Here is a 144,179-nt window from a genome sequence, read left to right as displayed (position 1 = left end):
GTGGGCTTCTATGTAACAAGAATTCCACCCTAGGTCTTAGCCACAGCACTATCATCCGGGCCGCGTACCATGGGAAGTAATCGGATGCCTTTGATCAGCGGGCCTCGTGGTGGTCTGCCTCACGGACAGACCTGCAGCCGCTCTTCCCTTGTTGCGGCGTCCGCTGTCCTCTTCACTGTCTTGTGGGCAGATTCCATTGCTGCTGGCCTCTCTCTTGTCCGGGTGCCGCTGAGAGATTCAGCACTACTACACAAACTTCATTCAGAGCTGTCGGCTGCCGCTGCCAGCATAACTGACGTCCGGAGTCATCTCGCCGTCTCAGCGGCCTTCTGCCACCACTGTTGTCACTGCGCATCCTGCGCGGACCCCGCGCTGGAATCGGTGCATTCCTATGGGGCGAACGCTGCTTCTGCTTTGCTGCCACGGAGAGCTTGGTTCGTCGTCGCATCCTTTGTGTATTATTGAACTATAACTGTTTGGCTCTCCATCGCTGTTTTACTAACAACCATCAGGCCTTAGACAGGCATCCCCTTACCAAGCCACTATTCACCCATTTCCTAGGGTGGTGGTCCAATCGTGTCCTGACCTCGTTGGGTGGAACAGGAAAGGAAATCACTATTACTGGTACAAGATACTTTCCACCATGCATCGTACGGTGACTTCCGGAGTATATATGCCTAGATGCAGATGTAGATATAGCTCAGAAAAACGACGGGTACTTGAACGTTTCGTCTTTGGTAGCCTTCGAATGCAGACTTTTTTTTTAATTTCCTTTCCGGCCAAATAAAGACCACGTTAGGATAACTATTTAGTTCTCTTCTCCTTCTTTCTTCTCTTAAACTCTTCCATTTACTCAAGAAGAGCTTTCTTTCTCCCATTTGACCACTGTACTACAGTTGTTTTTCTTTTTGTTTCTACCTTCCTGGACACCTTTGAATTTCTTGACTTCCAGTCTGAATTAGTGTCTCCTGTACAATTTGCAGTTTTCTAAGTCCTTTTTTGTTTTGCCTCTCCGTTTATTTTCTTTGTCTCTTTTCCTGTTTTGAAAGAATGTGCGGACCCACTTTGTTAATATGTCTTCCTTCATTCTCTTTAGATACCCATTCAGTGTAGCTCGCTTTTCCCGGGCTCATCTATTAACTTATGGCAGAATGAGTATTTTCTCTGGGTCTCAGAACCAAACTGCCGTCTTTGTTCTTCATTGCACCTAATAATTTTCGCAACATTCTTTTTTCTGTTCGAAGTTTTGCATCCAGATAATAGTACCTTCTCCGACCCATACAAGACTTTTGGTTTTACATGCGTATAATAATGTCTCGATTTAACATCTTTGGAAAAACTTTTTTACTGCACCTACCGTACAGGTTTCTCACTATATGATATGCTTCTGTCGTTTTTTCAGGTCTGATTTATATTTTCCTTCTTTTTGCTTTTCATGCTTGTATATTCAATTAGATATGTAAAGTAGTCCGATTCCTTGATGTTGCCATACCTTGTTTTTAAAACTCTTGGTAATAACCTTCATTGGATATGTACTCTGTCTCTTCAGAAGATAAATCTAAGACAAAAAAGACAAAAATAAGAAGAAAAATACTCATCACGAAGGCTATCCGACGAGACGGAAATCGGCAAATGTAATGTACATGTACAGACAAGCAAAAAATGACTACAGTTTCAGAAAATTGGATAATTTATTAAAACTAAAGGTCACAAATTGATCAAGTCAGTAATACGTTGATTCACCTCTGGCCTTTATGCAAGCTGTTATTCGGCTTGGCATTGATTGACAGAGTTGTGGGATGTCGTCCTGAGAAACGTCGTGCCAAATTCTGTCCAATTGGGGTGTTAGATCCTGAAAATACCGAGCTGGTTGTAGGGCCCTGCCCATAATGCAACACAGCTTCTCAGCTGGGGAGAGATTTCGCGACCTTGATTGGCAAGGTAGAGTTTGGGAAACCATCTTGGGCTTGCATTTCAGCAAGATAATGCCCGTCCGCACACCGTGAGAGTTTCTATTGTCTACGTTCGTGCTTGCCAAACCATACCTCGAGTGGCAAGGTCACCGGATCTCTTCCCAGTTAAGAACGTTGGGAGCATTAGGGCAGGGCCTTCCAACCAGCTCGGGTTTTTGACGATCTAACGCGTCATTTGGGCATAATTTTGCGCACTATCGCGTTATTGACTTACTTAATTCATGAAGCTCTTTTTTAATAATTCAAGGTGTTCCTCTTTTTTCCAGACCTATCTTTCCTAGCTGTTTCTTTCGGCATTTCTATTATTTATTTGCATTCTATGAGGTTCCGTTTATTATTACGAAACCGTCTGCATAGGAAAAACAGTTTATTGTTTATTTCAATTTACCCAGGAGTTGTCAACGTTTTGTTTTTCTTCCTCTATTTGCCATTCTCTTAAAACTTTTTCTAGCTCAGAGCTGAATAATAGTGGTGACAAATCGTCTTCTTGTCTCACTATTGACAAGATTTGGAAGGGGATAGAAACTGTCCCAAGATATTTAACATTAGATGCTTTCTTTGTAACAGTTTGTTTCGTTATTGCCAGAGTTTTTCTATCTACTATAACCCCATTCAAGGTTTTGAGGAGGCAGTCTGTATCAAATAATACGCCTTTTTAAAATCAACATATATTAGGACAATCCTGTCTGGTATTTTGTTATTTATTCATATTTGTTTACGATTTACAATTAGCTCTTGACAGTATCTGCAAATACTAAATCCAGCTTGATACTACCCAGTTTTTTTATTTACTAGATGATTTAGTGTGTCGAGACTAACTTTCGGTAAGAGTTTGTATTGTAAGGGTAGTAATGAAATTCCTCTGTAATTTTTTGTATCTGTTTTGTCCCTTCAACGCTGTGTTTCCATTTTCTGGAACTGTTTCCGTGTTCCTCGCCTTATCTACTTATTCTTCCGTAACCATAACACACACAGCTCCACCAGTTTTTAGAATATCTGCTGTGAGACCATCTTCTCTTGAAGCTTTGTTGTGTTTTGTTTGCTGTAATTTTTAATGACATCGATGCTTGGAGGATTTGTTTTCATTTGGAATATTACCTTGGAATTGAAGTTGTTTGGTCGGTTTTTTGCAGATGAGTAGCTTTTCATAATATGCTGCTAGTATCTTACATTTTTCTTCATTGATAAGTGCCAGATTACCAATTTCTTTCTTGAAGCATTGTGACTGCGGAATGTACCCTAACATGTATTTCTTGGATGTTTTGTAATAGGCCCTTGTATTATATTTCGTCTATAGTTTCAAGCTCTTTCTTTTCAAAGCATCTCTTTTGTTCCCTAATAATTTTATTTGCTTATTTCTTATCAAACTCATGCATCTCTCACTTACAGCTTGTTTCCCTTCTATACTAGTTGTTCCATTATTTCGTTTTTTCGACAAAGACGTTTCTCGCATTTGTTATTCTGCTTTTTATTTGATTGTTCTCTGGTGGTACTTCAAACACAATACGTTTAACCCTTCTGTAGGGTTGTTGTCAACGTGCACCTTTTCTTCAGTGTGTTTTGGAAGTCACATTCCGTTTCCTTCAAAGTTTCGTTATTACTTCTCTTAATCGGACTGTTTGTTTCATGATTTCATGTTTTTGAATAAATCGCATATAGATCTCAGTTGGGTAGATATCTCACTCAACTTCCGTTTCCCTCTTAACTCTAATGTTCTTTACGTATTGATAATTATATCCGGAGATGGCAACATGATCAATCGGAAATCTCTCAAGCTGGTGTTCGGAGATATCCAAGGTTTTTACTTTATACACAGTTTTTTAAATGTGCTATGATTTGAAGATCGAATAACTTGTACATATCTAATCACCTTGAGACATTTGTTTTAGTTTTCATTTTGCTGGGTAGTTTCCAATAACTTTTCGCAATGATTTCTTCTTACCTTGTCGGGCACTGAAGTCCCCATTGTGATTATTATGTTGACTTGTGAACTTCCGTCAGCTTGTTTTCCAGCTTCTTCCTTTTTTTGTCTCGGATATTCTTGTTGTCTTCACTTGTTGGTGTGCGTCATTTGAATATCGAATAATACTTATTCTTGCATTTAATTGTGAAAACAGAGAGTCTTTCAGTGAACGATTCAAAATCAACAGTATTTCGGATTATACTTTGAGAACTGCGAAAGATGTTCCAGACATTCTGAGAGTTGAATGGAAAGTCTAACAGCCGGCTTACCTTTAAAATGTTAGTTCTCATTATCTATAGATAGGCCATCAGCATGTCTTGTTTCTTGGGTGGCTAGTAGCTACACCGAGAATATAAGATTTGCTTGGGTTTCCGAGCTTTGCAGTGGGGGCTGATATTTATGGCTGCACATTTATATTTCCTGTTACATTTAAGCTTCCGATTACAACGATTTTCGGGATCCCCAAACTGTTCCTTGCGTAATGGTGCAGACGCTCCAGAATCTGCTCACAGTCCTTTCAGGAGTGGTGATTCGCAACGTAGATAGACATTCATCTACCAGAATTAAAACAAAAACTGGTAGTTTTAATGTGTACTTTTGCAGCGACATGTAACATTGGGTACAGATGCTGATCAGACAACGCCCAGTTCGGGAACTGATATGACTGGATTTTAATTTCTAACTTTTATATTAACCCTAGGAACAGGGCATGTAACATTCCGCCAGTTCAGCCGTACCAGTGAACCTCATTTCCGCCTTCCCACCCATTGAGGTCTTCATCGTTCCCCTCAGGTACTATCACCTTGGCCAGGTGAACCAAGGTTTTTTTTTTTTTTCCTCCTTTCTGGACCGAGCTTGGGACCGACTATTGCGAAGCTACAGATTATTATTATTAGTATTTGATGATTGATTAAGTCGGAACCGTTGGACTATATCATTGTGGTATGCTCTGTTTCAAAAACAAATATTCTCATAGTGATAATCTTTGAACGTTCCGCAGAGCGAAGGGTTGCAATGGGTAACACACTGGATCAGTCTTGTCATTCAAATATAGGTTTCCCTACTCCGCAAATGCCGGGATGGCTCTTCTGAAAAGAACACGGTCGATTTGCTTCCCTATCCATCCCCTATGCGAGCTTCTAATCTGACTTCAATAATGACCCTGTCGTCGAGGATACAGTAAATCCAATCATTCTTCCTGCCTTGCGTTCTTCACCCTCGTGCATTTGTACTGGGCGATAACGTACTAATGCACATCCTTCTGCCTGAAACGAGAGTAATCTGGCAATCAAACTAAATTACAGATAATGCCCTTCTGTCTAAATCTGGCATTATCAGGCAATTAAACTAAACCGCGTGTACTTAATATTTCACACAGCTAATTTAATTTTAATGAAAATCGATGTGGTTGCGTCATAATATGCCTTGTCGCATTGTTATTATGACAAACAGATGCGGAGGAGTCAATTATGATTGATAGTGCCAAATTAAATTACGCTGCAGGCAGAAATCCGTTCAAAATATCGCGTGCTGTCAGCGTCGTTTCTGTCCGAGTTCACATCTCGCCTCCCTGTTTTACTAGTACAATGAAAGTGGCGGTCCATGAACATCTTGATACAAAAGATATTTCCAGACCTATGTAATACGTTGATTAAAATTTCATTCTTACCTGAGCTTACCTGCAGTATTATGAGTACAAAACTAATCCTACAGGTAAAGACTGGTGTGAGTAAATGATGTCCATTGAGTGTGTCTAATGCTACCATGAAAGCGGTCCATTATTTCACATCCCATTTCATAAGTTCGTCTTTCCTTGAATTAGCACTGCTAGACAACATTTTCTGTCACGTCCATCACATGCCGATGTTTGGAGGAGGATTTTCTGCTGGAAAGTTTTTTTTCTATTCTGTTGTGAGAATCAGCAGCCCCAGTCCATTTCATGTATCAAGCCTACTGATCATATTTTTGAGTTATGACAGAGATTAACGAAATGACTGCTACTAAATGAAATAGAACAATTCCTACAGTTTGTGACGTATACTTCTGTCATTTCATGCTACAGATGAGTGTTGAAAATTAAGCGGACTGATAAGATAAGGAATGAGGAGGTTCTGTGCAGAAACGGAGAGGAAAGGAATATCTGGAAAACACTGACAAGGAGAAGTGATAGGATGATAAGACAGTTCTCTTTGTGAGACAAAAGGGCTGTCAAGCAGCGAGTGGTGCAATGCCCACGTACTGTATTGTGTGGTGATTACAATGAGCACATTGTCAAACGGCCTCGGATGGACGGGAAATTAGTGCTATACGTAATTCTACAGTATTAAGCAGCTATTTATCAACCAAACAAAAGTGATAATATTATTATGAGGACCAGTGGGGAGTCGTTGCTTGCTGTGAAGGAGACAGACATTACGTTGCAGCATTACCCACTGTACTGGCCAAATATTAAGATGGACATTACGACTTGGAAGCCACTGTGCACCAGCTGCTAAACCATCCATCGATAGCCAAATCTCGGCAGAGGCTGGAATACGTTGCTAAACACCACAAAAGTACTGAATTATTTATCTCTGTCCTGAAGTTCCGTATATTCTATTTTTCATAGTGATATACATATTGTAAAATTCATGATTCGTCGTACTCTTGTATACGACAAGTGTTTCAAAGCAACAAGCTTTATCACAATGTTGTTATTTCAGTAGATATTTAGTGTGTACTTTTCATATACTGTGATATTTAATCATGAATATTTTCAGGCCATAAGTTGGTTATATTTGCCTATATAAAGTGCTTAAAATTATTATTGCCTTATTAAGCAAAGCATCAGATTGTGTAGGAAGTGCCAGCCACTTTATTACATTGACAATCATAACAAAAACAGTTGCAGAAGAAGACAACAAAAAGATATTGTGCACATTTCGATTACTACAAAAAAGATTATTACTGGGGTTTTCAGAACATATGATTTTACTAATACATGGAGTGTGACAAACTAAATTTATGTTTCAAAAAAGTGCAGGAAAGTGTTCTTGTTACATTCCATTAAAGAACTATCAGTTAAAAAATTCTTCACGTTGATAATTATCAGGAAACATCAGTGTAAAAACTAACTTTCAGACAGTGGTCAATTTTGTGTAAAGATAGTGCTAAAGAAATATGTTTATTAGTTACAAAAATGACAAATAACACGACCACAGTAGCTATGCATCTTCAATGCTTAGCAGGTTCTTTTCACTCAACATTTTAATATTATTTTACATAAAATTGCCTCAGGTTTAAAGTAGATTTATTCTATACAGATGAAAGTGTCTTTTGCTACGGTAACTAACATGCAGCGTATGTCGCTATTTCAAAGTGGTTAAAACTTATAATGTGTGCTCTCCGCCACCTTGTTTGCTTCTCAAGTTATTATACCGGTTCCAGTGATTCAAAATTGAAGATTGTGTGGTAAGAGCTTAGCTCTGATGTGCTTAGAGCGTTTAGCGAAATCAACACTGAGGTCTTACTGCATGCGAGTGTCCGCCCATTATAATTACGAGTCATTTACAGGCGAAAATTGATCCATATTAGAACTGTGTAGGGTATCGCAAGCACTTCATCTCAAATGCTTCGATTCACTTGTGTTCCGGTTTTCCGTCAGTCCATGTTTCACTACCATACAATGCTGCGCTCCAAATGTAAGTTCTCAGAAATTTCTTCCTCAGATAAGTCTTATGTTTGATACCAGAAGACTTATTTTGGCCCTTTTTACCAGTGCTAGTCTACTTTTGATGTTCTCCTTGCTCAGTCCGTCATTGGTTATTTTGCTGCCTAGGCTGTAGAATTCCTTAACTTCATCCAATTGGTGACCATCGATCCTGATGTTAAGTTTCTCGCTGTTCTCATTTCTGCTACTTCTCATTAGTTTCGTCTTTCTTCGATTTACTCTCAGTCCATATTCTGTACTTATTAGATTGTTCATTCCATTCAGCACATCATGTAATTCTTCTTCACTTTCACTCAAGGTAACAATGTCATCAGCAAATAATTTTACGGATAACCTTTCCCCTTGAATTTTAATCCCACTCCTGAACCTTTCTTTTGTTTCTATCATTGTCTTCGATGTACAGATTGAACAGTAGGGGCAATAGACTACAACCCTGTCTTACACCCTTTTTAATCCAAGCACTTCGTTCTTGGTTGTCCACTCTTATTATTCCCTCTTGGTTCTTCTACATATTGTATATTACCTACCTCTCCCTATAGCTTACCACCATTTTTCTCTGAATTTCGAACATCTTGCACCGTTTTACATTGTCGAAGGCTATTTTCCTGGTCTAAATATCCTGTGAAAGTGTCTTGATTTTTCTTTAGTCTTGCCTCCATTATGAACCACAATGTCACAGTTGCCTCTCTGTTGCCTGTACCTTTCCTAATGCCAAACTGATCGTCATCTAACACAGCATCAATTTTCTTTTCCATTCTTCTGTATGTTATTCTTGTTAGCAACATGGATGCATGAGCTGTTAAGCTGACTGTGCGGTAATTCCCTCACTTGTCAGCTCTTGAAGTCTTCGGAATTGTGTGGATGATATTGTTTTGGAAGTCAAATGGTATGTCGCCAGACTCATACATTCTATACACCAACGTGAATAGTCGTATTGCTGCTACATTCCCCAATGATTTTCGAAATTCTGATGGAATGTAATTCATCCCTTCACCTCTATCTGATCATAAGCCCTCCAAAGATCTATTAAATTTTGATTCTAATACTGTAGCCGCTATCTCTTCTAAATCCACTCCTGTTTCTTCTCCTGTCTTCCCCGTCATAGGGCCTTCAGTGTACTCTTTCCACCTATCCATTCTGTCCTCTGCATTTAACTATGGAATTCCCCTTGCACTTTTAATGTTAACACCTTTGCTTTTAATTTCATCGAATGTTGTTTTGACTGCCGTGTATCCTGAGTCAGTCCTTCCGACAAGCGTTAGTTTTTGATTTCTTCACATTTCTCCTGCAGCCATTTCGTCTTAACTTCCCTGCACTTCCTATTTATTTCATTCATTTTTGTGCTTTCTTCATTCATCGACCAGCTGGAGTGTTTCCTCTCGTATCCATGGTTTCTTCGCTGTTACCTTCTTTGCACCTGCAATTTTGAGGTTGCCCTTTCTAGAGATGACCATTCCTCTCCAACTGTGCTATCTACTTAGCTATTCCTTATTGCTGTATATATAACCTCAGAGAACTTCAAGCTTATCCCATCATTCCTTAGTACTTCCGTATTCCACTTCTTTGCTTATTGATTCTTCCTGACTAATCTCTTAAACTTCAGCCTACTCTTCATCGCTACTAGATTGTGATCTGAGTCTATATCTGCTCCTGGGTATGCCTTCAACCTTGTACCTCATTTCACAATCTTTGTCTGACCATAAAGTAATATAACTGAAATTTTCCTGTATCGCCCGGCCTTTCGCAAATATATCTCCTTCTCTTGTGATTCTTGAGCAGAGTATTCGCTATTACTATCTGACACTTATTACAGAACTGAATTAGGCTTTCTCCTCCCCCATTCCTCGCCCCAAGCTCATGTTCTCCTGTAACCGTGTCTTCTACTCTTTCCCGTGCAACTGTATTCCAGTCCCCAATGAATATTAGATTTTCATCTCCCTTTACATACTGTGTTACACTTTCAATATCCTCAGATACTTTCTCTATGTCATTATCTTCAGCTCGCGACGTCGGCATGTATACCTGAACTACTTGTTGTCGGTGTTGGTAAGCTTTCCACTCTAATACGAACAATCCTATCACTGACCTGTTCACAGTAACACTCTCTCTGCCCTACCTTCCTATTCATAACGAATGCTACTCCAGTTGTAGCATTTTCTGCTGCTGTTGATATTATCCTATACTCATCTGACCGGAAATCCCTGTCTTCCATTTCACTTCACTGACCCATACTACATCTAGATTGATCCTTTGCATTACCCTTTTCAGATTTTTCTTGCTTCCCTGGCACATTGAAGCTTCTGGTATTCCACAATCCGATCTGTAGAACGTTATTCTTTCGTTGGTCGTTCAACCTTTTTCTCAAGGTGACCTCCCTATTGGCCGTCCCCTCTCGGGTATCCGAATGAGGGACTATTCCGAAATCTTTTGCCAACGGAGAGATCATCATGACGCTTTTCAATTACAGGCCACATGTCCTGTGGATATCCGTTATGTGTTTTAATGCAGAAGTTTCCATTGCCTTCTGCAGCCTAATACCGTTGATCATTGCTGTTTCTTCCGCCTTTAGGGGCAGTTTCCCACCCAAAGGACTTATGTCTGTTCCTCCGCCCTCTTTGAAAAGGCCTGTTGGCAAAGTGAAGGTGACTTCTTATGCCGGAAATCTTCGACCGCCAATGCTGATTATTAACCAAAATTTCAGCATTGGGGGACTTCGAAACAGGGATCGAGACGTTTTGGTTAGTAATCTAAGACACTACCCCTAGCCTCTGTATGATCCCTAATTTCTCGTATCTTATCTTCGTGGTCCCTAGGCGAAATGTATGTTGGCGGCAGTAGAATCGTTCTGCAGTCAGCTTCAAATGCCGGTTCTCTAAACTTTCTCAGTAGTGTTTTTCGAAACGAATATCTTCTTCCCACCAGGGATTCCCACATGAGTTCCGGTAGCTTATCGTAACACTTTCATGCTGATCGAACCTAGTAGTAACAAATCTAGCAGCTCGCCTTTGAACTGCTTCGATGCCTTCTTTCAATCCTACCTGGTGCGAGTCCCCTACACAAAATGCACGCAAGGCGATGCAAGATAATGAAGTCCCTCTAGTTTTTAAGTCAGCAAGGAATAGCAATTCGTGGTCACACCAATGAAGTGTCAAATATTTATCAGTAGCTGCCACAGAGCATAAGATACTCCTGCCTGACTGAAATTGTTATTATGCAACGATGTACAGCCAAACATTGCGAAATCTATTAAGGAGGCACTATGTTTTCCTCTTATTGTAGATGAGACTTTCGACATCAGTGAAGGAACTACTATCCATACGTTTCGGATATGAAAATAAAAATCTTCAAGTTGAAGAGGTTTTCATGGGCTTCTATGAAGTAGCTTCAACAAGGTCAAGGACATTGTTTTAAGTCGTTCAGGATGCAATAAGGCGTTTACCCGTCGACGTAAAATACTCTTTTGGTCCATGTTAAAATGGCGCGAGCAAGGTCAGTGAACATTTAACAGGCTTACAGAGTGGGATTACTCACTCGGAGCCGAGAACTATATTTGTTCAAAGTTCCGTGCTTAATCTGAATTATAAGATGCTAGACAGTACTTATGTGCGAGACTTTCAGGTGACTGTTAGTGTTCAAAAATGTTCAAATGTGTGTGGAATCTTATGGGACTTAACAGCTAAGGTCATCAGTCCCTAAGCTTACTCACTGCTTAACCTAAATTATCCTAAGGACAAACACACACACCGATGCCCGAGGGACGACTCGAACCTCCCCCGGGACCAGCCGCACAGTCGATGACTGCAGCGCCTTAGACCGCTCGGATAATCCAGTTCGGCGAGTGTTAGCGACTTAATATCAATTGTAAGACATTTGCCATAGAGGCTTGCGGTGTTCCACTCGTGCAAAGTCACGACTTTGGGGCCAGCTTTCCCTGCGACGTGATGTGTCAGGGACAGTCACTAAAACCGTTGGAAGGTAATTATGAAGTTCTCTTGAAATTGTTGTAAGATCTGTCAGAAGAATAAAGCGAAGTCGGTGGTGGGAAGCCTAGTGGTTATTTTTCAAACCTGCGTGAATTCAGATTTCTTATTACATTGAAAATGTTACTTCCAGTTTTCAGAAGAAATCGTAGTCACACCGACAAATAAAAACATTGATTGAAACTTAGACTGCTGGCTTGTCTACACCAAGGGGTATATATTTTGAACTGTGAAATGAAACCATTAGGAAAGCGGAGGAAGTTAACGTCGACGAACCAGTTTTGTCTAGAAAAAGAAATGTGCAAAAACGCTACGTCGAAGGTGGTGACCCTCATACGTATCAAATGCCGGAGGAAATGCACAGACAAACATTTTTTGGACGTAATTGATGTGGCTGTGCGTTCGCTAAATCATAGATTTGACTCGAAGGTTTTGGAACTTATTTTACAACTTGAATATTTTGCTATAGATCGAATTGGTGCTGATCGAATCCTGCAGTTCTATGGGCCAGATTTGTTACAGATAAGCTAAAATTGCATAGGGACATGTTTCTAGACGTTTTCAGAACGAAGAAACAGGAAGTGGCCAAGTTGTCAGATATTACAAATATTTTAAGCAGAGAAAACAGTGGTCTCATGCTCACAGAATTTGTGAAGCTTGTTCGAATGATTTTAACTATATCTTTTACTTCTTGTGTCTTTGAGCGGTGGTTCTCAGCATTTAGACGATTGAAAACGCTTTTGCTGTCAACAATGACACAAAAAGGTTGAACGACTAGGCAATTTGGCACGTTCCTAAAGAAACGACTAAAATAATTATATTACCAAAATTGTAAACGAATTCATATGTGCGAATGACCTAAGAAGAAAAGTGTTTTATACTGAAAGTTGATATGTCATGATTATTATTTGGTACGTAAAATGAGTTACTTTGTAGTTCTGTTCACAAATAAATCTTTGGTTAGTTCTTTCTTCAATACTATCTGATTTGTGAAGATTTTTTAGTTTTAATTTGTGTGAATGTGTTATTTTCTTTCAGTAACGTGTTGATAACATCGTTGCCTCTTGCAGTCACTGTGCATTCGACTTGTTCTACATATACAATACCTGATCAGATTTAACTGGCATTTTGTTAGTGAATAAATGTTGAAAACAGACAAATAATTTAATACAGATAGAACCGATTAATGGTGCGATTACATATTTTAAGAATGATCGTTACACTAACTTATCCTTATAATTCAAACCCACTAGTGCGACAGCCCTTGCAGGCCAGGGCTTGTCACAGAGGACTTGTTGTGGGCGGACACGTGGTCCGTGAGTCGCTTTCGTCCCTGGGCTGCCCCCGGTACTCACTTCAGACTGAGTAGACCTCGGAAACGTACAGCCTGTGCAGGGCTGTAACGTTAGGACCTGGAATGCGGGCCGACCTGGTGCCTTAGCGGCCCGCAGAAGGTAAGAGATTGTTGTTATTTTATTAAGAATTAAAATTAAAATAAGAAAACTAAAATATATACAAATATAAAGACAGAAATATATATATACGATTAACAGTACAGTCAAACGTATAGAAATGATCAGATAAACAGGGTTTCGTAGAATCAGTCAACGCTAAATATTGTTTAGCACAGAGTACGCAAACAATGCTTATCCTTGCCATCTCTCGTACCACTTTCATTGCAGCCCATGTTCCCCCGACCTCATAAAGTGCGGCACAGATTAGTTTTTACAAAACAATGACAAAATGAAAATGTATACCCAAGTATCACATTTAGGTGGAAAACTATCCATTGTTGATATTTAGTGTACCCATTCTGAGCACTTAACTTTCGTCATATCTTTGTTCGGCAACAATGTCAATTATCCAATAAGAACCAATGGTATAATAACGGACAAAATCGTCATAAACATAATTAGACCTGTTAATATCGCAGACTATTGAAATGATCACGCAGATTATCAGTTGGATGTAAATGATGAAACTAAAAAGTTCTTTGTTTGACGTAATCCTTCAGTTTGAAGGGAAGTGTAAGCGTAGGCTTCCGCGGCCGTTGTCTTCTTCAATAAAATTCTTCAGGGTATCAGACCGCATCGTCATAATTTAAAATGCGCCAACGTTTCGGCCAGCGTTGCAGCTAGCCTTCATCAGCGCCTTACGTTAACTGATAAATGAACACACTTGGTTCCTTAAATAGCTGCACGAGAAAACCGTGTCGTTACTTGATTGGCTGTAAAAGGAGGAGGAGGAGGGGTGAAAGGTATGCTTTATTGGTGTTTCCTTTATTATCTGTCATTGGCTGAAATAGCTGTTTTCTATTGGTCTTTATATTAATCCACCCCATTGGAGGAGACGGACGAATAGCAAACAGGTGATGGCTGTGACGTCACACTGTTTCCATGCTGTCCAGAAGCCGGCTGCGGCGTGCCATTGCTTTGTGTACTCGCGACCACTACTGCGGCTCTCCGCGTGTCTGCATGGGCCGCCACGGCTCTGCCGCCGCTCCGTATCCCTGCTATTGCAGGCAGCCAAGACCTCGGAAGCTTGTACCCGTCCTCTCTATTCATGTTGGCGGGTCTTTTGGCTATTTCTATCGCCTCTCTAATCTTTCTTTTGAAAGTGAGAGGCTGTTTCGCCAGGACGCGGGCTTCTTGAAAAAATATTGGTTTCCCGCTCTCGTCTCGGTGTTCCGCCACTGCTGACTTAGTGTGTTGTTTCAGGCGGATATATCTTTCATGTTCCGAGAGCCTTGTGCTAATCGGACGTCCCGTCTCACCTATGTAGACTAATCCACACGCACAACCAATTTCATACACGCCAGCTGTGTGTAGTTTGTCAACTGCATCCTTGGTAGAACCGAGCATGTCTGATATTTTGTTTCTGCTTCGGAAAATTGGTTTGATGTCGGCTTTTCGTAGAATTTTGCCAATACGTTCGGTGACCCCTTGTACATATGATAACACAGCAATGCTCTGTGCCTCCTTCTCCTCTTCCCTATTAGTCTTCTCCCTTGTCGACATGGTGCTGTCTATCATCTGCTTCCCATAGCCATTAGTTCCGAAGATGGACCTGAGGCGTTCAAGTTCTGTCTTCAGATGTTCTTCGTCGCTTATCCTGTACGCTCTCTTCGTTAGCGTGTGCAAGGCGGACTTCTTCTGCGTGGGGTGATGGTGGGAGGAGGCGTGAAGGTACCTGTCCGTATTGGTTGGTTTCCTGTACACTTTGTGGCCAAGTTTACCATCAGGTTTTCGATAAACTTCCACGTCGAGAAAAGGCAGCACCCCATTCTTCTCTGTTTCCATTGTAAACTGAATTTTCCTATGCTGTTGGTTAAGGTGCTTGTGGAAGTTCTGTAACTCCTCTTCTCCGTGGGGCCAGATGACGAAAGTATCATCGACATAGCGGAGCCAACAATTTGGACGTAATGGTGCGGACTGGAGGGCTGTTTCCTCAAATGCCTCCATGAAAATTTCTGCTGCGATAGGCGATAGGGGTGAGCCCATAGCTACACCATCAGTTTGTTCATAAAATTGACCTCTCCACTTGAAATAGGTGGTCGTCAGACAGTGGCGCACAAGCTCACATATATCAGGTGCCACGCGTTCTTCTAGGATGTTCACAGTATCTGACACTGGGACATTCGTGAATAGGGATTTGACGTCGAAACTAACCATCAGATCTTGGTCCGTAACACGCATTTCCTTTAGGAGAGACACGAAGTGAGTGGAATCCTTAACGTAGGACTCGGTTTGATGCACTAGGTGTCGGAGCCTAGGTGCCAGTTCTTTCGCTAGTTAGTAGGTCGGCGAATTTATACTGTTTACTATGGGCCTTAAGGGGAAGTCGGTTTTGTGTACCTTCGGTACACCATATATCCTTGGTGCCTGTGTCACTTGCGGGATGAATCTTCTGGCCTTGTCGAAGTTGATTCTAGAGTGCTTGAGCAATGCCTGCGTCGTTTTGATTACCTTGGCCGTCGGATCTCCCTGAAGTTTCTTGTAGATAGGTTCTGCGAGAATATCTTCCATTCGTTTGTTGTAATCAGTTGTGTCCAAGACTACAGTGGCGTTGCCCTTATCTGCCTGTACCACTACTAAGTGGGGGTTGTCCCTGAGTTCCTTGATGGCATGGTATTCCTCAGCGTTGATGTTTTGCTTCGGTGGCTTTGCTTTATTCAGAACTCTGACCGTTTCCTGCCGGATCTTCACCGCCTCTGCCTGTGGCAGATGACGTACCGAAGCCTCTACGGATTCTATGATATCTTCTTTTGGAACTCGCTTAGGTGCGACTGCGAAATTCATCCCCTTGGCCAGAATTGCTGTGGTTGCTTCGCTCAAGGTGCGGCTGGAGAGGTTGACCACTGGCCGTCGCCTGTCCAGCGTCAATGTTTCGTCCGTGGCTTTCTGTTGTAGTTTGTCGTACTTTCTCATCTGGCGGTTAGTAATATTATTGCTCGTCCTTGATGCTTGCTGAAAGGTTAACCTGTCGACTTTATCCCAGTCTTCCATCTGAAGTTTTCCGGCCAGAAATAGGTGCAGATCACACAAATTCCTGTTGTGAGCATCGAGACTTATGCGGATGTGGCGGATCCTTTCCCGTAGCAATGCTTTACTGGCTTTAACACAGATATTCCTCGCCTTGTTCGTTTTTATATGAGACGTCAACCGCAAAGAATACGGCACAACACTCGTGTCTCTGCATCTGTTCAAAAACGCAAGGTCATTCAGCAGTTTACATCTTTTTAAACGCAGTGCTTCTAACTTCTTGATGTTTCCGTGGATTTCCTGCCCATACAGGTTGGTTAAATGTAAGCGTAGGCTTCCGCGGCCGTTGTCTTCTTCACCGCATCGTCATAATTTAAAATGCGCCAACGTTTCGGCCAGCGTTGCAGCTAGCCTTCATCAGGGCCTTACGTTAACTGATAAATGAACACACTTGGTTCCTTAAATAGCTGCACGAGAAAACCGTGTCGTTACTTGATTGGCTGTAAAAGGAGGAGGAGGAGGGGTGAAAGGTATGCTTTATTGGTGTTTCCTTTATTATCTGTCATTGGCTGAAATAGCTGTTTTCTATTGGTCTTTATATTAATCCACCCCATTGGAGGAGACGGACGAATAGCAAACAGGTGATGGCTGTGACGTCACACTGTTTCCATGCTGTCCAGAAGCCGGCTGCGGCGTGCCATTGCTTTGTGTACTCGCGACCACTACTGCGGCTCTCCGCGTGTCTGCATGGGCCGCCACGGCTCTGCCGCCGCTCCGTAGCCCTGCTATTGCAGGCAGCCAAGACCTCGGAAGCTTGTACCCGTCCTCTCTATTCATGTTGGCGGGTCTTTTGGCTATTTCTATCGCCTCTCTAATCTTTCTTTTGAAAGTGAGAGGCTGTTTCGCCAGGACGCGGGCTTCTTGAAAAAATATTGGTTTCCCGCACTCGTCTCGGTGTTCCGCCACTGCTGACTTAGTGTGTTGTTTCAGGCGGATATATCTTTCATGTTCCGAGAGCCTTGTGCTAATCGGACGTCCCGTCTCACCTATGTAGACTAATCCACACGCACATCCAATTTCATACACGCCAGCTGTGTGTAGTTTGTCAACTGCATCCTTGGTAGAACCGAGCATGTCTGATATTTTGTTTCTGCTTCGGAAAATTGGTTTGATGTCGGCTTTTCGTAGAATTTTGCCAATACGTTCGGTGACCCCTTGTACATATGGTAACACAGCAATGCTCTGTGCCTCCTTCTCCTCTTCCCTATTAGTCTTCTCCCTTGTCGACATGGTGCTGTCTATCATCTGCTTCCCATAGCCATTAGTTCCGGAGATGGACCTGAGGCGTTCAAGTTCTGTCTTCAGATGTTCTTCGTCGCTTATCCTGTACGCTCTCTTCGTTAGCGTGTGCAGGGCGGACTTCTTCTGCGTGGGGTGATGGTGGGAGGAGGCGTGAAGGTACCTGTCCGTATTGGTTGGTTTCCTGTACACTTTGTGGCCAAGTTTACCATCAGGTTTTCGATAAACTTCCACGTCGAGAAAAGGCAGCACCCCATTCTTCTCTGTTTCCATTGTAAACTGAATTTTCCTATGCTGTTGGTTAAGGTGCTTGTGGAAGTTCTGTAACTCCTCTTCTCCGTGGGGCCAGATGACGAAAGTATCATCGACATAGCGGAGCCAACAATTTGGACGTAATGGTGCGGACTGGAGGGCTGTTTCCTCAAATGCCTCCATGAAAATTTCTGCTGCGATAGGCGATAGGGGTGAGCCCATAGCTACACCATCAGTTTGTTCATAAAATTGACCTCTCCACTTGAAATAGGTGGTCGTCAGACAGTGGCGCACAAGCTCACATATATCAGGTGCCACGCGTTCTTCTAGGATGTTCACAGTATCTGACACTGGGACATTCGTGAATAGAAAACAGCTATTTGAGCCAATGACAGATAATAAAGGAAACACCAATAAAGCATACCTTTCACCCCTCCTCCTCCTCCTTTTACAGCCAATCAAGTAACGACACGGTTTTCTCGTGCAGCTATTTAAGGAACCAAGTGTGTTCATTTAGCAGTTAACGTAAGGCCCTGACGAAGGCTAGCTGCAACGCTGGCCGAAACGTTGGCGCATTTTAAATTATGACGATGCGGTCTGATACCCTGAAGAATTTTATTGATGAAGGGAAGTGGTTTCAGACTGGAGGTAGCTAACCAAAATTATACTGTGACATGGCTATATGCACGTCTAAAGGCATACGTTGTATTCAGTTCGTGATGCGAGAAAAGCACGCTTGACGACGGTATGTATTCATAAGTAAGGAAGACTGAGAAGTGTGAAAGTTGTGAATATGACGATAAAAGTGGAATCCAATAATATAGATTTTCGGGGACATAGAGAGAAAATAGGAAAGTCAAACAGTAAAAACTTTTTAGTAACCATCAAACTTCTCGCGAAGTACAATCCCGTATTACGCGATCTAATTAATAAAGCAAACTAGACCTATAAGTAAAAATACCTTAGTCCTTCAATTCAAAAGTCCTATCCTGAGCAGTTGAAAAAGAAATTAACGCTGCCTCATTATTTTCTGTTATTACACATGCAAAATAGGACCTTACAACAAAAGGTCTGTTAACTCAGATATTTAGATATGTTACAGTACAAAGCTTTGTGACATGAAGGTAAATGGACCTTTTTAAGTTTTCATTAAATAAAACATCAAAGTGCATTGGCCACAGAAAAGGAAACACTATATGCAGTAGATGAAAAGGGGCCTTTCAACTAAATGATTAGGTCAGAGATACGACGGTTGTGCCAGCATGTCAGGCATACACAAAGCAACCAGAACGAGAATTCAACAGAGGCAAAAGGCAGCAAAATATGTGCATTGTGTAGTGCACACTTTAAGTTTAGCACTTACCGACGCTACATATGGAATTCAAGGAGTCAGGTCATTTTACAACGCAGTAGAAACGTTGTATCATAGAATTAAAAGATGGGAAGTTTTCCTATCTTCTTGTACCTCAATAAAGCTTGACTCAACACATTCGTTTTCGAGATATCAGTCCGTAAACGCCCTTCGTTATGCTTATGTCTATGAAGCTACTTAAGGCTCCGTACAAAATAATATTGACATCCAAGTAAAGGGAAGAAAGAGAACAAGGCGTCGTTTTGAAAAACCAGTTAGAGAAATTTGAATTCATAATTATAATAATAAAGGTGGAAGGAGTATATGGAAGGTTTATACAAGGGCGATGTACTTGAGGACAATATTATGGAACTGGAAGAGGATGTAGACGAAGACGAAATGGGAGATACGATACTGCGTGAAGAGTTTGACAGAGCACTGAAAGACCTGAGTCGAAACAAGGCCCCGGGAGTAGACAACATTCCATTAGAACTACTAATGGCCTTGGGAGAGCCAGTCATGACAAAACTCTACTATCTGGTGAGCAAGATGTATGAGACAGGCGAAATACCCTCAGACTTCAAGAAGAATATAATAATTCCAATCCCAAAGAAAGCAGGTGTTGACAGATGTGAAAATTACCGAACTATCAGTTTAATAAGTCACAGCTGCAAAATACTAACGCGAATTCTTTATAGACGAATGGAAAAACTGGCAGAAGCGGACCTCGGGGAAGATCAGTTTGGATTCCGTAGAAATGTTGGAACACGTGAGGCAATACTAACCTTGCGACTTATCTTAGAAGAAAGATTAAGAAAAGGCAAACCTACGTTTCTAGCATTTGTAGACTTAGAGAAAGCTTTTGACAATGTTAACTGGAATACTCTCTTTCAAATTCTGAAGGTGGCAGGGGTAAAATACAGGGAGCGAAAGGCTATTTACAATTTGTACAGAAAGCAGATGGCAGTTATAAGAGTCGAGGGGCATGAAAGGGAAGCAGTGGTTGGGAAAGGAGTGAGACAGGGTTGTAGCCTCTCCCCGATGTTATTCAATCTGTTTATTGAGCAAGCAGTAAAGGAAACAAAAGAAAAATTCGGAGTAGGTATTAAAATTCATGGAGAAGAAGTAAAAACTTTGAGGTTCGCCGATGACATTTTAATTCTGTCAGAGACAGCAAAGGACTTGGAAGAGCAGTTGAACGGAATGGACAGTGTCTTGAAAGGAGGATATAAGATGAACATCAACAAAAGCAAAACGAGGATAATGGAATGTAGTTGAATTAAATCGGGTGATGCTGAGGGAATTAGATTAGGAAATGACACTCAAAGTAGTAAAGGAGTTTTGCTATTTAGGGAGTAAAATAACTGATGATGGTCGAAGTAGAGAGGATATAAAATGTAGACTGGCAATGGCAAGGAAATCGTTTCTGAAGAAGAGAAATTTGTTAACATCGGGTATAGATTTAAGTGTCAGGAAGTCGTTTCTGAAAGTATTTGTATGGAGTGTAGCCATGTATGGAAGTGAAACATGGACGATAACTAGTTTGGACAAGAAGAGAATAGAAGCTTTCGAAATGTGGTGCTACAGAAGAATGCTGAAGATAAGGTGGGTAGATCACGTAACTAATGAGGAGGTATTGAATAGGATTGGGGAGAAGAGAAGTTTGTGGCACAACTTGACTAGAAGAAGGGATCGGTTGGTAGGACATGTTTTGAGGCATCAAGGGATCACAAATTTAGCATTGGAGGGCAGTGTGGAGGGTAAAAATCGTAGAGGGAGACCAAGAGATGAATACACTAAGCAGATTCAGAAGGATGTAGGTTGCAGTAGGTACTGGTAGATGAAGAAGATTGCACAGGATAGAGTAGCATGGAGAGCTGCATCAAACCAGTCTCAGGACTGAAGACCACAACAACAATTATTTCAGATAGCGCTGCAGTCTAAGCTTTGCAATTTAGCATCTCAAATTATGCAGTCTTAGAATGTAGTGTGTTGATAAAGTGTATTCCTTTGTACAGATGCAGCTGATAATTTATCCAGCTATTGACACAGGTTTTAAGAAGCAATGTCATCGGCTACATCATTGGAAAGAAACGGGACATTTTAATGGCTATCTGGAGATCATTGTAGTCAATTAAAAGAGAAAATTTGAGGGTATGCATAATCTTAACCATTTCTTCAAAGTAATTTTCCCAAAATTTGTAAACTCTGCTTCCGACGAAGAGATTCACAATGCAGTGGCAGTTCTTCAAAATGAAAGGAGGACTCATCCAATAAATTCTCAGACCGAAAAAGCTCAGAAAAAAAGAAATAGCCTCATTAACTTCGGTAGTTGATTAACAAAACTGTTAGTAACAGAGAATTCTATCGTGCTGTAGCGTTCCAAATTAATGCACAAAATTTTACCTGTTTTAACTGTTCCTGTTGCTGTTTCTTCGGCTGCACACTTATTTTTGAAGCTCATATTTGTAAGACCTATCTGTGAAGTTCTATGACTCAATAAAGAGTTAGTGAACTCAGCCTCCACAGTATCCACAGTAGTCTACTGATTCCAGTGAAATAATCAATACCTTCCATCATAGAAAGTATGCCGCATGGTCTACTTTCAGCAGAGGTCAAGGTGAGTACAGTGAGGTTTTATATGTACAAATCAATCAAACAACAGATAGCACTATAGACCTATGCTTATTGATAATGAATGTCAATCACTATAATGTGTTTAATTCTTAATAACATTATCGGTATTAATATTTTTTGTTTAATGCTTTGAATATAGTAAACGAATAATCTCTCTGTTACATGGCTTTTTACAACATATTCCATTAAATTTCTATTTATACCTGCTGTAATGAAAGTTACGTTAGTTAATAATAGGATATACATTTTTGACGACTGTTGTGTAGAGCCGACTGCTGTGAAGAGCAGTCTCAAGGCATATGCTTCTATTACCAGTATAATTTACTTAACTACAGCACAGATCTTTGAGACACAGATTATAAATGAAACGTAATCATTTTAAAAAAATATCGAGACTCCCCAGGAAACATGTACTACATTCTGCCATTGAGATTCACCCACAGAAATTTTGGAAAGTCGGCGCCCTCGTCGTGGAGTAATATCACTTCACACAGTCTTCCTGGTCATTGTTCTTGGTCTGTGTCTGCAAGACGTCTCGGGTGTGACAATAAATGTAGACAATGATGATTACACCTTGGGGAAGCAATTCGTAGTACACCACACGGCTGCTGTTCCACAGATGCATGTGCATAACGTTATCTTTTGTGGATGCGCGCAAGTCTCTGTACGGGAAGTTGTTGCTTTGTTTGGACTCAACAGTTCCTTATTTTCCTTATGTTAGCACCATTTCTCCTCACCATATATGATGTTAAAGAGAGACACACCTTCTGGTCAGCTAGATGGCAACGCGGTTTCAACCCAGATTCGTGCTTTGTTAGTAGAGACCACAAGGGTAAAGGTTACCCATCAAGCAGGAATACAGCTCCCTCTTATAAAATCAGCTCCAAAACCAAGACGGAATTTTGAAAAGGCTGAGTGGGAGTCATACGCAAAACGTGCCGATGCCACTGTACGGTGGATAAAGACAATCATTAACAACTATGAACGATTTAGTAAAGCTCTTATTGCATCAGCTAAGAAAACTATACCACGCGGTTTCAGGAAAGAATATACACTTGCCTGGAATTAAACAACTGAACGCCTCTATAACGAGTTCAAATAATCGGGAGACAGGGAAGTGGCAGAGGAACTTATCGAGTCACTTGACAGCGCCCGAAGAGAAAAGTGGAAAAAAAAACGTGGAAGGTACAGACTTTAGAAAGTCCAGTCGAAAAGCGTGGGCCCTACTCAGGAAACTAGGATCTGGTGCATACAATCCCTGTGAAAGAGCAAAAACCACTCCCAATGCAGTTGCAGGCCGTATAGCCAATATGTCCAGGGCACCTCTTGACAAATAAACCGCCAGAAACATTAAGAAACTAATTAAAACACGGTGGAGACAAGCTACTGAAAGATCACATCATGCAGCACCTTTCACAGTGGAAGAACTGAAAACGGCTATCTCGAACATCAAAACTAGGAAGGCAGCTGGGCCAAATGAATTATAACCAGAATTTATTAAGTATAGTGGGAAAAAGTTATCAACTGGCTCGTGAACTTCTATAACAACATCCTTGAAGAAGGCCGAGTGCCTAAGACATTCAAAAGATCTAAAGCATAGCCAATATTAAAACCTGGGAAAACACCAGACAAGCCTGAACATTTTAGACCAATCTCTCTCCTGAGCACCTGCTTCAAAATCTTGGAGAGACTCTTGTATAATCGTATTGGGACGACTTTGAATGAAAGAATCCCCATCGACCAGGCTGGTTTTCGACCACAACGTAATTGTTGCGACCAAGTACTGGCTTTAACAACACATATCGAGAACGGTTATGAACGGAAACTTAAAACAGCTGTTACATTTGTAGATTTAACCACTGCATACGATACTGTGTGGAGGCATGGTCTTCTTAGCAAGATACTTGAGATTATCCCCTGCCATACCTTGTACAAATTACTAAGTGATATGCTCAGCAATAGAACCCTTGAAGTTCATCTAGAAGGAAAGAAGAGTCGAACCATTGTTTCAGACAACGGCTTACCACAAGGTTCTGTATTGGCACCATTACTTTTCAATGTGTACATAAGCGACATACCAACAACAAATGCGCGGAGGTTCTGTTACGCAGATGACATGGCCCTGGCTGTGCAATATGAAAGTTTTGAACAGTGTGAAAACTCCCTTAACCAAGACCTCGGAGTAATGGGTAAATATTTCAGATCTTGGAGATTAATTCCTAACCCAATAAAGTCAGAAGCTACAGTGTTTCATTTAAACAACCAACAGGCAACCCGATCCCTTGACGTTACCTTTGCTGTTAGAAAGTTAAAGCATAACCTAAACCCAAAATATCTTGGTATTAAATTGGATAGATCGCTTACATTCAAACCACACCTAATAGATACTGCTGCTAAGATACGTACAAGAAATAATATTATTCAAAAGCTCGCCAATACTAGCTGGGGAGCTGATGTACATACTCTGAAGATTTCTTCTGTAGCGCTGGTATACTCTGTTGCGGAATATTGCAGCCCTGTTTGGCTTAACAGCAAAAAATGGTTCTAATGGCTCTGAGCACTATGGGACTTAACTTCTGAGGTCATCAGTCCCCTAGAACTTAGAACTACTTAAACCTAACCAACCTAAGGACATCACACACATCCATGCCCGAGGCAGGATTCGAACCTGCGACCGTAGCGGTCCAGACTGTAGCGCCTAGAACCGCTCGGCCACCCCGGCAGGCGCTTAACAGCAGCCACACGTCTAAAGTGGATACTCAGCTAAACAATACCACGAGAACCATAACTGGGACCATTAAATCCACCCCACTACCTTGGCTTCCTGTTCTCTGCAGTATAGCTCCACCACATCTTAGGCGGCAAACCGCCTTAGTTAATGAATGGCGTAAAATCTCCTCCAATACCAACCTTCCAATCCATCAGGACATTGCCCCAAATCTTTCCCGACTAAGATCTAGAAAACTACCATGGAGAACAGCTGAAAACCTTATGGCTACGTCTTACGATGCTATGGATTCATGGAAAAATGAATGGTCTCAGACTGAACTAACCAAGAACTGCAATGAAATATCACCTCGTGGAAACCTACCTGGTACAGACCTGCCAAGAAGAACTTGGGTCACACTCAATAGACTCAGAACTGGTCATGGCGAAAGTGGCGAGATGCTCTGTAGATGGGGCATACGAGATTCACCACAGTGCGATTGTGGACATCCAGAGCAAACGGTCCAGCACATCATTCAAGAATGCCCTAAACGTGCGTTTAAAGGATCCATTCGAGAACTTTATGCAGCCTCCCCTGCAGCCGTCGAGTGGATGGAAAACCTAGACATATAACTTTAAAGAGACTCTATAGATTCCATATATGTGACTGCTGAATGACCTTATAGCAACAATTTCTATATGATAATTTCATCTATGACAAGATACCTTATTGTAACAACCTGTGTATGCCTACTTTATCCTTAATTGAATATCCATAAGACGAGACATTATTTATGTGTTATAATGTATGTTGATATTATCTTTATCTGTCTGTATGTATTTAAACATGAAACCATTCGTACTCGAAAACCACATACGCTAAATAAATAAGCACCGTTTCTCCTCACCAGTAACGATAGAAGGCAAGAGTGGTCGGTGCTGTTGACGAGCCATTTGATGACGAGCGAGTAGAACTGCACATGGCCTCCCGCAGATTTCTGTGAATTTCGCTCAGAGAAATCGGTACCCACACATCCGATTTTTGAACCTTCCCCATTGCATGCAAATGCGCACTATGGTGAAATGATGACAGTCCATCACATTTGCCTGTTCTCGACTACTCTGACGTGGGTCGTGGTGGATTTCACTGGTGTCCAAAATTAAAGTAACAAACCGCAATTTCCTCGTCCTGCGTCCGAGTCATGATATAATCACATAGACTGTCAACAGACATCTATACGATCGTGTTCTGCACGAAAGATGGCATTCCCGTCAAACCAGGCCAGCGATGACATCAGGGCACCTATCAAACGGGGCAGTGTTTACAAGCTAGTCCCACACCCACAATCGCTGTGTACATAGCCACAGACAGTATAGCAGAGAGAAGACGCCTACTACATTGCCTGTGTTGGAGGGCCGTAGGAAGAACAGAAGCAGGACAGTCGAAAAACTAATGTGGCCCAATAGCTTAATGCAAGTCGTCCTATTGTTTCTCGGATGTGGCGACAGTTTATAGGCACCGTAACTGTATCCCGGAGACCAGGAAAGGTCCGACCCAGTGTGACATTTGAAAAGAGAGGAGTGCTATTTGGCTGCAAGGGCATCACTAGTCGGCAACTGGCATCTGACCTCGCAGCATCAGCTGGACGTATTATGCCGTAGTAAACGGTGTACAGAAGGTTTCGGCAGAGTGACCTTTACTGTCGGAGACCTGCTGTATGTCTACCTCTGAAGCGTCTTCACAGAAGGGAACGTCTAGAGTGGAATCGTCAACATGGCACCTGGACGGACGAACAGTGGGCCAATGCCCTTTTCACAAATGAGTTCCGATTTGGTCGGGAGAGTGGTTCTCGATGGATTCGCGTCTGGATGGAACGTGGAACATCATTTCGGGGCCCAAACATGGTGGAAAGAGACCGGTATCGAGGAGGATCCCCAATGTTGTGGACAGTGATTTTCTTGACCACTCAAGTACCGCTGCATGAAATTGTGTGGGTGAATCGGCAAGGTTTAACTAGTGTCAGGTGCCGTGGCGAGGTCTTGGGACCTCATGTGCGGTTACAGCTGTGGGCCCACTTCGTACTGATGAACGATAATGCTCGACCTCATGTAGCACGGGTGGTTGATGCTTTCTTGGAAACAGAAGATGTTGCACGCATGGCGTGGCCTGGTCCCATAGACCATGTCTGTGATGCACTAGGGAGAGGGGGTTGCATCACTTCAGCATCTACCAACGGCTCAGAATTGCGCGCAGCTTTGTAGGAAGAATGGGCGTTATTGCCGCAACATGAGATTTATGGAATCATTGACAGTATGCCCCATCGTTATCAGGCCTGTATTGCTGCCAGAAGTGGTTACATGCCATACTGAGCACATTAACCAGTTGGAATGTGTGCACAAATCTTTTTAAGTTGCAAAAAACGAAGAACATTTTGTCTGCCGTTATGCATGTTGCCGTTGCTTACAGTCATCATTTTTTACATAGTTTCTAGTTTATTATCATCTGTTTATACTGTTTTGTGGCATAATAAACGCAACCTTATACAAAGTCCGCTTGTTGCTTCAATTTTGGACACCCGTGTAGTTAATGCGTTTAAGCGATCATCATTAAAGATCAAAGGTTTTCCTGAACCTCGAGAGTAACTAATGTCAAAATCAGCCTCCTTATAACGAAAAACCCATTTCCTCGCCGTACTCTGTCCAGTGGCCATATTCCCGTCTACGGCGCAAACGGTTCTGGCTGCCTTCGCTGCTGTCACCCACCTACTGAACTTAGAATATGTCGCAAATGTTCTGATTTCTCCACATACCACTCCATTTTCTAACGTCCCTGGTTCCACTTACTAGCACCAAATACAAAATGTCAGTTCAAATAGCAACAGTGAACTACAATTAAAAAATGACAATCGATAAATAAACTAATAGTAGCCAGAATACCAACATTCAGAACAAAAACGTTACGGATTCATGCACCAACCTAATATTTGACATGACAACGGAAAATTTGGTAATTTTGGCTCCAGCGTGTCCCACCTTCCTTGACTAGAGTTCTTGTGGCATATTCGGGAATGATAATGTAAGACCCCATGATTGGCCTACCAGCTCCCCTGATTTGTCACTCATAGTGCATGTCTGGGATGCGATGGTAAGACGATCTTTCATATGAGTCCCCAACCAGCAACATTCATGCAACTGACTCAGCATATTGTTTCAGGTACGGCAAGAAATTCTTCAAGATGGTATTCAGATGACGTCACACCCTACACTGTTGTTAATCATGGTCTCCAGTTCTGAATCGAATGATACTTTCATCATTTAACAGTCCTTATGTATCTAACATCTCCAAAACGTTTGATAAATATCGGGCTTGTGCGCTTTATATTTCCTTCAGTGTGCTTTCTGAACTACACGGCCACCAGATCCATCTGAAGCATTGGCGATAAATCGGCATCATTTACTGACGACAATCAGGCGATAAAATGTTGGAAATTATTTTCCAGCATAATTCTTTTCGTCCTGTTTCATTCCGTTTCTTTGGATTCCCATCGCCTTTCACCAAGACGAATGTCAACACGTGGATTGCTTGCGACACCCACACCGTTTTCCGTAAGGTTCGCAGTATCTTCGAATCTTGTAGCAAACGCTATGAGTATGCGGTTGTCAGCTGGCCATTGGTCACTGCTGACAAGGGAACTTCCAAATCCTACAGGCCGAAACCTGCCCTGAAATTTTCTATACAGGATGAGTACACTGAAAGAAACACTGTCAAAATTTTAGCTGCAAAACACACTGCGAGTATTTTTCAAAATAACGTTGAAATTTGCTGAATTCATAGCTCGCCAGGCGGCTAGAGAAATGTATACACTTGCTGTAAATGTAGCAGGGGGCCCAACATAATTCTTCGTTGAGGGCACGTCGGTAAACAGATAACACTGCACAATCCGATCGTAATTTTTGAAGCGAATTTCAGTTTCTGCTGATAGTTTCTCTGCCAGACTTGTTCACAGTTACTATTCTCTCGAATCTGCAACTCATTTAGCATCCATAGTGTAGTAGTTGCCTTTGCAGTATCGCTGTTAACAATGGAGATAAAGCTGGATTAATTTTCTTTGCGATTTTTTCGTATGTGCTTGCTAATAGCATCTGTCTTTGTGCAGGTTCCAGAGTTTTGCAGTAGTGTGGAATTCAGTTTTCAACCTTGCAAAGATGAAAAATGAAGAACTTGGCATGCAATCGAAATCATCTACTTCTCTTAAGACCTACTTATGTGTTATTTATTAGTTAATGTTTTGGACATTCATTCGAATGATGTCGATATTTTGTTAGAAATTGTGAAAACTTCAGTAGAAACAAGAAATACTCGATCTATTACATTGTTACTTGTTAGACGTGCTGTAAACTGTTCGGTTTGAAATAAAAACCGCCGTCGCAAGACCTCCCACATGGTTTGCTTCGGTATTCCAACTGCGTGACTTGCACGGAAAGTTGCATTTTTGAACTGCATATGAAACGTTTCCTCACCCTCTCCACGATTGCATTTGGCTTTCTTAGTCAAGCTGTACTTTTCTGTTTACAGAGACAAATAGTCGCCATAAATTGTTGATATCAACGCACAGTGCCGTGCCTATACGGCGGTCTTTTTCGTAATTCCTTATGAATGCACGCTGTATTGTTGTAGCAAATAAATATTTCGCATATTCCAACACCTAAAAACCCTTTTCTTGCTTGGTCGCCAGTGTTCCCAACTCTCCAAAACGAAATAAACTAAATGAGTGTACAAAAGGCATAAAAACCTGAAATAAAACAAAGTGTGTTATTGGGCAAGTTTGCTTTGCATTAGTCATGCTGTACAACAGACAGCATTAGTTTATTTTCTTAATTTGTGATCTGCTTGGTATTATATTAATATAAACAATTAACTGTGAAACTATAATGCTATCTGAACTACACAAGCTTGATAATATACACTGAAAAGCCAAAGAAACCGGTACACCTGTCTAATATCGTCTAGGGCCACCGCGAGCACGCGAAAGGACTCGAATAATTTCTAAAGTAGTGCTGGAGGGAATTGACACCATGAATCCTTCATGTCTGTCCATAAATAAGTAAGAGTACGAGGCTAAATGCCATAATAAGAGCCATAGTTCCCGACCTCATCTAAGTCACTCATTCCCCACATAAATGACAATAAAAGGAAGCCAGAGGTAGCTCTAAAATGTTGATTTGGAAAATATAGAAATTTGAAAACGAACGTGTCATTTACAGTATCCCTGTGCTGTTGACAACAGAAACGAACTGTTTCATGATTGGTTACCCCCAGTGAGCTTTACGGAGGTGATAAACTGTTTTATTCCCCCCAAAACAACAAAATTTTAATTATTATGGATTTTCGGATCTTTAAGTTACTGAACAAAGATTTTAAATTTGTACCTGGCACTATTAACATAAAACCGAAAATTATATTATCATATTTTTTGGCACATACTAGACAAGTGCCACCCTTACTCTAGCTCATTACACAAATGTTACCAATATGACATGAGCAGCTAACACGTGTATAGCTATTGCATTTCAGGGACAGTTACCAAGACTAGTGTAAGTGAAATGTAAGAATGCAGAGTCTCGCAGCAGTAAAACTGAATAAAAACTTCTCAAGTTTCCAACTATGTCAAGCGATTAAAATTGCACGAGCTTAAAAAAATGTGAAATATTTTTGTTTCAGTTCCTTCCGTCCTGTTCTTACAGGGGCCAGAATTACCTTTTGTTCAATGGATTCGTCTTTTTTGCTACACTGTGCATCGTCTGGCTCACTGTTCATGCAAGTCTGGAAAGCAGAGCATCAGTTTGGTACGAAGCATTTCGTTTCCAGACAATTCCTCAAAAACACGTGTAAAATGTTTCCTATACTGTTATCAGAACGACTAACACTTTTATCCAGAAGGTACTAGTTTGCACAAGATTAGCAGATTACGTTTTATGACTGTTGCTCAATCCAGTACAAACACAAAAAACTGTTAATACCGGAAACATAATATATCGGTAAACGTTGATTATTAAGTAAACTGTAGTAGTGAATCAGAAAACTTGACATTTGGTTACCTCAAAATTATCTTCATTCATCAAATGTTGAATATGCAGGTCAAAAAATACAGATATCTGCACTGGTTCTCAGCATAAAGTAATCAAATATTGCTATTAAGATCTAAAAGTGCATACACCCCATTCTGCAACTGTTTTTTTCCTCTCCATTTAGTGAGTTAATATTCTAGTTGTGAAGGCTGTTATTCAATAACACTAAAGGAATCAGTTTGTAGGAACTAAAACCAACTTTAGTTATATTTAGTTTCAGATTTCGGCAGCGCGATTTTGTTCTGCCTCCTTGCTAACATAGAAAGTACAGGAACTCATCTTAGTGGGTTCTTCAGAAGTGCGGCCTGTCATGAAACGACGTACAATGTTCCTCACCTGAGACAAAGTATAAAAAAATAAGGTGCACCACGCTTGTCAACAGGGTCCGAGAGCTATTAAACTGTAGAATACTGTAAAATTCAGTCAATTTTGTAGGTCTGATTGTAACTATTAAGTGAAGTTAAGCCCTTGCTTAAAATACCTGTTCTGCGTTGTGACTTTGAATACACACATTTGACAATGACACTGACAATATGAAGATAACATTTTACACGGTAAAAAGTTTTAGTATCCTGACGGGTTATTCATAAAGTGATTTACTCATGAAAGTCATCATGTTTACGCCAGTGACTGTTCTTTTTATTTCCACTGTCGAAATTTCGGCCTTAGGCCATTATCAAGTGCAGATGTTTTGGCTTTAAGCCATGTCTACTTTATACAAGCTGACTCATTTATATGTCGTTGTCATTTGCTGTTACATACATTCGTAACAGAAAATGACAACGACATATAAATGTGTCAGCGGGTATAAAGGAGACATGGCTTAAAGCCAAAACATCTGCACTTGATAATGGCCCAAGGCCGAAATTGCAGTACTGGAAATAAAAAGTTTAACAGTCACTGGCGTAAACATGATGTCTTTCAAGAAATTTCACATGACTGTGAATCCAAGATATGAAAAGTTAATTGATTTACTCATGTGTAAGATTAGTTAGCTGCAAAGAGAAGAGGAAGTTTTATCTCATAGATTCCACCGATATTCTTAGACTCACTGAAGCCGGCCGAAGTGGCCGTGCGGTTAAAGGCGCTGCAGTCTGGAACCGCAAGACCGCTACGGTCGCAGGTTCGAATCCTGCCTCGGGCATGGATGTTTGTGATGTCCTTAGGTTAGTTAGGTTTAACTAGTTCTAAGTTCTAGGGGACTAATGACCTCAGCAGTTGAGTCCCATAGTGCTCAGAGCCATTTGAGCCAACTCACTGAACCTGAAAGACCAGCTTCAAGAGCTTTTCAGTAAACGCTAATTTAACATCCTTCAAATCATCAGCAGAGAAGATAAAAGACATTAAAATAGCAATGTAGACCTATTGTTACTTTTAGAGGAGGACGAAGTTTAGTCTTAAGAAATAAACAATTTTATGCTCAGAGAAGGAAGAATTTGAGGCTTTAAAGACGAATTTTTTTGGGCCTTATAGTGGATGAAATTTATTTTTCACTAGGATAAAATATAATTTTACGGAGAAGGGAAATAGTTTGTTTGGTTTCAGTTTTGTTTCCAAGAGTAAATAACTTTCGTTTGGAAGACAATTTTTTTTTATCTCCAGAGCAAATATTCGAAAGCCACAGATAGTAGGAGACAGCAACGTTGGAGGCTAATTTGGCGTCGTCTCAAAGATGACAGTTAAAAGGCTAGCGCAACCAGTGAGAGGACTGTGGGGCAAAGATGACGTTTTGTTCTCTGGAATATAGTTCAGAGGTTTGCCACGTAATATAAAAATCCCCGACAACGATTTTTATGTTTATTGTGTTAAGTTGTTGGGCATTTGCGTAAGAACCTTGTAGATTGGTATCCAAAACAGTAAACCCATTTGACGGTTTAACGCTGTAGTGAAGTTCTTTGTTGTGAAGTACATTGGCGAATGATAATAGCCATACAGAATTACTGATGTAGCAAGGAAAACATCGTACACTGTCCTATGCCTTCGTCTTTCATATTAAGAGCACTAGTTCAAATGTTGCAATTGTAATACTTATCCAGGTCAAGTGGCGGCTCTTGAGTATACATTCTGTGTGTTCCCAAATTTTTAGATTCAGATAAATTGGAGAATGAGAAATTAATAGCATCTGCTGTATAACAGCTATGCTTATCAACAAGTTTATAAACTACAGCCACTGCCACTAATAATAACAATAGTAATAATAGTAATAATAATAATAATAATAATAACAGAACCATTATAACAGATAAAACAACGCCACATAACAAACCTGACATCATACTCACCAATAAAAAGAAGAAATTGACACAACTAATCGAAATATCCATACCCAATACAACAAATATACAAAAGAAAACAGGAGAAAAAATTGAAAAATACATCCAACTGGCTGAGGAAGTCAAAGACATGTGGCATCAGGATAAAGTTGACATCATACCAATTATAGTATCAACTACAGGAGTCATACCACACAATATCCACCAGTACATCAATGCAATACAGCTACATCCAAACACATATATACAACTACAGAAATCAGTAATTATTGATACATGTTCAATTACCCGAAAGTTCCTAAATGCAATATAACACATACCATACAGTTAAAAGGAAGTGACGCCTGATCAAGGTCCGCGTCACTTTTCATTTTTAACCAGACTTAACGTCTGAGAAAGTAAAGAAAAAATAATAATAATAATAAGATGGGTAACTTACCTGACAAAATAAAGAATTTTTGTGCAATTTTGTTGTTTTTTACATAATTAAGTACGAAGTAATGTGTAAGCTTCCGCAACTCTCCATTTCGTATTTTTGTGTAAGTGTGAGTTTTCGTGCTTTTCCATTTTTTCGAACAAATGTACAAGATCCCTAACAGATGTATCACTTCAAAATGTTTCTTTCGGGCTGAAAATCAGATATTCTTACGCTGCACCTGCACAACGATTTTTGCTAACTGTACACTTCCTTTCTAAATGTTCGCTTGTAGTCACACTTACTTAATTTCGTCACCTTCTCAATCAAATGACCTGTTCTCGGAGACCCTAGTTCCTTTGGGAATAACATTTCTTGGTAACTTACTTTTCTGTTCCAAGAATGAGATTTTCAGTCAGTAGCGGAGTGTGAGCTGATATGAAACTTCCAGCCAGATTAAAGCTGTGTGCCGGACAGACTCGAACTCGGGACCTTTGCCTTTCGCAGGCAAGTGCTCTACCGATTGAGCTACCCAAGCACAACACATGTCGCCAACATGAAACCGAAACTCCGACTAACTTACGTACAACTTTCTTTGGCTACATTTAGAGGTAAGACTGAAACTTCAACACAACACTTTCTTGTCGTGTTTTTATATGGTCAATTATTATTAAGGGAAATGATTAATAATTGCTGCTGGTATCGATTCATAGACAAGTACCACAAAGCTGTGAGTGTGTGGTCATACGCTTGGAGAAAATTGCCAGGTAAATCCAATAGTACGCTGCCACACAGTCAGTTGAACGTACATACATTTCGAGCATTTTCCACCTTCAGCTAAAATTTAAATATGACACGCTTAATATTTTATCCAGAAATACAGATCTCCAAGCGAATGTCATTATTTTAGTGTCATATTGAACGAGTATTTACGATTAATAATTTAGGTGCAAAAAAGGAACGAAGATTAAACACATGGTACTAGAAAGGTGAAACGGACTACTTTGTCCCTAAAATTATTTCAAAGTGTCATAAATCGCTAATTTGCTGCTTGCCGTAACTCCAGATCCGGTGTTTTTTTTCCGGGACATTTTGACCTTGGCGCCGCAACACAATTTCTTACACAGAGAATGGACAATCCGATGAAGTGCAATAAAACAACTGAAGATAACGATGACTATCCCTATAACGAAAAATAGTGCAATCTGACTTACGACACTTGTCGTCAAAACTTTAAGCCAGTTTCATTCCTGATATTGAATAGAAATTTTTAAGATGCCTATGAAATTGTTGTTAAAAACCCACCATAATTTTCAAAGATACCTGTTTGTACTAATAATGTAATGACATTCAAAATCTGTCTTATGGGTGTAACTTGTCAGGCACCGAAGTCACGTCACTATTGGAATAAATAAAAGTCGGCTACAAAATTTTATTTCCACTCATAAAAATGCTCCTTCCATTGATATTGCTACTCTATTCTGGTAACGATGGAACAACGTTAAACCAGTCTCCACACAGAAATTGACGCTGAGAGTTGTGAGAACACTTTTAGACTTTCGCCTCTATAATGGAAGTTTAATTTATTTTGTTACTAACTGACAAACGCGGCATTGCCATAGTATTCGTTTTTACAGTTTCCTATTACAAAGGAAAACAAAAAATATCTGCGTTTGTAGTGAGGGATCGAAAAAATTCATTTCCATGTATTCGTGAAAACATCTTTAAAATTATGAAGCAGTCGTACAGAAAACCATGTACGAGGCGTGTTTTTTAAGTCAATACCGTTTTGAAATTTAAAAAAAGACGTGCTAAGATATCTCAATAATTTCATTTTTACATGGAAGCCTGTACCTTAATCTACTTTTCTACATAATTTCCGTCAATATTGAGGAACTTGTCATAATGTTGTACCAATTTTTGAATACCCTCCTCATAGAAGTCTGACGCCTGACTTGTTAACCACTGCCGGTCGCCGTGGCCGATCGGTTCTAGGCGCCCAGTCCGGAACCGCGCGACTGCTACGGTCGCAGGTTCGAATCCCGCCTCGGGCATGGATGTGTGTGATGTCCTTAGGTTAGTTAGGTTTAAGTAGTTCTAAGTTCTAGGGGACTGATGACCACAGATGTTTAGTCCCATAGTGGTCATAGCCATTTGAACCATTTTTGTTAACCATTGCATCACCACTGTTTTGACTTCGTCACCGTCTTGAAAACGCTGACCGCCCAGGTGTTTCTTCAAGTGCAGGAACAGATAGTAGTCACTAGGCGCAAGATCGGGGCTGTACGGAGAATGATCTATAGTTTCCCTTCGAAAAGATGTGATGAGATCTTTGGTCTGATTCGCCACGTGCGGACGGGCATTGTATTGCAGCAAAACGATGCTCTTGCTCAACTTCCATGGACTGTTGCTTTGATTCTGGTGTGACGTAGGCCACCCATGTTTCATCGCCCGTAAAAATTTGGCTTAAGAAATCATCACTGTTGTTGTGGTACCGCTCAAGGAAAGTCAATGCACTGTCTAAACATTTGGTTTTGTGCACATCCGTCAACATTTTCGGTACCCAACGTGCGCACAATTTTCAATAATTCAAGTGCTCGGTCAAAATGCCATACAAAACACTACGAGAAACATTAGGAAAGTCATTCCGCAAGGGGGAAATCGTAAAGCGTCTGTTTTCTCTCACCTTATTGTCCACTTTCTGCACCAAACTTTCATTAACGACCGAAGGACGCCCACTGCGTTGTTCATCATGCATATTTATGCGGCCATCTTTAAATGCTCTCAGCTACTTTCTTACCATTCCGTCACTCATTAATGTTTTCTCTGTAAACTGCACACATCTCACGATGAATATCGATCGCTTTTAGACCTTTAGCACTAAGGAATCTTATAACAGCCCGTACTTCACAATCGGCGGGACTCACGACTATCGGAGGCATCTTAAACACTCAGTACATAACGTATCAGAGTTTGGCACTCTTCTTCTGAATTACAGAAAATGCTCCAGAAAAATGTTAATAAACATTCAAAAGTATTACATTGTCGTGTACCTAGGAAGAATCAGGCTGTAATGGCGTCAGTGCATAGATTAAGGTACAGGCTTTCATGTAAAAACAAAATTATTGAGATTCTTAGCACGTCTTTTTTTTTAAATTTCAAAACACGCCTCGTATAATGTATAAGCATAGTATCAAAATGAAGAAACATGATCCCGGACAGTTTACGTATGCTGGGAGCACATGATTGGCATGTCTCAACGTGATTTTGTGAACGTCTTTATTGCAACGCTTCTTCGTAGCTTTATAGACGGCTGTCGTTTTCGTCTACAGTCGTTTGCGCTTCACATTTGAAAGCTGCCAAAAGCGGTGCCAGATGTCAGGAATTTCCTTGACTCTACTGTACGAGTGTCTTAAACGTATTAAAACTTCATGCACGACGCGGCATTTTTTCACTATCTCAGTGCTTATGATGTCATATCTCTTGAACTATGTGTTGTACAATCATATATTTGTGTAGGTACATTCTGCTGCATATGTGGATACTGGCTGCAATATGTGTTACGAATAGATTTAGCAGAAAAGAAATAATAAATTTAAATGTCATGTACAGTGCGGTGGTTTTTAATACACTTCAGTGTTTATAACGTCATATCTCCTGATCTATGTGTGTTACAATAGTATACTTTTGCAGCCGGCCGAAGTGGCCGTGCGGTTAAAGGCGCTGCAGCCTGGAACCGCGAGACCGCTACGGTCGCAGGTTCGAATCCTGCCTCGGGCATGGATGTTTGTGATGTCATTAGGTTAGTTAGGTTTAACTAGTTCTAAGTTCTAGGGGACTAATGACCTCAGCAGTTGAGTCCCATAGTGCTCAGAACCATTTGAACCATTTTATACTTTTGCAGGTGCATTTAAGGCGCATTTAGTGGCATATGCGGATAGTGCCTGCGAAATTTATTGCGAAAATAGTCGGAAGCACAAAAGTAACATATTTAAACTTCATGTATGATAAGGAAGTTTCTCTCGCATCAAAATGTTTAGAACATCATATCTCCTGATCTATTCTAGGTAGGTGGTTCTTATTCCACAGCTATTGGTGCCTGACAGTAAGGACACGTGTACTAATTTTGGGTGAAATCGGTCCAGTGGTTTAAGAGGAGATGTGGAACATACATGCACTTTTATAGTATTTCTGGATTTCATTTTAAACTGACAGCGTCCACTTATGAGTTTTGCACTCTTCTTCTGAATTACATAAAATGCTCCAGAAAAATGTTAATAAATATTCAAAGGTATTACATGGTCGTGTTCCTAGGAACAAGTATTCAGTTCAAATTTAAAAGTATTGCTGAAGCGCTAGGGAGCTGGCTGGGTGTGGTAAGGAACTGGCATTATAAAATTATGTTCACTTGAAGAGCAGTTTATTATGAACACTATTACATTCCTTGTACTTAGAAAATAAGTTTAATAGTGGGACTACTGTTAATTAGTTAATAACCCAGTTAAAGTCAAGGCTCGCCACATCAGTAACTATAATTCTTGGTTACGAGTTGTTTATTCTTGTTAGTTTTTGATCTGTGCTTGGAAAATAAAATGTTTTCTCATCTCATGAAAAAGCTGTTATTTCATAAAATATAAAGGCCACCTGGTAAAACGATCAATGATTGTGAGCAAATAGCGTTGTTCTGAAGAGCATGATAACGGGCCCACAATTTCCACATGTATATGTGAAAATCTTGCATGATACCACTACACCAGCAGTGTAGTAACGCTACATCCCTACCACGGCGAAGCTATTTCAAGTAATATAATTTCACGTACAGATTTCATTACGGAGCACGATAATTCTTGAATGCATGGTAACAAGACGATGATTGAAAAAGCAGCCAAGAAAGGGCACATGGTGCTCCCAAATAAAATTGTCGGAATAATTTAAGTACTAAGCAGTTCCAGTAAGACTTACTAATTGCCGTGAGGCACTGCTCATTAATAGATAATTAGAGATCAACTTTGTCAACAGATCCAGCCAACAAGTGCACTTAGATACTACACAGAAGGCCTAAGGCCCAATGATAAATGCCAAAATAATTTAAAGTAATAAGCAGTTGCAGAAAGAGTTATTAACAGACAACACAGGTCTAGAACATCAACTAATCAAATAAGCAACTACACTTAGCAACTGCACTAACGGCGTAAGGCCCAACGCTAAATCCCTACCACGGCGAAGTTATTTAATTACGGAGCACGATGCCTCGCCCATTAAGACCATCTTGGACCAACACTGATAAATTTTTTGAAAAAATTTCTACCGAGTAAAACTGTGTTAACATTTAAAATCGATAAAGGATAACTAAACCAACGTGCGGTGGCCATGCAAACAAATTTTACGATTGACAAAACAGCTTTTGTAGACTTACAAACAGGTGAGCTTCACGGCATTATTACCGATCAAACAGCAGGCAATATGGTGAGAGCTCCATGAAAAATCGCCTAGAACATACTGAGTGCTACAAACGGCCGAACTAGGTTTACAGAAACAGCAGCCTCTAGACGGTGTTGCTTAGACTTATTTAAGAGGGATTTAGAAGGAATGAGCAGCAGTAACTCATAGGGAATATATAAATATAGAGACCAGCTCATCGGTACCATATTGAAATATACAGTAGAACGCCAAAGTAAGGGAAACAATCTCAGGCGTTACAAGTAAGCAAACACCGGCAGCAGTCGATCAAATGCACGGTAGGAATCAACTAAGCCTGAAGCGAAGAATCAGAAAACAAATCACAAAGAGCTAATAACAAGTAATGCGGATTTACTGGATTCTTACCACAATAGTATTTATAGAGGAAGAAGGCAGAACAAACTTCGAGGTCCTGTATACTGGTCTGTTTTACATATTCGTGGTTGGAAAAAGAAGTGACAAAAAAGAAAATGGAAATCAAATCGGACTTGAAGTGACAGAAAAGAACAGATTACAACTCAGTTACAACAGCTATCACAAAATGTTCGAGCTTAGTAAGAGTTCTGTAATCAAATTTTATTTTGTGCAGAATTTGCTGAATTCTGATCAGCTATAAACTGTCGGAAAAGAAATACATTTTTACATGGTTAAATTCAAAAATTTTGTACTTACTTCCATACACCTGAGAATATTTTTAACTGCATATGTAAATTAATCTTTTTTCAATTACCTTTCAATGCATGCATCCGATATATACTGGTATAAGCATGCATGGAAACTTAGGCTCGTGGTATTTTTACGTCTTTATGATTTTATGTAGCACAGCAGAATGAGAATATGATGTTATAATTTCTGTTTTGTTTCTTAACTTCTTAATATGGTAAACAGTAATGCTATTGCATAACAGAAACCAGTAATCTTGCTCAAAAAACTTTGGGATCAAGATAGTTAAATAAAAAATTATATAAATCATATGGTCGCTCTCCAGAGTTGGTTATTTCGCGTCATATTTTACTTAAAGCACTAAATAGATGATACGTCAGACAATTAGTTAAATTAGCCTTAACAGTTAGTGCGTCCTTGTGTACAAAAAAAACCATGCTACCCATTATGTTGGTGAGAAGACAACAAAAATGAAGTTATAGTTCACGTGCGCCAGAAACGGAGAATAAGAGTCCAGAAGATATATTAAATACAACCTGTTAGCAAAATGCAACCGAGTGCGTTCGCTCGCAACAGAAAATAGGAGGAACGACCACAAATACCAACTCGAGCCAAAAGGAACTGCTGTGCACTGGGTCACACATCAGTTAAGAAAAATATTGCTGCCTATCATAAAAGGCCTAACAATACAGTCCATAACATAGGCACACAACAGATCCCCGAGCAGGTTCGCCTCCAACAACGGTAAACTCGAACCAGCGTGTTGGCGTCAGTAACACTTCACAGACCACGCCGCCGCCTTCCAGTTATGTTTGGCCCAACAGAGCGCACAAATGATACATGACCTAGGCAAAACTGAACCTCCAACTTTTCACACAGTTGCCAACAGCCACTTCCTTCCCTCTAGCTGAACGCGTCTCTACAACCCCGTCTGCTGCTGCTCAGACGCCCTCTGCAGGCCGGCATCCTTCGGTATCCCCCAACGGGGCAGAGACGTACAGAGGGCAAATATACTCTACACTGCAGGAAACAAAAATTAATACATCCCTATAGAGGTTTCCAATTCATTCAAGATTTTTTGTTGAAAGCGTGCATGTGGGGTACATGAAATGATTACATTTACAGATCAATAGCACAGGCGATTCTGAGGTGCCAAGTATCGACCTATGCTGAAAAACTCATAGTAGTACGTGATGTAGCCTCCACGAGCGGCAATTCAGGAGCGGACTCTGGCATGCGGTCGATGGTACAGATGCCGAATACTGCTCTGGAATATGTTACGCTACGCCTGCTCGACCTGTTCATGTAGTTCTGTAAGAGTTGTAGGTTGACGAGTCACAAGAGTCACTTCTAGTCCCATCGTATCCCACACGTACTCTATTGGAGACAAGTCCAGAGATCGTGCTAGTCGAGAAGTTACTGCACGTCTTGCAGACCAAGTTGAGTTTCATGGGTAGTGTGTGAGCGAGCGTTATCCTGTTCGAACAACACAGCACCTTCCTGTTGCAATAACGGCAGAAGAACGGGTCTAACAACATTCTGTACATAACTGGCGCTAGTTAGTGTCCTGCTGAAAAAAAAAAGAAAAAAGAAAAAAAGGTGAACGAGAGTTGCATCTTATCACGACTCAGAGCATGAGGGCTCGGGTGGGGCCAGTGAGTCGAGAATGAATGCACTCTACGAGACAGCGCTCATCAGGTCTTTGTCGTACGTGCAAACGACCACCATTTGCTTGGGGACACAATCTGCTTTCATCGCTGAAGACCACAGCGAACCATTCCAAGTGATCCTCTGACGACACAAGTCGAGCCGTGCACCTCGATGCTGTGGTGAGAGTGAAAGACGGGCTAGAGATTAACGTGACCCTAGTCCCACTGCTGATAACCGGTTCGCAACAGTTCGTGTTGACACGACTGTGCTGTGGTAGCTGATTGACCCGCCACTGCTTCCGTTACAATACGACGATCCTGTGGCGTCTGTGTTGCGTGGACGTCCAGAACCTCATCTACTGGTGTGAGAATGTTCACGTGGCCACTGATACCAGCATCGTTGCACAACTGACTCAGCACGTCCAACTTCTGTGACAATTCTCCGAAAGGACCATCCCGCCGCTCCTAAGATCACAATTTGACTACTCTCAAATTCACTCACTTGGCTGTAAGAAGTACGATTGCGTCCCCGTGGCATGTTTGCCTGTTTGCATCACACGTTTGCACCACACTGAGTCATCTGACTGTGTGCATTACCTGTTTGAGGGTATCTTCTAAGTGGTATATGTCGTCATCAGATCAAAATCGACTTCCGGGTATACTAACTTTTTTTCCAGTTGCGTGGAGCAGCCGAGTGGTTAGAAGCGCCAGGTCATGAATTACGCCGTCCCTCCCGCCGGAGGTTCGAGTCCTCCCTCGGACATGGGTGTGTGCGTTGTCCATAGCATTAGTTAGTTTAAGTAGAGGGTAAGTCTAGTTACCAATGACCTCAGCAATTTGGTCCCTTAGGAATTCAGACACATCTGAACATTTTTTCGAGTAATGTAGATTACTGAGGGCCAAGGGTGTTCACGTGCATGGCACAGTTGCAATCAATACAATATTGCCAATGCTGTATTTAATAGTCTGTCTATCAATTACTCTACTGAACACCAAGAATCAGTAAGTGGAATCGAATTAAAAAGAAGAACTATCAAAAACCATTTAAAGTTAACAACATTTTGCTATAGAAGCTGCTGGCAACTAAAACAGATGTTCATCTTAGATACAGGGAAAGTTGTTAGCAATCAAAGAATTCGTTTGCAAATAAGTGTTCATCACAAAAAGACCTGTTTCGAGCTACAAGGCGATGAAAAACTCACCAAGTAAGGCTTAAACGTCCACACGTTATGTAACTAGTTTTAGAAATGTTTTCATCAGCTGAATTAAACTTACTTCATAAAGGACTAAAATACAACATCCCCCTATAAACAATAATAATAAACTAATTATCGCCAAAGTGAAAATGGCAAGTAAAAAAGCCAAATTAGACAACCGCAATAGTTATAGAATAGAATTGGAAACTGAAAGATTACTTCAAAAAGAGAAAGATAAAAGTTGTAGTGGTAATAAATAGGAAATTAGAATCCTTAAGATCATAAAAAAACTAACTACTAATAAATCAATCATTATGAAAGCAGATAAGTCAACACCCTTGTAGTCATAACCGAAAGTGACTATATTTCCAAAATTAAAGAATTTTGTCAAGGGAATGACATTAACGTAATTACAAAGGACCCACTACCCAATTTTCAAGCAAAAAATTCGGAGAATGATAGACGAAAATGAAAATCTATTTCCTCCTACAGAAAAATTCCTTCTCAAAATAATGAACCCGCAAATGTTAAGTCTTAGGGCCCAAATAAATCTACACAAACAAGGCTGGCCTATACGACCAATTGTTAATAACATAGTGTGTTCTTCGTATAACCTCAACAAAAAACTCAATATGTTACTAAAACAATTTTATGTGTATGACGAGAACTATACAGTGAACAATTCCTATGAACTAGTGACAAACACATAACATTGGTATACCGGTCACTGCTAAATTCGCCACATTAGATATTAAAAAAAACTGTATACTAATATACCAGTAACAGAAACTATCACAATCATTAGAGAGAATTTTATAGGTCACAACACTCTCAGCCACGAAGAGATAACTGAGATAATTAATTTACTCGAGGTAACCTTACGTTTCAACTACTTTACCTTTGATGATCAAATTTATAAACAGAAAGAGGGTCTAGCCATGAGGATTTCACTAGCGGGAACTATGGCAGACATCTTTGTTAACAACAAAGAAACACATTTTCTAAAAAAATCATCCACATATACGTCAAAAAACAATATATTACAAACGATACGTTGACGATATTTTAATATTATTTGACGACACAACAGAAGAAGTAAATAACTTGAAAGAAATAATGAATAGTATACATCCAAAACTTATGTTTACAGTGGAACACGAACAATATAAAAGTATTAATTATCTGGATCTAACCATTTATAACGAAAATGGACAGTATACGTTTAGCACATACGGTAAACCGAACACTACTGATACAATAATCCATGCCAAATCATGCCACCCAATGAGATATAAAAAAGCTTTTTTCGTTACGATGATAAATCGGTTGAATAAGATACCATTAATGCCAGAGAAGAGACAAAAAGAAATCAACATGTTAAAACAAATAGCTATATCCAATGAATACGATGCCAATATAGTAGAGACAATACAAAAGAAAATACAGGCAAACAGACCAAAATACCCAAAAAAGAATTTTCTCGAAAATGCAATATATGGGGACGATTTCGGATAAAATAAATAGACTATTTAAGGAATCAGACATTACGATAGCCTTTTCTTCGAACACCCTAGCAAATAACCTTAGACATATCATAGGAGATTTTAAAAATAAAATCTTCTCTACATCGGGCGTCTACAAACTAACTTGCAAAGACTGTAAAAAAATCTATATTGGACAGACAGGAAGAAATTTTAAAACTAGGTTCAAAGAACATATCACGGGAACAGCACGCAATAAATTGCTCTTTAGACAACACCTTGATGCCGAGAAACACACAGAAATTAATATAGAAGAAATTCTAAGGGTATTGCATGTAGCCCAGAAGGGACCCATGATGGACATCTTGGAAAATTTAGAGATCTTCCTGCACAATAAACAGGATCCAACGGCAATTCTTGATGAGCAAATAGTAAACTGTGATAATAATTATTTTGAAATATTCGCAAATAGCATTAGTTCATGACGATACTGCTTCTCATTCTCAGCTATATTAATATTGGATGACGATGTATATTGATACTAATTTTATTATAGTGTTTTAATTTTATAATGAAGACCTACAAAGTTTAAAGATTACATTATATAAGTCCTAAAATATTAATATATAATTCAGAAACAACTTTGTGGAAGAGTATCCATAATATAACGACTTATGTGAATCGACGGCAGCATGATGAAGGGCGGATTGTGGTACACCGATGCTACGATATCGAATGTCGTGCTACAGCAGACGACACGTACGAGGAGGCTACTATGACGATGGAATCCTAGCCAAATAGGCTAAGTGGCACTTGATATACTTCGTTTTCTTAATATGTTAATTTTATAACGGATAATACACTGATTATAGAGTTTTTTACTAATTAGGAACAACTTTTATGGATAGCACCCAGAACACACTACGACAACGCATGCTGTGCAGAGATAACGCCACAGCGGAAGACCATATGGATTGACAACAACATGACGGAAGAATCGTTACGGTACGCCGTTACCATAACAACGAACGCCGCGCAAAGATTGTATTACAGCAGACGACTTATACAAAGCGACTACCATGACGACAGCGTCCCAACCACACAGGCTAGGGGGCGCTTGATATATACTACCATGGCAACAGCGTCCCTACCACAAAAGATAGAAGGCTCTACTCTATCCACAAATGATGTGAAAAATGAATGGGACAACAGTTATCTGAATTTTAAATAATTTTAAATTTCTCGAGATTTAATTAGTTATAATTATTATTTATTTATTATGTTTTATATTACAACTGAAACAAACTTTAAAAATTTACGATTTCTTGCTTAAGGATGTAGCTACCGTTCGTCACCGTGGAGGGCGTTACCGTGTGCCCATGTGTTGTTGGCCGTTATTTAAGCCCATGCAGAGAACCAACCATGCATCTCCGGCGGTACTCCGTAACATTACCGCCCTTCGATTGTGCCATTCCAGCACTAGTCGAAGTGCTAGGTTTTTCAGGTGCCAGCCAGCCAGCCCAGCAGCAGCAGCAGCAGCAGCAGCAGCAGTAGCAGTAGCAGTAGCAGTCTCGGTATCGGCCAGCAGCAGTGGTCCCGGCCAGCAGCAGCGGTCCAGCCGGCAGCAGCCAGCCAGTCCTCCTGCAGCAGCAGCAGCAGCAGCAGCAGCAACGTTCCAGCCAGCCCAGCAGCAGCAGCGGCAGCAGCAGCAGCCGTCCCGGCCCCGTCCGCGGCACCACCAGCAGCAGCAGCAGCAGCAGCTGCAGCGTTCCTGCCACCCGCCGTCGTCGTCGCCAGCAGCGTGGGACTCTGGTCTCCGTCTCCGTCCTCGTCTGCCGCAGTTTTTGTCCTTTCTTTTTCGTCCTGTGCGTTTTTGTCTCTCCCTGTCGTCATCTCAGCCCCCACCACCACTACCACCACAGCCATCGTTTATACTTCCCCCTCCGCCGCCACCACCACCATAACATGGTGTGCCCAGTCACACCCCCCTCTTTCCATCCCACCTCTTCTCACTCTCCCTTCGCCCTCACTCTTTGTCGCCCCCCCTCTCCAGCTTCTTCCTCCCTCTCCTCTCTCTCTGATCCTTTCCCCCCACTCCCCCGGCCTGTCACTGCCGCTCCAGCTAGGGTGGTGGCCCATCGGGCCACTGTCCATGCCCAACTCTCCCCATCGCCTTCACCGTTGCCGTCACCGCCGTCGCCGTCGCCGTCGCCATCGCCTTCACCATCACCATCTCCGGCGCCGACTGCTGCGTCCACGCCGGGACCTGCCCCTTCCCATCACCTCCCTATAGCTCCCGTCCCTCATATCACCACCCACCCTTCTGCCGCCGTTAAATGCCCTAGTGGCACCACCACCTCCTCCGCTCCCAAAAAGGCCCCACCCCGTCCTCCCTCCCCCCCCCAGAATGCCATGGATGTCTCCCCGCCTGGCCCTGCTCCCTCCGCCTCCTCCTCTTCCTCCTCCTCCCCCCCCTCTTTATACAAATACCTCCTCTCCCGTCCCGATCCTTCGCTTCTCGAGGCCCGGAATCTCTCCCACCTCCTCCGCCAACACTTCCCTGGTGCCCCCATCTCTCTCCTCACTCCCAGACGGGATTCCATTCTCATCTCCTCCCCCAGCCCAACCCTCCATACTGACATCCTCTCCCGCCTCCCCATCACCCGTTTTGGCCCCAACCCCTCCCTCACCCCTGCTCCTTCTCCGTCCCCTACCCGCCAACCCCAACCCCCGCGTCGCCCGCCGACCCTCACCGCCGTGATCACTCAGCTTAGTCCGACGATCACGGAGGAGGAGGTGATGGCGGAGCTCAAGACGCATCCCATGCTGGAGGTGCGGGCGGTCCGCCGCATTTTCAACTCAGCCGGCCGCACCCGCCTTATGCGGGTTTTCTTCGAGGACGCCCCTCCATTGACCGTCTCCTGAAGGAGGGTGCCCTCCTCTTCAACCAGCGCTACAACGTCGACCCCTCCCGTTCCCCTCCTCAATCCCTGCGCTGCCAGAGGTGTCTGCGCTATAACGCACACCCAACAGCCAAGTGCCACGAGGCCCCCACCTGCCCGCATTGTAGGCAAGTGCACTTCCTCCGGCTGTGCCCTAACCTTCAATCCTGTCCCTCCTGCAATACCTGCAATCTCCCCCATCCCACCTACTCCCAAAAGTGTAAAGCCCGACCCCCTCCGACCACTCCTGAACTCACCGTCCCTGTCCGTCCTCTGGACACCCCCACCTCTCCCGGCAATTCCCTTCACCCACCCCCTACCGCTGAGGACATCATCAGATTCCTCACCATCGTCCTTCAGAATGTTCATCCTTTTCAGCGCCCCCACACTCTCCAACAGATATCCCTCGCCGCCCGTTCCATTTTCCAACTCAAAATGTACGCTACCTACTCCAACAACCACGCCCATTTCACCTTCTCCCGTCTTGACACCCTTGTCTAAATCCCTGACATGGCATGACAGCACCGTATCCTTTTCAACAACATCCGCTCCCTTCCCGCCAACAAGAACCTCTTCCTGCACACCCTTACCACCTACCGCATGGATACCTTCCTCCTCAATGAAACCTCCAACCCCACCACACCATCCACACTTCGCCCTATCTGCTCCACCGCTCCGATAATCCCCTCCCGATTGCGCGTGGCGGAGTTGCCATTGGTCACCACCGCCAGATCCCCGTTCGGCTCCAACCTCTCCTTCCTGACCCCACCGAACACCTGATCCTTAGTCTCTTCTTCCCCGGCCTTACCGTTACCTGCGCCACCATCTATGTCCGCCCTAACACTCCTATTCCCTTCGACTTCCTCTCCCACATTGACCGTACCTTCTCCTCCTACGTGATCGCCGCCGACCTCAACATCCGTAGTCGTTCCACCGCCCAGTTACGGTGGTGGCATCAGTTCCTCTCCTCCCTTCAAGGCGACCTCATCCCCATCCCCCAGCACACCCATCCCGAATCCAACTCCACTCCCGATGTTATCCTTTCCTCCCTCAACCTCCTTGGCCGCATAACGGTGGATGTCCTGGAGCCTATTGGTAGCGACCATCTCCCTGTCCTTCTCACCATTTCAGACGGTCGTCGCCCCTGCCCCGACCCTCGTAATGACCCTCCCCCAAAGTACATCCACGACTGTTCCCATGCCAACTGGAATGCCTACTGGGATACCCTCTCCACCCAGGTCGATAGCCACCCCTTCACCTACCACCACCCTGACGATGTAACCCATGCCGCCTCCTTTCTCCAGCAGACCTTGTCTGAGGCCGTGGAGGCCCATGTCCCTACTGTCACCATCCACTCCCACTGTCCTACCTTACCCCCACAGGCCGTCCTCCTCCTCCGTGAATCCCACCGTCTCTACCGTGCCTTCCTCCACACGCGTGACCCAGACATACTACAACGCCACCGGCAACTCCAGCGACACATTCGTAATTTGCTCATGGCTAAGAAACGCTGGGACTGACGACAGACATGCACCCATTTAAATGCTACCCTACCTATCAACTCGTCCAAGTTCTGGTCAGCCTTCCATCGCCTTACCGGAACTAAACCCTCCCCCTACTATCCTCTTCTCCATGACGATCACCCCTTCCCTGACACCCTTAGTAAGGCTAATCACTTTGCCTCTTACCTCTCCGATGTGTTTTCCATCCCCGATGATCCCCAGTTCGATTACTCCCTCTTCCCGGATGTCCGCAATCGAACTGACACCTCTATCCATCCCCTCGCACCTGGTTTCCAGTACTTGGACAACTTTGCACACACAGAACTCAATGCCCCTATCACTACACAGGATCTCATTGCTACACTCCGCACAAAACGCAACACCGCTCCTGGTCACGATCGTGTCACCTACCGTCACCTTCGTGAAGCTCTTGTCTCTTTCCTCTCCACTCAGGCCAGGCTCTACAATGTAGTCCTGTCCACAGGTTACTACCCCAACCTGTGGAAAACCTCCCGTATCCTGATGTTCCTTAAACCTGGCAAACCGCCGTCCGCTGTCTCCTCCTACCGTCCCATCAGCCTTACCTCGGTCTTTAGCAAGGTTCTGGACGCATCCACCAGCATCTCCGCCAGCACCGCCTCCTTCCCAGTACCCAGTGTGGCTTTCGACTGTCCTTCTCTTCCGACGACCTTCTCCTTCACCTCACTCATCTCCTTTCCGAACAGCTTAATTCCCGTTGCTCCACAATCTTCCTCTCCCTGGACCTCGAACGTGCTTATGACCGCGTATGGCATTCCGGTCTCCTCTTCAAGCTCCAAACCTTCGCCCTTCCCATTAACTACGTCCGTCTGATCGGTTCCGTTCTCTCCCACCGTCCTTCCTATGTCACCATCCATAACACGGATTCCTACACCTTTTTCCACTCCGCCGGTGTGCCCCAAGGCTCCATCCTCTCCCCCCTTCTGTACCTTTTGTACAAGGCGGACATGCCGCCGCCGTCATCCCCTGTCCACCTCCTCCAGTTTGCCAATGACACCCCCTTCCTTGCCCTTGCCCCCACCCTGCAGCGCTCCGAACACCTTCTCCAATCCCATCTTGACCGGTTCACCGCTTGGTGCAACCAGTGGTTGCCCAAGGTCGATCCCTCCAAAACCCAGGCGATCATTGTAGGCAAAACCAACCCCTTCCTTCCGCCTCCTTGATTTCTATCTCACCATCTATGGCCGTCCTATCGCCCTCACTCCCACCCTTAAGTACTTTGGCGTCACCCTCGACCGTCGCCTCTCCTGGACTCCCCATCTCCGGACAATCCAAGCCAAGGCAGGCTCCCGACTCTGTCTCCTCAAGCTCCTTTCTGGCCGTACGTGGGGTCTGGACCCCTCCACCATCCTCCACACCTATAAATCCCTCATCCGCCCTATCCTTTGTTACGCCCATCTGGCCTGGATCTCCGCCCCCCCCCCTGCCTTTTATAAATCCCTACAAATCCTTGAACGCCATGCTCTCCGCCTCGCCTATTGCATCCGTCTCCCCTCCCCACATGCGGATCCTGTATGTTCTCATCCCATTCCCCCACCTCCTCCTTTTCCTTGAAAGGATACGGATCCTGTATACCTCCCACAAACTCGATCCTCCTCATCCGCTTGTCTCACCCGTCCTCTCCCACCCCCGCCCACTGTCGCGCCTGTATTCCCACATCCCACCCGGTCTCCATCTCTCCACCCTCCTTACCCTCTCCCAAGGTGGCTTCCGCCAGCTCCCCCTCTCTGATGATGTCCTCCTCCCCTCCATCTACCCCTCCCCCCAACTTAGATCCTCCCTCCCTCTTCCTGTGTCTGTTCCTTTGGGCACTCTCTGTCCCTCCTCCCCTTCTCCCCACTCCTCCCCCAGGCCTCCCCTCCCCTGTCCCTCTACTCCTCCTCCCATCTCCTCAGCCATTGGCATCTTTGTTCTCCCCTCTCCACCCTCTCCCCCCCCTCACTCTTATTCCCCTCTTGGCAGGTCCCCGGACTCGCACACGCTACGTGGACTTTCGCGCGCCGGAGATCATCGCGATCAGTGTCTCGTGTGTATGACGTCGTTTTGTGCTTTTAGTGTCCGCCGTCACGCTTCTACGTTCACTTGTGCCGTCGGATTCATCAGTATTATGTGCGCCGTGTCAACGTGTTTTCAGTGTCGTTATCGTCGAGTGTGAACGGCTCCGTTTTTTTTTTTTTGTGTATCTGTGACCACTACTTTTTTTGCCCGTCACTATGTTCATTTTAATTCTCCATTATTGTACTGTTATTGTCAACACTATGGCTGAAGAGCGGCGTAGCATGCCGCTGCCAGCCTACCTGATTGTTCAGGTGTTAAAATAACAATAAAGAAAAAAAAAAACAACCATGCATAGTTACCAACCGTGCACAAGCGGGGTGACGACTCCAGCGAGTGACAAATGGGTATAAAAATCTGTCTATATATGTAACTTTGACTAACTGCTTGTAGATTACGTACCTGATTACTTACTAACATTATAACTTCGCAGTGTAAATTGCCATGAAGATGACCCCATCGCGGGTTGAAACCTATTGGCGGCAAAATAAATAATGCGATTGTGACTGTCATTTTGAATAATTGATTATAAGTAAACCAATCGCTGTTATCTCCACACAACTATGTTGTCTAAAAATTTAGTCTTTTCATATTTTTTATCTCCTGAATTTCTGTAAAACTGTGTTCAGCAGTTTCCAGTGTTCCACTTTTTTACTAGAGGCTTATCTTCGTATCTTAGCTATTAGTCATTTTGAATAATTGATTGTGAAAAGACTGTTAAGGTGTGTGTGAATTTCTAAGGGACCAAACTCCTTAGGTCATCAGTCCCTAGATTACACACTACTTAAACTAACTTATGTTAAGAACAACACACACATCTATGCCCGAGGAAGGACTCGAACCCCCGGCGGGAGAGGCGGCGCAGTCCGTGACATGACGCCTTAAACCGCACGGCCACTACCCGCGGCGAAGAGACTGTTAAGACTGTTTCGTTGAAGTACGGTGATACAAATAATATGAAGTTTCCACGTCATATATTTAACATTGTGGAAGATACAGTTTATAAAAGTATGCGTTAATTAATTGAAACTAAGATTTAAAGACGTCGTGCCGTCAATCTATATATATATTAAAAAAAAAGACATAAAATACGCCAATGCATACCATGAACCTGAGAGAGCTTCAGATGCGATCATCTCACTCACTTCGATTCAGTCACTGGTACACGAACACTGTCCGCCATATAAAACTCATTACTGAAAGTTTGGAATGTATATGGAGACGTGTTCATCGTATTAGATCAGTGGAGTATATGGAACTGTTGTTTTGACCAGGAAGTCAACAAACGTTATGTTGTCTTTCAAGTCCCGTGCTCACGCTTGTATTTACATGAGACGGAATTACTGCGAAAAACGAAAGGATTATCCGCAAATTGCCACCGACTTGCACGAAGAAGTAAAATCGTCATTTTTGTCGTTTTGTCACTACAGTAGCAATGTTTTGATGTATGGCCAAGTCTAAAAACACGGTAACTTGACGGGATAACACACTACAACTGCTTCTGTTAGCTGAACTGGAACTGATTATTTCAACTCCGCTGAGGACAGAAGAGGCTATAAAGGTACTGTCGGTTCACTTCAAGCCAGACTCCAGCGAGCTACAAGTAAGGTAAAGCAAGTCGCGATTGGAAAAGTGCGGACGTACAAAAGTAATTGGATCCACCGCAGCATGGCTGGATTGCGAGAGGGGGACGGGAGAAAGGACCGCGACTAGCGGCCAGTGGCAAGCCACCGGGTTTTCTGCTCGCCTGCCCGCTTAAACGATCGACATCGGATCGAGCGCGCTGCCTACAGCGAGGGTTAACTGATTGGAAAACCGGCTGATCGTTTAGGGCGCCGTGGACTCTGACGGCAGTGAAACACAACCATTTTATGCAACAGCTGCATACCTTGTTGCAAAATCAGATTATTCTCGTAACAGTTATTATTTGGTCAAATGTTTGAGCGGAGAAATGGATTTTTGTCCAAATTTTCATAGTGAAACAAAGAGTCAGTAATGGACAAATGGCCTATCGTACTTTCCAGTGAGGCGTCTAGCATTGCAAAAAAAAAGAAAAACAGTAATTTTCGCCGTACTTACATTTCAGCAGTGTCATCAGGTTGTAAAACTTATATATAACTGATTGACCAATTCGTACAGTATGACAGATGTTTACAAACAGGCTATAAAACTATTAAAATATAAACTCAATGATAAGTCTAATAGTCCACTGTACCTGTATTTAAGGTTAAAACTATTAAAATATAAGCTCAATGACAAGTCCAATAGTTCACTGTACCTATATTTATTTAAGTCGATTTGAGACTCATGCAACTTTTAAGTTGCATCTTCTGTTGCATATAGAGGAATTCCCGCTAAAATTACATACCAATTTGGATCTTCCTGGCAGATTAAAACTGTGTGCGGGACCGAGACTCGAACTCGGGACCTTTGCCATTCGCGGGCAAGTGCTCTACCAGCTTTTTTTTCCCGTTATGGTTCGTTGTATTTCATCGTAGCGGACGTCACATGACAACCGTTGAAGTTCGTTGTTGATCTTTTCACTCAGTTTTTTTTTTTAATAATTACAGAGGCCAGCCAGCTCTCTGACCGAAAACGCTTTTCTTTATTCTTCTTTTGTTCGTTGCATCTGCTCGTGGCGGACGTCGTAAGACACCCGTTTCAGTTCCTTGTTGATCCATTAACTCAGTTTTTTTTTCTTATTACAGAGGGCAGCTAACCCTCTGACCGAACACGCTGAGCTACCGTGCCGGCTGATAGTTGGGCTACCCGAGCACGCCTCATGCCCCGTCCTCACAGCTTTACTCCTGCCAGTACCTCGTTTCATTCTGTATACATACCATCTTGTTTTTAGGTCATTATTGCTTCACAAACCATGATGTTAAATAAAATTTGTATCACGACTGTGTCTCATTAACTTGTGGCTTTCACTGCCTTGGTGCCATGATTTTAAACTAGTATAAACTTTGACATTCTTGTAAAAAGTGTATAATATGCCATTTTAGACCGATGTCAGGATAAAATGACATAGTAGTAAGGAAAAGTAAGAAATTCAGATAAACATTAGGTATCTGATAAATTTAATAGAATTGTACTTACGAACAAATAAAAGACTATTGCTGAATCAATTCTTCAACAGTACCAATTAAGGTTTCCCAGTTCAGTTATACAAAAAGTGAGGACTGAAAGTAGAATTGCATATGTTAATTCATGAAACAACAAAATTGGTTCGGTTTTTGAAAAATTAATTCTCAAAAATCCCAGCTGTTTGCAGACATCACAACGTTTTCCTGTTTGTGGCTTACTCCAGCACATTCAGTATGTGCCCACAAATTACACTGCTGACACCTTAACGGCTTAACCTGTGTTCTCCACGTTTTGAATACGAGTATAGTTCCAAGCAACACCAACAGTCACAATCACTGTTGTCACCAAAAACGTCTTTTCCATACAGTATTTCTTTCCCAAACCTACGTTTCCTCTTTGCTTTTACCTTTGCAGCGCGTTCTTCTTCCTCGCGTTTGCCTTCAAGTCTCTGTTGAAGTTGTTTTACGTAGGGTATGTTGCTGAGCACAGCAGCTGTCATGTTTTTTGTTGTTTTCTTTGCAATACATCTCCAAATGATCTGGAGGGAACGGGGCTGATGTATGCCACTGCCACTTGAGTTGCAATCACATTCACATCCACGGAATCAACATCCTTATTTGGTTCTTTGTCTTTAGTTTCACTAACAGGACTGGTCGACTCAGCAGACACTCCATATGCCCTTGGAGGATAAAAATCTGGAATATCTATAGTTGCTGCTGGGACAAAGAGGTGTTCTGGGATTATGTCTCAGTTACGAGACCAGAGTCTAGTGTGTTGAAGGCATTAAGAGCATTAGCAAGGGTTGCTGGTTTCCCGTGGGCTTTAGTAAATAGAGGACTCATTTGATACTTGGAAACTGTTCTTGCTGGATTACACTTAACCATTTTGTTACCTCTTGATCAAAGTAAGTTTTTAGCTGGCCAAAAGATGAGACAGCTAGTGGCTATAGCCTATGGGTGTAGTGTACAGGCAGCCTCTCTGACCGAGCGGTTCTAGGCGCTTCAGTCCGAAACAGCACTGCTGCTACGGTCTGAGGTTCGAATCCTGCCTCGGGCATGGATGTGTTTGATGTCCTTAGGTTAGTTAGGTTTAAGTAGTCCTAAGTCTACGGGACTGATGACCTCAGATGTTAAGTCCGATAGTGCTTAGAGCCATTTGAGCCATTTTTGTAGTGTGCAGGAAAACAGAGCGTAATGATACCGTTCTCCTCATCAAAACAGACAGCTTCGTCATTCTTATGACGTGTATCCATCTAGCAGGAGGATTACTAAAGCGCTTCACAAAAAAAATGCTTGAGCCACTGGAAAAAAGTCACATGTCATGCGACCCTTTTCGGAGGCAGCTCCAGTATTTCCTAGCGGAGCCCTGTCGTTAACACTTTTTCCAATTTTTTTCTTGGATAAATCAACATTTTTGAAACACCCTGTATATATATATATATATATATATATATATATATATATATATATATATATACAGGGTGTTTCAAAAATGACCGGTATATTTGAAACGGCAATAAAAACAAAACGAGCAGCGATAGAAATACACCGTTTGTTGCAATATGCTTGGGACAACAGTACATTTTCAGGCAGACAAACTTTCGAAATTACAGTAGTTACAATTTTCAACAACAGATGGCGCTGCGGTCTGGGAAACTCTATAGTACGATATTTTCCACATATCCACCATGCGTAGCAATAATATGGCGTAGTCTCTGAATGAAATTACCCGAAACCTTTGACAACGTGTCTGGTGGAATGGCTTCACATGCAGATGAGATGTACTGCTTCAGCTGTTCCATTGTTTCTGGATTCTGGCAGTACACCTGGTCTTTCAAGTGTCCCCACAGAAAGAAGTCACAGGGGTTCATGTCTGGCGAATAGGGAGGCCAATCCACGCCGCCTCCTGTATGTTTCGGATAGCCCAAAGCAATCACACGATCATCGAAATATTCATTCAGGAAATTAAAGACGTCGGCCGTGCGATGTGGCCGGGCACCATCTTGCATAAACCACGAGGTGTTCGCAGTGTCGTCTAAGGCAGTTTGTACCGCCACAAATTCACGAAGAATGTCCAGATAGCATGATGCAGTAATCGTTTCGGATCTGAAAAATGGGCCAATGATTCCTTTGGAAGACATGGCGGCCCAGACCAGTACTTGTTGAGGATGCAAGGACGATGGGACTGCAACATGGGGCTTTTCAGTTCCCCATATGCGCCAGTTCTGTTTATTGACGAAGCCGTCCAGGTGAAAATAAGCTTCGTCAGTAAACCAAATGCTGCCCACATGCATATCGCCGTCATCACTCCTGTGCAATATATCGTTAGCGACTGTCTCTCGTGCAGCAATGGTAGCGGCGCTGAGGGGTTGCCGCATTTGAATTTTGTATGGATAGAGGTGTAAACTCTGGCGCATGAGACGATACGTGGACGTTGGCGTCATTTGGACCGAAGCTGCAACACGGCGAACGGAAACCGGAGGCCGCTGTTGGATCACCTGCTGCACTATCTGCGCGTTGCCCTCTGTGGTTGCCGTACGCGGTCGCCCTACCTTTCCAGCATGTTCATCCGTCACGTTCCAGTCCGTTGAAATTTTTCAAACAGATCCTTTATTGTATCGCTTTTCGGTCCTTTGGTTACATTAAACCTCCGTTGAAAACTTCGTCTTGTTGCAACAACACTGTGTTCTAGGCGGTGGAATTCCAACACCGGAAAAATCCTCTGTTCTAAGGAATAAACCATGTTGTCTACAGCACACTTGCACGTTGTGAACAGCACACGCTTACAGCAGAAAGACGACGTACAGAATGGCGCACCCACAGACTGCGTTGTCTTCTATATCTTTCACATCACTTGCAGCGCCATCTGTTGTTGAAAATTGTAACTACTGTAATTTCGAAAGTTTGTCCGCCTGAAAATGTACTGTTGTCCCAAGCATATTGCAACAAACGGTGTATTTCTATCGCTGCTCGTTTAGTTTTCATTGCCGTTTCAAATATACCGGTCATTTTTGAAACACCCTGTATATATATACTCCTGGAAATGGAAAAAAGAACACATTGACACCGGTGTGTCAGACCCACCATACTTGCTCCGGACACTGCGAGAGGGCTGTACAAGCAATGATCACACGCACGGCACAGCGGACACACCAGGAACCGCGGTGTTGGCCGTCGAATGGCGCTAGCTGCGCAGCATTTGTGCACCGCCGCCGTCAGTGTCAGCCAGTTATCCGTGGCATACGGAGCTCCATCGCAGTCTTTAACACTGGTTGCATGCCGCGACAGCGTGGACGTGAACCGTATGTGCAGTTGACGGACTTTGAGCGAGGGCGTATAGTGGGCATGCGGGAGGCCGGGTGGACGTACCGCCGAATTGCTCAACACGTGGGGCGTGAGGTCTCCACAGTACATCGATGTTGTCGCCAGTGGTCGACGGAAGGTGCACGTGCCCGTCGACCTGGGACCGGACCGCAGCGACGCACGGATGCACGCCAAGACCGTAGGATCCTACGCAGTGCCGTAGGGGACCGCACCGCCACTTCCCAGCAAATTAGGGACACTGTTGCTCCTGGGGTATCGGCGAGGACCATTCGCAACCGTCTCCATGAAGCTGGGCTACGGTCCCGCACACCGTTAGGCCGTCTTCCGCTCACGCCCCAACATCGTGCAGCCCGCCTCCAGTGGTGTCGCGACAGGCGTGAATGGAGGGACGAATGGAGACGTGTCGTCTTCAGCGATGAGAGTCGCTTCTGCCTTGGTGCCAATGATGGTCGTATGCGTGTTTAGCGCCGTGCAGGTGAGCGCCACAATCAGGACTGCATACGACCGAGGCACACAGGGCCAACACCCGGCATCATGGTGTGGGGAGCGATCTCCTACACTGGCCGTACACCACTGGTGATCGTCGAGGGGACACTGAATAGTGCACGGTACATCCAAACCGTCATCGAACCCATCGTTCTACCATTCCTAGACCGGCAAGGGAACTTGCTGTTCCAACAGGACAATGCACGTCCGCATGTATCCCGTGCCACCCAACGTGCTCTAGAAGGTGTAAGTCAACTACCCTGGCCAGCAAGATCTCCGGATCTGTCCCCCATTGAGCATGTTTGGGACTGGATGAAGCGTCGTCTCACGCGGTCTGCACGTCCAGCACGAACGCTGGTCCAACTGAGGCGCCAGGTGGAAATGGCATGGCAAGCCGTTCCACAGGACTACATCCAGCATCTCTACGATCGTCTCCAAGGGAGAATAGCAGCCTGCATTGCTGCGAAAGGTGGATATACACTGTACTAGTGCCGACATTGTGCATGCTCTGTTGCCTGTGTCTATGTGCCTGTGGTTCTGTCAGTGTGATCATGTGATATATCTGACCCCAGGAATGTGTCAATAAAGTTTCCCCTTCCTGGGACAATGAATTCACGGTGTTCTTATTTCAATTTCCAGGAGTGTATATATATATATATATATATATATATATATATATATATATATATATATATATATATATATATATATATATACTATTAATGAATTGCTTATGCATGTTGGTGAAGGCGGATCGCTCTCCAATTGTACCGCCTCCATTTTTCCGTTTCTTTAACAGGGTGTACCAAAGCTCTCCCGTCCGCACTGATTTTCGACGATGTTATAAGTTGCGCTAGGGACCGCATCTACCTTCTTTCGAAGTTAGCAGGTAACTACGCTGTTATGCAGCGGCTCGTTTCGGCCCATTCAACTGTCCTTCAAGAGTAATGAGCGAGTAACGGAGTTTGTATTTCATACCCGCCACAGCAAATTTGTGTTCGTGGGGTCGCTATTCTAATTCGAACGTTTGACTTACGCTATACGTATTCGTTTCGGAATATCGTCTCTACGTCTTCCGTTAACTATACGTGGTTAACATTATGAAGACAATTAATAACATTTGTGAAATACAACTTTGTTTGCGGAAAACATAATGATGTTCGAAGTCGCCAGTTTTTCCACGACAAACGACTTTCAACAACTTATTATATGCATTATTATATGCATAATTGTTGCAACTGATTGCCAAATACTAATATATATATATATATATATATATATATATATATATATATATATATATATATACATTTGAATTACAAAAAATAAATACTAAAAAAAACAATTGCATGGCGCGAGATTCGATCCGGCGACCTTCGGATTACAAACCCGAGCACTTACCGCTGCGCCACGACGCTCCAGAATGTTATTAATCGTGGAGAGTATTTCACCGCAACGGTTTCTTTTAACTGTCGGTTTTCTCGACAACGGCTGAGAAGTGCATCTTGGTGCTTTGCCACATTACACCTCTGGCCATGAGCTTTTATTATGCGCAGTATCAATCGAATCTGAATTTCACAATTGGCGGCCTCCCCTTGTCATATGGATAGAGCGTCTGCCATGTAAACCGAAGATCTCGGGTTCGAGTCCCGGCCAGGGCACACATTTTCAACTGCCCCCGTTGACGTATATCAACGCCTGACGACGGCTTAAGGTATCTTTGTATCTGGCTGGACGCTTGAATTTGCACGCACAACGGCCTGATTGACTAATTTGAATGCTAGTTAACGCGGAAACGGCGCAACGTATCGGATATTTTTTCTTGCCTACTATTTCTCAGCAAAACCTACCCTGCAATACCCTTACGACCTTTTAAAACTGTTTCTTGCAACCGTGTATATTACACTTCAGCAGAATTAGTACCCACAGATAAACCGAAATATCTCTTATCACTGTCATCTGACGTGATATCCAGGTTTCCTTGGGTTCATGCGAGATCCTCAGCGCGGCAGAGAAAGGTAGGAGTTATTAACAGAAAATTCGGACTGCGCCCCGTAGTACGACCTGCTGCGTTACAGGCGAACGTCTTCAGACGGATCAGCACGCATGCAGAATGCGTTCTGCACACCCTGCCCCTCCGGTATTCCCAGCACGACTGCAGCATACCCCAGCTGACAACACATTACAGCGGGACTGTACTCTCACTGAATATCTTCTCGCTGCCTTACTCTCAGTACGTTCGCTAGCACACTCACAGCTGAACTCATTCGACGGATGAGAGGTAACTGCTTTGGTGATCTATTTCACAACTACGGTTCACGATACTATATCGTATTCTTGCTCGATCCGTACATAGGTACCTTTATTATATTTCCCTACATTTGGTATTTCGCTTATAGATACGCCTGCCTTAGTGTCACGAAACTCCTGAGTGGAGAAAGAAAAAAATGTTTATCATTCTACATAAAACTTGTGTAAATGTTTTCTGTTTGTCTTTGTATACGAACTAATTGCTTGTGACTATCTCACGAACCATCCAGATAGTGAAATAAATCGCTGCAGGAATTCACTTAAGTGTCACGAGATCGCCGACCCGCTGTCAGTGTGTCAAAAAAAAAAAAAAAAAAGTTCAAATGTGTGCGAAATCTTATGGAACTCAACTGCTAAGGCCATCAGTCCCTAATCTTACATTCTACTTTACCTAAATTATCCTAAGGACAAACACACACACCCATGCCCGAGGGAGGACTCGAACCTCCGCGGGGACCAGTCGCACAGTCCGTGACTGCGGCGCCCTAGACCGCTTGGCTAATCCCTCGCGGCTGTCAGTGTGTCAATCGCTTTGGTGTTCCCTTCCATGTTTTCGTGTCTAGCGCCAGTTTCTTCGTGACTACATAGCTACTGCACCGAACATGTGGTGTAATCATTTCTTTTGTCAGATTCTACATTTACATATACACTCTCCACATCAACATACGGAACATGGCAGATGTTACATTGTACCACTACTAGTCATTCCCTTTCCCATTCTACTTGCAAATGGAGCGAGGAAAGGAAGATTGTCGATAGGCTTTCGTGCGAGCCCTAACATCTCTTGCCTTGTTTCGGATCCTAACGCGAGATGTATGTTGGTGGCAGCAGAATCATTCTGCAGTCTGTCGCGAGTGCTGGTTCTCTAAACTTTTCAAAAGTCGAATGAACCTATATATATATATATATATATATATATATATATATATATATATATAATCATAGGTGTTTGAGACTAGAAGAGCTCTCTGGAGCCATATAGTTTCATTTGACTATAGCATCTATGCCTGGGTTTCAGGCAGGATCCCCCGTTCCATTCGACCATTCGATGCTGAGGTGCTATTGCAATACAGTTGGCCATCCTCTGTAGTGCCGTTTCAGTTAAAGAGTGAGCTATGGATGGCTCATGTTATGCGTTGGATTAAACCTTGATTGCTATTCTGTGTATAGTCACCCGCGGTTATCGCGATTATGCTGTTATACTCTCTCTCCGTGAGTGGCAGCAGCGGTGTGTATCGGTATTCGTGCCTTGTACTATCTTTGGCCTGGCGCTTATAGTTTCCGGCTGTGCTGTGTGCGAGCAGTTGGTTGGTTGGCGTGGAGCAGCGAAGAAGTCTCCGCGGCGCGTTGCGCTGGGGCCGCTGGCGGCGTCCATGGGCGGTCAGTGTGTGTGTGTGTGTGTGTGTGTGTGTGTGTGTGTGTGTGTGGTGTTCTCATTGCTACGAGCTCAATGGCTCACCGATCCTGGACAGGAAAGTTGAGTCTTGACTTAATCTACCAGAAAGTCACGGCAGTTGACATTGTGTCGTTTGGATTTCGTTGTCGGCTGTTGGGACATTCCCACTGTGAAGGCATTGCTAATTACGCACATAAATTTTTTTTCGTGATTTTCTTTGGATTTCTATTCTTTTTCTTTTGTTCATATTGGCATTTCTAATTGTGATTATATAACATTCTACTGTGGTTTTTAAATGTAAAGATGTAATTGTGATTATTTCGTTTGCCAATGGATAAATATGTTTCTTGCTTTGTACCTGTGGTAAAGTTTCTAAAGTTCTCTTTTGGATTATTATTAATTGTGAAAAATGCAGTCAATAACATTTATAAACGTTTATGTAATTTAACGATATAACATCTATAGACAGGGTACGACGATAGTGATATCGAGAGTTGAAAGGTTGTTGCGTAGTAGAGGGGATGGTGGATGGCGTGTCTGTGAAGCGTGTGCGGGAAAAATAGTACTGTGTTCCATGAAAAGCATACGTAATTGTATGTACAGTGATACCGAACTATCAGATTGTTAATTCTCTTTACCACTGCGGTGTGTAATGCCATCGCCAGCGAACTTTAAGAGCAAATAAACCGGACTGTGGAAGTGCCGCTAACATTACTTTGTGGCCGACACGAACTGTGCCTTTATTTGAATGAACTTTGCTGGTATTGGTTTGGGTGGTGGAACTGTTGTATATCACATTCCATCAAGCCATGAAAGTGAAGACTGATTAACTGTGCAGTGTAAATGGCTTTCAGTGACGTTGTCGAAGTTTGAAATGCGAGAACAGAGTGGACATTGTTTATGGTGTGCTTCACATACATGAACAATTCTATGAACTGTGTATTTGTGGCTAAGACTGTGTGAATGTTACGAACCGTGTAATTATGGACGATAGCGTCACGGACAGTGCATAAAGTGTAAAAATGAGCGATGTCTACGTCATGTACTTTGAAAGAGAGGACATGTCAACAACGTTCGTATACTGGCGTCTTGTGGTTTGTTAATCACCACGGAGTTAATGATACAGCTGTGCCAGAACTTTATTTGCGTTTCGCCGGAGAAGATTAACCAGCGGAACTGTCTGTATCCTGCTCTCATCATCGTAACCCGCCGACATCGTGCTGCCTAACGCAACGCTTCGTATGCAACAAAAAGTTAAGGGATTTCGCTAAACGCTATCCCCTGACCTAAAACTTTCTTTCTCTATTAAAAGTATAAGAATTACAGACTCTGTTTAATTAAATTCTTTGTTTAGTTTGTTTGCTTTCTGCTAACGAAAATAAAATTACAATCAGTGAATTAAAAGTTGCCTGGTAGTCATTGTTGAAACACCAGTAAATATAAACTTCTTCCTCTCATTAGGACTAATTCTCCTTGCATGTCAAAATTATTGTAGTTATTTTATGTAGTTTTATGTATTGTTATGAGACTAGATATATGACAGTAACTAATAAGAGTATTTTGTCGCGAAATATGGCTTCGCGCGAGAATTACGGCGACTGCCATAATTGCTTGCGTTCTGACCAATAATGTAAAAGCTGCTATTCCCGTATTGGTGCTTTTCCTGACGTAAGCGGGAATTAGAAATGTCAGCTGTCAAATCACGTAGTGACTCTTTACCCAGTAATAAAAGTGTTTTGATATTGTATTGTTACGAGTCGTATTATTAAGAGACACTGATTATACTCAAAAGTGGGTAGATGTATGGTGAAACCCCCCAGTGTTCATGCAATTGTTAACAGTATTGTGTGTGATTCACGAAATTTTGTCACTTTTTCTAATTCCTTTGAAGTTTCAGAGAATATATACACAATTTTGTCGGTTCAGGTTAATTTCAGAGCAGTTTCTCGTGAATATTAGAGTTTTCAGTTCATAAACAAAGTGGGATCGTGACCAATTGAGAAGTATAACAAAGAGAGTGGTTTTCCAACTAGAATTTTGGATGACTTCACAGTTTAGATTTTGATAATTATTTTTCCTGTGGGTTGAGGTCATCACACTACGAGCAATGTGTGTTTTCAAGTTGGCAAAATTTAGCCACCCTCCAGTGGAGTTTAACTGTGCTTGGTTAATTTGAATTGAAGTGCACCAGCGGAATCTTCTGTCTTGTGGCCGTTAACGGCCCGGTTACCTGCCCTTGTCGTCGACGTAAATTCAGGCAGTGTATTTTCCTCATCGTGTTGTCACTGTCCAGCATGGTGTGTAGTTTGACAGCTCAATGTATAATTGGTTGTGGGGGCCAATACCATCTACGTTGTTCCATTGAACTGCCTGTTGTGTGCTGATCGGGTGGAGCGGAAGTTATCTTGTCGGTGGATCCGTTGACTGTCTGTCAGTTGGGTTGCCGTTGGATCGAGAATGGTTGAGCTGACTGCCTGTCTCACCTAAGCGAGCGTTCTTGTTTGAAATCCAGACCGAGCCTCGGCAATGTCTGAGCGCCATTGGGTGTACTGCCTTTTCTTATTTGTTCTGGTTGTTTGTAATTAGCCGGCCGAAGTGGCCGTGCGGTTAAAGGCGCTGCAGTCTGGAACCGCAAGACCGCTACGGTCGCAGGTTCGAATCCTGCCTCGGGCATGGATGTTTGTGATGTCCGTAGGTTAGGTTTAACTAGTTGTAAGTTCTAGGGGACTAATGACCTCAGAAGTTGAGTCCCATAGTGCTCAGAGCCATTTGAACCATTTTTTTGTTTGTAATTGTATGGCTCCTAGCCGATTTTTAAATTAAAGTTGTTTGGCACTTAAGGCGTAAGACTGTTCGGGCCTTCAGCCTAATTTAAAGAGCTGTTTTAAGGTAAGGCCTCTGACCTTTTAAAAATTTATTTTGGTTTGAGTCTTACGTGAAGGGCCTTCAGCCGATTGTTTAGTTAAAGTTGTTTTGCTCTTAAGGTGTCAGATTGTTTGGGTCTTCAGCCTAATTGAAAGAACTGATTTAAGATAAGGCCTTCTGGCTTTAAAATTCCTGATTTTGTTTTGAGTCTTATTGGCTTTCAGGCGATTTTAAATTAAAGTGGTCTAGCACTTAAGGCATGAGATTCAGCCGGTAAATTAATTCTGTGTTTTTTTTGTCTTTTTTTTTAATTTTCTTGGCTCTTGTAATGTTTGGTCAAATAAATAAAGCTGTATGCTCGAGTGTAACTCACAGCCGCTTATTTTGGCCCCTTTCCACAATTTAAACTACCTCTCCTGTCCTGCGGGTTTAGTAGGGCGTCTCAAAGGGGTATACCACGCGGTCTGAGATGTGAATGGGAATTTGGATTGGATAGGGAGGCGTGCTAGGGTAGTCTGCGCAGTTGTGCAAGGATACTGAGCCAGGGTGGCGTAGTTGCCAGCGAATGTGCCTAGTGAGCAGGAGACCCAGTTTCGAATCCCGGCATTGGTACAAATTTTCATTTGTCGTTTCACTCTGCATATATACATCATTTCTTCTATGTCTTCCCTTAATCCGATGCTGTAGGGATCCCAAACATTCGAGCAGCAGTCAAGAATGTGTCGCACAAGTGTTTTCTACGCTGTGTCCTTTATAGCTCTACCTTACTTTCCTGGAATTACCCAATAAACCAAAGTGGACTATTCTTCTTCCCTACAACTAACCTTACCTGATCGTTCCGTTCTATGTCACTCTGCGTTACGTCTAGATATTTGACAGACTTGACTGTTTCAAGTAGCTCACCAGTAACACTGCATACGAACATTACGGGATTGTTTTTCCTATGTATCTACATTAACTTACACTTTCCCCCTTTAAAGCAAACTACTACTGATCAAATGAAATCCTGTCGCAGTCAACCTGTACCCTCCAACAGTCCCTCAACGACATCATTATCCCCCTTACACAACAGCGTCATCAGCAAACAGTCGCAGATTACGGCTCACGCTATCCGTCACATCTATATGTATGTAGAGAACAAAGTCGATCCCATAACACCCCTGAGACACTACCGACGATACCTTTATCTCCGATCGACACTCAACCTCTGGGAGAAAATTCTGGGTTCTATTAAATAAATAGTCTTCCGAAAATATCGCATATCTGGGAACCTTTTCTGTATGCTCGGAGATTCGTTAACTGTCTGTGTTGCTGCACTGTGTCACACTTTTCGGACATCTAGGGATATGATGACCGTTGCCATGGTTCGCAGTATATCGTGCGAGAAAGAGGTAATTTGAGACGCGCACCAGCACAAGAATGCATGCCTTTCTTTATACACACTGAAGAGCCAAAGAAACTGGTAAACCTGCCTAATATCGTGTAGGTCCCCCGCGAGCATGCAGGAGTGGCACAACACGACGTGGCATGGACTCGACATGTCTGAAGTAGAGCTGGAGTGAAATGACACCATGAATCCTGCAGGGCTGTCCATAAATCCGTAAGAGTACGAAGGGGTGGAGATCTCTTCTGAATAGCACGCTTGCATGGCATCCCAGATATGCTCAATAATGTTCGTGTCTGGGGAGTTTGATGGCCAGCGGAAGTGTCTAAACTCAGAAAAGTGTTCCTGGAGCCGCTTTTCAGCAATTCTTGATGTGTGGGGTGTCGCATGATCCTGCTGGAATTGCCCAAGTGCTTCGGAATGCACAATGGACATGAATGGATGCAGGTGAGCAGACAGAATGTGTCACCTGTCCGAGTCGTATCTAGACATGTCAGGGGTCCCATATCGCTTCAACTGCACACGCCCCACAACATTATAAGACCTCTACCAGCTTGAACAGTCTCCTGCTGAAATGGAGGGTGCATGGATTCATGAGGTTGTCTCCATACACGTCCATACGTTCTATACAATTTCAAACGAGACTCGTCCGACCAGGCAACATGTTTCCAGTCATAATCAGTCCAATGTAGGTGTTGACGGCCCAGGCGAGGGGTAAAGTTTTGTGTCGTGTAGTCGACTCCGGAAGCCCAAATCGGTGATTTTTCGTTGAACGGTTCGCATGCTGGCACTTGCTGATGGCCCAGCACTGAAATCTGCAGCAATTTGAGGAAGGGTTGCACTTCTGTCACGTTGACCGATTCTCTTCAGTTGTCGTTGGTCCCGTTCTTGCGGGATCTTTTTCCGGCCGCAACAATGACCGAGATTTGATGTTTTACTGGAGTCCTGATATCCACGGTACACTCATGAAATGGTCGTACGGGAAAAATCCCACTTCATCGCTACCTCGGATATCCTGTGTCCCATCGCTCGTGCGCCGACTATAACACCACGTTCAAACTCACTTGAATCTCGATAAGCTGCCATTCTAGCAGCAGTAACTGTATTTTCCTAAGTATTGTACGTACAAGTGTGATCTATAGAAATATAAAATCAGCAAATTTGCTTTTTGGACTCTACTAATGTTATATGAGTGCAGCTCTAGTCACATGACATAGGGCCAAGTGGCAGTCAAGTTTGTTCCATAGCTTAAGAAGGAACATCATGTCAATGATCTTTGCAGCAGCATTGATACTTTCTCTGTTTTGTTCCAGCGTTTTTGGCGGTTCTTAATGTCCCCCTCAAAGGAAATGCTGACAAGACGTTAGGTCATGCGACCTGGGGCTTGGCTGTGGGAGGGGGAGGGGGTGGCGGTGAAAAGGGCCATATCATCTACATGACTACGCCCAATCCAGCGAAGCGGAAGTTCGTCGTTTAGGTGGCGACGAACATTGATCCTCCAATAAGGGATTATCCCGTCTTTTTGTAAGATAAAATTCTTGGAATTAGGATTCAGTTGTAGAAACAGTACCCGTCACAGTCTTCACAGCCCACACACCTTCGTCTCTGATATTGAACAGAAAACATGAGGCTTCGGCGAATCTCGTTCATGTGCCTTAATTCCATGGGGATATTCAGTGCCCTACACTCTTATGTTATGGCTATTAACCTCTCCAGATTAATGAAAGGTTGCTTCGTTGCTGAATATCATCATGCAAAATGATCATCCGAAAGTGCTTCTTACGTTGTGATGACGTAACCTTCCCTTGTTACTTGTTAGAAGTGCTGTAAAATGCTCGGTTTGAAATAAAAACCGGCGTCACAAGTCCTCCCACTCAGATTGCTTCGGTATTCCAGCTCTGTGGCTTGCACGGTAAGTTCATCTTTTTGAACTGCATATGAAACGTTTCCTCGCCCTCTCCACGATTACATTGCCATTCTTAGTCAAGCTGTACTTTTCTGTTTACAGAGACAAATAGAGGCCATAAATTGTTGACATCAATTCACAGTGCCGTGCCTACACGGCGGTCTTTTTCGTAATTCCTTACGAATGCACGCTGTATTGTTGTAGCAAATAAACATTTCACATATTCCAACACCTAAAAACTCTTTTCTTGCTTGGACGCCATTTTATCAGAGCAGTACACTCATAACCAGTGTTTCCATCCCTCCAGACCGAGTGTACAAAAAAGCCATAAAAAGCTGAAATAAAGCATTATTGTGCAAGTTTTTTATGCAGTAATCATGCTGTAAAACGCACAGCATAAGTTTATATTTATTTTCTTAATTTGTGATGTGCTTGATATTATTTTAATACAAACAAAAATGGCTCTGAGCACTATGGGACTTAACATCTGAGGTCATCAGTCCCCTAGAACTTAGAACTACTTAAACCTAACTAACCTAAGGACATCACACACATCCATGCCCGAGGCAGGATTCGAGCGTGGGACCGTAGCGGTCTCTCGGTTCCAGACTGAAGCGCCTAGAACCACTCGGCCACATTGGCCGGCTTGATACAAACAATCAACTGCGAAGCTATAATACTATTTGAACTACATATGCTTGATAATATACACTGAAAAGCCAAACAATCCGGTACACCTGCCTAAAATCGTGTAGGGCCCTCGCGAGGACGCGGAAGGATTCGAATAATTTCTAAAGTAGTGAATTGACACCATGAATCCTTCATGTCTGTCCATAAATCCGTAAGAATATGATGGGGTGGAGATCTCTTCTGAACAGCATGTTGCAAGGCTTCCCAAATATGCTCAATAATGTTCATGTCTAGGAATTTTGGTGGGAAGCGGAAGTGTTTAAACTCAGAAGAGTGTTCCCGGAGCCACTCTGTAGCATTTCCGGACGTGTAGGGTGTTCCATTGTCCTGCTGTAATTGCCCAGGTCCGTCGGAATGCAAGATGGACATGAATGGATGCAGGTGATCAGACAGGATACTTACGTACGTGTCACCTGTCAGAGTCGTATCTACACGTATCAGGGGTCCCATATCACTCCAACTGCACATGCCCCGCATCCATTACAGAGCCTCCACCAGCCTGAACAGTCCCCTGCTGACATCCAGGGTCCACGGATTTAATAGTTTGTCTGCATACCCGTACACATTCATCTGCTCGGTAGAATTTGGAACGAGACTCGTCGCCCAGACAACATGGTTCCGGTCATCAACAGTCTAACGTCGGTGTTGACGGGCCCAGGCGAGGTGTTAAGCTTTGTGTCGTGCAGTCTGGACCTTCGGCTCCGAAAGCCCATATCGATGATGTCTCGTTGAATGGTTCGCACGCTGACAATTATTGATGGCCCAGCATTAAAATCTGCAGCAATTTTCGGAAGGATTGCGCTTCCGTCTCACTGAACAATTCTCTTCAGTCGTCGTTGGTCCGCTTCTTGCAGGATCCTCTTCCGGCCGCAGCGATGTCAGAGATTTGATGTTTTACTAGATACCTTATAGTCACGGTACACTCGTGAAATGGTCGTACGGGGAAATCTTCACTTCATCACTACCTCGCAGATGCTCTGTCCCGTCGCTAGTGCGCTGACCATAACACCGTGTTCAAACTCACTTGAATCTTGACAACGTGCCATTGTAGCAGCAGTAACCGATCTAACAACTGCTCTAGACGCTTGTTTTATGTAGGCGTTGCCGACCACAGCGCCGTATTCCGACTGCTAACATATATCTGTATTTAAATACGCATGCCTATACCAGCTTCTTTGGGGCATCAGTGTAGAAAGGCATTTGATAGCGTCTGTAGACGAAAGATCTGAGAAGGACTTGGAAAGAAGGGAGTGGAAAAAGAGATAACAAGTAAAGTGTAGTAAATGCACTGTGGAAGTCTGAGTCTGTGTGAAAATGAAAAAAGAAAGGACGGATTGATTCTAGAAAATAAGTGGTGAGAAACAGGGCAGTGCATTGTCACCTCTCCTCTTCATTGTGGTTTTGGAATAGATAATGACTAAGGTAGCAGCAAAAACTGGAGAACACAAGATGAAAGCAGTGGTGGTCACGGATGACCTGATGATGTGAGGAAACAGGGAGGAGGAGATACAGTAACAGCTGGATACCTGGGAAGAAACTGTGAGACTGTATGGAATGAAATTTAATGTACACAAATGTGAGATCCTGGTTACAGCTAGAAACTAAGGTAGACAAACTAGCCGAATAAGGACTGGAAGTGAAGACCTGAAGAAGGTGGAAAGTGTCAAAAACTTGGAAAGTGTGACAGATGAAAATGGAAGAAATGAGAAAGAGATAAATGAACGTGGCAGAGAAGCAGTAGCAATTCTGCGAAGTGTTAGTAGTTTGGAACAAAGACCTCCCGCAAAAAAGAACTAATATATAGAAGTTATTACATCCCAATACTGACATATGCTTCGGAAACATGGGTAACAAAGAAAAGAGATGCAAGCAGTTTACGGACATGTGAAATGTAACTCAGAAGTTGGATAGGAGTAACAAGGGGAGACAGGATGAGGAATGAAAGAGTAAGGCAAATGGCGAAACAGGAACCCTTGCAGAGCAGGATAGATATATTAGGGCTAAGATGGTATGGGCACTTAAAGAGAAGATACATGAAATGGAGATGTGAAGGAAACGACCAAGAGGAAGACCAGCTGATAGATGTCTGAGTGATATGGAGAACCGAGTTGAAAAATGGACGAGGACTGGACCAGAGTGAACACAGAAAGATGGTCGGAAATTAGGATTAGATAACGAGGCTTATATTCTAAACAGACCCTGCGTGGGGCTGGAAAATGTTCAAGATAATGGTGATGATGAACGACATTTTTTAAATCCATGTTGATTTTTTTATAGCATCTTTTCTGTCTCAAGAAAATATATTATAATCGAAATCTGCAGCATACCGACGTATGGTCTGTAACTTTGTGAGCCTATTCTTTTGCCCTTTCTTATTTAGGGGTGTCACATCCACTTTTTTCTAGTTTCATAGGACTTTCCGTCGGGCGAGACATTAGCTATAAATGCAAGCTAAGTTATGCGATACTGCCAAAGAGTATCCTCTTTAAAACCGGACTGAGGTTCCATTCGGTTGTGGCGACTCATTTGTTTTTACCTCTATCAGCTGCATTACAATGCCATCGATGCCTTCTCCTATACCCTCCGCACGGGCATGTGTGCGGCGGTCGAGCGAATATATGACTGTCCGATTCTTTTTCCTAAAAGATTTTCTGAATGCGGAATTTAAAAGTTCACCTTTCCTTCTGCTGTCTTCTATTGCCACACCTGACTGGTCTACGAGTGACAGAATAAAATACTTCGAGCCGGCCGAAGTGGCCGTGCGGTTAAAGGCGCTGCAGTCTGGAACCGCAAGACCGCTACGGTCGCAGGTTCGAATCCTGCCTCGGGCATGGTTGTTTGTGATGTCCTTAGGTTAGTTAGGTTTAACTAGTTCTAAGTTCTAGGGGACTAATGACCTCAGCAGTTGAGTCCCATAGTGCTCAGAGCCATTTGAACCATTTGAACCAAAATACTTCGAGCTACTTAGCGATTTTACATATGACGAGAACTTTCTATGATTTTGGTAAATCTTTCGCTGACAGATGACGGTGGAAGTTCTTGCATGCATCGAGCGTCGATCTTTTTGTGGACTCCCGAATCTCTACTAATAATTTTGCTTTACGAGGTGCCTCAGCCTCTAAAAATTTTATGAATTGAAGCATGGTCCGTATTAGGCTGGCTGTATTGTTTTTAATTTTTTGTTAGCCGTGCTATCGGCCGATTTTGGCAATCACGTCAAGCACACGTGGATGAGCATCGCTTGATGCGCATCATGAACGTGCCACATCTTTTGTGATGCGTGCTGTAATGCTCATTCGCGTGTGTTTCAGAATGACGTAATAGTCGAAATCTGCCAATAACACAGCTAGTAAAAAAAATAAAAACAATACAGTCTAATACAGCGCGCCGGCCGAGGTGGCCGAGCGGTTCTAGGCGCTACAGTCTGGAACCGCGCGACCTCCACGGTCGCAGGTTCGAATCCTGCCTCTGGCATGGATGTTTGCGATGTCCTTAGGTTAGTTAGGTTTAAGTAGTTCTAAGTTCTAGGGGACTGATAACCTCAGAAGTTAAGTCCCATAGTGCTCAGAGCCATTTGAACCATAATACAGCGCATGCTTTCATTCATTAAATTTCTGTAACTTTTGACTGTCGAGAATATAACAGTTTCTGTTTTATCAGCTTTTTTCGAATTTTGTTGTTGAATCGTAGCAGGGCTTTTCCGTCCTTTTTCCACTCACATGGCCCTGCCGATGTTCCCCTCTACTGCTCGCTCAAGTATCAAGTTAAGCTGCTTTTAATTGCGTTGCAAGTATTTCACAAACCTGTCGTTTCATCTGCGTGGTCTCTAGGCATCTTCCAACACAAATTCCCCTTACGGCTTCTTCATCACATACCTGTTCTTTTTATTACTTCTTCGTTTCATATCTTACCTGCCTCTTTAATTTTTTAAATTTTGACTCCAATATTACATCTAAAGTGCTTATTACGTCCTCCTTTGTGTATTTCCAACAGTCGGCCATTCAAACATCCATACACTGCTGTGTTCCAACCGTTTACTTCCACTTCTCTTCCATAGTTCTTATTTCAGTGTCCGATACCAGTATAGCTCTTTTACTGTAGTACGCTTTCTTCAACTGTGACAAACTACTCCAGACGTCTCCTTCGTTCAGCCCTCCTGCTCAACCGTGCATCCTGTGTAGGAGGAATATTTGTCTTGTTCTATGCCAAGCTTTGATGTTAAACGAATCGTTGTTCTCCTTTGTACTACTTTCTTTGTTAATCTTTAAGCCACATTCAGTGTTAAAAATGACATCTGTATTAGTGACAGAAGACTGATTGTGCATCACACCGACAAGGACAAACAAAATGAAAAGTGGGAAGAAAAACACAATAAAATGCTTCTGTTTCCTAAATACAGCGGTAGTGCGGTCTCCATGTGACTAGATGAGAGGAAACGCCAATGCCAATTAAAAACACGAAGAACTATAAGTAATCATTTATTTACACAAAAAGCGAGAAGTAAGTTGTTTTATAATCTACGAATAATACACATAGAAACAAAGGCTTATCACAGCTCTATCATTATAAATTCCATTTATGATGTCTTAAAGAGAAAAAAGGAAAAACCTGTCTGGGAGAATAAAATATAGTGCGGCAAGAGAAGGCGTTTTCTACTTACAAAACAAATAAAATGGCAGTATCTTTGAAAGTAATTTGTCGTTGGATATTCTTAACTGATTGCAAGACTCTTTTCCAAAATATATGAAACGGACCTAAATACTTGTTGCTAATTGGTTGAATGCATGAAATGTGTTCTGTTCCACTATACCTTCATGCATTCATGGGGGCTATATAACGTATTAAACCGGGAACCTAGAAACGAGGCTTCGTCCCGCCGTAGCCCTCACAAGGAGAGGGCGCCTACTCGTCATCACCGAATTTGTCCAAATTCTTGGTACATCTGGCTTGATACGTGAAAGTGAGAACATCAGATGGTCAAATGTGTAGGACATAAAAGGAATTTAGATACGGATCTATTATCATGTGCATGTTATGAATTGTCCCTGTGAAAATTAGTTCAGCAAGCTGTGTTTGGCTCATCGGTAAGAGAACGGATTTGTGCTGAAAGGGCCCCGGGTTCTCCACGGCCAAAAAATATCTAACTGATGTGATGAAGTCCTAAGTGCAAGAGAATAAATCTCTTCTGTTGATTGACTCGTGGAGAGGACAAACAAACCCACAAATTTAGGACGAACTGTTCCAAGATGAAGACGGACTGCCAACGTTCAGTATAAAAGTAATTCCTCCGTAACGTACGCAACTAGTATAACCCTGCGATGTATGTTTTTACCGTCAGGTAAAAAATCTAATAAAAAATATCAAAACTGCACTTACCTCATCGAGAAAGAAGAAGAAACCACTTCCCGAGAAGCTTGCATCAAATTACATTCCATTACACATCACCAACTATCGTCGCACGCATTCAGCGAAATTCTGCGTTACGCGTGGTTCGCTGCTGGACTGTGAGATGAAAGAAGCTGTTTTTAAAAGGTCAATCAAGGTTTGTTTTTCTATGCAGACATTAAAAAAACCATGTCACTGCAAAAAGGTGGCGTTTATAGTGTGCGCCAAATTGGGTCAAAATAATTGCTTCCCCTGTTTCTCTGATGAGTATCACCCAGGTAAATGTAATTGATCAATTGCAAAAGAATGGATGTATCGATTTAATATACGACGTTCCCGAGTACGCGTTAACTGCAATCCCTTTTCAAATGTTTGCAGTCCCGCATTTCATCCTATGCCTATACTTTTTGTGCTTATATAAATTAATAAAATAACGTATATGCTGTTGCGGTTAATTGTGATGTCAGTAGTGTACGCATTGCCAAGGAGCACAAAAATTTTTGCCACCGGGTGGAGTCGAACCTGTCTCTCTTTCCTCGCCAATCCGATGTCTTACCGCCTTTTTTTCATTTTTTATTCAGAAATAGATACAACAACAGTACCAAATTGCTTATTATAGTGACGTAGGCATAAAGATAATCTTCTACATTACTGGAAGCCTTTGCGAAAGAAAAAAAAATTGAAAGTGATGTTCGTTGTTTGATCGTACGCGTTTTTCATAGATCAAATTTTCTCTCGTTTTTCCATGTTCTGAATCGCATCCTCGAAAATCGGAGTTCACATGACGGTTCTTCTGAGAAAAGTGGCGTATGTATCATAGTAAGTCGGCCGAGGTGGCCATGCGGTTCTAGGCGCTTCAGTCCGGAACCGCGCGACTGCTACGGTCGCAGGTTCTAATCCTGCCTCGGGCATGGATGTGTGTGATGTCCTTAGAACGTACTCGGGAACGTCGTATATTAACCTAAGTTCTAGGGGACTGATGACCTCAGATGTTAAGGCCCATATTGCTAAGAGCCATTTGAACCATTTATCATAGTAATTGTTGATGCGTAGTAGCTTGTGATGCTGGTCGGAGATGTACGTCCAAAAATCTCCTTCGCTCCTTTCTTTACTGGACAATAGGTAAAATACCGTGCGTCCCTTCAACCAGGGTTGCATTGTTCTACGAAGCGGGGTATAGTTCTCCCGGGTATAAAAGGCACGTTGGCGTTACCAAATACGGCGGTTTTCTCCGCATAGTTGCTAATTTTTTTCTGATTGACAACCATATGTTGTTTCAATTTCCACAGACAAATTGATGTTCATCTGTGTCAATCAGGTTACAAGTGGTACACAAAGGGGAATCCGCCAGATGAATAGAATGTAGTCTGGCGTTCATTTGAAATTTCCTATTCACAAAATAATACCACAATGACCGCACTTCTGTTGCTAAATGCGGGTGGTGTATGTTCCTCCACATATCATGCCAAGAGTGAAAGACTTTTTTTTTATACATATATGGTGTTCTTGGTGTGAAAGTTTATTAAGTTTCGGTAGGTTTTCTTGACTTTGATGACATCTTCCTCGGATGTTCCCAGTCTAATGTAGCTATATTCTGCGAAGAAGTGTTTTAGGTGGTAAAGTTCATTTGGGATGTGGTGAACGTCAATTGGGGCGTCCTGGCTGGCCGGCGCTATTTCATTTAACAAGAATGCGGCAACACTATTGACTGAACGCTTCCACAGTTTATAAGTTTTACAGACATACACTTATTGTGATTTATTGTACACGTCTGTAAGATTCAATTCACCGTTGTCAGTCGGTAGAGACTACGTTTGGTATTCGACTTTGAAGATGTGGTCGCGGCTGAGGAAGTGGCCAAAAGCAGCCAAAATCCAGTTCGCCACTTCCCTCGGCATTGGCAGGGCTTGCGCCACGCAATTTATTTTAGAGGATAAATAGATGTTCACGAGAGCCATTCTTTCTGACTCACCGCTGAGCCAAACACCGCTTGCTAAACACATTGTCACAGGGACAATTGATAAGGTGTACTTGCTGATAGATCCGTATCAAAATTCTTTTTATTTCCTAAACGCTTGGCGATCTGGAGTTTCCACTTGGGGCACTTTCTTGTCTCACCACGTTCTACATGTACCATAAATTCGGACGAATTCGACGGTGAAGAGTAGGCGTCGTCTCCTTGTCAGTGGTTCACAACCCCACAACAGGCCACTGCAGTCCACACACCCCACCGTCGCCCCACATCGAACCACGGGTTTTTGCGCAGTTCGGCCCCCAGTGGACCTCCCCTGGAACGCCTCATACCAGACGAGTGAAACCCGAAATGTTGGCGTGGTAGAATAATTATGGTGTACACTATGTGGGAATGGCGTTTGCACAGCAATCGCCGACACAATGTAACTGAGGCGGAATAAGGGGAACCAGCCCGCATTCACCGAGGTAGATGGGAAACCGCCTTAAAAACCATCTACAGGCTGGCCGGCACACCGGACCTCGACATTAATCCGGCGGGAAGATTCGTGCCGGGGACCGACACGTCTTCCCGCTCGGGAAGCAGCGCGTTAGGCGGCGCGGCTAGCTGGGTGGGCACAACGCTATGCAGGGTGAGTCACTAACTATTGCCACCTAGAATAACTCCGAAAGTATGATAGGAGCCGAAAAGTTAGTAGGACAAAAGTTGCATGAGACAACAGTGGCCATAATATGACGTTGGTTTTTTGTTGCTGGGTGCGGTCGCTTCAGAGATATGAAGGTCAACATTTTTTTTAATGGGATGCTATAGATTGGTACTCATTTTCTGATAGCGATTATCGAGACGAATCCAATTATGTGTAACAATAAGGTCTTTGAAGGTCAACGAAGGTCACAAATGTGGCATGAATGTCCATTTACAGAAGATGTTCGAAGTGATGACCATTGGTATCAATGCAGTGCTGCAATCTTCTTATCATGGATTGAGTGGTATTCCTTATCACTTCGGCACTTATCGAAGCACATGATCTGACAATTCTCTCTCGTATTTCGTGCAAACAGTAAATATTTGCCGAATACGGCGTATCCATCTAACGTGCGATTGGCATGTAAACGCCATTCGCAATACAACACTAATAGGAACGGTAAGACTAGTATCGTCGAATCAAGTGAATGTGAATGATGTATTCCTTCGAAGAATGAGTCGATATGCTTCTCATTTACGGAGAATGCCAAAGAAATTCAGTGCGAGCTAGAGACTTATACGCTGAAAGATATCCTCAACGTACTCGCCCTACAAGCCGTACATTTAAATACGTGTATAATAAATTGAGAACAACTGGACCTTTAACACATTGGAAACATATCCAGCAAAGGAAAGTGCTAGCGAGGAAACAGAAAATGGTACTCCTGTCCAGGGGCGCCGTCTTATTGCGGAGGGGGGGTGGGGGGTCTCGCCCCGGGAAATTTTCTAAATTTTAGATGAAAAATAGTGAGTTTTAAAGTTTTTTTAAGCATTTTAGAGTCATATGATCAACATTAGAAACTAGAATACCGGACTCTCGATAACTCGACACTCCGGGAAACTCGGCAAGCCTGACGCGTTTTTTGGCTATGAAAAAAGAAACAAAACGTGAACTGGCACGGTATTTTCGTAAAAAGCTAATTTAATTTACAGTAATAATCATGCTTACAGACTTTTACAGAGCGGTGAATATATAGCTCTGAAAAGACTGAAATTATATTTAAATAAATTCTAAACTATCATTAAAAGAATAAAACATCAAATATTACTGTCGCACAGTAATAGCACTTTGATTAATAAGTGAAACAGATAATTTAAGCTTACTTTGAATAAGGGTCAGGGTTCATTAACTAAATAAAATACCTCAAAGTTAATGCTTTAATACAGTTAATAAAGTTAATACAGTATACCTGATACTTTTAGTAAAAAAAAAAGTAAATAGCGGTTTTTAATTGGGTCTTACACCCTAAAAATATTTAAGTATTTGAAAATAACTAATACAGTACTATAATAATGTAGTAATACAGTACTAAACTAGTACTAATATTTCGAAACTGAAAATTTAACATTATATATGTATTTAATTCTTTATTTTATAAAGATTTTTAATAATGCTCTAAATGCATTTATTAAGGCTACTATGTCGACCGTCTGACTGGTTTACTGAAATATGAAGTCGTTGATGACTGATCGGATATCCAGTTCATCCGAAACATCTCGGTGGGCATGAAGAACAGCTAAGTTGTTCAATCGCTTCTATCCCATTGCTGATTCGAGATATGACTTCAGACGTCTAAGTGCGCTAAATGACCGTTCTGCTGTTGCTGTCGTGACTGGAACTCCTTGGAGAAGCTTAATGCACTTCACTACTTCACATAACATTTCTCCAACTGCAGGCTCTTGTGTAATGTACTTTCTTACATCACGCATGTTTTTCAAGGCCAGTTGTCTTTTACTAGCGATATCGGCTAACATATTCAAGTGTAAGCGCAGTCACTCAATGTCTAGGTCATTTTTAAAAACTCAGTTGATTTTTCCAAATTTGTTTCACCTCTGTTTACAAAAAGCAAGCACTCTTGTTCAACTGCAATGATCTGTGTGAGTCCAGTTGAAGCAAACCGCTCAGTAATGCAAGATTGCACCATTTCACAAACTTCAATGTAAATAGTTCTGTAGTATTCCTTTGGGGTTTTGAAAGTGTGCCGTGAGTTGGCTTCGTTGTTTTCATACTTCTTTGGTATACTTCGATTACCAGGAAGCGAAGGATCATCAACTTGTGAAGGTTTTTCTCTTAAACACAATTCCCAAAAGTATTCAAAACTATCACGTCTTCCATTTAATATACAAATCAAGCCCTCATATATATATATATATATATATATATATATATATATATATATATATATATATATATATATTCAGATCAGCAACACATAGATGAGGGCATTGTAGTTTTTCATTGGCATCCTCTATTGGGTTCTTTGCATGGAAATATCGACGTAAAAAGAATTAATTTTGAATTGTAACATTGACTCAAAGTAGCCTGCACATTTGTAACCCGCCTCTGTTTTGTCCTCTGCAGAAAATGTTTCAAAAAAACTTTAGAAGTTCTTCAAAGTTTTTCAAAATTCTCAAGATACTAGAAGCTCGCATAGTCCATCGAGTCTGGCAAAGGGATCGTAGACGAGATTGGTCGTTGGCGCTCTCACAGCGTATGCTTCTGGAAAGTTACATCCTTTTGTTGGAGCCGGCCGCGGTGGCTGAGCGATTCTAGGCGCTTCAGTCTGGGACCACGCGACTACTATGGTCGCAGTTTCGAATCCTGCCTCGGGCGTGGATGTATGTGATGTCCTTAGGTTGGTTAGGTTTAAGCAGTTCTAAGTTTAGGGGACTGATGACCTCAGATCTTAAGTCTCATAGTGCTTAGTCGTTTTTGAACCTTTTGTTGGATTCCTTTACAGTGTATAATAAGTCCTTGGCTAGAGCAGTAATATCCCTAATAGATGTAGGATGGCGGGGACTGTCTACAACTGACAAGTCTAAACTGTGAGCAGAGCAGTGCACATAACGTGCTTTTGGTTTTATACCCCAAAACTATAGTCTTTTGAACTTACCTCTCATATTCGAGGCACCATCATAGCACTGTCCTCCTAAGTTATCCACTGACAAATCAAGACGAGCAAAAACGTCTTTTAAAATTGTTGTGTCTAGACTAGACAGCCTAGACACAATGAGAGGAAGCCGAAAGGCACGCGCTTAAACTCACGCAGGCTGGTTCAAAATGGTTCAAATGGTTCTGAGCACTATGGGACTTAACATCTGTGGTCATCAGTCCCCTAGAACTTAGAACTACTTAAACCTAACTAACCTAAGGACATCACTCACATCCATGCCCGAGGCAGGATTCGAACCTGCGACCGTAGCACGCAGGCTGGCGTGAGGTCTGAAACAGGATACGTAATGAATGCTGTAAAGAAAAGTACGTAGCTTCTGGAATACTTAACTTTAATCCACATTTGTAGAACATCGCTCATGATGATACATTAATAGAATCTCAATATCAATTGAATACGGCGCCTTGCTAGGTCGTAGCAAATGTAGCGAAGGCTATGCTAACTATCGTCTCGGCAAATGAGAGCGTATTTGTCAGTAATCCATCTCAGGCAAAGTCGGCTGTACAACTGGGGCGAGTGCCAGGACGTCTCTCTAGACCTGCCGTGTGGTGGCGCTCGGTCTGCTATCACTGACAGTGGCGACACGCGGGTCCGACGTATACTAATGGACCGCGGCCGAATTAAAAGGCTACCACCTAGCAAGTGTGGTGTCTGGCGGTGACACCACAAAAATACTAAACAGAGTTTGTGATTCAGTGTTCGGTGTCTCGTATAAGCCAATGAAGTCTTCGTTTATGATTAAAGAATCATCGACAGTACGAATACAAAATGACACTTGTTCGTGAATCTAGAAATCACTTGTTTCGTCAGCCATAATAGAAAAATGTTCAGTCTTCTTGATTGAAGCCAATACTTTTCCCAACACAGACTTTCCTAGTAAATCAATGATCTCGTTTTGAATATCGGGGGACATCCACTTATAACCCGAAGGCCCTAACCAATCTTTAAACTCAGGTATGTCATTCCTTCGGAGTTACAACAATTGAAAAAAATTTGGGTTTACATCTTCGAGCCCTCTAATTGCTGGCCTTTGTCGGCTTGGAAATTGCACGGCAGTAAAAATTGTCTCAAGTGCTAAACGGCCTTTCTTCATATCACTATCTAACTGTCTATTCAATTGGGAGGCCACACTTCAGTTAGTGATAGAATTTAGTTTCACAACACCTTCTTTATGCGTAAATGTATTTTCATGAAGACGGAATTTTTCCAAAGCCTTTTTCCAGTTAGAAAACCCAACGGAAGTAAACGCATCTTCTTTTTTTGAAGAAAATTGTAATAGATTTTTAGCATCTGTCTCGTTGCAAGTTTCGCAAAAAAAATTTTCAGTAGATGCTTCATATTCTAGCCAGGTATATTTGATCAACCAAGACTTCTGAAATGAACTTCCCTTACCGGATCGCCCAGGTTTCGGCTGTGAACGGTTCTCGCCTGAAGACGACGAAGCAATTGACGACACGATAATTGTTGGAGGATGACTTGCAGTATCATCAACTTCCAAGCGTGCCTTTTTGGTAACAAACTTAATTCACAATACACTAAGAGACTGAAGTAAATGAATAAAATATAGTCGCATAAAATAGTCCACTAGACACTAAAGTCGGAACACTAAACACGTCTGCAGCATGCACTGAACGGAACAACAATATCGTCAAACAAGGAAAATAAAAAATTCCAATATAGTTTTGTGATTTTACGAAGCATAATATAACTAATAAATTTCTTAAACTATTGGGGGGGCTCCGCCTCCCCCCCCCCCAAACGAATTTTTGAGGGAGCTCGGGCCCCCTCAGGCCCCATTGATTTGGCGCCTGTGCTCTTGCCACTGTGGTTCGCGATCCTTGTGTTAGTTCACGTCAGATCGGAAGGGAATCTGGCATGAGCCAGAGTAGTGTTGTTCGTGTTCTGCATCGCCGTAAATATCATCCTTACCATATCAGTCTCCATCAAGAACTAACTGGTATTGGATGTGTGCGTCGCATTCAATTCTGCCGATGGGTTCAACTTCAGATTTAGAGGGATGACACATTTACTAATTTGATTTTATTTACTGATGAGGCTACATTCACGAACCATGGAAGTGTTAATTTGCATAACATGCAATATTGGGCAACTGATAATCCATGTTGGCTGCAGCTAGTTGCTCACTAAAAACCGTGGTCAGCGAATGTATGGTGTGGGATTCTGGAGGACAGAATTATATACCCCTATTTCATCGAAGGAAATCGTAATGGTAAGAAGTACACAACATTCCTGCAAGAAACATCAGGTCTGTTTTGGAAGAAATACCTTTAGGAACAGGGAACAGAATGTGGTATCAACACGATGGGTGTCCGACACGTTATTCGCTGATGGCTAAAAATGAGTTGCAGACACAATTTCCACATCGTTGGATTGGATGCGGAGGAGATGTGTCGTGGCCGGCTCGTTCGCCAGACTTCAGGCCTGTGGATTTTTTCTTGGGGGGATTTGTAAAAGACATTGTTTATAAGGAGGTTCCAAATACACTTGAAGGTATGCGAGAGAGAATTGTCAGAGCACGTGCTTTGATAAGTGCCGATGTTCTATCAGGTGGTCTGCAAATGTTCAGCGTCAGCTATAGCTTTTCAGTGCTCTGAGGTGTTCTGTATACCTGGTTCTGAAATTCCTACGTGTTTCAATCACATATACAGATTGACAGCAGTTGTAAGTAAGTTGGTAAGTACCGGACTGGCTGTATTTGTTGGTGTTGGTGGTATTTCTTCCAAGTGTGCTTTGTATTGTGTTGTTGGTTCTGTATGCGATTATGAAACACACCCACAACAAACATACAAGAAATATTGGCCATACTCAGGCTCATCACAGAGCACAATTACTTCACATTAAACAACAGATTTTACTCTCAACAAGATGGACTACCCACGGGATCCCCAATCAGTGGCCTCCTAGCTGACATTTTCCTCAATCTGATAGAAAAACAAATCTTTGACAAAATAGTAATACCAAAACAGTACAAAATAATATATTGGTACAGATATGTCGATGACAATTTGCTTAATATATGAACCACAGTCTCGCATAAAAGAACTTCATGACAACATAAAACTCCATCCACCCACAAATATAATTCACCATTGAAACACAGACGAAAAACTTAATTTCTTAGATCTCCCCCTACACAAGAGAAACAAAATCAAAATGGTTAAAACGGCTCTGAGCACTATGCGACTGAACTTCTGAGGTCATCAGTCGCCTATAACTTAGCACTAATTAAACCTAACTAACCTAAGGACATCACCCACATCCATGCCCGAGGCAGGATTCGAACCTGCGACCGTAGCGGTCGCTCGGTTCCAGACTGTAGCGCCTAGAATTGCACAGCCACTCCGGCCGGCGAGAAACAAAAAGCACGAATTCAGAATCTACAGATAACCCACAATCACCAGCACCATTATTCATAACCAATCCAATCACCCCATAACTCGCAAAGAAGCCAGCTTCAGATATTTACTTCACAGGCTGAACAAAATACCCATGAACAAACATGATTACACACAAGAACTGAATACAATTAAACAAACTGCACAGGAGAATGGATATGATGTAAAGAGAGTAGACACAATAAACCACAAAATACAAAAACAAACAACACATAATCTGAGGTGTGTGGGGTTGATCTGTTATTCTGTTATTCTGCACAACGGATTAATCTGAGATGTACCCTTTACCCTGTGGCTATTGCAAGATGCAATTTCCACCCCCACACTACTACAGAAGTCAGACAGACGCTCCTAACGTTCTAAAGAGAAATGCCTCAAAAACGTTCAGCAATAAATATCTTCTGGAGTCGTCCGCTGTAAGGAAATGACACAAAAATTCATAAATTTTCTTACGTATAGTCGAATACTTCGGTACTGGAGCAGTGCTAGTTAGTGTAAGAAAAACATGAAACTAACGAAAATTATTATTTATTTTGCACAAATTCAGAGAAATCACAATGGCACTTTTAGTTATGAATTGGTTCAAATGGCTCTGAGCACTATGGGACTTAACATCTACGGTCATCAGTCCCCGAGAACTTAGAACTACTTAAACCTAACTAACCTAAGGACAGCACACAACACCCAGCCATCATGAGGCAGAGAAAATCCCTGACCCCGCCGGGAATCTAACCCGGGAACCCGGGCGTGGGAAGCGAGAACGCTACCGCACGACCACGAGATGCGGGCAGTTATGAATTGAACAAGTTATATCCTGGTTCTTTTCGGAATGTGAAGTTACCTCTCAAGGATGGGGTTCGCTAATGAAATTTCTATACAAAGTTCAAGACGGTTGTTGACTTGGCAGAATGGTTGAGAGGCGCACCTACTCAACTTGAATAATTATCCTTTAGAATATTGCTAGGTATGGTCGAGGCTGTCGCGTGTGAAATGCAGTGAAGTGTACTGTTGTGGAGGAAATATGGGGCTCGCAATAGCTGTAGCACACAATACCGTAAGCTGCGATGACTGCTGTCTGCGCTGCTCGCTGCTGACAAATAAGATAACTCTCGTTCTATCTGGATAGACCTACGCCAATCAAACTCTCCCTATGCCTTGATGAAGACAAGGATTCCTATTCGCCCCTAGTCTAACTATTGGTGTGGTACACTGGTCAGATAACCAGTTCATCGTGATGCCACTCAAAATTCGCTCGCAGGCGTTTAACTATAACTCTGTCCGTTCACACTGCACAATAAGTGCGTCGGCCAACTTAGTGAACAACCCTTAATCGCAAAGACTCAGTATATAGTAGCACTTCGATTTGCTCTCGACAGAGGTGCTCTCCCAGTGAAGTACTGAGGAGATACTTGTTCCTCGCTCCAACAGTGACAAAGGAGCATTTTTTGTTCCAAATTTATGAAACATACATAACCCACTTTCTAACACTTTTGAGTGGGTGTATTAAGACTAACTATCTCTGCTATTAGTACTACAGAAGTGGTTTATTAATGCATGCACACTATCTACGTATTTATTGCGCAACATTGTGCTCTATATGAATGATCGGCCTGTTAGCCGCTCTGGAATCTTGCCAGAGAGATGCCCGTCCCTAGCCACGTGGAGGCGGGCCGCTACTACTAGAAGAAATCACTCCATTTATACTACTCTTTTATTCCCCCCACCACCATACTGATCTAACTACAACTACTAGCTACTACAATTCAAAGACTTAAACAAACGTAGTATTTACATATTTACAATTGCGCATTAGATCTGAAGCGCATTTACCCTCTCCCAAGGTAGGCTCGCTGGACCTTCCTTGAGATTTTATTCACAAATTTTGCGAAATTGCTAAACAATTCGCCATTTGTTAGTATATCATTTATATCCCTTGTCTGCAGAAGTTGTCTCTCAACTGAGACAGCCTGTTCGTATATTGGACACTCAAACACTGTGTGTTCTGGCGATCCTGCGTGGGCACCACAGTCACACTCCGGTGTTGGCCTTTTACCTATTTTATGCAGGTACGTGGGGTAGGGACCGTGGCCTGTAAGGAAGTGGACTAGGCCCTGTGAGGGCTTCATTATCTTGTTCTTTAGTCTTTCCCTTACTGTGGGTAGAAACCCATGGACTCTACGGCCTGTACTGGACCCATCCCATTCGTCCTGCCAAATGTCAAGCATTTTTTCTCGGATGGATTTGACGCTTACCAGAGGGGTGCACGTTATATTTTGCATCCTGTCGATGTTCTGTTTGCGCAGCCAGTAGGAGGCTGTGTGCTGCCTTATTATCAGGTCTAGTGGACATAGACCCATAATTACCAACAGTGCATCTGTTGGACTTGTGTTGAATGCTCCAATACATCTCAACAGAACGTTCCTCTGTATTCACCTGACAGCAGCGGCAGGCCGCACCAGAGCTAACCTGTTGGCCCACACACTGCATGCGTGCCCTACTATTGGTGCCAATATACTGTTGTGATAGATATTTATTGCCTTTGACGGCAGATGAAACCTTCTTTGTCCGATTGATATTATCTTATTGAACAGAGCTAAGGACTTTGTCGTTATTTGCTCAATATGCGGAATGAAACTCCAATTCTCATCTAGATATACCCCTAGGTAACGGGCGTATCTCTGTCGCGACACTGCCTGGCCATTAATTCTGACTGTTGGGTCCCTATTTCACTTGCCTTTTAAGAGCATATATAAGGATTTTTGTGGTGCAATAGACATTTTAGTCTTCTCACACCAGTTGGTTAACAGTCCAATAGCCAGTCGTGATCGGTCTTCGATCACATTGCGAGTGTCACCTTCCACTAGAATTGCGAGATCATCCGCATAAGCAACGACACCCAGAACTGCAGTCTCTCTCTGCAGGACATTCAACAATGGTTCCATGTTGATATCCTAGAAAATGGGACCACACACCGATCCCTGGGTACAACAACGGGATACTCTTTTAGATACTACGGCTCCAGGAGCCGTTATTTTAGCAGTTCTTCTATCACAGTAGGCCTCCAGACAGCCATACAGCAGCTCCGGGCACCCAATCTCTCTTAGGCGAGAGAAGAGTGCCGGCCACAACAGGTTGTCGAAGACCCCTGAGATGTCTATCATTATGCCAAGAACATATTTCGATGTCGCAGAGTGAACAATCAGGCAAACCTCATTGATCGCATCCTGAGTGGAGCGACCCTTTCGGAATCCGAACTGCCTATCACTCATACCGTACAGAGTTCGGTGACTCAAGAGTCGGTCAGCCAGCAACTTCTCAAATGCCTTGCCCATTACATCCAGCAGACAGATAGGCCGATAGGATTTCGGCATCGTTGGATCCTTATCAGGGCCTTTCCTGATAATTACAACTTCTGCAGTTTTCCACTTTAGTGGATAATAGCCCTTTTGTAAATAGGTGTTGTAAATACGACTTAGTGCTGGGGCGACCAAGTGTGCGAGTCCCTGTAAAATCTCCACAGGGATCCCATCAGGACCAGGTGCCTTCTTCCTCGCAAAAGTGTAGATGGCTGCTTCTACCTCTTCTGCAGAGAAGTGGTTAACGTTTGTACCGTTAACGTACGGATTCGAGAGCGTCTGACGTATTTCCCCCTGCTCCTGCGAATCCTGGTCCTCGATGTCATCTGGTAGTAGTGTGTTCAACAGCAGTCTTGCTGTTTCTTCCCAATTCTTGGTCGTGCCACCATCCCCAACACGTAGTGTAGACAGCATCATGGGCGATCTAATTTTTTTCTCGAACGATTTTGTAAGGAACCCCACAAGGGTCTGTTCCCAACTGATCGTTCACAAATCTTTCCCAGGACAGGCGCCTTACACCGTCCAACTGATCCTTATATCTCTGCTTCAGACGACGATAAATACGCATGTGGTATTGCTGTTCGTCATGGGCAAAGCTCCTTTGGTAGTTGCTTCGCGCCCTTCTGACCGACCGTTTAAGCACAGTCAATTCAGGGGTCCACGGGGTGGACTCTCTGCAGATATATCTCGCTATTCGAGGTACAGCCAGTGTGATAGCTGTTTGGACGGAGCTCACAAGCTCCTCCACAGCTTCATCAATGTTTCCTATGTCCTCTCCAAACTCTGGAGGACTGAACACCTTCACGAGTCGGTCCCAGTCTGTCCGAACATAATTAAACCGTTCCACCCACTCGCCTGGCACATCCGCGATGGTTGTCGCTATTTCAAATGTTGTGCAGTTATGATCACTGACAGTCAAGTGTTCTCTTACTTGCCAGTTATGGACGTGGGGTGCTGCCCTCTCGCTTGCAAGTGTGACATCAGTATTTGACGTTGCTCCCGCCCTCCCTGAGTAGGTTGGGGGGTACCCAGGCAAGTTTAGCACATGCATGTGCATTTACATTATCAAATCAACAAGCTCCGCACCCCTACCGTCCTGCACATCACTGTGCCAGAGTGGGGACTTTGCATTGGAATCTAGAGCTACAAGTATAGCCTGCCCAGCTAAAACTCTTAGTATCCAATGCAACTGATCAAGATAAATCTTGATGTCATGTCTGAATTGGCAGTACACGTTAACAACGTACATACTGTAAGACAACAAATTGAGTTGTACAACCGTAATATGCTCGGTACAGAATTGACTTAATATCGTAGTTTTTATAGTTTTGTTCAATATTATAATTGCACTCATGGGGTTCCCACCCGAGGAAACCACTTGTGCTGTTGCAGGAAAGCCAGGGACTCGACCCGCACAGGAGTTCGGTTCTTGTATCAGAAGAACATCTATTTGTTCATGTTCTGCTAGTTTCCTTAACTCATGCGCAACCATCTGGCTGCGCATTGCGTTTACTTGTACCATTTTAAACATCTCCGTAATCTGTTCTTTGTATAAGTCTATCTAAGAACATCTTGTGGGTTGGACAATCTTTGGTCCACCACATTTACGGCCTCGTCTTCTGCATGGTACACATACTGCTGCTTTGTCCTTATTAGGACAGCCTTTCTTAATATGTCCAGACAGGCCACAATGGCCGCATATGACATCGGGTTGCGTACAATACTTATTAGTATGATTTATGTCCAGGCACTTGGTGCATCGTGGCGCCGCCAGGTAATCTTTTATGTTCAACGCAGAGTAGCCAACATACAACCGATCCACTCTCGTTAGTAATTTCCATAAACTTGGCGAGACTTCTACCACGTGGTGTACTGTTAACTCCTCACGTGGACCTACTTTGAAGCGTAATTTGAACTGTTTGTCAAATTCTCCTCTAGACATGTTTACATCAAAATTTTGTGTATATATTGCGTCAACCAGATTGTCTGTTGTCATGAATGTCGGTACATCATACAGACACATCAAAGGTCGACGCTTGCAAGGAGGTTCACACTTCACTTTGTTACTTAATTGTTCATTGTTTAATATCTTTTGACAGTCCTCTTTTGAGGCCGCTTCTACTATCAGCACGTTCTTTGCTGTACGTACATTGTTTATCTTTATCTTATCCTTCTTAGGATCAATGCATTTCTCAAATGTTGACTTAACAGCCTTAATGTCATCGCCAGGTTTAGGTTTTATGGACACTGTAGGCCAGACAAACATGTGGTTCCTGAAGAGGGGCAGCAGCCTTTTCAGTAGTTGCAGGGGCAACAGTCTGGATGATTGACTGATCTGGCCTTGTAACATTAACCAAAACGGCCTTGCTGTGCTGGTACTGCGAACGGCTGAAAGCAAGGGGAAACTACAGCCGTAATTTTTCCCGAAGACATGCAGCTTTACTGTATGATTAAATGATGATGGCGTCCTCTTGGGTAAAATATTCCGGAGGTAAAATAGTCCCCCATTCGGATCTCCGGGAGGGGACTACTCAGGAGGACGTCGTTATCAGGAGAAAGAAAACTGGCGTTTACGGAGCGGAGCACATTCAGAAGGATGTAGGTTGCAGTAGGTACTGGGAGATGAAGAAGCTTGCACAGGATAGAGTAGCATGGAGAGCTGCATCAAACCAGTCTCAGGACTGAAGACCACAGCAGCAGCAGGAGTAACTTTTTTGATGTTCTCCTGTATAGTTTCTTTCGCTGTCGGTGCCTTGGCAACTGGGGCTCTAGCAACCACAGCATAAGTCCGGGCCAGTTGATCTCTGAGTCTTTCATTTTCCTTTTCTAACTCAGTTACCCTGCCCTCCAACTGAGAGTGGGCGATTGCCCAGTTGGCTACGAAGTCCGTAATATGATTGGTAGCGTAATTGCTTATCTTACCGTTTTTTATGCTCGTATCCAGTAGTCTTAGGAATTTAGCGTGACGCTCAGCGACAGATATATTCTCGAGGCTCGATACTTCACCAGTATCTAACGCATTAACACTCTCTTGATTCTCAGCCATTTTAGAATAATTAGAGAGTGAAAAATGAAATATGGAGGCCCGTCTCTTGCCCCGGACCGGCCTCTCTGGCATGGGGGGAGGCTATATGCAGCTCGCTCACCGGTCCCGCCCCTTGACCAAGAGCTATCAATAACTGAGCTGCCAGGTTTAGCACGCCGTGGGTACAGCGCACTAGTCCTCTTCAACAGCCACACCACCACAGTTTTCACCCGCTCGCTTATCGGCGAATGCCACCCGCATTCCGGGAGAGCGGATTCACTCTCCGTCCTTCGCCCCCTACTAGGCCAGGTTCCCACCAAAGGCCAAGGACCCGGTCCTACTCAGGTGCCGGGCCAGTCGCCCAGACGTTCGGAGGTCTGGACCCATCTAAACTGACCGGGGACATGTCACCACGCCCCGGATTGTCAGAGCATGCCTTGGAGTCCAAGACAAGGCGAGTGGCCTTCGCCGACTTGGGGCAGGATCCCACCACAGCAAATGCAGCCATCAGAACCAGTGTACAAGTTGTTCATCACACCGTCGCGCCCCTACCCTTCAGTTGCCCGAAGGCTTAACAGCTCCACCTCAAGAAGGCAGGTAAGAGCACTTGAGAAGGAGAGGCTGTTTGAGACGCATCCTTCCCCACACTGCCTTTTACCAACCGAGAGCCCGCACAGCTTGGGGCCCACAGTTTGAGACAGCCGGAGCTAGTGACAACGGAACAGAACAGCGCCTCTCCACGCCAGACGTGAAAGGGAATATCTTTCGGTCTCTTCCATTATTCCTTCAGCTCAAGGCGTCAGAAATATCGTCTGCCAAACAGCATTGCTCTTCTAAAACGGGAGAATGACGTTTCGTTTAAGGCGACCCTTCCGCAAACCTGTAGCATCGGCGTTCGGCGTTTGCTGTCTCCCTGTGAAAATCTCTGAAATTGCATGCTATGTGTAAAGAATGTGTAGGCTGGCCGCTCCCACACAATGTAGCGGAATTTGCTTTTAAGCTGAACAAGGGGTTGTTCCCCCTTTTCACTAGGGCCCACGCTGTCTGCTACACGGGCGGTCACCGGCCGACATAGGCTGGGTCGTCGTCTGAAGGGACCAGTGTCCCGTTGTGCAGTTTCTCTCCCAAACTAAAGGCTTCTGTGACAGTCGTGTCTGGAATGTATATGTGTACGCCAGCCTCGAGTATTTCAACCACAGTGCGCTTACTTGTTAATTGCATATCGTTTACATGAATTCGTACAACATTGACTTTATCTTATCGGGTTTGGGTTCGAATGAAGCGTCTTGATGTGCGGAATATGATTGTGAGGGCGGAATATGTAAGCAATGAAGGTCAGGAGACCACGACGTCTTACAATAACGATGAAAAACACTCAAAAACAAACACAACACACTACAAATCAGCAAGCAGTAGTAACAAATCGCACATAATGACTTACAACAACAAAGTCACACGCAGGGTGGGTAATATACTATAGAAACAAAGATTCAACATCGCATACAGAACCAATAACACAATACAAAGCAGACTTGGAAGAAATATCACCAACACCGACAAATACAGCCAGTCCAGTATATACCAGCTTACTTGTCACTACTGTCAATCTGTATATGTGGCCCAAACATGCGGGAATTTCAGAACCAGGTGTACAGAACACCTCAGAGCACTGAAAAGCAATAGCTCACACTCAACATTTGCAGACCACCTGATAGCACACAACCACCACACAACAAACATTGAAACTGACTTACACATCCTAAAAATTAGTTATTTTGCTCCCCATATAGCAGAACTGCTGTACTACTTTAAGTGTCTCATTTCCTAATCTAATTCCCTCAGCATCACCCGACTTACGTCGACTACATTCCATTATCCTCCTTTTGCTTTTGTTGATGTTCATCTTATACCCTCCTTTCAAGACACTGTCCATTCCGTTCAACTGCTCTTCCAAATCCTTTGCTGTCTCTGACAGAATTACAATGTCAACATTTTTATTTCTTCTCCATGGATTTTAATACCTACTCCGAATTTTTCTTTTGTTTCCTTTACTGCTTGCTCAATATACAGATTGAATAACATCGGGGACAGACTACGACCCTGTCTCAGTCCCTTCCCAACCGCTGCTTCCCTTTCACGCCCCTCAACTCTTATAACTGCCATCTGCTTTCTGTACAAATTGTAAATAGCCTTTCACTCCCTGTATTTTACCCATGCCATCTTTAGAATTTGAAAGAGAGTATTCCAGTCAACGTTGTCAAAAGCTTTCTCTAAGTCTACAAATGCTAGAAACGTAGGTTTGCCTTTCCTTAATCTATTTTATAAGTCGTAGGGTCAGTATTGCCTCACGTGTTCCAACATTTCTGCGGAATCCAAACTAATCTTCCCCGAGGTCGGCTTCTACCAGTTTTTCCATTCGTCTGTAAAGAATTCGCGTTAGTATTTTGCAGCAGTGACTTATTAAACTGATAGTTCGGTAATGGAATGTTGTCTACTCCCAGGGCCTTGTTTCGACTCAGGTCTTTCAGTGCTCTGTCAAACTCTTCACGCAGTATCGTGTCTCCCATTTCATCTTCGTCTACATCCTCTTCCATTTCCAAAATATTGTCCTCAAGTACATCGCTCTTGTATAGACCCTCTATATACTCCTTCCACCTTTCTGCTTTCCCTTCTTTGCGTAGAACTGGGTTTCCATCAAAGCTCTTGATATTCATACAAGTGGCTCTCTTTTCTCCAAAGGTCTCTTTAATAGGCAGTATCTATCTTACCCCTAGTGAGATAAGCCTCTACATCCTTACTTTTGTCCTCTAGCCACCCCTGCTTAGCCATTTTGCACTTCCTGTCAATCTCATTTTTTAGACGTTTGTATTCCTTTTTTTGCCTGCTTCATTTACTGCGTTTTTATATTTTCTCCTTTCATCAATTAAATTCAATATTTCTTCTGTTACCCAAGGATTTCTACTAGCCCTTGTCTTTTTACCTACTTGATCCTCCGCCACCTTCACTACTTCATCCCTCAGAGCTACCCATTCTTCTTCTACTGTATTTATTTCCCCCATTCCTGTTAACTGTTCCCTTATGCTCTCCCTGAAACTCTGTACAACCTCTGGTTCTTTCAGTTTATCCAGGTCCCATCTCCTTAAATTCCCACCTTTTTTGCAGTTTCTTCAGTTTTAATCTACAGTTCATAACCAATAGAGTGTGGTCAGAGTCCACATCTGCCCCTGTAAATGTCTTACAATTTAAAACCTGGTTCCTAAATCTCTGTCTTACCATTACATAATCTATCTGATACTTTCTAGTTTCTCCAGGTTTCTTCCATGTATACAACCTTCTTTTATGATTCTTGAACCAAGTGTTAGCTATGATTAAGTTATGCTCTGTGCAAAATTCTACCAGGCGGTTTCCTCTTTCATTTCTTCCCCCCAATCCATATTCACCCACTATGTTTCCTTCTCTCCCTTTTCCTACTCTCGAATTCCAGTCACCCATGACTATTAAATTTTCGTCTCCCTTCACTACCTGAATAATTTCTTTTATCTTACCATACATTTCATTAATTTCTTCATCATCTGCAGAGCCAGTTGGCATATAAACTTGTACTACTGTAGTAGGCATGGGCTTCGTGTCTATCTTGGCCACAATAATGCGTTCGCTATGCTGTTTGTAGTAGCTTACCCACCCTCCTATTTTTTTTATTCATTATTAAACTTACTCTTGCATTACCCCTATTTGATTTTGTATTTATAACCCTGTATTCACCTGACCAAAAGTCTTGTTCCTCCTGCCACCGAACTTCACTAATTCCCACTATATCTAACTTTAACCTATCCATTTCCCTTTTCAAATTTTCTAACCTGCCTGCCCGATTAAGGGATCTGACATTCCACGCTCCGATCCGTGGAATGCCAGTTTTCTTTCTCCTGATAACGACGTCCTCTTGAGTAGTCCCCGCCCGGAGATCCAAATGCGGGACTATTTTACCTCCGGAATATTTTACCCAAGAGGACACCATCATCGTTTAACCATACAGTAAAGCTGCATGCCCTCGGGAAAAATTACGGCTGTAGTTTCCCCTTGCTTTCAGCCATTCGCAGTACCAGCACAGCAAGGCTGTTTTGGTTAGTGTTACAAGACCAGATCAGTCAATGATCCGGACTGCTGTCCCTGCAACTACTGAAAAGGCTGCTGCCCCTCTTCAGGAACCACACGTTTGTCTGGCCTCTCAACAGATAACCCTCCGTTGTGGTTGCACCTACGGTACGGCCATCTGTATCGCTGAGACACGCAAGCCTCCCCACCAACGGCAAGGTCCATGGTTCATGGGGGTAAGTGAGTAAGTGGTTACCAATTGAATAACGCATTGAATCCCGTCATCTCCGAAATTTGCTCGTGACGAAGACGCCAGAAGACTTTGATAGCTGCGGCCAGCGACAATACCGACGGCAGCTGACAAGGGAACCTCCCCGTCGCACCCCCCTCAGATTTAGTTATAATTTGGCACAGTGGATAGGCCTTGAAAAACTGAACACAGATCAATCGAGAAAACAGGAAGAAGTTGTGTGGAACTATGAAAAAATAAGCAAAATATACAAACTGAGTAGTCCATGGGGAACATAAGCAACATTAAGCGTGGTTTGAGCAGAGGAACGCCGTGGTCCCGTGGTTAACGTGAGCAGCTGCGGAGCGAGAGGTTCTTGGTTCAAGTCTTCCCTCGAGCGGAAATTTTACTTACTTTATTTTTGCAAAGTTATGATATGTCCTTTCGTTCATTGATGTCTCTGTTCACTGTAATAAGTTTAGCGTCTGTGTGTTGCGACCGCACCGCAAAACCGTGCGATTAGTAGACAAAAGGACGTGCCTCTCCAATGGGAACCGAAAATATTCGATCGCAAGGTCATAGGTCAACCGATTCCTCCACAGGCAAATACGTCTGATATATTCTATACGACACTGGTGACGGCATGTGCGTCACATGACAGGAATATGTTGTCGACCCACCTAACTCGCACACTTGGCGAATGGGCAAAAAGATTCTTCTACCTTGCCCGATTTAGGTTTTCTTGTGGATGTGATAATCATTTTCAAAAAAGTGATGAAAACATAAGTGTGTGTCACATAAACTGCAACAAATGAATGCAACAGTTTCACAGTCGCACAGTTTTCTCTGTGCTCTGTCAAAACATATGTTTTTAACGTTTTCAAATTTTTGCGTGTGTAGACCGTCAAATCCTGCATATGTCCAAGCAAATCTGAACATGTCCTAGAATTTCGGAGAGCGAAGTTGATTATGTGTGAGTGCCTGAACTTTGATAATTGTCTGAAAATAAAAAATTAAAATATTCACTCGAAGGAAGACTTGAATAAAGGACCTCTCGTTCCGCCGCTGCTCACGCTAACCACGGGACCACGACGCTCCTGTGCTCACGTCACTCTTAATGTTGCCTATGTTACCCATGGACTACTCAGTTTGTATATTTTGCTTATTTTTTCATAGTTCCACACAACTTCTTCCTGTTTTCTCGATTGATCTGTGTTCCGTTTTTCAAGGCCTATCCACTGTGCCAACTTATAACTAAATCTGAGGGGAGGTTCCCTTGTGAGTATCGCAGTTCCACTAGCGAGGGCACTGTCGCTGGGCGGTGTGGCCCTTCTGTCTACGCGACTGCAACGCATGCGCGGCAGTACTATCAGCGCACTATATGAGTTAGAGCGGTGGACGTCTTCGTCAGTCCTCGTTCGGCTCACCTGAAGATGGCTGGCAGTTTCCAGCCGAAATATCGTGCAATGAAATTCATGACGACCGGCTGCAAGCCTGAAATCTTTTTGAACAATTAATGAGAGTGGTCAAAGCTGAGGGAGGGTCCTTGAGGCAACTAAAGAGGTTGGAATAACAAGGAGAAACAAGGGAAGAAAGAGAGGTGAGGAACATTTAAGTCAACACGATTATGCAGCTGGAATGTATAAAGAACAACAAAGGTGTTCTATTGATTCCAGGTATTCCTTAGATTCCAAGTACTGATTGACAAATAGAACATGTAATTTACTGATATTCACAAAATACGGTAATTAAGTCAATAAGAGATCTAATGTGATTAACTTTATATTAAAATGTTCAACGTGAAGCGCTCCTATCGTCCTACAATTTTCGTACAACTAAAAATTCCCGTTTCTTATTAGAGCCAAATACACTTTATGAAATTTGTCGGTAGTTTTTCAGGCGTTCATAGGCAAGTTACCTTACAGCAGATACTTTCTGGTGAATCTGTACAGCCGTCCAACTCTTCTGGAAACTGGAGACTTACCAAAGCACTCGAGTTCCTGTGCCAGGGTAACGTGCAACGAGGTGCCCCGCTTACTTTGTTATTGACGAGCGTAACACAATTAAGCCGCTAACTCCATGCTCAGACCTGTGTCTTGATGCAGGAAGACAAATTAATATTCAGCGACTGACGCGTCCTCAGCGTGGCTTGGATGTAACGTTATGATGAACAGGGGCGTACAAGTTATCCCAAGTTAACGGCACAGCAGGCGCAAAACAAAACCGAACAAGCCTCTTTCACTGCTAGCAAATGGTAGTGCTGCAGACTCTCTCGGAAACAGATTACAACACCTCCCTGAAACTACGGAGGTTCGATTTATGTGCGGCTTTACATAAAAATAACAAACTATGAATGCCTAGGAATTGTTCCGTCTATCTCTCGGAAATTGTTAACAGTTTAGAAAATAAGTAAATTTGCCATAATACTTTTAGGCAGTAAATTTGGATAATCATATGCTGTCGGAAGGTGCGGATTAGCTGTTTTGTTTCAATGACAAATTTATTTTAAACCCTTGTTATTTGAACTAATGAGATCCATTGATTACTTGGTCGCCGGTATCGTGCCATTTACGTTACAGTGGAACATTTCCTCCGTCTTATTTGACCTTGTCCTCTCAGTGTCTTGGCACATGCTCTAGTGTGTGTGTGTGTGTGTGTGTGTGTGTGTGTGTGTGTGTGCTGGGTGATCGCCTAAATGTAGAGTGGCCTCCAGTTAAAAGTGGCGTTAACTTCTCCAGATATCCTATTACCTACTCTATTTGTCATGTACTCTGGTGAGGCAAGGCACTTACGCCATCCTCAAGTAATTCTCGTCCTGATCTGACTGTCAGTTAAATTTTTAAATTGTCTGAGATCATGACAAAATAATTGCCTTCCTCAAATATTTGGAAATGTTGCGCGGTGTCCTATAAACAAATATAATGAAATGTAACCGAAAAATGGTCAAACTGCTGACCGACTTTCTCATAAAAATATGTATTACACAACACGAAGAAATAAAAGAGAAAAGAAAAACCGACAGATACCTTGCTGAGGCATGCCGTGTAGTCCAGGGAACATAAAAGATTCTAATTTATAAATTATAATTGAATATGATTGCGTTGTTAAAATGTCTGTGCTTATCTTAATTTTTCTTGGCAATCGGACTTCGCTGACCTTCTAGTTGAAGTTGCAGGCGTCGGACTGCGGGAACACCGGCACTTGTCGTAATCACGAAAATCCTCTTCCTGTAATTTTCCTCTTCCCTTACTTCAATAAATAAAAAATACTTGATACTGTTTTTCCATATAATATTATTCACGCACACATGTGATACATGGAGCTCGCAATACTTCATATCTAAAATCGCACATCTTCATCGTCTTTCTACATACGAGAGAATCTGACTGTGTCTGTCTAAAACAAAAAACTGTACAAAGAAATGTCTTTTCATTTGTCTGCACCTTACGGCGTATTCGTAATTAACAACTTTGCTAATGCTTCTGTTCGATCAGTGTTTCATTTTTGTTTCGTTCTTAAATAAACATTAACTTTGCAGCATCCTGGGGTTCTTTCATCATGCACTTATACAGTGGCAAGTAAACATGCTGGTGGTTTATATTCTCATTTTTGGGCTACGCACATTATATGGGTACGGGAACACACAGAAGCGTGCGCGAAGTGTCCGTAGCTCTCAGCAGATGGCGTCAGCTAGCTATGAAGTACTGTTTAGTCGCCAAATAAAAGCAAGGGTTCAATAGCAAAAGATGAGAATTATTCAAGTCATGTACGAAACTGATATAAAACTAATCATATAAAAAATTTGGGTAATCTTTTTATCATGCTATTTTGGTTCACAACTATAAATACGTAGATTACCCACAATTTTTAATAACATTAGTTTCATATTAGTTTTCTATAGATCAGCACTTTTATTGAAGGAAGTTTTCTATCCATTGACAATCCACTTCTTACTCACACTGATGAACCTCTACCGAACTCAGGATTGAATACCACCTGGTGGCGTTGTGGGAAGCTGAGGCTGCGAGGGAAGGATACAAGCAGGCCGGGTTTGGCCGTGCGGTTTAAGGCGCTGCATTCGTGGACTGTGCGGCTGGTCCCGGCGGAGGTTCGAGTCCTCCCTCGGGCATGAGTGTGTGTGTTTGTTCTTAGGATAATTTAGATTAAGTAGTGCGTCGGCTTAGGGATTGATGACCTTAGCAGTTAAGTCCCATAAGGTTTCACACACATTTGAACATTTTTTTGAAGAATACAAACGGAGCGCAGACAAATGGGCAACCATTCTAGCGACGATTAGGGCCAGGCATTGGGAAATCCATCGACATAAATGACTTAGACAAAGGACGGGTTGTTATACCCCAGAGCATGGACGGAGCATGTGACGACGACGTTGGTTGGTTGTCCGCGTGCCACTGTCATGAACATCGATGGAAAGTGATTCAAAGATGGTGAAATCAAGAGTAGACATCATAGAACGTGGAGGTCGGAGGCCTTCCCTTTCTGTAAACCAGATCTGATGGCGATCTGCGGCAGATCTGACGACACAGTACAGTATTAATGCAGTAACAAATGTTTCAGACCACACCGATCAGGGCTTATAGTTTGATACAGGACATCACAGCAGACTTCCCCTACGTGTTCCCATGTTGGCCTAGTGACATCGCCAGTTACGACTGCAGTGGGTACGAGGTCATCGAGATTGTATCGTGGATCAAGGGAAACTTGTCGCCTAATCTGCTGAATCACGTTTCCTGTTACAGCAGGTCAATTTTTCGGTGTCACCCAGGTGAATGGTTGCTCGAGGCATGAATGCGCCGAAGAAGTAGGCCGATGGGGGCAGAATTATGCTATGGAGGACATTCACTTACACTTACATGTTAATCGAAGGCATCATGACAGACTTGGACCGCGTAGGAGAACTCCCTGCCGCAAGGTCAGAATCGTGACACAGAAGTTTGAGAAGAATTGCACTGAAGTCACAATTCACCTGATCTGGACCCGAAGGAACGTCTCTGGGACACTAACGCGCTCCCTCTACACGCTCACAGATCACCAGTCCAGTATTTACATTAATTGTGTAAGCTGTGCGTAGACCTCTGATGCCACATACCTCCAGAAACCTACCAAAAATTTGTCTAATTCATCCTGCGCAGAATCGCTGCTGTATTACGTCGTGAAAGTGTACGGACACACAATTAAGTAGCTGGTCATAATGTTTTGGTTCACTTCCCTGATTCAGCCATCCTGAATAATGTTGCTTCCTATACTAGAAAATTCTTTCATTTCTTGTACTACTGTGTCGCTCCCAATTTAGATGTTAAACAAGTTATTATTCTCCTTTATACTAATCTTCATTATCTTCAACTTAGTTTTCGTTATCCTTAAACTATATTCGGCGAATTCCTTTCAATAAGTTCTCTAACAAGGGAACCTCCCCATCGCACCCCCCTCAGATTTAGTTATCAGTTGGCACAGTGGATAGATCTTGAAAAACTGAACACAGATCAATCGAGAAAACCGGAAGAAGTTGTGTGGAACTATGAAAAAAATAAGCAAAATATACAAACTGAGTTGTCCATGTGCAAGATAGGCAACATCAAGGCTAATGTGAGCTCAGGGGCGCCGTGGTCCCGTGGTTAGCGTGAGCAGCTGCGGAATGAGAGGTCCTTGGTTCAAGTCTTCCCTCGAGTGAAAATTTTACTTTTTTATTTTCGCAAAGTTATGATCTGTCCGTTCGTTCATTGACGTCTCTGTTCACTGTAATAAGTTTAGTGTCTGTGTTTTGCGACCGCACCGCAAAACCGTGCGATTAGTAGACGAAAGGACGTGCCTCTCCAATGGTAACCGAATACATTTGATCGCAGGGTCATAGGTCAACCGATTCCTCCACAGGAAAACACGTCTGATGTATTCTATTCGACACTGGTGACGGCATGTGCGTCACATGACATGAATATGTTGTCGCCCCACCTAACTTGTACACTTGGCGAATGGGTAAAAAGATTCTTCTACCTTGCCCGATTTAGGTTTTCTTGTGGATGTGATAACCACTCCCAAAAAAGTGATCGCATCGGACGGAGAGATAATAATTGTCTGAAAATAAAAAATTAAACTTTTCACTTGAGGGAAGACTTGAACCAAGGAGCTCTCATTCCGCAGCTGCTTATGCTAACCACGGGACCACGGCGCTCCTGAGTTCACATAAGCCTTGATGTTGCCTGTCCTGTGCATGGACTACTCAGTTTGTATATTTTGCTTTTTTTTCATAGTTCCACACAACTTCTTCCTGTTTTCTCTATTGATCTGTGTATAGTTTTTCAAGGCCTGTCCACTGTGCCAACTTATAACTAAATCTGAGGGGGGTGCGATGGGGATGTTCCCTTGTAAGTCTGCCTTACTGCTGGCCAGACGACTCTGCCGTCTGGAAACGTTAGCATTCTAGTCCGCTTCCCTTGGACTTTCATTCCCCTTATAAATAAACTTCGTAGATCGCTTCTTCGTCACATAAGTTAAATAACATTGGTAATACGTTGCAAACCCACCTGACATCCTTTTTAACCAGAAATCGTCTTTTTGACCTTGAACATTCATCGCCCCCATTTGAATTTTTTAGATGATGTACTTTATTCGTCTGCAGTCTGTGCACCCATAGTCTAGGGCTCATATTCCCACTTCACGCATCGGGCAAGTAGTTGTCCTACTTCCGTCTTCTGCAGTAGCGCCGTGTGTCTTCCTTGTTCTCAGTTGAGTCTCACGTGATTACTTGCGCGCATCACGCTGCCGTTTCTAGTCTAGCGTCTGTTGTTCCTGCAGCCCTGCCTAACGTGGCGTTGTCTTGAGCCATGATGTTCGACATGGTTCCTATACCCATTTCACGTACAAGCATTCTCAGCTTCAGTTTTGAGAAATCCAAGCGGCATATGCGGCCTGGCTGTGTAAAGATACATGGCTGGTCGGCGGACAGTATTAAAGTTACTAGAGATCAGGTGCACACCGCGTACTTTGTTTCGGAATTACACGTTTTTGTTACATTTCTTGACCCGATGCAGGTTGACAGGATACCATTATGTCGCGGTTCTCGGGTGCCCTTTACTTATTGTGATGGTTCCACTAGCATAGTTCTATAAGTTCGCAGTTTTAATTTCCACCTGAGGTAGATGACAGTTTAATGAGGTCCTTATCGGGATATATTACATATTCCGAAAGAACGCTAGTCTGGTCAGCACCGCTTACAAGTCTGTAGTGGTGTTCGGTTCGTAGAAATGGTGATTAAAAAAATATTCCCTCTCACTTGCAGGAACTGGATTCACATTACTTAATCCTGCTATGAAGGAAACTGCTTTATTTGTAATTGGAGGGGCCACCTCCGTACCAATTGTTTGTTTCGTGTGATGATATTGAAACATCTGGTGGCATTGAAACAGGCTTACGAACAGCGGAAAAAATTGAATTAAGCGGGTCTTCTCCCACAGGATTCTGCAGCTGAGCCAACCACGGTTATCGAGGGGCAAAGTGGACGTTCGAGGGAATAAAGCTCGTGATCGTCCCCCGTTACACTATGCCAGCCCCTTCATTGAAAACACGCGTCGCAGTACGTAGGACAACAATACAGTTGATAAGCCTTTTGCCTTGGCTCGCCCTTCGGATAGCCCTCCATTGACGGCTTCCCTTCTCTGGCGTGAATTTGTGGTTGACAACGCCATGGGGCCTTCCGCACTAGTGGTTGCTGATAAGTCACCTGGCGATTCTTCCGTCATCGGCGGAGACCCCACTTGTCTCCTCCGGCTCTATCGGAAACCTCTCCTATTGTCTCTGCTTCTCAAACTACGTCTGCGCTTTCTATCGTGGACTCCGTGTCACAACTTCTTGACCGTAACCTGATTGACTCCGAAGAGCAGTGAGACCCACAAGTTACTCAACAAATCTCCTTACACGAATCCTAGTTCGTCCACGAGTGGGGTACGGAAGTCTCTCCCTCTATCTTAAATGGAATTTTTGTATGAGCCACCCACGCAACAGTAGAAACAAAGTATCCAGCCTGAGGAAGTCACGTCACGGAAGAAGAAAAAAACAGTTGGAAGTTAGTCCGTTGAGTCTACCATAGATACTGGTACACAGCTCCCTCACATGATGGTTTTGTAATTTCGTAGATTTTGTTCCAATTCAATTGTCTATGCAAGCATATACTTCTCTCACTTTGAGCTCCAACTCGCCGCTTTGCGACATTTTATGTATGATTCTGTTGCAGACGTTGTTATTTTTTTGCAGGAAGTATAATTTGATCGGTTTTCACTTTCTGCGTTCTCGGCTTTTTTTTTAAAGAGGCTTCCGACCTTTCTGCGAGCACTGTCTTCTTTTATAGGGAAGGAATTTCATTACGAGATTTCGAAGTTCTCGATGAGGGTAGGGGTACGAGATGTGCATTTTGTGATCTCACTTTACGTCTTCCCTAAGCCCCTTGTCACTGCGGTCGTTCTATGGAACGCTCGCTATTCTACAAGGAGGAAATCATTTACCTACTTCTTAAATTCCCGACAAAGATTCTATTGGGTGGTGATTTTAACTGTGTTTTCCGGCCGGTGGATCATCCCCTAATTTTAGTTTTAGTGAAGAACTCGATGACATGGTGCGCTCCTTGCACCTACTTGACTTGTGGGTTTGGCAATATTCCACACTTGACCGATACACTTTTTTGATTGCCACCTCTAGCAGTCAGCTTGACCACTTTTACCTTTCTGATTCCTTGTGTGGGCAGCTTTTGGACGTTGACGTGATACACGCCTGTTTTCCTTATCATTGTGCCTGAGCTGTCATATTCAATTATGTTCAGCAGCCGCTGAAATTGTATCGTCTTCCCTGGATGCTCAATATAGCCTGTCTACAAGACCATTCCCTTTGTGCCGTCGCTCAGGAAGTATGTGTCCTTTGCTCTCGTGCTTTAGAATGGAAATCGTCTATTGTGGAATGGTGGACACTGCAAGCCAAACCACAAATTGGTAACGTTCTCATGTGTTTTGCTGTTGTGAAGGTGGCAGACGTCCGGCGGATCCAATAATTTTATTACTCTGTATTACTTCAGCTTTTCGATATCTCTGGGCAAGCTCCACTACGGTGGACTATGGATGTGCGGCGAATCAAAGCCAGATTTCCACAGCTAAAGCAATTTCAGATGGAGGGACTCCGGACGAGATCTCGACCAAGTTTCTTTTTAAAAGATGAACTTATACATTTCTGACATCCTCAGCCTGGGAACGAACTGTAGTGTTATGAACACTGAATAAATTATCAGCTTCCAAGATCGATAAAATCATTTATTTATGTAGATGACTGATTTCGGCAGTTGTCTGTTGTCATCTTCGAATCTGCAAAAGGTGAGACCTAATATACAAGGATACAGCAAATAACATAACAGCTCACATAATTACATCCAAAATTTCCAATACATGGACTAACAACATTTCTGCGTTCACATCATTACACAATCATCTCCTTCAGTACACTAATTGGTGAGATACAATATACGTCCATTCTGGTATCGCGATCTATACTAGAAGTCGGCATGTTAATTTTAAAATAACAGCTATGTACACACAAACTATTGCAGCGATTACAAGATCTCATATTCGTCACTACTACTCAACTGACAGATCACAGCGTAAACATCCCCAGTGATACGTAAGTACATCATATGATTCAGGTGTAGCAGAAGATACTGTCATCTCACATTAGATTTAGACATGCAGCTACTATTCCATATAATTACGTAGACCTATGCCTAAATTATCATCATACACTACTGGCCATTAAAATTGCTACACCAAGAAGAAATGCAGATGATGAACGGGTATTCATTGGACAATTATATTATACTAGAACTAACATGTGATTACAAAAGGGTTCAAATGGCTCTGAGCACTATGGGACTTAACATCTATGGTAATCAGTCCCCTAGAACTTAGAACTACTTAAACCTAACTAACCTAAGGACATCACACAACACCCAGTCATCACGACATGTGATTACATTTTCACGCAATTTGGGTGCATAGATCCTGAGAAATCAGTACCCAGAACAACCACCTCTGGCCGTAATAACGGCATTGATGCGCTTGGGCATTGGGTCAAACAGAGCTTGGATGGCGTGTACAGGTACAGCTGCCCATGCAGCTTCAACACCATACCACAGTTCATCAAGAGTAGTGACTGGCGTATTGTGACGAGCCAGTTGCTCGGCCACCGTTGACCAGACGTTGTCAATTAATGAGAATTCTCGAGAAAGTGCTGGCCAGGGCAACAGTCGAACATTTTCTGTATGCAGAAAGGCCCGTACAGGACCTGCAACAAGCGGCCGTGCATTATACTGCTGACATGTAGGGTTTCGCAGTGATCGACTGAAGGGTAGTCACGGGTCGTAACACATCTGACATGTAACGTCCACTGTTCAAAGTGCCGTCAACGCGAACAAGAGGTGACCGAGACGTGTAACCAATGGCACCCCATACCATCACGCCGGGTGATATGCCAGTATGGCGATGACGAATACACGCTGCCAATGTGCGTTCACCGCGATGTCGCCAAACAAGGATGCGACCATCATGATACAGTAAACAGAACCTGGATTCATCCGACAAAACGACGTTTTGCCATTCGTGCACCCACGTTCGTCGTTGAGTACACCATCGCAGGCGCTCCTGTCTGTGATGAAGCGTAGGGGGTAACTGCAGCCATGGTCTCCGAGCTGATAGTCCATGCTGCTGCAAACATCGTCGAACTGTTCGTGCAGATGGTTGTTGTCTTACAAACGTCCCCATTTGTTGACTCAGGGATCGAGACGTGGCTGCACGATCTGTTACAGCCATGCGGATAAGATGCCTGTCATCTGGACTGGTAGTGATACGAGGTCGTTGGGAGCCAGCACGGCGTTCCGTATTACCCTCCTGAACCCACCGATTCTGCTAACAGTCATTGGATCTCGACCAACGCGAGCAGCAGTGTCGCGATACGATAAACCACATTCGCGATAGGCTACAATCCGATCTTTATCAAAGTCGGAAATGTAACGGCACGCATTTCTCCTCCTTACAAGAGACATCACAACAACGTTTCACCAGGCAACACCGGTCAACTGCTGTTTGTGTATGAGAAATCGTTTGGCAACTTTCCTCATGTCAGCATGTTGCAGGTGTCACCACCGTTGCCAACCTTGTGTGAATGCTCTGGAAAGCTAATCATTTGCATATCACAGCTTCTTCTTCCTGTCGGTTAAATTTCGCGTCTGTAGGACGTCATCTTCGTTGTGTAGCAATTTTAATGGTCAGTAGTGTAGTTCTACATTGGTTATATGAAACATTGGAAGAGTGTTCATCTATATATCAAGCAGACAGACTGCATGTAGGCGTCAGGTGAAAAAATGCCACCTAGATCTCGAGTGACGTTTTGTCTTGGATAAACTAATGTAAATATTTTAAATGAGAACAAAGGCACAAACATTAAATAACTCCAATATTGGTACACATACATTCCCAGAACTCCTGAAGATGTGACTGTGGATATTGTACCACAGACACAGTCCCTTTGACTGTTCAGAGATATCACTAAACCCGCCAAAAGATGTAAACAACCATGCATGAGCAGCGCCTATTAGACGGAGGGGGTCCGACAACCGATCAGTTCCAGTCATTCCACCAGGAAGGAGGTACACGGCTCGTGCTGTCTGTAGTTCAACCATGCCTAGACGGTCAATATCGCGGTTCGATCGCGTCCGCATTATTATTTTGTCTCATGAAGGGCTCTCAACAAGGGAAGTGTCCAGGCGTCTGGAAGTGAACCAAAGTGATGTTTTTCTGACATGGAGGAGATACAGAGAGGCAGGAACTGCCGATGACATGCCTCGCTCAGGCCGCACAAGAGCTGCTACTGCAATGGATGGAAGAACCCTGACAGCAACGCCACCATGTTGCATAATGCTTTTATTGCAGCCACCGAACGTCGTCTTATGACTCAAACTGTGCGTAATAGGCTGTATGGTGCGCAACTTCAATCCCGACGTCCATGGCGAGGTCCATCTTTGCAACCACATCATCCAGCATGGTACAGATGGGCCTAGCAACATGCCGAATGGACCGCTCAGGATTGGCATCACATTCTCTTCATCGATGATTGTCTCATATGCCTTCAACCAGACAATCGTCGGAGACGTGTCTGGAGGCAACCCGGTCAGGCTGACCACCTTAGACACACTGTCCAGCGAGTGCATCAAAGTGGAGGTTCCCTGCTGTTTTGGGGTGGCATTATGTGGGGCCGACGTACGCCGCTGGCGGCCATGGAAGGCGTTGTAACGGCTGTACGATACGTGAATGCTCATCTCCGACCTATAGTGCAACGATATCGGCGGCATATTTGCGAGGCATTCGTCTTCATGGACGACAATTCGCGCCCCCATTAAGCACATCTTGTAAATGACTTCCTTCAGGATAACGACATCGCTCTACTAGAGTGGCCAGCATGTTCTCCAGACATGAACCCTTTCGAATATGCCTAGGATAGATTGAAAAGGGCTGTTTATGGACGACGTGACCCACCAACCGCTCTGAGGGATCTACACCGAATCGCCGTTCAGGAGTGGGACAATCTGGACCAACAATGCCTTGATGAACTTGTGGATAGTATGCCACGACGAATACAGGCATGCAGCAATGCAAGAGAACGTGCTACTGGGTATTAGAGGTACCGGTGTGTACGGCAATCTGGAGCACCACCTCTGGAGGTCTCGCTGTATAGTGGTACAACATGCAATGTGTGGTTTTCATGAGCAATAAAAAGGGCGGAAATGATGTTCATGTTGATCTATATTCCAATTTTCTGTGCAGGTTCCGGAACTCTCGGAACCGAGATGATGCAAAGCTTTTTTTTTAAGTGTATATAAAATTCAACATACATATGATACGATTAGCTGTACCTACACAGCTTTTAAGTGGCTGTAAGTTTTATTGCTGGTAAAGAATTATTAACAATGTTTTTAAAATATTTGTAACGTAATACAAAAAGGTTCTTGTATAAATTACGTTTTTTAAATGTTGCTCTTGATTTTACAAACCGGTTTTTAAAAATGTGGAATATGACTTGGCTTATAAGTTACGATAATAATTTAGGCGTATGTAATTACATGGAATACTAGCTCTATATCTTTAGTCTAATGTGAGGTGACAGTATTGATTTCTATTATCACTGCGTCATCTGACGTACTTATGTATCACTGAGGGTGATCTGTCAGCTGTAAAGTGGTGATGAATGTGAGCACTTGTAATCGGCGCAATAATTTGTGTGTACCTAGCTGTTATTTTAAAATAACGTGCCGACTTTTAGTGTAGGTCTCCATACCAACATATATATTGTATAGCGCCGCTTAGTGTATTCAAGGGCCGGCCGCGGTGGTCTCGCGGTTCTAGGCGCGCAGTCAGGAACCGTGCGACTGCTACGGTTGCAGGTTCGAATCCTGCCTCGGGCATGGATGTGTGTGATGTCCTTAGGTTAGTTCGGTTTAAGTAGTTCTAAGTTCTAGGGGACTGATGACCACAGCAGTTGAGTCCCATAGTGCTCAGAGCCATTTGAACCATTTTTGTATTCAAGGAGATGATTGTGTAACGATGTAAACGTAGATATGTTGCTATTCCATGTACTGGAAAGTTTGGATGTAATTATGTGTGCTGTTATGTTTGATGATGTATCCCAGTATTTTCGGTCCCATCTTTTGCAGATTCGAAGTTGGCAACAAAAACTGCCTAAAACGGTCGTCTATGGGAATAAATGATTTTAGCTATCCTGACAACTGAAAATTTATCAGTGTTCAAGATGAACTGAACTGACTTCACTATACCATCTAATCCGTATGCGGGCGTGCAGGAAACGAGTTTGCATCGCATCTCCCGTTAACGTCGATGGTCGAGTGCCAACGTATCACAGTGGCATTTTTAATTTAATTTTTTACTACTTCACTGAACTGCATGACACCCACATTCCGTTTGAAAATTTTCCTAAAGACTTTTCCCCCTTCCTGGATTGCGTCATTATCCCTGAATTAATGACTTTTTTTAGTTATTTACGCAGGGATGATATATATGATGTTGTTACCACATTTCAGGATATAAAATGTAGACTGGCAATGGAAAGGAAAGCTTTTCTGAAGAAGAGAAATTTGTTAACATCGAGTATAGATTTAAGTATCAGTAAGTCGTTTCTGAAAGTATTTGCATGGAGTGTAGCCATGTATGGAAGTGAAACGTGGACGATAAATAGTTTAGACAAGAAAAGAATAGAAGCTTTTGAAATGTGGTGCTACAGAAGAATGCTGAAGATTAGATGGGTAGATCACATAACTAATGAGGAGGTATTGAATAGAATTGGTGAGAAGAGAAATTTGTGGCACAACTTGACTTGAAGAGGGGATCGGTTGGTAGTGCATATTCTGAGGCATCAAGGGATCACCAATTTAGTATTGGAGGGCAGCGTGGAGGGTAACAATCTTAGAGGGAGACCAAGAGATGAATACACTAAACAGATTCAGGAGGGTGTAAGGATGTACTTTGCAGTAGGTACTGGGAGATGGCCGGCCGAAGTGGCCGTGCGGTTAAAGGCGCTGCAGTCTGGAACCGCAAGACCGCTACGGTCGCAGGTTCGAATCCTGCCTCGGGCATGGATGTTTGTGATGTCCTTAGGTTAGTTAGGTTTAACTAGTTCTAAGTTCTAGGGGACTAATGACCTCAGCAGTTGAGTCCCATAGTGCTCAGAGCCATTTGAACCATTTGAACTGGGAGATGAAGAACCTTGCACAGGATAGAGTATCATAGAGAGCTGCATCAAACCAGTCTCTGGACTGAAGACCACAACAACAACAACAACCACATTTCGATCAATCAAGTCAACTGCTCTGGATAGCCGGCCGCGGTGGTCTAGCGGTTCTAGGGGCTCAGTCCGGAACCGCGCGACTACTACGGTCGCAGTTTCGAATCCTGCCTCGGGCGTGGATGTGTGTGATGTCCTTAGTTTAGTTAGGTTTAAGTAGTTCTAAGTTCTAGGGGACTGATGACCACAGATGTTAAGTCCCATAGTGCTCAGAGCCATTTGAACCATTTTGCACTGAACAATAGACCTAGAGAATTTAATGTTCATTTTTAGCCTTCCAAAGGTGACACAGTAACATCGATGGTCATTGAAGTGATACGGTGTGTCCCTTCCTGCTCCTTTCAAAGAAGGTAAAACGGTCCTCATCTCGAACACCATCGGTCCATCTTCATCCGATTACTTCCCTAAACTTGGATTATAAGATCGTCGCTCGAGCTATAAACACCCGTCTTTCTAATTTACTCTGGTGCCTTGCTTTTCCTCGACCGTGTCGGTCATTTTTTTAACGAGTGGGTTTCATGCACGGCAACTTCAGTGGTTATGAATGGTTACCTAACCTCTCGCCCCGCCACTCCCTTATTACGATCCGACGGGGTCTGTCCGCACGTACGCAGATGATGTCATGATTTCACTACGAAATGTTGACGACATTTCCGGGTTCAAGGATACCTTGGACTCTTTTTGTTGCATTGCTGGTGCCCACATTGCTGTTGCAGGGCTTTGACCATGTGGTAATTCTTGGGGGATGGCGGTCGATCGCCATAAGACATTAGGGATTATAGTGGATTGCAAACCGACTTAAGAGGCGCCACTTAACTGGCGAGAAGTGACGATTCGTGTTCAGGAAGTGATTCTTGAATACGAAGCTGTTTCCTTAGCCACCTTCACCAACTATCCGGTCGATTCTTGTGACGACGACACATATTTCGAGTTCGGTATGAAGTGGTGGCCAGGCCTCCAGGCTCGCAGGGTTAGGTTTTCCCGATGTTAAAGTTAAGGCGTTCAACTTGTTCGTACGACATAATGTCTTAACATGTACACGGACGCCGTATTCCAATACATTTCGTTTATTTTCCCGTCTCCAGCAGATCAGTCCTCCCGTCGAGGTTGGACGGATTAACACTAAATCCGGCAAGATTTTATTATTGTCAATTTTTTAGGTGCTGATATCCTTTCAAAGCCGCACGTCACTACTGAAGTCTTATTATCCTCTTGGGGTGAACCATCTTGCCTCTCTCCTGTTAGATTCCCCGTCAACACCCAGGAAAACTGTCTGGTCTCATTTTAGTCTTCCTCTATTACCGATGGAAATCGCTTCGTTGTGGTATAGGTTCATTCATCTTTTGATAGCGACTGGCGACCGACTTTTACGCATAGGCCTTCGACCAAAATATCGAAATCGAATGCCATCGTCTGGCTCCTGGGTCACTATGTTCACTGTGTTGTTAAAGGAGAGAACGGATCTGATCGACGCGTCTTTCACCAATACCTGGAAACCGCGCATTGGAACTGGCTGCGGTTGCCACGTTATAGAATTCTTTTTGCAAATATGTTGGTTTTTTTGTTTTTAATCGACAGGTTGTTGGTTAAATTCCCCTGTGGTTTCTTGTTCCTCCCTGTTTCTGCTGCCCAATCACGTGAAGCGTTGTTTTGTTCACTTTTCTTACTTACACGCATGGAAAGAAAAAAATAGCAATAGTTGTAAGTTAGCTCCAGATTATTCAGAATCTTCTTCTCTTTTTTGCTATCCAGAAAGTGAAGACAAAGGCAACACACAAAGTTAATGTGAAGGCTGTGGTGTCACCGCCAGACACCACACTTGCTAGGTGGTAGCTTAAATCGGCCGCGGTCCATTAGTACATGTCGGACCCGCGTGTCGCCACTGTCAGGATCGCAGACCGAGCGCCACCACAAGGCAGGTCTCGAGAGACGTACTAGCACTCGCCCCAGTTGTACGACGACGTTGCTAGCGACTACACTGACGAAGCCTTTCTCTCATTTGCCGAGAGACAGTTAGAATAGCCTTCAGCTAAGTTAATGGCTACGACCTAGCAAGGCGCCATTTGTACCATTGCATGTATCTCAAGATAGTCTCACTTGTATCATAAAGAATGCTGTATACCAAAGGACGATATAAAAGTTAAGTGTTCTAGTAGCTACGTTCTTTTCTTTATCACATTCATTACGAATCCTGTTCCAGACTTAACGCAAGACGGCGTGAGTTTACGCGTGCCCTTTCGGCTACTTCACTGTGGACTGGCTGCCTTAACAGTCCACTACAAAGGCAACATGAAGTGAAGGTGAAGGCAACAAATAGTAATGAGGATGAAAGCTACACACGAAATTAATGTGAAATCAACACGAAATGAAAGCCGGCCGAAGTGGCCGTGCGGTTACAGGCGCTGCAGTCTGGAACCGCATGACCGCTACGGTCGCAGGTTCGAATCCTGCTTCGGGCATGGATGTTTGTGATGTCCTTAGGTTAGTTAGGTTTAACTAGTTCTAAGTTCTAGGGGACTAATGACCTCAGCAGTTGAGTCCCATAGTGCTCAGAGCCATTTGAACCATTTGAACCACGAAATGAAAACAAAAGCAACACAAAATGAAGGCAAGGGAAACAGAAGTGAAGATGAAGGCAAGACAAAATGAACATGAATTTGAGATGAAGTGTACACATGAAGTGACAGATATAGCCAACATGAAGCCAACACAAAGTGAAGACAAAGTCAAAGAAAGTGAAGATAAGGTCATCATGTGTTCACGTCCTGTTGCATTTGTGTGTTCACCTCATGTTGTCTTTGTGTATCCACCTTGTGTTTGCTTCATGTGTTCACTTTGTGTTGCCTTGCTCCTTGCTTCATATTGTCTTCGTCTTCATATAAAGTCACTTTGTGTCTGCATCACTTTGACTTCATGTGTTGTCTTCATGTGATAACCTTACCTTCACTTCACATTAATTTCGACTTCATTTTGTGTTGCTTTCACCTTCACTTTGTACTGCCTTCATCTTTACTGTGTGTTGACTTCATGTGTTGCCTTTGTCTTCACTTTGTGTTGCCTTCATTCTCACTTCATATTCACTTCGTATTCACTTCATGTGTTAGCTTCATATGTTACCTTCGTGTGTTCTCTTCGTGTTCATTTCATGTGTTGACTTCGTGTGTTGGGTTCGTGTTCACGTCACATTCACTTCATGTGTTGCCTTCATGTTTCCTTCGTCTTCACTTCATGTTCACATTGTGTTTACGTCATGTGTTCTCTTCAAGTTCACATCACATTCCCTTTATCTGTTGCTTTTGTTGTTTCAGTTTCCTCCATCTGTCTTCATTCATTCACTTGCCTTCGTTTGTTTTCATTCACTAACTTGCCTTAGTTTACCTTTGTTGTCTTCCTTGTTTGACCCTCTTTTGAGCACATTTTTCGTCCTCTTCATGTGGATGGCAACAAGATTTCCGTTAAAATCGTTCTTCCCTTGAGGTTTGCTTGACCACAAGTTTTTCATACTTTTCTGGGATCGAGACTAATTTTATGTCCACTCTGTCTATATTGCACAACAGGCTACGTTTGTCTCTCAGTGTAGTCAATAACTTGATTTCGTTGGTGCCATCACAGCTTTATTTTGTGGCAAATCCTTGCGATCAAAAGTATCCGGACACCTGGCTGAAAATGAATTACACGTTCTGGCGCCCTCCATCGGTAATGCTGGAATTCAATATGCTGTTGGCCCACCCTTAGCCTTGATGATAGCTTACGCTCTCGCAGTCATAAGTTCAGTCAGGTGCTGGAAGGTTTCTTGGGGAATGGCAGCCTATTTCACGGAGAGCTGCACCGAGGAGAGGTACCGATGTCGGTCGTTGAGGCCTGGTACGAAGTCGGCGTTCCAAACCGTCCCAACGATGTTGTATAGGATTCAGGTCAGGATTCTGTGCAGGCCAGTTCATTACAGGGATGTTATTGCCGTATAACCACTCCGTCACAGGCCGTGCATTGTGAACAGGTGCTCGATAGTGTTGAAAGACGCAATCGCCATCCCCGAATTGCTCTTCAACACTGGGAAACAAGAAGGTGCTTACAACATCAATGCATGCCTGTGCTGTGATAGTGCCACGCAAAACAACAAGGGGTGTAAGCACCCTCCCATGAAAAACACGACCACACCATAACACCACCGCCTCCGAATTTTACTGTTGGCGCTACACACACTGGCTGATGACGTTCACCGGGAATTTACCCTGCCATCGGATCGCCACATTGTGTACCGTGATTCGTCACTCCACACAATGTTTTCCCACTATTAAATCGCTCAATGTTTACGCTCCTTACACCGAGCGAGGCGTCATTTGGCATTTACCAGCGTAATGTGTGGCTTATGAGCAGCCGCCCGACCATGAAATCCAAGTTTTCTCACCTCACTAACTGTCATAGTACTTGTGGTGGATCCTGAAGCAGTTAGGAATTCCTGTTGGATGGTCTGGATAGATGTCTGCTGATTACTCATTACGACCCTCTTCAACTGTCGGCGGTCTGTCAGTCAACAGACGAGGTCGGCCTGTACGCTTTTGTGCTGTACGTGTACCTTCACGTTTCCACTTCACTATCACATCGGAAACAGTGAATCTAGAGATGTTTAGGAGTGTGGAAATACCGCCTACAGACGTATGACACAAGTGAGACCCAATCTCCTGACCACGTTAGACGTCCGTGAGCCGCGGAGAGCCCCGTTCGGTTCTCTCGCGATATCTAATGACTACTGAGGTCGCTGATACGGAACACCTGGCAGTAGGTGGCAGCACAATGCACCTAATATGAAAAATGTATGTTTTTAGGGGTGTCCGGACAGTTTTGATCACATAGTGTAAGACTCATTTGCATAATGTAGGTTAACTTCAACGATATCTCCGACTGTAGAAGCCCCCGACATTTCACATATTTTCTTAGTATCGAACGAAGTTCGTTCATCCCATTCGAACTCAGTATACGGTAGAAACTGACTCATGTCACAAAATTTTGTTCATGGCTGCACGTTCGGAGACCGTGAATAGTTACAATTGAAAGAAAACAGCCCTCGGTCACTATTTTTAACGAATTAACCAGGTTTCAACACTGCTAGGAGTGTCTTCCTCAGAATTTAATTAAAGAATGGTCTATAACATGGTCACGTTTTTAGTCATAATTCTGTGACCATGTTATAGACCATTCTTTAATTTAAATTCTGAGGAAGACACTCCTAGCAGTGTTGAATCCCGGTTAATTCGTTAAAAATAGTGACCGAGGGCTGTTTTATTTCAATTGAGACTCACCTCATATCTATATAAGTTGTTTGCATCTAGATATGTTAAAAACTTTGAAGTCTTCGTTGAAACATTTCTTATTCGCCTTGACGTACCCCTTGCGCACTGGGATACTCCTCTTATCCCCTTCTCAACCATTAGAATCATGTCGTAGTTATGCAGAACATCGAGTGGTTGCTTAGTCATTTTCAGCGTTGCATCCCAAGATAATCCTGGGCTGTGTAGTAACGAGAATGATGAAGATAATAAGGTCTAAAGCTTTACTTTTCGAAATTTTCGAACATGTGAGCTAACAGCAAAACGTCCGTCAAAAGGTAGGCATCACGTAATTCATCAAGATTTTCAACAATTAACTATTTGCAAACCAACTGTGCATGCTCGTAATCTCCGTCACTTATGGTACATTCGTTCAACTTGTGAAATTCTTCCTTTGCTGGAAGCTGTGATTCTTCAAATTTATTCCAAAGAAGGTTGTATACATGGAAGAATCCTGGAGATACTAAAAGGTATCAGATAGATTATATAATGGTAAGACAGAGATTTAGGAACCAGGTTTTAAATTGTAAGACATTTCCAGGGGCAGATGTGGATTCTGACCACAATCTGTTGGTTATGAACTGCAGATTGAAACTGAAGAAACTGCAAAAAGGTGGGAATTTAAGGAGATGGGACCTGGATAAACTGAAAGAACCAGAGGTTGTAGAGAGTTTTAGGGAGCGCATAAGGGAACAATTGACAGGAATGGGGGAAAGAAATACAGTAGAAGAAGAATGGGTAGCTCTGAGGCATGAAGTAGTGAAGGCAGCAGAGGATCAAGTAGGTAAAAAGACGAGGGCTAATAGAAATCCTTGGGTAACAGAAGAAATATTGAATTTAATTGATGAAAGGAGAAAATATAAAAATGCAGTAAATGAAGCAGGCAAAAGGGAATACAAACGTCTCAAAAATGAGATCGACAGAAAGTGCAAAGTGGCTAAGCAGGGATGGCTAGAGGACAAATGTAAGGATGTAGAGGCTTGTCTCACTAGGGGTAAGATACTGCCTACAGGAAAATTAAAGAGACCTTTGGAGAGAAGAGAACCACTTGTATGAATATCAAGAGCCCAGATGGCAACCCAGTTCTAACCAAAGAAGGGAAGGCAGAAAGGTGGAAGGAGTATATAGAGGGTTTATACAAGGGCGATGTGCTTGAGGACAGTATCATGGAAATGGAAGAGGATGTAGATGAAGATGAAATGGGAGATAAGATACTGCGTGAAGAGTTTGACAGAGCACTGAAAGACCTGAGTCGAAACAAGGCCCCGGGAGTAGACAACATTCCATTAGAACTACTGATGGCCTTGGGAGAGCCAGTCATGACAAAACTCTACCATCTGGTGAACAAGATGTATGAGACAGGCGAAATACCCACAGACTTCAAGAAGAATATAATAATTCCAATACCAAAGAAAGCAGGTGTTGACAGATGTGAAAATTACCGAACTATCAGTTTCATAAGTCACAGCTGCAAAATACTAACGCGAATTCTTTACAGACGAATGGAAAAACTGGTAGAAGCGGACCTCGGCGAAGATCAGTTTGGATTCCGTAGAAATGTTGGAACACGTGAGGCAATACTAACCTTACGACTTATCTTAGAAGAAAGATTAAGGAAAGGCAAACCTACGTTTCTAGCATTTGTAGACTTAGAGAAAGCTTTTGACAACGTTAACTGGAATACTCTCTTTCAAATTCTGAAGGTGGCAGGGGTAAAATACAGGGAGCGAAAGGCTATTTACAATTTGTACAGAAACCAGATGGCAGTTATAAGAGTCGAGGGGCATGAAAGGGAAGCAGTGGTTGGGAAAGGAGTGAGACAGGGTTGTAGCCTCTCCCCGATGTTATTCAATCTTTATATTGAGCAAGCAGTAAAGGAAACAAAAGAAAAATTCGGAGTAGGTATTAAAATTCATGGAGAAGAAGTAAAAACTTTGAGGTTCGCCGATGACATTGTAATTCTGTCAGAGACAGCAAAGGACTTGGAAGAGCAGTTGAACGGAATGGACAGTGTCTTGAAAGGAGTATATAAGATGAACATCAACAAAAGCAAAACGAGGATAATGGAATGTAGTCAAATTAAATCGGGTGATGCTGAGGGGATTAGATTAGGAAATGAGACACTTAAAGTAGTAAAGGAGTTTTGCTATTTAGGGAGTAAAATAACTGATGATGGTCGAAGTAGAGAGGATATACAATGTAGACTGGCAATGGCAAGGAAATCGTTTCTGAAGAAGAGAAATTTGTTAACATCGAGTATAGATTTAAGTGTCAGGAAGTCGTTTCTGAAAGTACTTGTATGGAGTGTAGTCATGTATGGAAGTGAAACATGAACAATAAATAGTTTGGACAAGAAGAGAATAGAAGCTTTCGAAATGTGGTGCTACAGAAGAATGCTGAAGATAAGGTGGGTAGATCACGTAACTAATGAGGAGGTATTGAATAGGATTGGGGAGAAGAGAAGTTTGTGGCACAACTTGACTAGAAGAAGGGATCGGTTGGTAGGACATGTCCTGAGGCATCAAGGGATCACAAATTTAGCATTGGAGGGCAGCGTGGAGGGTAAAAATCGTAGAGGGAGACCAAGAGATGAATACACTAAGCAGATTCAGAAGGATGTAGGTTGCAGTAGGTACTGGGAGATGAAGAAGCTTGCACAGGATAGACACGCTTGAAACACCTGTTCCTCCTCGTACAATGGCAACTGTCAACCATCCATTGCCATGGGTAAAGGTATCATTGATGTCGATGCTGAAGTTCAGTTTACATCCACAGAATACTGCAGGTCCATCTAGAAGGGCGTGTGCGGCGACAGATTTAATTGTGTTCTTCTTCTTGTCGGCGGCAGAAGTTGTCATTTCAACGTCTTCTATAGTTTTGTATATTGCAGCATGGAGAGCTGCATCAAACCAGTCTCAGGACTGAAGACCACAACAACAACAATCCATGTAATCGTAAGGAAGAACGTCTTTTTAGTCACTAAGACGACTAATTCCTCTGGAGCCGGTCGCTGTGGCCGAGCGGTTATAGGCGCTCAGTCCGGAACCGCGCTGGTGCTGCGGTCGCATGTTCGAATCCTGCCTCGGGCATGGATGTGTGTGATGTCCTTAGGATAGTTAGGTTTAAATAGTTCTAAGTCTAAGTGACTGATGACCTCAGATGTTAAGTCCCATAGTGCTTAGAGCCATTTTGAATTACACTGAAAAAATTTTCGAAAGTTTTTCATGCGTCCTTCCTTCAGATTTGATGAAACTTTGTAAAGACTTGGTGTCATGCACCTAAACGTGCCAGTGGGTCTCATCTTCAGATTTTCTGTCTTCTTGCAAAAGCTGATGTATCTCTCTTCGTTGTGTGGGATCAAATCTATATCTTTTTCGTCGTAACCAAGCTCATTCACGATCAAATCCGTGCCATACTCCGACAAACTGTGTAGATGAATTGATACGAATATTCGACATTCAATTGTAGATTACACCGACTTCACAGTGGAGCTATGTATCTTCCAGTGAAATGACCGTAATGAAGACTTTTTTGTTCTCTCGTGAGTAAAGACTTCGACAGAGATAACATTTTTAGACTTATCGTGTATCGACTGTTCTTCTCGTGTTAGTGGCTACGTTTCTTCAATTTTCGAGCAAATTCTTCCGATTTCTTCAAGCTCTTTCTTCACCCACTCTGTGAATTTTTGTGGCAGTTTATTCTTCGACAGACGGCTAGTTCCTTTGTATTGTCCGCTGATGTACTTGATGTAATGACAATACCCGCTTGGTTCATGTTTTAGATATTTCATCGTGTAGGAGTCTTCTAGGTTTGGTTGACGCTTGTCTGCCTTAAAATCTGCACACATGATGAAAGGGACCTTCGTTGTGTGTTAATAATTTTTGAAAACTATTTGTTTACCCATCGTTGGTAGTTAGGCCACGAGTGGCTTATTGACTAAACAATTTGCTATGAGTTCCTCCTACCGAGAGAGGTGGCGCAGTGTTTAGCAAAAAATTGGTTCAAATGGCTCTGAGCACTATGGGACTTAACTTCTGAGGTCATCAGTCCCCTAGAACTTAGAACTACTTAAATCTAACTAACCTAACGACATCACACACATCCATGCCCGAGGCAGCATTCGAACCTGCGACCGTAGCGGTCGCGCGGTTCCAGACTGAAGCGCCTAGAACCGCTCGGCCACTCCCGCCGGCAGTGTTTAGCACACTGGACTCGCATTCGGGAGGACGACGGCTGAAATTCGCAACCGGCCATCCTGATTTAGGTTTTCCGTGATTTCCCAGAACCGCATAAGCAAATGCCGAGATGTTCCTTCAAAATGGCACGGCCGCTTTCCTTCTCCATCCTTCTGAAATCCGATCTTGTGATCCATCTCTAATGACCCCGTTGTCAATGAGACGTTAAACACTAATCTCCTCCTGCTCTTTCTCCTCCTGCTTCGAGTGTTTGTCCAATTTTTCCTTGTTGTTGAAATTTATAAGGTACGTGTCACAGATAAATTTTGCTTCTTTATGCTTTGAGATCAGTGTAGGAACAAATCGAGATGATCTTTTATCCAGCAGTGGAGGACGTACATGACTTCTTTGAAATACAGTAAATTCGTGTGTTTTTTCTCTCTTGTCTTTCATTACTTTTAATGGGTACAGAAGATATTTCTCATCAAATGAGTAAACATTCACGGCCACGTCGATTTTTCCCTCAGTTGGGAATGTGACCAGCTACGACGGGAAATGAGGTATTGGGCATCTTTTCCTCAAGTTCTGCAACAAATTCCTTGCAGTTACTCATTCTGTCGGGATTTTTGCGTTTCTTTATGATTTACTAAATTTAATGCTGATGCCACAGCCCATTGAAGACATTTTTGATCGTTGTTTTTCGCGCTGATGCAAGCTTGCTTTGCTCGTATTTCTTACCGAGTGAAGTGGCGTAGTGGTTAGCACACTGGACTCGCATTCGGGAGGACGACGTTTCAAATGCGCGTCCGTCGATCCTGATTTAGGTTTTCCCGGATTTCTCTAAATCGCTTCAAGGCAATGCTGGGATGGTTCCTTTCAAAGGGCATGGCTGACTTCCTTCCCCATCCGATGGGACCGATGACCTCGCTGTTCAGCCCCTTGCCCTAAGACAACCAACCAACCTCATATTTCTTCTGGTAGTTCAATATATGATGATCCTCGCAGTGAAACAAAGATTGATTGCTAGTTGAAGGTAAATAATTCTGTTTCGTGTCCCACTTTATCTGCCGGCTTTGAAGATTGACGTCATTTAGAAACTCTCCGTTTTTGCCCTTCTGTAGAGCTTCATTGAGACTCTCTCAGTGGTGATAATGTAGTTGTGTGCCTGGAAACAAAATTCCATAGTTCTTTCACTTCCTTGCATCCTCTACTCGCAGAAGAGGAAAAGATAGGTCTTCAACCATGATGAATTTTTAGTCGATGTTCCACGATTTTCTGTAATTTCAGAGCTAGATACGTTCAAGAAAAAATTTGGATCAAGCAAGCCTCGGTTGTTCTCACAGTTTATCTGCTATAGTCTGTTGGCAAATGCTATGTTGACTAGGTATTTACTTCCTGTTCCTCTTCGTCGTTCCTTCCCTAAGGCACTCTCGTGAAATGGAAAGATTTCATCGTTTTTAACGATATCCTATGACTGTTGAGGTTCATCGCTTTTGCAAACTTCATCTTTTTCATCAAGTTTCTAGTAAATTAGTTGTCTCCAAAGGTTTTTTAATTTTTCTTCGTTCACAGTCAAGCTTACGAATAAATGCTGTAGATTCATTTTTTTCTTAGTCTACTGTATCCGGTAAGGCCTTCAAGCTTACACTAGACACGGAGTTACTGTGAATTCTTGCAGTTGGTCAGTCATTTAATAGAACAAAAATTTAAGGAAAAATAATTCGACATGTCTGGCATATACTAGCATATGAAGGGAACTCAAGTAGGAAATTCCCTTTCCGTGTGTAGATAGACAACGCCGTGTCTCGTGCTTATCAATATCACGTCTTCCTATTTGTTGGTCTATAGGACGTACGGCGAAGGCCGTTTCTTGTTTTTTCAGTGAAAATACTTTGATTTCTCCTTCGCGAACCGTCGTTCAACCTTATCTTAAAAAATGCTTTCTCAATAGAAATTTCGTGTGTTTACGTTTGTTTCTTCATCTACTTGGCTGAAACTTTTAAGTTAGGAAAAATGTGGCTGCAGTCCCAGTATGTTTTTACTACTCTCCTCTTCACCTTCTCTGTCCATTTCCTTCTCTCTCTCTCTCTCTGTCCATCTCCTCCTCTCGCCACTCTCTATCCATCTCCTCTTCCCCTCCTATCTTGTCCTTTCCCATCTCTCCACGTTATCATCCCCACCCCAGTAGGAGGTCGGTAGTTCTTTCTAGATCGTAATAAATATGTCTACCAAGTTTGGTTGAAATCGTTTAGGGTGAGCTTTTTACGCGCATCTTTGTCTGCGTATTCATAGGTCTCTCACATAGTTAACATATTTCATATGTAATAGTGCACATATTTCACGTTTATCTCTAGCGAATTTCGCCCTGCAGTTTCATTTTCACGCAGCCACATGTTCATGATGTTCTATCTCCTGAACTATGTGTCGTAAGATGACATAATTTTGCAGATACAGGGTGACAGTTATTGAATTATATGAAAAAAACTTAAATTAATTACAAACTACGACTTTCGAACACTTTATTGAAAAGATAAACGTCACTACAGATATTCGGATTTAGATTATGACATGTTCAACATGCCTGCCATCACTGGAGATCATATGGTGCAGACGAATAGCGAAATTCAGCATGGCCTGCTGATGTGTCGGAGCATCGATGCTGTAGAAGACCTTTTGAATGCCCGTTTTCAATTCAGCAATAGTTTTGTGGTTATTGCTGTACACCTCGTCTTTAATACAGCTCCACGAAAAGGAATCGCATGTGTTCGGATTCGGAGAATATGGCGACCAATCGAGGCCCATCCCAGTGGCCTCTGGATACCCCAAACTGCTCCTCCAGAATGTCACTCTCCTGGTTCGACGGGCCCGAGCTCCGTTTTGCATGACTCACATCTTGCCGAAATCAGGGTCACTTTGGATAAAACTTTCACGTACTGTTCTGTAGTCATCGTGCCATCAAGGAATATTGCACAGATTATTCCGAGACTGGACATTCCACACCATACAGTCACCCATTGACGGTGAAGAGACTTTTCCATCGTGAAATACGGATTCTCAGTCAACCAATGCACCAATTTTGCTTATTGACGAACCCGTCCAAATGAAAGTGGACTTCGTTGCTAAGCCAAACCATACTAATTCCCAAAATGCACCACCACCAACCGTGCAGTTTGAACAGCTAACGCGAGTCGTTCAGACGTTACGACCATTTTATTTCATATAGCCCAATAATTGTCATCCGTTACATCCAGTGGTATTATGACTACTGTATGCGAAACGTGTTGTGAACAATTGTAGTAGTAAAGAAGTGATAAATTAAAACGAGAAAACGACATACATGATGTGGAAGTTTTTTACGTATCTAAGGCAGTTTCAGTGCATGAACGGCGAAAATGTAGTAATCGATAGACTTCTTTCGTTTCATTGTTTTGTATGGTTTTTCAACGAGAAGAAGATTGTTAAAGGTTTGATATACAGGGTGTTACAAAAAGGTACGGCCAAACTTTCTGGAAACATTCCTCACACACAAATAAAGAAAAGATGTTATGTGGACATGTGTCCGGAAACGCTTAATTTCCACGTTAGAGCTGATTCTAGTTTCGTCAGTATGTATTGTACTTCCTCGATTCACCGGCAGTTGGCCCAATTGAAGAAAGGTAATGTTGACTTCGGTGCTTGTGTTGACATGCGACTCACTGCCCTACAGTACTAGCATCAAGCACATCAGTACGTAGCATCAACAGGTTAGTGTTCATCACGAACGTGGTTTTGCAGTCAGTGCAATGTTTACAAATGCGGAGTTGGCAGATGCCCATTTAATGTATGGATTAGCACGGGGCAATAGCCGTGGCGCGGTACGTTTGTATCGAGACAGATTTCCAGAACGAAGGTGTCCCGACAGGAAGACGTTCGAAGCAATTAATCGGCGTCTTAGGGGAGCACTGAACATTCCAGCCTATGACTCGCGACTGGGGAAGACCTAGAACGACGAGGACACCTGCAATGGACGAGGCAATTCTTCGTGTAGTTGACGATAACCCTAATGTCAGCGTCAGAGAAGTTGCTGCTGTACAAGGCAACGTTGACCACGTCACTGTATGGAGAGTGCTACGGGAGAACCAGTTGTTTCCGTACCATGTACAGCGTGTGCAGGCACTATGAGCAGCTGATTGGCCTCCACGGGTACACTTCTGCGAATGGTTCATCCAACAATGTGTCAATCCTCATTTCAGTGCAAATGTTCTCTTTACGGATGAGGCTTCATTCCAACGTGATCAAATTGTAAATTTTCACAGTCAACATGTGTGGGCTGACGAGAATCCGCACGCAATTGCGCAATCACGTCATCAACACACATTTTCTGTGAACGTTGGGGCAGGCATTGTTGGTGATGTCTTGATTGGGCCCCATGCTCTTCCACCTACGCTCAATGGAGCACGTTATCATGATTTCATACGGGATACTCTACCTGTGCTGCTAGATCATGTGCCTTTACAAGTACGACACAACATGTGGTTCATGCACGATGGACCTCCTGCACATTTCAGTCGAAGTGTACGTACGCTTCTCAACAACAGATTCGGTGACCGATGGATTGGTAGAGGCGGACCAATTCCATGGCCTCCACGCTCTCCTGACCGCAACCCTCTTGACTTTCATTTATGGGGGCATTTGAAAGCTCTTGTCTACGCAACCCCGGTCCCAAATGTAGAGACTCTTCGTGCTCGTATTGTGGACGGCTGTGATACAATACGCCATTCTCCAGGGCTGCATCAGCGCATCAGGGATTCCATGCGACGGAGGGTGGATGCATGTATCCTCGCTAACGGAGGACATATTGAACATATCCTGTAACAAAGTGTTTGAAGTCACGCTGGTACGTTCTGTTGCTGTGTGTTGCCATTCCATGATTAATGTGATTCGAAGAGAAGTAATAAAATGAGCTGTAACATGGAAAGTAAGTGTTTCCGGACACACGTCCACATAACATATTTTCTTTGTTTGTGTGTGAGGAATGTTTCCTGAAAGTTTGGCCGTACCTTTCTGTAACACCCTGTATATACAAGGTTGTGTATGCCTTAATTCAGGGTACAAGCTATCTTCATGTCAAATACCATCCAAATCCGTCCAGCCATTTCAGCGTGAGGGAGTAACAAACATACTAACAGACCTACTCACAGACTTTCGCATTTATAATACACAGGGTGTAACGGGTATAAGTGCAGGTACTTTCACATGCGGTACCTTATTACATGCACACATCAGTGTCTTGGATGTTTTTTCCTGTATCGAACAGCCTTCCCACAACATGCGTCACAAACCTCATCTCACCTGATTTTTCTGCCCAGTCATATTTGCACCACTAGGTGGACTACGCCTGTCAATCTAGACTAAACATTTTACGTTCACCTGTCCTCACTTTAACAGCTGACCTTCTGCGCAAGCATTAATGGCTTGCTCTTGTCATATGTACACTAGTGGCCATTAAAATTGCTACACCACGAAGATGACGTCCTACAGACGCGAAATTTAACCGACGGGAAGAAGATGCTGTGATATGCAAATGATTAGCTATTCAGAGCATTCACACAAGGTTGGCGCCGGTGGCGACACCTACAACGTGCTAACTTGAGGAAAGTGTCCAACCGATTTCTCATACACAAACAGCAGTTGACCGGCGTTGCCTGGTGAAATGTTGTTGTGATGCCTCGTGTAAGGAGGAGAAATGCGTACCATCACGTTTCAGAATTGAATAAAGGTCGGATTGCAGCCTATCGCCAATGCGGTTTATCGTATCGCGACATTACTGCTCGCGTTGGTCGAGATCCAATGACTGTTGGCAGAATATGGAATCTGTTTACAGCATCATGATGATCGCATCCGTGTTTGGCGACATCGCAGTGAACGCACGTTGGAAGGTGTATTCGTCATCGCCATACTGGCGTATCATCCGGCGTGGTGGTATGGGGTGCCATTGGTTACACGTCTCGGTCGCCTCTTGGTCGCATTGACGGCACTTTGAACAGTGGACGTTACATTTCAGATGTGTTACGACCCGTGGCTCTACCATTCATTCGATCCCTGCGAAACCCTACATTTCAGCAGGATAATGCACGACCGCATGTTGCAGGTCCTTTACGGGCATTTCTGGATACAGAAAATGTTCGACTGCTACCCTGGCCAGCACATTCTCCAGATCTCTCACCAATTGAAAACTTCTGGTCAATGGTGGCAGAGCAATTGGCTTGTCACAACACGCCAGTCACTACTCTTAATGAACAACTGGGGTATCGTGTTGAAGCTGCATGGGCAGCTGTACCTGTACACGCCATCCAAGCTCTGGTTGACTCAATGCCCAGGCGTATCAATGTCGTTATTACGGCCAGAGGTAGTTGTTCTGGGTGCTGATTTCTCAGGATCTATGCACCCAAATTGCTTGAAGATGTAATCACATGCCGGCCGCTGGTGGCCGAGCGGTTCTAGGCGCTTCAGTCTGGAACCGCGCGACCACTACGGTCGCAGGTTCGAATCCTGCCTCGGGCATGGATGTGTGTGATGTCCTTAGGTTAGTTAGGTTTAAGTAGTTCTAAGTTTTAGGGGACTGATGACCTGAGATGTTAAGTCCCATAGTGCTCAGAGCCATTTGAACCATTTTTGTAATCACATGTCAGTTCAAGTATAATATAATTGTCCAATGAATACCCGTTTATCGTCTTCATTTCTTCTTAGTGTAGCAATTTTAATGGCCAGTAGTGTACTTGGAGGTACTACCTAACCTATGATTACTAGTCTGCAAATGATATAAATATCAATGTAATGTTGTTCGGTACACTGTCGTCATCACCAACAGAAATATCTGGATTTATACTTATTACACTCTGTATATAATATTGTCCGATATTTTTAACGTTAATCCCTGTGTTCCTTCTATGTCAATGTGATGATAAAGTATTTACTGAAAATCTAATGATTAGTAATATGTCTAGCAGATCTTTGATGTAAATTGATATAACCTCCTAGTCCCTACACCTCCCATGGTTTTCAGTAGCTCCAAAGGTATATCATCGATTACTGCCACCTTCTCCCAGATCATTTAGAGACCTGAAAATTATGAAATTATACTGAGAGAAAATATGCCAGAATGCAAAATGCTGTAGTTTGTGTTCGCTTGCTCCGACCGCAAGCTGCAGCAGCTGAGAACTGCTCCCACAGCCTTGGCATTCATTTGTAATTCAGATTTTCCTCCGCCTAAGCCGGCAGGTATTAGACTGAGCTCCTCTTTCTCACACCTTTTAGCGGCACACTGACGCTGGCGAAGGAAAAGTTCAGTGTAACAGCAGAGACGATGCGAATAGTTGGAAGGTTAGTGGTAATGTGAACGTGTCGAAAACTGTCATCAACTGCACACCGTTTATATTGTAATAAACATACCCTGGTGAAGATATATGTCATAGAGTAACGCCCGTCACCAACTTACGTCATGCAATGAAATCAGGCGAACAGCTGGTCGTTAACGTACGGAGACCATTTTGTAGAAGTAGCGAGAGTGACACGGGCTTAGATATTTCAACCAAGTTAGTACTCAACCAATAAGTAGCATCTATTTTTACTTCTAGATGTCTCCCACCAAGCGCTACAGAATAAATTATACGTCTTCACGTGAGCCAGTGTTTCACTAATGCCAGCATTAAGAGAGAAATAATTATTTAAATAACAATAAAATTTTAACACAACAAGTTTTTAAATGTGACTAGAAATATAATTTATAACGAAAAATGTGAGGGACGTACAGTACACACTTACGATATTGCAGAATCTGTCTTTATAAGAAGTGCCATGCAATATTTTATCCGCTCATACCAGGTCTAGCGACTTTCGATTAAATGTCTTCCCTGTACGGCAATTACAAAATAATGTTCAAATGTGTGTGAATTCCTAAGGGATCGAACTGCTGAGGTCATCGGTTCGTAGACTTACACACTAACTTAAACTAACGTATGCTAAGAACAATACACACACATATCCATGCCCGAGGGAGGACTCGAACCTCCGACGGGAGGGGCCGCGCAATCCGTGACATGACGCCTCTCCTCACGGCACGGCAATTACACTAAGTGTACGAATACAGGTTAATGACACATGGACGACGACGTATTGGAGTATGGGTCTGGCTATGAAGCATGTATGGATTGACAAAACGGTTAAGGTGATAGCTCGCGATAAACGGGAAACCTGTGTTCGAGTCCCAGTCTATAACAAATTTCCAAAGGCTTCATTCCTTTTTTTCACTTGCAGGTTACCCGTATTCGCAACTGCGAGTACATTTCCTGCAATACATAACTGTTACATGAATGGTTGATCTGAGTATTATCTGTTGCATGCATCCCGCATTTTTCGTTAAAAATCTTTTTCGTAGCTATAACAAATTCACTACCGCAATTTCAGAACTATCTTTATGGAGTTAGGAATCTGTATGGGACTAGGACACATTATTTTATACTTTTTAGTCCGGTTTCAAAACGTGTTATATTAAAAATTTATTTTTATTGAAATAATTTTTTTCTAATGTTAGTTTTGTGTATTTGAAATTTCTAAATGAATTTTAAACATTTTTATGGGATTATAAGAGAAGCCTGTGTTAAATTTCGTGTTTATGTCAGTGTTTTTCCACCTGGTCGTACGTGAAGTGGAATAGTGTTACACCTTCTTACTAATAAAACATAAATCTGTTTAACTGTTGTTTTCCTAAAAAATAAAATAAGCAAGCAAAATTAATTTTGCAATATTCTTATTTCAGTATTAAAACAAATTAATGCTAGATGCTTGTTAGTTATCAGTTTCAAATATTTTAGTCACTTACGGTGCCAGAGGCTTTAGTTCTTACACCCTCCCTCCCCCCTCCCTGCATACTCTGTCTCTTCTGTTCAGCTGTGCCTATCTACTCGCATCAGTGAACACATTCCAACTGCCATCATTACCTTCACAATAGTCCTGCAGGGAAGCCGAGCCGTAAGGCATTACCAATCACCACCCATATCGTGGCTAGGCAGATCAGACAGACAAGTAATCAGTTACTATTCCTTTGTCATCCAGTTCAAAGTTTTGTTTAAAATTTCACGTGTTTAGCTCATTGGGAAGTTAGTTTAAATTCAGTTGCAAAATTTGTGCAGAACAGACAGATGAGAAAGCGCTATAATAAGAACTTATTTAAATATTCCGGTATTAAGTGAGGAACCACTGCCAGAACGCTTCGATGGTTTCGTTGTCGTTGTTAGTACCCTGTGGGATCATTATCATTATATTCATCGAATAGTACTGGATGATTAATTAGTGGGCATAGAAAATAAAGCTGTGGCATTGTCAGTCACACACATATTTCAATCTTGCTCTTTTTCTGTCGATTTGGCATATTCAATTAATATACAGGGTGATCCACAAGTGTTTAACCATCCTTCTAAAACAAGAGCAGGTGAATAAACAGATTTTTAAAGGCAAACGCTATGACGTGGGAGAGGGGAAAAGCCTGTGAGGCAATGTTGTCAGTACGGTTGCCATTTATGAAGTCGCAATTTTCAATGGAACTCGTAATTTTCAAACGGTAAGGAAGTCATGTGACATACCAAATAGAGAATTATCGAGGAAACCTATGGCGTCTTCAGTTTGCGCATAGAGTGATGTTTCTTCCTTACAGCTGACGTGAAAGCTGATAGCGTTAACTCAAGTTGAGCATATTGAGACTATCCTGATACCAAGACAGAGGAGCACCCAGTTTATCATAGAGGATTTCAAACAACGACATCGACAGGAACCACCTGTTACTCACAGTTTGGTGCTGAAGTATCTCAAGATATTCCGTGAAAGTAACTGTTGCATACAAACCGAAAGCTGGACTATTGTCAACTGTTACCGCTGAAGCAACATCAACCACTGTCCTGACATCAGTCTCAAGGGGAAAGACACGAAAAACTGATTCGGTTTATATTTGGCAGGTCGCTTTTGCACAACCTAGAATGAAAGACTCTAGGATATTTTGACTCAAAAGCCACCCGTTTTTGAGAAAACTACCCCTCAAGTTCAGAACGCACATTCAACTCAGAATTGACGGGATCGATCGATTATCGAAAAGCGAGCATTTTTCATTGATGTGTATATGGGTTCCGCAAACGCAAATCGAGTAAAGAAAGTTTTACGACTGCCGCTTGTGTACCCATGAAATAAACGTTTTTCAACCAAAGCAACCAAGGTAGACGCCTTCGGAACGGAAAACCTGTTTTTGATTGTTGGCTGCATTCTTCAGCTTTTTTTTTTTATTTTTCCGTTTAGAAATTTGTAGGCTTAGGAAAGTTAATAAGGTAAATAAAATAAAAAGGAATTTAACCAATTAGGCAAGCAAATTTCTCAAACTGATTGGATTAGAGAGGAATCAAAAATTTAATGTTTCTCGATTTACAATACCTCATTCACTCAATCTGTTAAGCGGCCTCAATTTTCTTCGAACAACTAGATGGATCGTATTTCTCGTACAAACATTCTTAGCAAATAGACTCGCGACACCAAGAACATCTAACAAATGTAATCTTCGCGCAACTACATCGTTTCTTCCGAAGATTCGGACGGAAACAGTCTTGGTTTACAGTTAGAAGTATTTCTTTGTTAGGAATTAATTTTGGTCATGCCTCGTATAAGATAACATTGTTTGAAAAATTGGAGCTGAAAGTTTATCATGGATTATGCTGTGAATCGTTACTGCATCTTCTCAGTTGTGCAATTTCCGCTGGATTTCCTGAAACAGATTGTAGTTTTGAAGCCTCGAAGTAAAGTTTTTAACTTGCCAATAAAATAAACATCACGTGGTTGGCATACAGGTGTGCAGTTTGACGGTATTACTTCTACCGTCCGACCCGTTGGCCCTCGTCATCCATATACGTGCTATCCTCCCACATGACGGTGTCAGTTTCTTCATCCCAGGAATCCAGTATCAGACAAAACTTATCAGTAACTTCAAAATATGTCATGTTAACTGAATTCTTCTGTTTCCTGGATTTGGAGCAAGCAAAGTAAACACATTTGAAAGAGTCGGTTAAAAGACTGATCTCTTCTATACACCGAGGACCAAATTAATTATTAGCTTCTTATGAGAACAGCAACCATTTTCCAAAAGCTATGATGGAATATTGCACCGTCTACGAATGTGTCATATACATTGGCTACTGCGACAAGAGCTTGTATTTTTTCCCTTATGCGTTAACGTACGGCGAATGCTCATCTTGGCAAGAACGTTACTCGAAATTTTCATACTACGACACTTAAAATTTTAATTCCTTACTGATCCAAGTCATGTGAGAAATTTATTTACCTACTTTGGGTCTATACCAGAGGTTGAAAATCCCGCTTCAGTAGTAAATTTCTTTTATTATCACACTAGGCGCGGTGTGCCACCTATGATCGCAGAACAGGGATTAGTCCTTACCTATTTCCTTGCCTTATTAACCCTCCTATTGGCATCACTTTCGGTGCGGAAAAAAAGAAAATAAAAAAACTGCAGCGCACAACTGGGAATCGAATACAGGTTCTCCGCATTTCAGATAGACGCCTTGGCCACTACGCCAGCGGCGGTTTCGTTTAACAGTGCATACCTTACGCGTGCATAAGCGGCAGCTGAAAAACTTTCTTTCTTCGATTTCTAGGAGAATATGCGTTTTCGGGCCACATGTTGTTGTTGTTGTTGTTGTTGTTGTTGTGGTCTTCAGTCCTGAGACTGGTTTGATGCAGCTCTCCATGCCAATCTATCTTGTGCAAGCTCCTTCATCTCCCAGTACCTACTGCAACCTACATCCTTCTGAATCTGCTTAGTGTCTTCATCTCGTGGTCTCCCCCTACGATTTTTACCCTCCACGCTGCCCTCCAATGCTAAATTAGTGATCCCTTGATGCCTCAGGACATGTCCTACCAACCGATCCCTTCTTCTAGTCAAGTTGTGCCACAAACTTCTCTTCTCCCCAATCCTATTCAATACCTCCTCATTAATTACGTGATCTACCCACCTAATCTTCAACATTCTTCTGTAGCACCACATTTCGAAAGCTTCTATTCTCTTCTTGTCCAAACTATTTATTGTTCATGTTTCACTTCCATACATGACTACACTCCATACAAGTACTTTCAGAAACGACTTCCTGACACTTAAATCTATACTCGATGTTAACAAATTTCTCTTCTTCAGAAACGCTTTCCTTGCCATTGCCAGTCTACATTTTATATCCTCTCTACTTTGACCATCATCAGTTATTTTGCTCCCCAAATAGCAAAACTCCTTTACTACTTTAAGTGTCTCATTTCCTAATCTAATTCCCTCAGCATCACCCGACTTAATTCGACTACATCCCATTATCCTCGTTTTGCTTTTGTTCATGTTCATCTTATATCCTCCTTTCAAGACACTGTCCATTCCGTTCAACTGCTCTTCCAAGTCCTTTGCTGTCTCTGACAGAATTACAATGTCATCGGCGAACCTCAAAGTTTTTACTTCTTCTCCATGAATTTTAATACCTACTCCGAATTTTTCTTTTGTTTCCTTTACTGCTTGCTCAATATACAGATTGAATAACATCGGGGAGAGGCTACAACCCTGTCTCACTCCTTTCCCAACCACTGCTTCCCTTTCATGCCCCTCGACTCTTATAACTGCCATCTGGTTTCTGTACAAATTGTAAATAGCCTTTCGCTCCCTGTATTTTACCCCTGCCACCTTCAGAATTTGAAAGAGTATTCCAGTTAACGTTGTCAAAAGCTTCCTCTAAGTCTACAAATGCTAGAAACGTAGGTTTGCCTTTCCTTAATCTTTCTTCTAAGATAAGTCGTAAGGTCAGTATTGCCTCACGTGTTCCAGTATTTCTACGGAATCCAAACTGATCTTCCCCGAGGGTCGGCTTCTACCAGTTTTTCCATTCGTCTGTAAATAATTCGTGTCAGTATTTTGCAGCTGTGACTTATTAACTGATAGTTGGGTAATTTTCACATCTGTCAACACCTGCTTTAATTTGGGATTGGAATTAATATATTCTTCTTGAAGTCTGAGGGTATTTCGCCTGTCTCGTACATCTTGCTCACCAGATGGTAGAGTTTTGTCTTTTGTCAGGCCTGGCTCTCCCAAGGCCGTCAGTAGTTCCAATGGAATGTTGTCTACTCCCGGGGCCTTGTTTCGACTCAGGTCTTTCAGTGCTCTGTCAAACCCTTCACGCAGTATCATATCTCCCTTTTCCTCTTCATCTACATCCTCTTCCATTTCCATAATATTGTCCTCAAGTACATCGCTCTTGTATAGACCCTCTATACGAGGTGTGGCTAGAAAAAAACCGGACTAGTACTGGTGAAACAATAAAACGAATGCAATAAGGCTGAAAGTCGCGTGGCCTGTCACGTGACTCTCGCTCCGCCTACTGCTCGAGTTTCATCTGCCTCCTGCACTCAGTCTGCCCGTGGCGTCTGTTTTAAGTAGTTGACGTTTTGTCTGTGCGTCGGAAAATGTTGAGTGTACAGAAAGAACAGCGTGTTAACATCAAATTTTGTTTCAAACTAGGAAAATCTGCAAGTGAAACGTTTGTAATGTTACAACAAGTGTACGGCGATGATTGTTTATCGCGAACACAAGTGTTTGAGTGGTTTAAACTATTTAAAGATGGCCGCGAAGACACCACTGATGACACTCGCCCTGGCAGACCATTGTCAGCAAAAACTGATGCAAACATTGAAAAAATCCGTAAACTTGTTCGACAAGATCGCCGTTTAACAATCAGAGCAGTGTCTGAGTTAACAGGAGTTGACAAGGAAAGTGTTAGGCAGATTCTTCATGAAAGTTTCAACATGAACAAAGTGTGTTCAAAAATGGTTCCAAAGTGTCTCACAATTGAACAGAAGGAACGCCGAAGAATGATTTGTTCTGACATCCTGGAAAACATTGAAAGTGATCCCACCTTCTTATAAAATGTTATTATTTGCGATGAATCGTGGTTTTTTACTTACGATCCCGAAACTAAACGCCAATCGATGCATTGGGAAACTCCTGGTTCTCCACGACAAAAAAAGCACGAATGTCAAAATCGAAATTCAAGGCAATGATGATTTTTTTTTTTTTTTTTGACATCAAAGGGATTGTGCACATTGATTGGGTACCAGAGGGACAAACAGTGAATCAGCATTACTACATTAGCGTCCTGGCTACCCTTCGTGAGCGAGTACGGAGAAAACGGAACGATTTGTGGAGAAAAAAGTCATGGATCCTTCACCAAGACAATGCCCCAACTCACAGTGCGTTGTCAGTGAAGACGTTTTTGGCAAAACACAACATTCCCATTTTAGATCATCCACCCTACTCACCTGATTTGGCCCCCTGTGACTTTTTTCTTTTCCCTAAAGTCAAGTCAGCTTTGAAAGGAACTAGATTTGAGACTGTTGAAGCAGTAAAAGAAAAAGCGACGGAAGTAATGTATGGACTTCCTGCAGCATTGCTATGAACAGTGGAAAATTCGTATGGAGCGGTGTAGAGACCGAGGAGGAGAGTACATTGAAGGAGATAACATGAAATTGTAAATAATTGTAAATAAATGTTTTTCCAGCATCAGTCCGGTTTTTATCTAGCCGCACCTCGTATACTCCATCCACCTTACTGCTTTCCCGTCTTTGCTTAGAACTGGGTTTCCATCAAAGCTCTTGATATTCATGTAAGTGGTTCTCTTTTCTCCAAAGGTCTCTTTAATTTTCCTGTAGGCAGTATCTATCTTACCCCTAGTGAGATAAGCTTCTATATCCTTACATTTGTCCTATAGCCATCCCTGCTTAGCCATTTTGCACTTCCTGTCGATCTCATTTTTGAGACGTTTGTATTCCTTTTTGCCTGCTTCATTTACTGCATTTTTATATTTTCTCCTTTCATCAATTAAATTCAATATTTCTTATGTTACCCAAGGATTTCTACTAGCCCTCGTCTTTTTGCCTACTTGATCCTCTGCTGCCTTCACTACTTCATCCCGCAGAGCTACCCATTCTTCTTCTACTGTATTTCTTTCCCCCATTTGTGACAATTGTTCCCTTATGCTCTCCCTGAAACTCTGTACAACCTCCATGTCTAGAATAACCAAAAAGAGAAGGAAATGATGTTAAAAGTATGCTTTCGTAATCCATAATTCCACTTTTACTGTATGTGTATCGATAGCAAATAATGCTGGAACTCCGAAGCCAATGCTAGTTTGCTTACTGGTACCGCTTCTTGTTCGTTACATTTTCAGCTTTCAACTAGTAAGCACAACATTTTTAATGTTCAAGTTTACAAAAATTTTACCTACGTATTCTATGCTAGCCCATAAGTGCATGCAATAAGCACGGCATTCTAGCGTATATTGTGCATGTGAACAAAGCGAATGATTATTGAAATGTCGAAGAAAGAACTGCATAGAGGTATACCTCCATGCAGTATAAAGTATTTTTATTATGTTGTCTGTGCATTAGTTTCACTGTAGTTTACACATCCTCTCACTTTGAAATCTTATCTATGATGCGTCATTCAGTGTGTGACAAATAATGGCAATTTACAGGGTAAAAAAGATATAGTATTTTTAAACATGCAATACTATAAATGTGATTAAGGGAATGGTCTCAAACGCTTAGTCTCCATAAAATGGGTATTTTGCATTAATGTGTATGTAAGTCATCTTTTTAGTAATCATAGACTAACCTGTGTAAATTATATGCCTACCTTTCCTGTTTGTTTCTTTTCCCGGAATATTTCTCGCCATTAACTCTGTCAGTTTTTTAGGAATAAATAAATATATCGCAACTGGAATGCATGTCTACTTTTATCATCTGCTTCATTTTACTTTTCAATTTCATTTTCAGATTTTCAGAGTACTGAACTGTATACCACGCTTTGTTATATACCAGTAGTCAGTCAGTTACATGTTCCTTGTACCATTTGTACGATAAATCGTAATGATGTGTAACCAGTCATTTAACATCAATTATTTTCGTAAATATGCCTCTTTCCTAATCATTTATTAGTTTTCGTTTTTTAATTAAAGACAGACAGAAGGTAGACAGCATTTCCTACACATCACTATTTACACACTACAATAATAAATAGTCTTTCGCGGAATAGTTTACATTCAAATTTTACTTTGCTATCTGTCGAGCATTTTATGTTACTGGGTAAGTTATCAAAACTTCTGGTTGCAGTATTGTGAATCCATGTTTGAGCTACAGACAACCTTAATGTAACCGAATGAATGTTATTCTTTCTTCTGGTGTCGTAGTTATGTACATCATTGTGCCTGTTAATGTGAAGAGTATTAATCACAGGAAACTTTATAGGGAGTAACAATGCTTTGAAGCGGATAGATTGCTAGTTACACGCAGAACAGCAGGCAGACAAGACGAAATAGCTTTCACATACGTTTTCAGCCATAGCCTTCTTCAGAAAGGAAGTAAACCACGCATGAACACACACACATACACACATTCATACAACCACACATACAAAACTCCTACACAAAAAAATGGTGCAAATGGCTCTGAGAACTATGGGACTTAACTTCTGAGGTCATCAGTCCCCTAGAACTTAGAACTACTTAAACCTAACTAACCTAAGGACATCACACACATCCATGCCCGAGGCAGGATTCGAACCTGCGACCGTAGCGGTCGTGCGGTTCCAGACTGTAGCGCCTAGAACCGCTCGGCCACACTGGCCGGCACTCCTACACAGGAAACCGCTGTCTCCACCTGCTCTAGCCAGAATCTCTTTTGAAAGAGGGAGGAAATATGACTTCTGAATAGTTAGCGGTGGGAAAAATTTATGGCTTGAGATGCTGCACCAACAATTAGCGCGGTCACGTAGCCATTTTTTGTGCGCGCATAAGACCGTTGAAAGAGTATGGCTCTGAAGTCGGAACGTTTTAGGTTTAGAAGGCAATGGAAAACACAGGAAAGAATAAAATTAAACAGGGCAACCATAATTCATGTATATAAAGGAAAATATTGCATGAACGGCTCCGCTTACGAATGAAATGTGAGTCCTTTAAATTTTAGATTACGAACGGATCGATTAGTATATGCGTAGACGACGCAAGGCATTTTTGATTAAACAACTTCCACACAATCAAAGCACCGGATGCTATTTTGGATACGACCACGAAAGTCGATAGATATCCACAATGGACGAAACTGGGCACGGGGACGTCCGAGTAACTTCACAGAGTAGTACAACCGCTGTGAACCACGGTATTAATACGGTGAACATAATGTTTTGGCTGTGTAACATGGTGGGTGTCGGCTTCAAGTCTGTGACATAATGCCAACTCCTTTTTTTTTCACCTCTACTAAATACAGCTCTGCTGAAACAGCTATATATATCCCTGATCAAGACACTAAGAGTTTCAGAACTATAGCAAAGGACAGTTCTTTGGTATCCACGCTAGTACTGACTAACACAACATTTGACCCTGGTTTTACATCCATTCTCTTCTCCGAAGTAAGAGTGATTTCAGGTGTGCCGCAGGGGAGTGTCATAGGACCATTGCTATTCACAATATACGTAAATGACCTTGTGGATGACATCGGAAGTTCACGGAGGCTTTTTGCAGATGATGCTGTGGTGTATCGAGAGGTTGTAACAATGGAAAATTGTACTGAAATGCAGGAGGATCTGCAGCGAATTGACGCATGGTGCAGGGAATGGAAATTGACTCTCAATGTAGACAAGTGTAATGTGCTGCGAATACATAGAAAGATAGTTCCCTTATCATTTAGCTACAAAATAGCAGTTCAGCAACTGGAAGCAGTTAATTCCATAAATTATCTGGGAGTACGCATTAGGAATGATTTAAAATGGAATGATCATATAAAGTTGATCGTCGGTAAAGCAGATGCCAGACTGAGATTCTTTGGAAGAATCCTATGGAAATGCAATCCGAAAACAAAGGAAGTAGGTTACAGTACGCTTGTTCGCCCACTGCTTGAATACTGCTCAACAGTATGGGATCCGTACCAGATAGGGTTGATAGAAGAGATAGAGAAGATCCAACGGAGAGCACCGCGCTTCGTTACAGGGTCATTTAGTAATCGCGAAAGCGTTACGGAGATGATAGATAAACTCCAGTGGAAGACTCTGCGGGAGAGACGCTCTACTCTCCGTACGGGCTTTTGTTGAAGTTTCGAGAACATACCTTCACCGAAGAGTTAAGCAGCATATTGATCCCTCCTACGTATATCTCTCGAAGAGACCATGAGGATAAAATCAGAGAGATTAGAGCCCACACAGAGGCATACCGACAATCCTTCTTTAGCCGGCCGCGGTGGCCGAGCGGTTCTAGGCACTTCAGTCTGGAACCGCGCGACTGCTACGGCCGCTGTTTCGAATCCTGCCTCGGGCATGGATGTGTGTGATGTCCTTAGGTTAGTTAGGTTTACGTAGTTCTAAGTTCTACGGGACTGATGACCTCTGATGTTAAGTCCCATAGTGCTCAGAGCCACAGTCCTTCTTTCCACGAACAATAGGAGACTGGAATAGAAGGGAGAACCGATAGAGGTACTGAGGGTACCCTCCGCCACACACCGTCAGGTAGCTTGCGGAGTATCGATGTAGATGTAGATGTAGATGTAGCAGATAAATTTGTTTGTCTTAATAACGCTTCATTGACGCCCCAAACGGTTTTTCTTGATTTGTGGCAAATCTCACCTTTTGCGTTTTTTTTTCACTTTTGTGGAAAAGATGCGATATGCAAAGAAGGGCAGCATGGATGACCGAAAATTGTTTGATCCTCGGCAGAGCTGAAAAACTGAATTGGTAGACACTTCCGCATAACGTGCTTACAAGGTATTAATTGAATTGATAGAGTAACCTATGAATTTACGACAACACAGTGTGTACGTATCGTGCCCCGTAGCGACGGTGATGATAAGGTTAGCCGGCCGAGGAGGACGAGCGGTTCTAGGCGCTACAGTCTGGAACCGCGCGACCGCTACGATCGCAGGTTCGAATCCTGCCTCGGGCATGGATGTGTGTGGTGTCCTTAGGTTAGTTAGGTTTAAGTAGTTCTAAGTTCTAGGGGACTGATGACCTTAGAAGTTAAGTCCCATAGTGCTCAGAGCCATTTGATGATCAGATTAGACTAATTGTAGCATGAATAGAAGCATTTAGAGTAATCATTCTTCCCGTGCTCCATGCTAGAATGAAACATAAAGAAACCTTACTACAACTTTTATTTGTCTGTATCGCGAGTTATAAAATATGACCTGTTTTGACTGAGCCATCAGTCATCTTCAGGTCAATAACAGGCAGAAAAAGTATTGTCATAAAAGTTCTATATGCTTACAATATGTACAATATAAGAAGCAAATGTAGTGTCATATAACGTATCACATAATTTTAATAACAGAGAATAACACGTCATATGTTGTACAATCAAGTACTGAGTCATTAAAACAAATGGTTTCGTGATAGTATTTGAGATAAAAACAAGAGTACATTTGGAAGAGGTACGAAGTACCGTGTGGGAGCGTGCCAGATCTGCGTCAGCTGGACGGACTGAGGGGCAGGTCGCTCCTTGAAATCCAGATTCCTAATGAAAGCCTGACGTTTCCCAAGGGCACACCTGCATGTACAGTTATCTAATAAAATTTATCACATTAAAACAAATTAAACATGCTGTCTTTCATGTCTCTCATTCAATGATACATCGTCTAATATCCATCCTCACGACTGAAGATAACTTCCAAATGGAATTAAATGCAGTCAAATATCATCAAACAACGGATACCCTGCTACATTGGTGGACTCTGTAATGTACAGAAATGGGAAACAACAGATGCAGTATCTTCTTTACCCTTTACCTCAAGAAAGCAACAAGTGGTGCACAATTCTATATTCAGGAAAAGTCTCTCAGGATGTAGCAATAAAATTTAAATACAGGAAGGTAAAAACATCATTTTATGTGCACAACAGTGTTGGACACTTTTTGGCGAAGACCGCACTCCAGCTTTGGAAAAGAGTGGAATGCATAAAATCACTTGTAACTGTGGCAAATTCTATACAGATCAGTCTGGCAGGTCAGTATGCACACACTGGAGAGAACACCATTGGAGTTGGAAACTTAGAAAAGGAGACTACTTCTGAACACCACCTATTTAATGGAGGCCATAATAACGAAGTACAACAAGAACTATTAAATCACATCCATAAAGGAAGGAAGATAAACTTTCTTGAAATAATGGAAATTAATAGATATATGTCCATCTTTCCAACTTTAGTTTTGAATGAGCAAACACAGTTACCTTATTCGCCACTTCTAGCTGCAGATACTGCTCATAGTATCATCCAGGCCGTGTTATGGATTACCTCTCTTATTCACAAGCTCCATTTTCCATTGCTTCAGTTACTGTAAAGTCTCTTGTCGTGTTAGAAAGATGCTTTGTATAATCACAGCTGTTTCACATAGGTGCTTAATCTCACCCATGTATCTTATCTTTCTGTAATTTAATTCTTCTGCGAAAAAGTGTTGTAATTTGTATGTAGATCATTAGCTAACGTGTCACACATTTTTATCTTAGTTGTATAATGTTACATCGCAATTACACTGAAATATTTTCTTTCGTTTTATTCCTAAATCTATCATCAACATTTTCATCTCTATAAATGGAGATACTGTGTAGATGCAGTAGTTTAAAATCTTTGATACAACAAAACTTCATTGTCCCACGTATTTTTCTATGTACCTGATGATGACGTTAAGTCTAAAACCGGTTTGTGAAGTAAGTTTTCATTCATAAAGTTAAACATTATACAAAGGAATGCTGGCAGGTTAACTTCTGGTAGCAAAATAATAAAATGTCGGGAACGTTATGAAAAGATAAAATATTAATTCTAGTGAGTAGAAGGCTAATTGATATTGGAAGATACTCTTTAATCAATTACAAAGTAATATACCAAATGAAACGTAAGGTACAAAGATGGAATGCTGTGCTGTCAAAAAGTGCATTTCACATCACTAAATTAAGAAATAATTTAACAAATAAAATGCAAAATACAGAAGGGCAGAAAGAGAACATCGCGTCATCGATGAGTTCATTGCGGTCATCAGGCGTAGATTTCTTCTGGCACGCTATTTCTTTTTGTTGCTCCCAGTCTCAAATGCACCTTCGATAAGTTCAGAAAGGCCTATGCAGAAAAAATCTAACCGTCTTTCATTCTTCAGTGAGCGCCGTAATCACTCTTTTTTCTGCATATCATTGTACCATGAGTATTGGATCGCCAGAGCAGTTCCTCAAAAACTTTAAAATACTCGTTCTGATTAAACGCTGATGTTCATTTGGAATCTGTTCAGGAGAGCACTTTGGCTACAAAGGATTTCAGTTTCCTCTGATACGTCCAGCATCATTCCTGTAGTTGCTGCACGTAGCACTTTCATGTTACGTTCTGTGTTTGTTGCCGAGTGCTTATTTTCGACGATGAGTGTACCAAAAACTGTTTCATTTTTTGAATATATATGGTCTTTAAAACATTTTTTAAACAACTGTCCTGTATGGCCGATGTAAAACTGATCATAGACATTGCTGTTCATTTTACACAGACCTGAATTCAGGAAATTGTCTCCTTTAGATCAGAAGGACGGAGTCTAATATATGTATAATTTCGACACAATTTCTTGTTTTTTTTAGGTTCCCTAACTGTCTCGCTGGCAAACACTGGCAGACAAGCGACATTTTATCTCAGCACAATGACCAACGCGCATGTGCAGAAGCAGAATACCTCAGGACCGATACTGCAGGGCCCGACCACCTCTCTGATTGACACCTGTGGTCCTGTGTTCCGGTTTACTAACGCCATTAACAGCAAACGAGACGGATTTGGAGCAGGGCGAATGCGACATTGCCCGATATTGTTTATGCGTTCTGTTTATTAGCGCCACGTAATACTTCATTACGCAGTTAATGAACTGTTCCGTTCGCTATGAGAGGATTAGCCCGACACAAAACGCGGAACGGTCACTAAAAGCGCTTGCGGCACACCCAGTGAAGCATACAGTGCAGCTGAAAATGTGGACTCGGCTCTCACACAGTGATGTGTACAGTCACACACTATAGTTCTGTTAATGAACAAAACCGTAATACGATGGCTCATTCACGATTTTATCACACTCCTTTTTCCAGACTCACACTCTGCAAAACGCTACTACTCTCTGCATCACTGCCATGCTGATCTGTTCCCGAATGTAGCTGTGGAAAACTTATGTACTTACTAGATTGGCCTCTCAAATCGCAGTCAATCTTTGGCCTCGCTAATCGGCCTCCTCAGTCTTGTTCAGTTCATATTTTCTTCTCCAGCTAGCCACATATTACTCACATCCTTTATGATCCTGTCAGTGCATTTCAGCCGTGTTCTTCCCGTTGGTCTGTTACCTCTGAAGTCTTTTCCACCACCTGCCTGGTGATCGGCTTCTCGGCTAATTACGTGCCGACACCACTTCAATCTTCTCTCTTCAATCGCTGCTACAATGTGCAGCGATTTGTACAACGCCTGCAGCTCAAGTTTTATCCTTTTTCTCCAGTCGTCTTCATCCTTCATTAGTCCAAAAATATATCTCAGAATAGCATTCTCAAATGTCAGAGTCTCCTTCCTACCTTTTGTATGTGCGTCCAGGTCTCTGCTTGTATAGTACTACAGGTCGTATTACAATCCTACAGATCCTAATCTCCATGCATTCGATAGAACCTGGGACTTGAGCAGCTTTTAGAATGCGGTCCTTAATTGTTTCTCGTCTGAATTCTGGTCACCTCATTCCTGTCACGGTACTGGTCCAAGATATTTGAACACTTTTACCCTTTCACAGATTTTACTGTCCACATCTCAAGGTCTGCCACCGTTCTCCCTGCTCACTATGAGGAATTTGGTGTTATCCATATTAATCTTCATGCCTTCTCTGGTCGCCTCTTCTTATGAAACAGATCTTGCTCGTCCTATGCTAATAAAATTGCACCATCCTCGTAGGCCAGGATCATGATCTTTTCACCCAGCTGAAATCCCGTGCCTATGCTTTTCTCGGTGCTCTTCTAGATTAAACAAAGAGGGAAAATGTATTCTCCCCAGCGCACCACAGTCCTCACCCCGAACTTCTAAGACATGTTTCCATTTGCTTTCATCGTGCATGTTGTCTCTTGTATACTTTCTTGGTTGAGTTTATTATCCGGGGAAGTTTCGCCCTTGCCAGTTGTTACCATGTTACTTGCCTCTTCATATTATCATATGACTTTGGAAGTCCACAAAAAGACAGTTAACATCTCTGCCAAATACTGCGCCCTTCGATAAGACTTGCTTTATTACATGCGGATTATTTTCCCTCTCCAAACAATGACAGCAGGAAGCCCAGTAACTTCTCGACATGTGGTGCTCACCAGTTCAGCAACAGCACACTCAGGATCTTATTAGCTGTACATAATAGGGTAATTCCTCTGTAGTTGCCGCATCTCATCGGGTTTCCTTTACTGTAGGGCGGATGATGGACTGCTTCCATACTGTCGGTATACTTTCTCTTTATCAAATTATTACAGATCAGGTGGTACACTCACTGTTGTAGGATATCTCTACCCTCTTTCAGCTTCTCTTCAAATATTCCATCTATTCCTTGTGCCGTGTCTTTCCTTTCTTCAACATTTTTACGACTTCTGTCTTTTCCGTGCTCGGCAGTTCATTCTCCCCTGTTGTTACTGTCATTCTGTTTTGTCTGTACAGTTCTTTTTCTTAGATGTCGTAGCACTGTTGACGGTTTTTTCCACTTCCAGGAGATTAACGAAATAGTTTTTTTTTTCATTTCTTCACAGGTTTTTTGCCCGGATTGACCTTTGATCACGTCACTCCTTGTGTTACACTTTTTCTTGAAGTCCTGACTGTCCTGTAAAAGTCTTTTATACTGCCTAATATTCGATCCCATTCTGCCATTGTTATCTTGTTGTTCACATAACTTTGCTTTTATACTCGGAGGACTTCCCTTGCCTCTCTAGCTGCTTCCGTGTAACCCAACCTTGTTCGCTTTTCTCTTGTTGGTTGCATCTCTACACCTGTCAATGGGCCAGCCTCTGTCTTCTTTCTCTCTCGAATGGTTGAGAATGTTTGACTGCAATCTTGAGGTCGGACCATAAGTTGTCTACATCAGTTCTCTCTTCTTGCTGTCGCAAATCTGTTTCGCGTTTGAATAGCGTATCAGTCCTTTACGTGGTCCGGTCTCAGTAGGTGTGGGTTAATTTCTCGTTGTTCTTTTCTTTTCCTACAGTTACAGAATTCTCTCCTTTCACGGATAGTTGTCAACACTCGACAATGACCTGATTCTATTTCTGCTCCTCTTTGAGATTTCACATTTCTAATGACACTAATGTATCTAGCGTCCACTAGCACGTGAGCTGTTTGGTTCAGAGTGTTTTGGTCGGATGATTTCCAGCTTGCCTTAAAAATGTTTTTGCAAGGAAAATAAGTACATATAACCCTTATGTTTTTTTAAGTTGTCAGATACACTAATCTCATTCCATTGTTGTTGAAGTAATAGTGTAGACCTACCGTCTACTTTTGTACCTCTGTTAGTACTAAAATGTTCTTGCCGCCCACCGGTTCAACAGTAATGGCGATTTATTACGTAGAAACGTATCTATTCTTTATACACTTCGTAAAGCAGAGTTACAGCAAGTTAAAGCCTATAATAAAGACTACTTACCAGATGCTTTATGTCGAACCTTCGCTAAGTTTGACAGAATAAATGTCTATAATACAACTTAGTGTAGTTAAATCTGTCTTTTTATTTATACTTAGCATACACAGAACCATGAATACAGATGAAATTACATTTAGAAAATTGCATTAATAATATCTCTGAGGCTGATGCTATGAAACTAAGTACTTGAAGGAACAAACGAAGATCTCTTCCGGAGATATTCATGCGGTTTCTTTCTTTGGTCATAATGTGATTAATAACACTAAGGCCTGATTCCACAACATGTAAGACTCCGAAAGTTATCAGTAAACTGAATATCGTTTTCCCCGTATTGAGATATACAACAGGCTTTTTTTTTTCTTTTTACTTTGACGTAGGTTTTCATATCCATTACTATCGGATTTATGTTCACATTTATCGTCCTATCTAATTTATGACAGTGCTTCTTGACAATTCGTGTTATTCTCTTCAGTGTTTGTGGTAACAGAAATTTTCATCCAGTCATACATGTTGAATTTAAAGTCTTCTAATCGTTTATCTATGTCCGGTTTAAGTTCGTTGAAGTGGCTACTGAATCTTTCAGTGTCCTGTAGAGTTTCATCATCTTTTAGGAAAGTATCTTCAATAGATAATAGCAACGTAGTTCAAATTTGTCAATAAATAATGATACAGTACTTTGACAACCTATAAGGGTTTTTTTAGCTCCTTGAAGTTCCTGATTGTCATAATTAAATCTGTTGAAAACGTATGCGAAATAAGACATCATTATTTACTGTTTTTTGCGGTGACACAGACTAGTCTCATTATTACTATCAAAAAACTGTAAGACACTGTCATATAATGCTACAATACGAGCCAAAGAAGTAGACTTTGACAGACACGAAAATTCTACGCGCAAACGTAGCCTAATAAAATCTTCATTACGGTCGGGACAAATCTGCTGAATCGTTCTACAATTTTTTGATTTGTATTTGATGTCGTTTACGGCTCGAATTATTACAGTCAATGATGAATGGAGACATGTATTTAGATGTTTTCTACAAGACAATGTCTGTGCACCACAAAAGAATAAATGAAGCATTTCGCATTTATTCCTTCAAATAAGCAACAAATCCACGATAGCGATCTACCACTGACAGTACCCCATCAGTAGCGCAGTCAACAATATTGTCCAAAGGAATAATATATTTTGTACAGTATGACTTCGCAGTATTAAATATACATACCTGTGGTACCCATAAAGAGGTTTATTGGGAATATCATTTTTTTCTCGTAATGTACGGTTTTCATCAAAATAACGTACCTATGCCATCAAACCGCCCAGATAGCCAAGAGCGTTTCAGTGCAGTTTCCGGGATGGGGACGCGCGACTTCCTAGTTCGAACCCGTCCGACGGATTAACAACCAGGGTCGGTGTGCCACCCACTCTGGCTGTGGTTTTTCGTCGGTTTCCCACATTCGACTAGGTGAATACTGGGCTCGTGCCCATGTCCCATCTCAGTTACGTGATTTGCAAACATGTAGAAAACGTTTGTTCATTTTCACGTGAATAACACTACATGCAGACAGTTTGGGTCCACGCATTCCGTCTCAGAGGATAACGAAGTGGCGACAGGAAAGGCATCCGACGACCTCTTAAACTAACGATGCCAAATCCGTTAACAAACATGCTGACTCTGCACCGATGTGGATAAAAGCAAAAGAAAAAGAAAAACAAAGAGGTATGTATGCCATCAATAAAGCATCAATATCTGCAAGAGTTGCCTCGTCCATCTGCGTGGAAAATGAAGGTTTTGAAGAACACAAGTTGTTTTCGACATTAACTGCCATTTCTTCAATTTGTCGCTTTAGTACGCTATCGCTTAGGGCCAACGTTTTTGGGATTTCAATGATATACTGACATATTACTGTTGAGATAAACTCTTTCATAGAGACTATTATCACAATCTCTTCAATATTATAGCTTTTACCACCTTTGCAATTAATTGTGATGTGCGATAGGTTGCAATTAATCCGTATTTGTATGCTGCATGTTGTTCCTTAAATGATATAACGATTGTTGAATAATTTTGAAATTCTTTATATGTTTCCTGAAAATATTCAATGGGTTTATCTTTATCATTTGGATGCTTTCTAGAACGATGTTCTCACAGTTGACATTGCTTCATTTCCTCATCGTTAATGTTTTATGACACAATAAACACATTGGATGTTGTTTATTTACGTGTACAATAGATTCTATGAAACCCATCTTC

This window comes from Schistocerca nitens, chromosome 2 (assembly GCF_023898315.1).
Source record: "Schistocerca nitens isolate TAMUIC-IGC-003100 chromosome 2, iqSchNite1.1, whole genome shotgun sequence".
NCBI lineage: Eukaryota > Metazoa > Arthropoda > Insecta > Orthoptera > Acrididae > Schistocerca > Schistocerca nitens.
The sequence above is the reverse complement of the archived record's forward strand: the minus strand, read 5'-3'. Positions refer to the sequence as shown.